Source organism: Elgaria multicarinata, chromosome 5, assembly GCF_023053635.1.
Source record: "Elgaria multicarinata webbii isolate HBS135686 ecotype San Diego chromosome 5, rElgMul1.1.pri, whole genome shotgun sequence".
NCBI lineage: Eukaryota > Metazoa > Chordata > Lepidosauria > Squamata > Anguidae > Elgaria > Elgaria multicarinata.
Genome location: NC_086175.1, coordinates 68,940,169 through 69,084,347, shown reverse-complemented (window position 1 = coordinate 69,084,347; position 144,179 = coordinate 68,940,169). Strand labels below are relative to the sequence as shown.

The 144,179-nt window shown below is 41.3% G+C and overlaps 1 protein-coding gene across 3 annotated transcripts; it reads left to right on the top strand.

Annotated features, from left to right (window-relative positions):
• Positions 1-33,672: 33,672 nt before the first annotated feature.
• On the top strand, positions 33,673-135,928 carry AGPAT3 (1-acylglycerol-3-phosphate O-acyltransferase 3). Of its 3 annotated transcripts, none has more exons than XM_063126570.1 (9): positions 33,673-33,691; positions 110,306-110,532; positions 117,421-117,590; positions 118,272-118,433; positions 120,785-120,938; positions 123,262-123,364; positions 126,913-126,988; positions 131,129-131,327; positions 133,796-135,928. In XM_063126570.1, exons 2-9 carry the CDS (start codon positions 110,355-110,357, stop codon positions 133,882-133,884), a joined length of 1,131 nt encoding a protein of 376 aa, XP_062982640.1. In that variant the 5' UTR covers positions 33,673-33,691; positions 110,306-110,354; the 3' UTR covers positions 133,885-135,928. The 3 variants fall into 3 exon arrangements, with proteins under 3 accessions (XP_062982640.1, XP_062982641.1, XP_062982639.1); XM_063126571.1 differs by lacking the exon at positions 33,673-33,691 and adding an exon at positions 34,665-34,685; XM_063126569.1 differs by lacking the exon at positions 33,673-33,691 and adding an exon at positions 38,605-38,656.
• The last annotated feature ends 8,251 nt before the right edge of the window (positions 135,929-144,179 follow it).

The window sequence follows — 144,179 nt, the reverse complement described above, 5'->3', positions numbered from 1 at the left end:
CTGGTCACTCTAGTATAGCTCCTGCAGCTTTAACTGCTGTGATGAAGAGGAAATTTCACCAGGTTCTCCATATATATAAATGATACCTGCTGAAATTCCCTTTTCTATGCAACTATTAAAGATACAGGAGCCCTGTCCTCCTTTTCATATGGTCACTAATAATAATAATAATAATAATAATAATAATAATAATAATATTTCTTACCCGCCTCTCCATGTGTATCGAGGCAGGGAACAACAGTGAATATAAAACACATAAAAACTGATTAAAAACATAGTATACATGATTAAAACATCCTTATTTTGATTGTGCACCTCAAAAGTTACATTTTCTTATAGACTAAAACAACACTTCCATAAATGCTCCATCTTTATTATGATACACCATCTTGACTGCAGAAACAAGAATATTTTCAGGATTTTAAAATTCAGCACACACTTAAAAAAGTAGGGTTGCCATTCTATGCACACTTATTTTACAGCAAGTCCAACTAAACTTTGTGGGATTTACTTCTTAGTAAATATGTAGGATTGTGCTGCATACCAGGCAGGGCTAGACCAATCAAAATGTAAGTTGTTACAGAAACACTGGGGGTGGGCAACAGGGAACAGGCAGGAGAAGCTACATATACCTTATACTGCTGCAGCAAGAGACCTAGAGCTCCATCACACCAGCGATTTAGTGCACTCTCACCATGCCTGGTGTGTGGATTTGCAGCACGGTACTCACATGACACCATGCTTGTCCTGCTGACACCCTGCCTCTTCCATCTTTTCCTAGAACGCCTAAAGTCTGGATTATTTTCCCTAAGCGCTTTTCCTTTGTTTGGGGTGGTGGTGCTGTGATGGGAGCCTTGCTGTTGGCTTGAATGGCTTGCATCAGGTCCTGGCAAGGAAAAGTGATCTCTTCCAGCAGCCAAACCTTGCATCCCAGGCTTGAAAGCATTTTTAAAAATCATACAATGCCCAAATCTCTGCAGAGACAGGGATGTACTCCCTCGATGCTCCCAAAGAGCCAGGCTAAAGGGTTGTTCCATTCTTGCTGGGTAGAAAGGTGGTCTGGTTGAAGTACTCACCTGACAGGACCTGTCTTGTTAAAGGTGGGGGAGGAGCAACCAACAAACTGGAGAGAGAAAGAGAAGGGGGTGGGATGGAGTGAAAGAGCAAACAAGCAAAAGAGCATGTGATGGAGCCCAGAGTCTCTTCTGTATACAAAAATGTGGAAGGTAGAAAGTTACCATAGGGAGAGTGTTTTCACAGGGGCACATAGTCCTATTTTTAGGATGGAAAGGTGGAATATAAATATTTTATATTTGGGCATTTGTGTCAAAATGGTTTCTGAGCCAGTAAAGGAAAAAGAGACAGATACCCTAGTGCTCAGCAAGAACCTTTCTATTGAGTTTTCTCATTTGCTCATTAAAATATTTATATACCACCTTTCCATTCTAAAAATAGGACTCTGTGCCCCAAAACAGCCTGGGGTTAGAGAACTCACCACAGAAATGATGTGACATCATAAGGCAAGTATAACATGTGCAACAGCTTGGAGTGGCCTTGGAGTGTGTTTGTACATTAATTCAAATCTGAGCTAAATCTCTGTTGCTAAAGAGATCAAGTCTAAAGTTTTGCATGCAGATCTTTCACCTCATCAGATCTTGGCAATCCAGGTAACTGCTCAGGTTTAGCAAAATGTCTTAACTAAGGGCTCCTCGCACTACTAATCAAAAGGCATTGTGCAGCTATTCTGTCTTTTTCTCCTTAGCAGATTTCCTACAATAAGCAAAAAGACAGAAGAGGCAGTGGAAAACATAGGAGGGCAGAAGGTGGTGACATCTGCACCCCTGTAAGCTTCTGTGAATGAGGGATGTGGTCATCAAAGACTCATCTGGAAGCACCCATAGCCAGCTGCTTTAAGGCAAGCAAAACAGGAGGTCCATAGCTTAGAATTTACACACAGAGTAGAAGTTGCCCTTATAGTCAGACCATTGGTCCACCTAGGTCAGTACTGCCTTTGCCCTGAAATCTGGTGGCAACCCGCCAATTGGCTTCCTACCGCTGCCGAAATCCAGCACCAGCGCCTTTGAAACAAAGCTAGCAGAATTAAATTGAGGTGCATTAGTCATCTATGGTACACTGCAAAATTAACCCAAGCCTTTCTGTATGATTCTACTATTCTGTGCTGTAAATAAGCCAAGTGTTTAAGCTATAAATGCAGCTTTCTAAGAATAGATTTATGGGCTGAGGGTTGTGGAATCTGGAGCAGTCCAGTGTAAGGAGCAAAACTCTATCTGAAATTCAAGATGACTGGATTCCCATACCAGAACTGATCTCTGAAATTACTTTCCTCAGAGCAGGGTGCAGGAAGCTGAGAGGAGGAAAAGGGATTAAAATGGACACGATGGGAAAAGAACAGCCAGAAAGAAATCTTGAGAAGAGAGGAAGGGGAGGTATTAAGGCTCTGGTCCGAATGTTATGAGAGTGGGGTTTGGGCTGGATGATTTTTCAGGGTCCCTTCTAACTTGGTGGCTCTTGATTCTAAGGGTTTTTCTAGATGAGGCTCTTAATCCACTACATTTACTTTCAGTTTTGTCACAGTATTATGATCTGAGCACTACACAAGGAGCATTTGCTTTCCTGCTTTCCCCCTACATACACTATAGGTGGCACTGAGGTATCACAGAATAGCACACACATACGAGGAAATCACACTTTCTTTCACCATCAGAAATAATACCCCACTTTCCCTGCTCTAAAATAATCTCGCAAAAAGTGCTGTTTACAAACAGAAGCAAAACTGGAGAGCCACAAAGTCGTCTAGCAGGCTTATTGTAGGATAAGCCTGCAGAAGGAGATTTTTCAAGAAACAACAGATACTTGGCTAAGAGTTTCTTATATAATTTATCATTGTTTTGACTATTTTAGTTGGATTTGTAAAACTACAGTCTAGTGTTTTTCTTCTCCTCCATTTCCTTCTTCAGCTCCTGATGAAAGACAATGTCCAAAATGTGTTGAGTACATTGAAGAACTATTTTAAGAATAAAAATATAGATTTATACACCAGAGCTTTGCTCTCCCCTTTTTTTCTTATTGTAGACTAAGCATATGTGAACTAGAATTCAGATGCATGAAGTTTCGTCATCTATCTATCTATTTATCATCATCATCTAACTCAGGATCCAAATAAATATGCTAAGGGTGCAATCCTATGCATGTTTAGGCAGAAAAAAGTCTGAAAACTCTCAATGTGTATCATTAGAAAGCACAACAGGGAATCTTTTTGTGTGTTTATTTGATCATAGGTGCTGGGAGGAGTGGAATTTTCACTAGGACTGCAGCATGTAGGGACAGTATTATTAATTTATTTATTTAATTTATATCCCACCTTTTTTCCTCCAAGGAACTCAAGGTGGTGTACATAATCCTCCTCCTCTCCATGTTATCCTCACAACAACCCTGTGAGGTAGGTTGGGCTGAAAGTCTGTGACTGGCCCAGAGTCACCCAGTGGGTTTCCATGTCCGAGTGGAGACTAGAAACCAGATCTCCCAACTCCTAGTCTAACGCCTTAGCCACACCACACTGGCTCTCTGGTTTAACCTTCCCCGCCCTAGCTACTATCCCAATAAAAATCCATCCCATGCTGCTATTAACTTCTTTTTTTAAGCACCAATTTTTGTGTGTGTTTTAATTGAGGTCACAGCTAGGGAGGGAAGGCTTAAACTTCCCCTCTGCATGCACTGCAGTTTCTATAAACTCCTTTCCCACCAAGCCTATTATTAAACGCATTTGAAAACCCCGACATTTTCTAAAAATGTGATTAAAGTGTAGTTTGACCTTGTGTCCATGCACCTGATGGAGTAGACTCCAGTCTACAAAACTTATTATAAAATAACTCTATTAGTCTTTATGGTGCCAGAGGTCTCTGCTGTTTTTGCTGCAACCAAGTGACAGATGAAGAAGACAGGGAGAAAGATCTTGGAGCTTAAACCTGTCTGGAATCCACACCCTTTGACCTCAAAAGTTTTAGCCTAATCTCACCTGAGCACGGCTCTGACTACAGTTAATAGTGGTAAGAGAAAGTTGCTGTATATTCTGGCATTGAAACTCTTCTTTGTATTTGCTTTATATATTCAATGATCAATTCAGAACACCTCCCCAGAGTGCATTGATGCTTGTGCCAAACTGCTTTTGCCCAGTTCTTCACCTGTGTAAACAGGTGTGTTTTCTTTTTTCTAAATAAATAGATAAGAAAACAGACAGCACCTGAGTCCCTTGACTTCACTGGCCTCTGTTTAAAGCTGTTTGTGTTGCTTTCAACTCTTCTTCTTGGTGCATATCAAAAACCACATGTCTGATCTCTTCTAAAACATGTTTTGCAACTTGGTCCTTGCTATCTCTACCTGATAACCTTTACCTTAAATACCACGGTTTGGACTGAGTGGCCCCCTCCTGCTGCTTGCACTGATAGATAGCACAGAATGCAATGCTTTTGCCTGGCTTTAGGATTTTGCAAGAAGGGGCTTTTAATGAAAGAAAGAGAATTTGAATTAGTTAGGAACATTTTGTCAACCTTCTTTGCCTACACAATAAGCTTTTGCGATAAGGGCATTTTATTAATAGTTAAATAAAATTTTAAAAGAAATTAGACAGTGACAGCGGTGGTGTCCACAGCTTACATAGGAGCTCTGGTTAAAGCTTTTTACCTTTAGAGCTGGTTTTCATGCAACTTTTTTTAATCTTGTCCTTGAAAAATCGCAGTGAGTGACATCAGCATTTCCTTCGGTCTATTTGTTCTGATTTGTAGTGTTCCTCATGCAGCTGTCCTCCCATGTTGGTTCCAAATATAAGGACACCATAAGAACCCTGCTAGAGCAGACTAAAAGACTTTCTGATACAACATCCTCTTTGCAAAAGTGGCCAGCCGGAAAGCCTACAAGCAGGGTGAAAAAGCAGCAGTCTTCCCTTAACATTTGAGTTTAGCCTCTGGCTTTTGGAGACATACAATCTCTGAACATGAAGTTCCATTATGGTGTCTAATACTGATTGATAAACCTCTCCTCCATTAAAAAAAAGGCTAACCAGCTACAACCCTAAACCAAGCGCTTCATCTGCCTTCCCAGTTCCCAGCTGATGTTTAAGAGGATGCCCTCCGCAACAAAGATAGCATGTCAGAGTCCTTCATAGCTTCACCCTCAAAATGGATCCAGAACTCATAACAATTGTTAAGTTGTTTTAACCGCTCAATAACTGTAAAGTTGTTTAAAAGAGAGCTGTGTCCTCTCTGACCTATATAATAGCTGGCAGCCCAAAACTGGTACACAGATAAGAGAATATTTATCAGAGGATTTACCATGGTTTCAGTTACACCAAATTCTTCATTTCACATCTTTACCACCCATTAAGGGTACCTATACCACCCATTAAGGTATTGAAAGTTTATTGGGTTGGGCAAAATCTGAAACAAAGAGCTTAGCTACAAAATATATAAGATGTTAGATGCTATTGATATTAATAAGGCAGAGGGAGCAAAAATGGAATGGGAAGAAGATCTGAATTGCGCTATCAACTCAGAACAGTGGGTAGCCCTATGTTCTAAAGCAGCAGTCCCCAACCTTTTTGGCACCAGGGACCGGTTTCGTGCAAGACAATTTTTCCACGGACCGGGGGGGAGGGGGTTGAGGGGATGCCTTCACATAATCAACCCCCTTTAATACCTGGTTTTTGTATTAGAAACAGGAAGTGCAGTTAGACTCTCAATGAGAATTGAAAAAAGTGTGTTTTTAAGATGAAAAATATCACAGGAAATATTTTTCATTTTGTTCAAATAAAAGAAAACAAGCAGCCAGGCCACTGCTTGTTGTTGTTGCGCTCGCTGAGATATAGGCGGGAACTACCTCGCGGCGGCTGGCCTGGACCTACCCTGAGGTGGAGAAGAGCCGTGGAGAGAGCTGCCCTGGGGGCGGGGACCAGGGGAGGAGGCTGGGTCCCTGTCTGCAAGTGGTGGCGGCAGCCAGGGTTGCACCCGCCTGGTCCCCGAGAGGGAGGAGCGGAGCTGCGGCGGTGGTGGCAGCCTGCCCACCCCCGCCACCACACCCAGAAGCCGCTCTCCCACAGTGGCTCTAAGGGCGCCTCCCCACTCCAGCGTCCTGGCTTCGCTTTGGCTGGGTGGGCACCCAGCTGAAGCAAAGCCAGGACACTGGAACGGGGGGGCAGCTTCGGAATGGCGCGCCTGGAGGTGGGTGGGATTGCCCACTTGTGCAATCCCACCCACCTCCAGGTTTTGCAATCCAGGTGGGCAATCCCACCCACCTCCAAAGTGGGCAATCCCACCCCACCATATGCACCTACCTGCAAATGGTGGGGTGGGATTGCCCACTTGTGCAAAGGTTTTGGGTCCAGGAGGCTATCTATACGCACTCAAAGCCCTGCAGTGGCTGTAAATCTGCACTGTGTCATTTATCTGTCGCAGCTGCAGATTTGCAGCCACTGTGGGGCTTTTCCACAAAGCAGTGCAGTAAAAACATTGGGGACTTAACCCGACTTTTTCGGTGGAAGTAAGGTCACCCTGGCTCTTCTGCCATCTGACCTCGCTCCGTCACTGATCCAGGGGACAGTCCTGGGGGAAGGTGACTAGCAATTAGTTGCCAGAAGTCAGGAAGAGGGCAGCGGGCGGCTCCAGTACCTGGATGTCTGCCAGAAACTCCATGCTCCCTCCTTTGCATGGGGAATACCCAACACCACCCAGGTAAGCAAAACTGCGGGGTTTAGGAGGAACACAGCATCAACTCACCACCGTGAAGGCAGCCCTACCCCAAGGTCTTTGCCTTTGCCAATGAAGTCACACAGCATGATATAACACTATCTGCAAAATGGGACTACTATCTCTTATTTATTTATTTATTTATTTATTACATTTTTTATACCTCTCAATAACCGAAGATCTCTGGGCGGTTCACAAAAATTAAAACCATGAAGAGCATAAAAACAACCAACAAATTTAAAACACAAATACAAAATACAATATAAAAAGCACAACCAGAATAAAACCACACAGCAAAATTTAATATAGGTTAAAATATGAGATTAAAACAGCAAAGTTTAAATTTAAGTTAAATTAGGTGTTAAAATACTGAGAAAATAAAAAGGTCTTCAGCTGGCAACGGAAAGAAAACAATGCAGGTGCCAAGTGAACCTCTCTGGGGAGCTCGTTCCACAATCAGGGTGCCACAGCAGAGAAAGCCCTCCTAGTAGCCACCTGCCTCACTTCCTTCGGCAGGGGCTCACGGAGAAGGACCCCTGTGGATGATCTTAAGGTCCAGGCAGGCACATATGGGAGGAGGCATTCCTTCAAATAACCTGGCCCCAAACTGTTTAGGGCTTTAAATGTTAATAGCAGCACTTTGAATCGGGCCCAGATCTGGACTTGCAGCCAATGAAGTTGTAGAAGGACTGGCATGATATGATCTCGCTGGCCAGTCCCTGTTAGTAGGCGGGCTGCCCTATTTTGTACCAGCTGAAGTTTCCAGACCGTTTTCAAAGGCAGCCCCACGTATAACGCATTGCAGTAATCCAAATGAGAGGTTATCAGAGCATGGATAACTGTAGCTATACATGGATTCTCGTACACCAATAAGACTAAGGCCTTAGCTAGACCTAAGGTTTATCCCGGGATCATCCTGGGGTCATCCCTTTTCATGTAAATGACACACAGGATATCCCGGGAGCAGGCAGGGACAACCCCGGGACGATCCCGGGATAAACCTTTGGTCTAGCTAACGCCATAAACAGCTTCTGCCTTTCTACTGGACAGCAGCCAGGTTGGTCAGAGTTGCTAACCCAAAATCAGCAAATGAACTTTCTCTCATACGGAAACAGAAAATTTGGGGCCTTGCACTAATGGGAAAACTCACTAAATATCTTCAGGAGGCCAAATAGAAAGAGGCAAAGTAGAAATTGACACCTTTCATGGAATATGGTATCCATTTCTTGAATTTGCTAATATTGAGAAGAATACACAACAAACCTCCTAAGACATACAGAACTCTATGGCATGATCTGTTAGGATGCTGCTGCATGATAACTTTATCAGATAATCTTGCTTGTACCAAGCAATCTTGTATGATCAGAAAGACTGTAAAGAAATTTGACTCACACGTGGTGTATCTAGATTTGTAACTGTTCATTGTTATTTGGAAAAATTCAATTAAAAAGGTGGGGGAAAGAGTTCTGGGTCATATTTTTGATGTGCACTGATAAGAAGACATGAAACAAACACAGATTCCATAATCTAGCGAATAGCTTTGATTGTGTTCTTTTATTGATGTGGGCAGACTTGAGGGCCTATTATAGACCAAACAGTGGATTAGAAATTTCAAACAAACAATGACATGAAAGGGGGAGTGCATTCTCTACCCCCCCACTTGCCCTGCCCCCACGCACATATTAAAGAAACCATCACAAGCTCACAAAGTTTAGAGCTGGTGCAAATATCTATCCAGCTCATCTTTCATCTTGGCTCTCTGCTTGTGGTGAATGGGTTGTCTGAATGGAATTCAGGTAGCAGTATGTAAAATGGGGGAGGGGACAACACTGTGAGCAAAATGTTCTTTCCCCAGGATTAGTGACACCCCAGTGTGGTATACGTGGTGTTCTTCCTGCGATGGGCCTTTACGCCTCTTGCTTGCAGCTCTAGAAGTGGGAGTAAAGGCGCTATAGTTTCTCATTCCTCTATATTTCTCCGTTGTCGCTGTTGCAACATCATCTGTTCCTTATGCAGAATGAAGTGTAGACAGTTTTGTTTGCTCAGCAGGATTCTGTACTAAGAAGTGGAACATTCTAATTCAGGCAGAGAGGCCAGAATGGCAGTGAGGGTGGGGCGTTGGTTTCTCCCTAAATTTAGAATGTGTGCAGATAGTACTAGTAGTTAGACAAGATAGATGCCTAACTCATGCCAAAGATTAGCCAGGTGCTGATTTAAACGTCAAGTCATTGATTCATGTGAGTTCTCTGTATATTGATGGCACAAGGTGACCTTCTCCTGCACTGGAATATTAAAGAATAAGAGTAGTATGGAAGAGACTGAAAAATAAATATTAAAATGCTAAGTGAATTGAATGTGGCATTGTAATACAAGAAGACATAGGGGAGGGGTTATCTTGCAAATGTAGTTGTCGGTGTTTACTGAATTTATTTTAATCACAAGTATTTTCTGCTTATAATTTTTTTGATCTGCAAAACTCCCTTCCTAGATTGTTACTGGCCAGCAGTGCAATGCTTTACAATACAATACAATCAGGCCCTGCATTTCGAAAGGGATGCAACAACTCCTGGATCCAGCCGCCCAGTATCACAACTGGGATGTTGTGAATTATTCTAGGATAATCTGCTAGTTCAGCAGTGTAGATCAGTGCTGCTACAGCTGGAACAGTCACCAACACTGCATGAGGCACTGTAAACTAACTGTGCTCGAGTCATGCTGCTGCTTTTGGTGGTATCCTAAGAGAAATGACTGGGTTCAGATGATTAGCAGAGTGGGGAAAAGCCACCATGGCTTCTTTCCCCTGCCCTGCACATGCTGCTTTATGTGTCCACCATTTCCCTCATTACCCTCGCCACGGTGTAGGTTGCCATGTCATCCAAACCTAGTAAGGTACACGGCAAGAAGTAACTTCCAAACCACCCCATTTGTTTGGAGGCCATCTCCACCATGCATCTCAGTGGGTTCGGACGACATCTTCAATGGGTGGAAAAACATGGCAGACAACTTGTTGTCTCTTAGAAGTTTAGATGTTTTGGACTACAACTCCCACCATCCCTGGCCACTGGCCATATCTGTTAGGGTTGATAGGAGTTGTAGTCCAAAACATCTGGAGGAAACCAGATTGTCTACCCTTGCCCTACAAAGCTAGTTACCAAGTGCCAAAATACCGGAAATGACAGGAAATAAGGGGATAAAAGGCCAGATGTGGAGCAGATGATGGGGCAGCAGCTAGTGGAGCCTGAAGTACATGGAGACCTGAAGTGAAATGCACACTCTGTACTTCAGCACCTTAAAATTACATATTGTCAATAATCCAATTACAGGTATCTGTAAAATACCTAAAGTTGGCCCACTGCCCCTCAGAAATCAGCGTTGTCAGGAAACTTCATTGACTCCTGAGGGTGATCTTGTGAAAAGCTTTGAAAAAGTGCGGAGTAACCTCTAGAAACTTTTGCAGTAGATTCTGAAGCCAACTGATCAGCAGTCCTACCTTTATCTTGTCTACATTTTATTTTTACTTCCCAGCACACGTCCCAGTATAGATGCTATTTTAGGGCAATTACTATTATGCGCTACCTTTAGCTAATTTAAACGTTACTCAATTTGTGTGGATCTTATTAAAAGGAATGAGAAACCAACATGAGCATTTAGTTTAAACAACTTGCATGTAACTTTTATTAAATAAATTATGCATATGTCCTAAAAGCAAGCAAAAGCAGTCCTTAATCTCTAGCTAATCCCTAAACATTGCAATTATATTTACATTCATGTGCTTAGGGTGGCCAATTCATCAGCACTTGTTGTGTTGAAGGATGGGACATGGAGAAGCAGGCTATATTGTGTACGAGCTTGTCTTGTTGGTTGCAGATGGAGATTTCTCAATGTTTTCTTCTTCTTCTGAGGCCCTCTTTTCCACTCTCTTGCTTCTGCATTTACACCCTTCTAGATCACTGCTGGAAACATTGTGGTCTTACATCAATGGCCTCCTCATGGTATCTTCTGCCTTTGTCTGCACCCATTTGCTCATTATCACCCTTCGCCCAGGCAGCACTGCTCATGCCATTTTCGTGCTGTGATCACTTGTTCCTGGTGCTCCACCATACAGTGTAGCTTGTTATCCATCCTGAACAACTCAACAACAAACGATGGATTTTCAGGGTGGCTTGTTTGAGAAAAATAAACCACACTGCATGGTTAACAAGACACCCTACAGAAAACATACATTCAGATAACATGTTAACCCACACTGCGGAAAAAGCATTGCATTTAAACAACACAATAACCCAATGGGTTAACAAGCTACCCAGAACCTGTTGTAGCATTCTGTGGTGGTTTGTTAACCACTGCAACAAGCCAGACTCACCAAATGACATGACAAGCTGCGCTGCCAAAGGTAATTACACTAATCCCATTGGCACACAACTGTCACACATGACGGGGGAACTAGGCCACTGTGGATTTTTCCCCATCTGCAATCGTGTAGACCAGGCCAGTCTGTAGGCCTCAAGCTTAATAGGGACCAGGTTATATGTAACATTCGACATTACCGTGACAATAAAGATATGGATTGGTTGCCATATTAAAGTACAAAATAGTAGTTTTGTCAATTACCTAAAACAACAAGCCACAAAAACTTGTTAAAGCCAACATGTGAGGTAAACAAAGGCAGAGTCCTCTCTAGTCATTAGCTGAGATCTTGTGTTTGCAGAAGGAGTGTATGAAATGTGCCTTGCCAGCTATCGGCTGGGCAAGTGTGGTGTCGTGGAATCTTTACAAACTTTCCAACTGTTCAGGAAGTACACTGTCAGCATAATACGCTTAAGGACAGAAGAGACTATGATCCTGTTTGCTTGACACGACTGCCCACTAGGGCTTAATTTAGCCACTAGGGCTGCTGTGCTGAATGCCCACGGCTGCTCCTGCTTGCCAGGCCATGCGAACCTGGTATCATGGGTTGTTTGAGGGGATAGACAACCCTCAAATAACCCTCAAACAAAACATGATGCCAGGTGTCTATGACACGGCAAGCTACCGTGTGCTGCTCCTGGCATATTCAAAATAGTGGCCGATGCATTCCACTTAGCCCTGCAGGAAAATTAATTCACAGTGGCTTAACATTACGTGTGAAAAGGCCCTTAGTGTGACTGGTTGAGAGGGGTGAAGAATGGCAGGGCAAGTGGCTGAATTTCCACTCTGTTTTCTCGAAGTCATTTGTACTGACGCCTCTTCTGGTATCACAAGGGGGGAAATAGTGGAATTTTGGTCAGCAGAACACTTTATTTGTGATTTTTATTTTCTGCCTTCCATTTATTTATTTAAAACATTTGTATCCCGCCCTATAACATTAAGATCTCAGGGCGGCATACAGATAAAAGCATACAATATAAAACAATAAATATGTACAGTTAAAAACAAATTAAACCATGAACCAAGTTAAAACAATATATAATTTAAAAGCAGTAAAAGCAGTTAAAACAGTTAAAACAATGTGCCATCTAAGTTAATTTAACCATCAAAGGCTTTGTTAAAAAGTCATTTTTTTTACTGGACCTCAAGGTGATGTACACGGGGTTTCCAGGATGTTCCCCACCTAGGCACTAACCAGACCAGTTCTGCTTAGTTTTATTCATCTATAAATTGATTTACTAATCGCCTTATGGTCCAAAAATGTTTCATTTAGAATGAACTTTAGAATAAAGCACAAATAGATTAAAAACAAGAAAACATCTTTTTAAAAAGATAGTGGAATTAAATCACTTTAAAAATAATTCAAAAGCAATGTGGAACAAAAACGTTTTAACAGCTACCTAAAACTGAATAACTAAAACTAAACAGCAATCTGAAAAGTTAGTTTGTTTTTTTTACACAAGTATATCAAAACAGGTGTATATATTATGGTTATAATATAACCATAAAATGGTATATAACACTAAAACTACAATAAAATAATCACTGGTCAGCAATAAAACTGTACTGGCTGGGTCACACCTCAGGGAAAGCCTGCATGAAGAGGTGGGTCTTAAGCAAAAGGCCAAAATAGAAGATGCCTGTAATGTCACTAAGGAGCGTGTTCCAGAAGGTGGCTGCTGCAACACTAAATGCTCTGTTATTTGTACTCCTGAGGCGAATCGGGGAAGCATGTGGCACCCTCAGAAGTCCTCCTTCTGAGGACTGCAAGGATCAGCCAGAACAGTGCTTTAACAGAAGTTTAATCTGCTGTTGAAAAGAGGCCCATCAGTAGCTTCACAACTGCATTCTGCACCAGCTGTAGCTTCTGGACCAGACCCAAGGGTAGCTCTACATAGAGCTCATTTGAATAATCCTGTCTTGAGGTTACCAATGCCCAAACCACTGTGGCTAAGCTATCACGGCCCAGGAATTAGGTGTAGCTGATGAACCAGGCAAAGCTGATAATCCTCACCAACTTTGACCCTCCAGTGGCAAAGATGGATCTAGGAGCATCCTCAAACTGTTTGTTCAGAGGGTGTGCAACTCCATCCATAACAAGCATCTGACCTATGTTCCAGACCTGTGACCCACCTACCCATAGTGTTTCCATCTTGCTAGGATTTAAATTCCATTTATTTATTGTCCACCAAAGTGTCCAACACCAGTCCAGAGCCTGCACAGCCACACTTGATTCAGATGGCATGGGCTAGATCTACACCAAGCAGGATATGACACTTTGAAAACAGTTTGAAGACTGTATATGGAATGTGTTCTGGGCCCCAACAGTTGTCACTACTGTTATAAACCATTTTAAAGCAGTAGTGTAGATCCTGCCGTGAAGAAATAGAGCTGAGTGACATCTGAATACTGATGATACTTTGCCCTGAATGCCCGGATGGCTGCTCACAATGGCTTCATATAGATCAGGGGTGGGTAACATGCAGCCGTCACACTCCCAAATTGTAAAATATAGAAGGTTTTTTTTTAATGGCATCCAGAGGTGTCATTTTAACCCTTTTTACCTTTCTGGCAATCTGTAGCCACTCTGGATGCCATTTTAAACATGTTTTAAATAACAACAACAACAACAACAACAACAACAACAACAATAGTGCTGTGGTGGGAGAGGGAGGTGTGGCCCATGGGGGTGGGCAGGAAATGCCATTTGACCTCCCAGGCTTGCACACTCCTGATATAGATTTAAACAGCATTGGAGACAGAACAGTGCCCTAGAGCATCCCATAGCACAAATGCCATGGTGCCAGAGCACTCCTCCCCAACACCACTCTCTGAGACGGTTCTCTGGGGGTGGTTCTCTGGGGGCAAGGGGGCAGCACAGGGGCATTCCAGTGGCCATTCAGCTCGTTGGCCCACCCCCTCCCCCTGTCCGGGCAGACAGTGAACAATCAGGGGGCGCCATTCGTCCAGCCACGCCTCCACCATGACTCCGGAGCACAGCAACAGACTGCAATGCGGCATCCTAGGACAAAAAGGACGGGATAAGTCCTAATTTTTTTTTTATCTTGGAGCTTCAGGGAAAAGCCCTGGGATGGCTCCGCAGGGGCTTTTGCATCATATAAACAACACAGCACCACTGCAGTGCCACCCCAGGGCTTTCCCCTCATATAGACACCCCATAAGTTGCTTACAACTAAAAATGGTGGGAAAAGCGGAGGGTATTTTAAAACAAACTAACATTTGGCTTGGATGTAATCTGGTGTTTACAAAGGAAAAACAGCAATTTCTTCAATAGTAGTAATTTTAAGAGCCTCAGAGAAAAGACATGTTTGGTAGGCGTCATAAGAATCCAGCGATGGTGAAGTTTCATCGCAGATGGGAAAATGATCCTCACTCTGCCATTCGTTTGGTACTAGAATTTTAATAAGACACTCTCAGGGGATCCTTTTAGTGCATCACTGGGTGTGCTCTGCAATGTGCTTCACACTGGAAATATCATCCCTGGTTCTTCAGAGGCAAACAAAGAGATTTTGATTTTGTTCATCAAGGTGGCAGAAAATCTTTGCCAGATGGAAGTCACAATTAGACCTCTTCCACCTGACTTGCTTTTAATGTAATACATCTAGAAGGAAAAGATGCAAACAAGACTTTAACTATCTGTGTTTCTGGCCATCCAGTTCTGCTGTAGTAAACCTTAAGCATTCTAATGACACCATTATTCTTGGTAAGGCAGACAGAATGATTGGCTGTAGCTCATATATGTAACTCGTATAGCTCAACAAGTCAGTGCGTAATTTTACAAATTCATTTTCAGTCTTCACTGAGAAGTAAGAATGTAAGTTATATATCTTTAAAGTATGGTTGCAGTGCCACATCCCTAAGCTTTAAATATTGCAGAACATAATTTTTTTAATGTCTATTTCAAATATTATATGGTGTATCCATTAATTCTTCAAGGTTTGAAGTTCATGCACACACTTTTCTTTAAAAACAAATAAACACCCTTTGTACTCTGAAGAAAGAATCAGCGGAAAGGCAAAGTAGCCATGAGGTTGTGTTTGAGTGACCTCTGGTAAATAATTCTCACTAACCTAACTAAAATAAAAAGGACTAAGCCTTTGTTGGAACACACAGACCTGACCATCAAAAATGCACTTCTGCTTTAAGGGCCTTACAAATCACTCATTCTCCCCAAAGCGTAGAAACTAAACTGCAAGTTAAGGTTCCCATCTTAACTTTTGTGCCATAGGCAGTAAAGATGTTCTAAAGTCTCACACATTTTGTGACAAGAAAATCCACTGAATTACATTAGCCCTCTGTGTTGGGGGTGGGGACTGCAAAATTTAACCTGACTGTAACTGTGATATTTACATTCAGCATGTCAGGGTGTTCTAAACAGTTCATGCAGCTTACCTCACCGCATCTTTACAACAGTGGTGGGGAACGTGTGGTCCTCTGGTATTGATGGACTGCAGCTCCCATTAGCCCTTGCTAGCATAGCCAATTGTGAGGCATGATGGGTGTTCCAGTTGAACAGCATGTGGAGGACCTTACATTTCCCATCCCTGATTTACACCAACCTTTTACGGTAAGAGTATTAGGCAGTCTACAGGCCAGTGGCACTCTACATGGCAGAGATCCCAAAATCCATGCAGAGGAGATCGCTTGCGTATTCCTGCTCATCTTACTTGGATATTTAGATATGTTAATTTGCTCCCTTTGTGTGTTTTTAATGTTGATGTTTCTGCACACATTCTTTCCCAGCTTGCAAGGAGGGATTGAACCCAGGGAAAAATAACTGGCAAAGCTGCACATGTTGAACATATTCCTGTTCACACTGCCATGAACATCACTACACTGGCTCAGTCAAGGTATTTTCTCCATGTTCCTTGTGTATCTATAGGCAGCAGTGTGCTCTCTTTATATTTTTAAATATTGTCACTGCCCCCGTCAAGTTAGGGTGGTAAAAATTGGGCAACTGGAAAGAGGATTAGGAAAGTTGCACTGGTTTGTGTGCATGATTACAAGTCTTAACGATCTCAGTGAACATGTTTTCATTTCTGTTAATGCTCTCTGTGTGGGCTCTTTAATGCATCAGCTGAGTTGTTTACAGTTGTCACTGAATTTCTTGATGGTTTTCTGAAGTTTATGGGGTGCTGGTATTTTAAGGGATAATGGTTTTTCAATTTTGTATGCTTTACTTTATTGTAAGATTCCTTATTTATTTATTTATTTATTTATTTATTTATTTATTTATTTATTTATTACATTTCTATACTGCCCAATAGCCGGAGCTCTCTGGGCGGTTCACAAGAATTAAAACCATTCAAAGTATAAAACAACAGTATAAAACCGTAATATAAAATACAATATAAAAGCTCAACTAGATAAAAACAGGAGCAATACAAAATTACAAATTTAAAACACCAAGTTAAAATGTATTTATAGATTGTTAAAATGCTGGGAGAATAAAAGGGTCTTCACCTGGCGTCTAAAAGCATATAATGGAGGTGCCAAGCGAACCTCCTTAGGGAGCTCATTCCACAGCCGGGGTGCCACAGCAGAGAAGGCCCTCCTCCTGGTAGTCACCTGCCTCACTTCCTTTGGCAGGGGCTCACGGAGAAGGACCCCTGAAGATGACCTTAGGGTCCGGGCAGGTACATATGGGAGGAGGCGCTCCTTCAGATAACCTGGCCCCAAACCGTTTAGGGCTTTAAATGTCAATACCAGCACTTTGAATCGGGCCCGGACCTGGACTGGCAGCCAATGAAGCTAGAAAAGGACTGGCGTAATGCGGTCTCGTCGGCCAGTCCCTGTTAGTAAGCATGCTGCCCTGTTTTGTACCAGTTGAAGTTTCCGGACCGTTTTCAAAGGCAGCCCCACGTATAACGCGTTGCAGTAATCCAAACGAGAGGTTATCAGAGCATGGATAACTGTAGCTAAGCTATCTCCGTCCAGATAAGGGCGCAGCTGGTATATCAACCTAAGCTGATAAAAGGTGCTCTTTGCCACTGAGTTCACCTGTGCCTCAAGTGACAGTTCTGGATCCAAGAGCACCCCCAAACTATGGACCCGATCCTTTAGGGGGAGTGCAACGCCGTCCAGGACAGGGCAAACATCACCTCACCGGACAGAAGAACCACCCGCTAACAGTACCTCCGTCTTGTCTGGATTGAGTCTCAGTTTGTTAGCCCTCATCCAGTCCATTACCGTGCCCAGGCACTGGTTCAGAACAGTCACTGCCTCACCTGGGTTTGATGAAAAGGAAAGGTAGAGCTGGGTATCATCCGCATATTGATGACACCTCAGTCCACATCTCCGGATAACCTCCCCCAGCGGCTTCATGTATATGTTAAACAGCATAGGGGAAAAGATAGAGCCCTGTGGAACCCCATAGCTTAGGAGCCACGGCACAGAGCAATAATCCCCCAGCACCACCTTCTGGAATCGGCCATCCAACAAGGAGCGGAACCACTGCAACGCAGTACCTCCAACTCCCAGCTCAGACAACCTATCCAGAAGGATACCATGGTCGATGGTATCTAAGGCCGCTGAGAGGGCCAGAAGAACCAACAGGGTCGCAATCCCCCTGTCTCTCTCCCAGCAGAGGTCATCTCACAGGGCGACCAAGGCAGTTTCCGTTCCAAAACCAGGCCTGAAACCCGATTGAAATGGATCTAGATAATCCGTTTCATTCAAGAGTGCCTGGAGTTGTCCTGCAACCACCCGCTCAAGCACTTTGCCCAGGAAGGGGATATTAGCCACCGGCCTGTAGTTAACATCCTCCGGGTCCAGGTTAGGTTTCTTCAGGAGTGGTCTTATTACCGCCTCTTTTAAAGATTCCTTGAATATTTTTTTGAGAAAGGCATATACAGTACATTGTGGGCTCTCCCACACTAGATGCATTCAAGAGGCAGCTGGACAGCCATCTGTCAGGTATGCTTTAAGGTAGATTCCTGCAATGAGCAGGGGGTTGGACTCAATGGCCTTGTGGGCCCCTTCCAACTCTGCTATTCTATGATTCAATGATTCTATCAAATATAAACAACAACATGTCTCTTGTTGAATCTGGGTGAAGAAATTGAGCTCAAGAGATGTGTGTCATTCTCAGTCCCAATTTCTTCTCCTTTACCTGGCCACCACACTGACTTGAAGATAACAATGGGTTTATACATCTTGTCAAGGAGATTCCCCTGTGAGATTCCATACTGATAGGACAACTTATTTCACTTTAATAAGGAACAGAACGTTCATGCTTTATAATGGTAGGATATGAAAAAGTGGTCATACCTTAACAATACAGTCTTTCCTGTGGCAGTATAACAACAGAAGAGGAATCCAAATACTTTATAAAGTCAGAAATTCAGAAAATTAGTGTCAGAACCTGTTGGGTCAAATAGCTTGCATGAATTGCAATGATGACATTGGACACATCTAAACCTAGTAGGATATTCCATTATGCAAGTAGTATATAAAAGGCAGGAGCCACACTACTGCTTTATAGCGGTATTGAAGTGCCCTGACAACTGTTGGGGCCCATTGACACAGACCATATACTGCTTTCATACCACTATATCCAGCTTAGTGTGGCTCCTGACTTTTATATACTGCTTTCATAGTGCAATATCCTACTTGGTGTAGATGAGCCCATTGTCATCATGTTTCCTGCTTTTATCTAAACATAAATTAGTGTTGCCAAATGTTACTGTGGAATGATAGAATTCTAGGCCAGGGATTCCTAACCATTTTGGATGTTGTGAGCACTTTCACAAAATGGTTGCCATGGGATTTATAACTGGCCAAAAAACCCACTCATTTCCCAGAAGGCAAACTGGTGAGTTTAAAATACAAATAACTTGTCCAAGAACCTAAATACAAGGCAGAGGGTGGGTCTGAAAACCACTCTCTTGAGCCCAAATAAAGATGGTACTGGGCTTTAGTTCTTCTCTTTGCAGTATATCAGCCCCCCAGTAAAATAATAAGAATTTTTTAAAAAAATCTTAAGAAATAAAATTGAAATCAAGAGAGGTGTGTGTGAGGCTGGCATCAAGAGAGGTGTCTGTGGACAAACTAGTGCTCATGGACATCACATTGGAGCCCCCAGTTCTAGGCATTCATTTACATATTATGCTACATTGCAGGCATGGTGTTTAAGATAATGGAAAACTGCACTGTATAGTATTCAATTTTTGCCTTGCTGAAAAGGATGTATTATTATTATTATTTTATTTATCATCATCCTATTACTGCTACTGCTACCATTACCACCACCACCATGCAGTATGACTGCATCACGAAGGGAAGAGGTCAAATATATCACAGGGGTCCCTGGGGGAATTTGGTCCAAAGATTGCCTTTTTCATGGGTTCTTCTGAGGAGAGGATGTGTACTTCTTGTGACCAGGTTTGAAAAATAAGCAGGTCTTTCAAACGCATCATTTTTATATTGACTCCCACTATCAGCCACTGCTCTACACTCTTTGTTACACTCCATTAATTATGGTAAGCAGAGGTGGAAATGTTGAAGGGAAAACAGATGCCATTTGTATAGCATTTCTCCCATATCAATCTGCACCTGCTCTAATAAAGTTGGTGCTTTTAATCTTCCCTGCAACTTGCCTACCATAGCCTCTGCAGAAGGTAGGAGTTGGATCCAGGAGAACTATTGCAGCCTCAGGGCTTTATGGTTTGGAGCCAAACAATCACTTCCTTCTGTTTCCCTAGGACATAGCCAACCTATTGTCTAACATTGTCAAGGATAATTTGGCTGCTGGTGAGAAATCGCACTTTAAAACATTAGGATTTTTGGCATTCATGTCACTAATATTTCAAGAACAAGGCCATGTTTTCTGAGTTGTGTAACTCAGTTCTGTAGCACACTAAAATAATTGTTCCTGCTTCAAAATGTATACGATATAATTTTTTGAAAAGACATATTAGTAAGAGTTCTGAAAATTGAGGAATGCACATTCCCCCCCCCCTTACACTACCTTCTAAATGGCTCAAGTAAAGAATATAAGAACATAAGTAGTGCCATGCTGGGTCAGACCAAGGGGGTCCATCTAGTCCAGCACTCTGTTTGCACAGTGGCCAACCAGCCATCGGCCAGGGACCAGCAAGCAGGACATGGCGCAACAGCACCCTCCCACCCATCTTCCCCAGCTACTGGTGCACACAGGCTTATTGCCTCAAATACTGGAGATAGCACACAACCATCAGGGCTAACAGCCATTGATAGCCTTTGCTTCCAGGAATTTATCGAACCCCCTTTTGAAGCCATCCAGATTGTTGGCCATCCCTACATCTTGTGGTAGTGAGTTCCATAATTTAACTATGCACTGTGTGAAGAAGTACTTCCTTTTATTTGTCCTGGATCTCAGATGACCCTGGGTTCTAGTATTTTGAGAGAGGGAGAAAAATGTCTCCCTGTCCACATTCTCTATACCATGCATAATTTTGTACACCTCTATCATGTCTCCTCTTAGTCTCCTTTTTTCCAAGCTAAACAATCCCAGTTGATGTAACCTTCCCTCGTAGGGAACATGCTCCAGTCCCTTAATAATTTTAGTTACCCTTTTCTGCACTTTTTCCAGCTCTATAATATCCTTTTTTAGGTGTGGTGACTAGAACTGTACACAGTTTTCTAAGTGTGGTCACACCATAGATTTGTATAAGGGCAGTACGATACTGGCCATTTTATTCTCAATTCCTTTTCTTATAATGCCTAACATGGAGTTTGCCTTATTTACAGCGGCTGCACACTGGGTGGGCATTTTCATTGAGCTGTCCACCACAATCCCAAGATCTCTTTCTTGTTCGGTCACCACCAGCTCAGATCCCATTAGGTTATACTTGAAGTTGGGGTTTAGTGCTGGATTTCTTAAAAGAACATTCTACTCTGAAATGAAGATAATTGGTCTTGGATATAAATTGGAGAGAGAATTACAATATTACTTACGAGTTTACACCCATCGTTTTGGACTACAATTCGTATCAGTCTCAGCCAGCATGAACAATAGTCAAGAATAATGGGGTCTGTAGTCCAAAACCTCTAGAGGGTACCAGCTTGGGGAAACTTGGTCTATAGGACTTTGTGCCTACTACCATCATAATGCATTTAAACTGAATGTCATTTTTAATGGAGATGTGGAAAGCTTCATAACATAATGCAAGTTTGGAAGTCCCCAGCCTCTGTTGCCTGGTTTTTTTTATAATATAATTTTAAAGCCTGGCAGGGCACTTTTGCTTGAAAAATGAATGTGTTAATTTGATTTTGCCAAGACTTCAGTATTTTTGATTGAAGCAGAATGGGAAGAACCTGGTATAAGAATAAAAACCTTGGAATTAAAGACATTTGTGTAGCTGTGATTCTCTCTAAAATTGACAAATTAAATTTATTCCACTTCTTCAAACCAATGGCCATAGTTTATTTTAAATAGTTTGTTAGTTTTCCTAGGAATATAGGAAAGTATCTAAGATTCCCAAGTATCTAAAAGAGGTTCTGCAAATTGGTGACCCCAAAATATGGCTAATATGGTACTGATGGTTAGGAAGAACATTATATGACATGATGGTAGACTTTTCGTAATTAATTTTTAAACCTGCCACCTGTCGAAATTCTCCAAGTTCTTGCTTTAAATTAAGAGCTGACTGGTGTGGGTCACCTAACAAAATTATCATGTCATCCGCATACATATTTATCATGTGCTCTTCCTCCCCCTCTTTTGTATCCGACAATACCTGGGTGTTGACGTATTATATTAGCCAGTGGTTCCAAACAAAGAGCAAAAAGCAAAGGTGACAAGGACCACCTTGTTTTGTTCCCTGTTCCATACTTGCACATTTTCAGGCAGATAAAGGTGAAGACAGATATTCTATGGGTGAAGACACAGGAATACAGTCAAAGTATGAACAAACATTACGTGAATGCAGATGACCAACTTATGGTTAATATGTGGAAATCATAGTTAATCAGGCCCACAATTTTGCCATACATTAGAATCTGTTGCGGGGGGGGGGGGGGAATCTCACCACACTTTCTTTAATACAAACAAACAAACCATGATGGAAACCCATACTACTTAGTGACTTGGATGATTGTACTATTCTCTGCCCTTAAAATAAGTACTTTGAAATGCAGTGAATATGTTTTCATATTGTGTATACTGCCACACTTCAGAAATTACATTTGTTTTTGTTTTAAGGCAAAACTTTAAACTCCCAGAATTCTTGACCATTGGCCATGCTGGCTGGGGCTGATGGGAGTTGAAGTCCAACAACATCTAAAGGGTCCCAGTTTGGGGAAGGCTGCTCTTAGATATACAAATGGTTTCTCCCAAGGGTTATGCTATGATTCTATTCTGCAGGTAAGAAAAGAACTAAAAATATTTTTTGTTTTGCTCATCACCATCATATCCTGTTGTATATCTGTCCATCTAATACCATATATTAGAACCGAGATCTTGGATAAAAAGCGCCCTATATGTATTTTTAAAAATAAAATAAAATATTAACCTGGTGACTGAATGCTTCCTATTATTGCTTACCTCTGAGTAGCCTTGTTATCATCTGAGACTCCCACATTCTACATATCTTCTTTTGCAGCTCTTCTTCTATACCCCACTACATAGAGCTCCATCACACCAACTTGCACCCACCCCGCCCCAGCCCTTCTCCTTCCCCCTCCACTTTATTGGTTCTTGTTGGGTGATGGACGTGGGAGCCTCTCCCCACCCTCACTCTGGCTTCATTGTCTAGCATTTTACCGATTCCACGTTTAATCGGCTGGGCTCCGTTTCTGTAAGCAAGGAGACAAGGAGGGTGGGGTTGGAGCAGCAAAACCCCATTCAACCAGCTCAGTTCACTTGACATGGTGTGCTGGAGGAGGAGAACCTTCTTTCACCAGCAAGCACATGTTCAAAGCAAACGCCCCAACTAAAGAAAAAATTTGAGGACAGCAATGCATGGGGATGGAAGGGTTCTTTAATCCTGCATGGAGGAAATAAATCAGGCTTTCCCTGCTCCAAAATGAGACAGAAAAGGGAATGGAAGAGGTGAGATGATTACAGGACAGTGATGACATCATGTGAGTACCGCATTGCAGAACCACAAACCAGGCATGACGAGAGTGCGATAAAACACTGGTGTGAAGTGGTTCATAGGCTGACAAGGACAAAGTTTTTAAATTGGCCCATTCCTCAGGAGACTGCATAGTAAAGCAGGAACTTTGCAACTGTCAGTCCCTCTGAAGATCTATCTATGGCCAAGAATTTCCGTACTTCTAAATTACTATAATTGTTATAGTTGATGTTATTTGTATAATATTTGTATACTTAATGCGGGAAACCTAACATCTGCAGCCTACCTCAAACTGGACAATTCCATATATTTCTATTTGATTAATTCTAGTTTACGTCGACAGCAATGGCTCTACAGGGCTAGCTCCTCTAATAGTTCTGTATTTCTATGAATCCAAGACTTACAGTTCCAAAGTGTTTTTTTTTTAAATCATACAACATGTGTTAATTAGCTCACCAACGCAGCGATTGTGTTATCACCCAACAATGTTTTGTGACTGGCCGCTGTTAACATAATTATTGCCAATTACATTTTTTTGTAATGCAGTTACCCTCTGACCTTATAGTTTGCAATTCCCCACCCACCACACATGCAAAGCATGTGTATATAAATCTGTTAACTTGAGGTTAACATTTTATGTAACTGCTGAAGCAAACAGTGTCCACAAAAACTAATGCCCCGATAAATGTCTTAATTGTTAAGGTGCCACAAGATTCTCTGTTGCTTTTGAGAATTCCTGTCACCTCCATCTGGTGAGCATGTATTCTTGTTCTTCCTTGGCCTCTTCTTTCTATGCTACTGGCTGTATCCTAACCACGATACCTTAGGTAAGACTTCCTTTCTTCCTAGTTAGAACACTGCCCTCAGCCAGCTAAGTGATGGTCTGCTGAGAACTCCCAAACCTAGAGACAACTCTATATAAACTCAGTAGCAGTTTTCAAGTTACTGTACCTACTGAGAAGGCATAAACACAGTTTTACTGATATACACACACTTCACTCCTATAAAGACACGTCTAGCTTGTGGACTGAATACTGATTATCTCTTCTGGTTTTCTTTCAAAATTATTTGGAGAGGGAATAAAGATGTCTTTGTGACTGACAGAAGGGTCAGCCAATCAATGCTGCACACAGCCTCGCTCTGAGAAGGGCAAAGGTAGCTTCACAATGGATAGAAGTGCTGTTCAAGTTTTGCCTCAGCCCAAACCCTGAAGAACAGGTAGGTTCCCTCTGAACTCAATATGGGCGAGAAGGCCATACATGTGTTTAAATTAAGAGGCCATCAGTGAGGGAGGAAGCAGCAGCCAGGCGCCTCTCCACCGTGCCTGGGTCCAGCTCCAGCTCAGAGCCCCCTCCCTCCTGCTACCAACTGTCTCTGCGGAGGCCACCGGTGAGGGAGGAAGCAGCAGCCAGGCACCTCTCCGCCGTGCCTGGGTCCAGCTCCAGTTCAGAGCCCCCTCCCTTCTGCTACCAACTGTCTCTGCAGAGGCCACCAGTGAGGGAGGAAGCAGCAGCCAGGCACCTCTCCACCGTGCCTGGGTCCAGCTCCAGTTCAGAGCGCCCTCCCTCCTGCTACCAACTGTCTCTGCAGAGGCCACCAGTGAGGGAGGAAGCAGCAGCCAGGCACCTCTCCACCGTGCCTGGGTCCAGCTCCAGCTGAGAGCCCCCTCCCTCCTGCTGTCACCTGTAACTGCTGAACTTTCCAACTAAGATTGTAGTGCCTGAATTTGCTTTCCTTTTCCCCCTCCTCCTCCTCCCTCCCAATCCCCTTTCCTTTTGTGTCATGTCTTTTAGATTGTAAGCCTGTGGGCAGGGACTGTCAAGAAATACTTTTGTAAGCCGCTGTGAGAGCCTTTTTTGGCTGAATGGCGGCATAAAAATCCTTAAATAAATAAAATAAAAAATAAATTACAGGGAATATGCTTTCCCTGTGGATTATGTTTGCATTATTTATTTATTAAAATATTTTTACCCTGCTTTTCAATGTCAGATTCTCAATATATGGATTACCATGTTGCATGAAAAATACTAACAAGTAATGCTACAATAAAACTACATAAAACAGAAACACTTAACCATAATTTAAAAGCAGCAGTAAAAATAGATAAGGGAAGAGAACTGCACAACTATCGTATCCTAGGTAGACATCCACCTCACCTTTGTCTGCTTCTTGGCCTTACTTTGCTTTGTAGTCTGCCTGGAAAACCTTTGTTGTCACACTCCAAAGCTTGCATTCTCTTTTGAGAAAAATAATTATGCCCAGTAAAAGATTACATTTTACTAACTTGGCTATGTATCACATTATAGAAGTGTGACCACCCAGATGGGTGACTAGTTAATCCAGCTTTATTGTTGTGAATAAATTCAGGCTAAAACACACTAAAAATCAGTAGCTACCATAATCCTTTGAGAAAGCAAATGGAAATGCTTATACTATCAGAAGTGGGTGCTTCAGTTAAGAGATTTAAGTGGAGTACCACGTTGCAGCTCTGCTAATCTCTAAACCTCCAACTTTTGTTCAAATTGGTTATAACATATTGTATGTTAGTAACTTGGTCAAAATGACAAAGATAGTTAGAATCTGCCTCCCACCCCCAATCAGAACGTGGCGGTTTACTTAAGCAACATACAATAGCAGTAAAAGAAATAAAAGTCAAAACTATGTTTCTAATTAATATTTGCCCCTTGCTAATATAATAGGCAGGTATTTATAGCTTATTTCAGCCTTCCCCAATCAGGTGCCATCCTTGGACTTCAACTCCCATCAGGCCCAGCCAGCGTAGTCAATGATTAAGAATGCTGGGAGTTGTAGTCAAAAACATCTGGAGAGTATCAGGTTGGGAATGGTGGTTTACTTGGTAGCAGAATGCACAATTCTAGTTTAAAGCAGGAATTCAGAGTCCTGTTGATCTCTTGATCATTGAGGCACAGAATGGAATTCAAGTCTTTCCAACTCCTTACTTGAAAACTAATTGAAGCACAAAAGACATAAGCCCATAATAACAGAGTACGTCTTGATTGCATTTTTGCAGCCAAATCTAGTTGTTAAATTGCCCCTAGGGTGCAATATAGTCTAAAAAGGGAAAATATGCCAGAGTCTATACAAGACCACATTAGGCAGAGCAAGCCCAGCTTAGAAGTAGCGAATACTTATCTGGGTAGTTTGATATTCTCTGAGTTTATAACAATGGCCAAAAATACCACTTGCTCCAACAGAAATATAGGCAGCTCTGGTCAATGCAGGTGGAGAATTAGAGAAAATTATATGCAACTCAGGAAATGTAATCTTGCCGGCCAGACATGGCAGCAAAATTGAGCCACCCACAATGGTGGGTAGCAATATGGGGGGGACACACATGGTTTCTGGAGGCACAGAATATTGACAGCAGTTAAAGGGGAAGGCAGAGGGAAATGGCTCAAATTATTTCTCTATTCTGCTGCAGGGGTGTATGAAAAGTAATCTACAACTTTAGAGGGGTCTTCCCCCCCTCCCACCCACATTCCCTGGCAACTACTGTTTTATGCTGTATTTTCAGGTTTAAATTTTTGTGAACCGCCCAGAGCTTTGGTTAAGGGGCAATATAAAATTGCAATAAATATATAATCTCCTCCAATTTATATGTAGGCTTAACTCTATTTGACAGGCAATCCCACTGAACTTCTATTGGACTATTTCAGAATTATTGTGATGTAAATGGTATTGAGGATTACAGTCCTTGCTTCATGATTTCCAACGTATTTGTGAATGAAGTCCCAAAATCCTCTGAAATGGACATTTTTCATTGAGTTAAACGAAGTCCCACTTTCATCTTAATTCTGAATTTTACATATTATGTAAAAGATTCTAGAATCTTTTTATATTGTATTGTGTATTTGTGCTTTTAACCTGTTGGTTGTCTTACTATGATTTTAATTTTTGTGAACCGCCCAGAGAGCTTCGGCTATTGGGCGATATAGAAATGTAATAAATAAATAAAGAAATAAAATGTATTATGAAAAAATAGCAAGGAGCTTTTAATTATGAATTAAAATGCTTGCAGGTAAATATGAAGATTGTATGTGATTTTCCTGACTTGGAAATGTTGTTAGTGTGACTAAACACACCTCATAATGTAACGCTAGATGACAGCATTCTTTTGTTCAGCTTAGGTAATATTATTTATAACATGAGGTTATCTTTCTTAATAAGAAATCGAAGGCAGGATGTAATAGGAAGAATAGTTGGCATCATAAGAAGTTAATTGGATATTTCAACAGATTATGAAGGGAAGTCAATCAAAATTGTGCTATGTTTCCAGAGGGAGAGTCCACAGGCAGAATGTCATCTCCATGAGAAACCACATGAATTTTGGCCCCACATATTTAGAATCATAGAATCGCAGAGTTGGAGGGGGCCTACAAGGCCATCGAGTCCAACCCCCTGCTCAATGCAGGAATCCACCCTAAAGCATCCCTGACAGATGGTTGTCCAGCTGCCTCTTGAATGCCTCTAGTGTGACTAAATAGTACTATTTGACTAAATAGTACTGGGATGAAGTAATGGTGCTCATCTTCTGGCAACAAGAGGTTTTTCTCCTCCTCCTCCTCAGAACAGGGCCATTATCTGCTGGAATCCTAACTGAATTTTGAGGGCTCTCACATGAGAAATGTACTTCTCTTGCAATATGTTCTTCTCCTTAAAGGCTACACAGATGCTATTCTTCAAACATACATATTACCTCATAACGCAAATCTGTCCATTGAAAGCTGCACATCTCTGCACACTTATATAGAAATAAATCCATATTTATTTGGGAACTTATTTGGGAACTCAGTGTGGCTTACTTCTGAATATTATAAGCCACGTGCAAGCATTCAGTCTTGCAATTGGATGCGTGAAGGGAGACTAGGAATACGCTAGCTGGCTCCATCTCCTTGGTTTCATCCCCTTTGTCCCACCCCATCCATATGCCAGAGGTCAAAGGTCTGCAGCAGGGAGCCTCGTGTACTTGTGCGGGCTCCTTGCACAATTGAGAACCCTGATTGTGCAGGGTTCGAAATCATGCAAGGAGCTTACTCAAACAGAGGAGGCTCACCACTGCAGTATCCCTTCCAAAGCTTTACATGGAGGGCAGTGAGGCCGAGCGACAAGCACATGAGAGAGGGCTAGTGTGCATGCCCCTATTCTCCCTCTCCTCGCTTGAGGACAAGAACTAAATAAGGATGCATGTATTTGTTTAATGTCCCAGATATTAATATTTAACCTGCCTGCTTTGTGATTGACCTTCAAAATGCCGTTGAGTTGGATCCGGACTAAATTACTCTGTTCCCACTGAAATCAAAGGGATGTGAGTTGTTGGCTATTGGGCTGTATAGAAATGTAATAAAATAAATAAATAAATAAATATTGTCATGACTGACTTGTTCCACTGATTGCAAAGGGACCAAATGCCAACTAAGGACTAATCTACACCAAGCAGGATATTGTACTATGAAAGTGGTGTATAAAAGGCAGGAGCCACACTACTGCTTTATAGCGGTATTGAAGTGCACTGGCAACTGTTGGGGCCCATTGGCCATGGCTAGACCAGGCCTATATCCCAGGATTGTCCCAGGATCATCCCTGTGCATCCAAATGACACACGGGATCCCGGGAGCAGGCAGGGATGACCCCTCCATTTGCCTGGGATAATCCTTTAGGTCTAGCTAAGGCCATTGACACATATCATATACCGCTTCCATAGTGTTATATCCTGCTTGGTGCGGCTCCTGTCTTTTATATACCACTTTCATAGTGCAAAATCCTGCTTGGTGTAGATTAGACCTAAGTCTGACTCCAACCCAGGGCATGTCTACACCATAGGATGTAGAAGGAGGGAGGGGAAAGGATTGTGGACTTACCTGCTTCCTTGATCCTCCCCCAGCGTCTTGATGGCCGTGTGACTTCCTGGAAGAGGATGTTGCGGCTGCCATTTTTTTCCTTTCACCTGGAACAGCGCAATCGCGCTCCTCTGGAAAAGTGTTAAAAACAAAACAAACCTGAACCCACTCCCCACTCCTGATGGGCACAGACTACCCACCACCACCACAGCTCCGGGCCCATTTTAAGAGCCTTGCTACCCACAGGGAAGAAGGGATGACCCGGGAGCAGTGGCCACACAGCCTGCACTCCTTGGGATGGTCCCAGGACCGCCGAAAATTGGGTTTTCTGCGGTCCCAGATATCCTGGTTATCCCGAGATTCCCTGTGCATCATTTGGATGCACAGGGACAATCCAGGGATGACTCCGGGATATAGACCTGGTGTACACATGCCCCCAGTATCTCTAAAGGTAAATTGCCTCTGGGGTGAGCTCCTGTGCTCAGCACCATTTAAGACACTTGGGGGGGGTCTCCACACAGACCACACGTCTGGCCGAATTGCGTTCTGTTCCCAATAACAATACTTTCGATGGAAATAAAAAGTTTCCAAAACTGCTGTTAGGACAAATCTTACCAACCATTTAATGTTACAAGTGATATAAGCAGGGGAGATGGAAGGCTTTCAGTTGATTAAAAGTCCAACCCTTTACAGAGTTCGGCATGTCCAAGCAGCCCATTAATTTCAATAGGTTTAGGCATAGCTAACTTTGCATAGGATTGAGCTGTAAGATTGTACCCAAGTCTCAAAAGTATGTGCACTGGGAAATTGGAAAAATAATCCCGAAGTAGTTATACTATTAGCGTATGAGACAGAAAATCATATTATTTGTGAAGATACCTGTGTGGGCCTGCAAAAATCAGAGTATGGAAAGTTACTTAGGATATGTTTATACAGAAAAAAAATCTACATCTCCCAGCATCGCAGATGTCTGTTTCTGTCTAAAAAGACATACGATTGCACTATTATTTTTTAGAGGGGAGGCATCTCCCTTTTCCTGTCTCTAAGGCTTGTTCATATGTCTGCTTTTGAGGAGAAGCCTGTGTTTTTGTCTCTTGCGTCACATGGAGAAGATGTCTGTATCAAATAGCCTGCACATGGTGGCTTTTAAGTTGTTACTGCTGGAGGTGGGGGCTTGCTGGCTTATTCTGAATGAGCTGGGAAAGTCACTACTGTGTAGGCTTTATCACCTCAAAAATGCAAACTCAGCCTTTTAAGCAAATATATTTTCATTGATTTTTAAACCACTAAAGTCCAAAAGTTAATAATCAGCTATACAACAATTACAAAGAAATATTTTGTAGGCTGTCCCTACAAATTTATAATCCTTTATAGTTCATGGGAAGTGATAAGAATGATAATATAAAATATTTTTGTTTGCCATCATTGGTTCCCTTTAGCCTAATAGATTGTATGCTATTTGGCATAAGGCCCTATACCTTGCAAGAAGATGGAAGGTGTCTTTGTTTTGACTATGTAATAAATGTATTCCATATGGGCCAATAATTCTTGAGGCTGTACCATGGGCAGCCCTAGACTAGCTGCCAGCAACTGGTGTCCTAGGTAAACCATGCAACTGGCACCCTGCAGCCACACCCAAACCCCAAGGGTAGATTTGGGCTGAGGTCTTTGGTAAACAGTTTGCCCCCATTTTCCCTTTAATGCTTTTTAAGCATATTTATTTAAACAGAGGCATAATTATTTGGTTTTTCTATCCAGCTGTCTGGCCAACCAATGTGTCTGAAATCAGATAAAACAGAGACATTACATTTTCAGAATAGATTTGTACGTGACAGCTAGACAATATTTCAGCCCAGTTTCAAATAAAAAAAGCATTAGAAATGTTAACCATAATTTTTATTATTACAAATCCAAAATCCTTCATTATGCTATTCTGATTTAACTACCACATTATCATGACATCCAATATAGAAAGAACTAATAAAACTCTTCAATGAACTTTTTTAGCCAAAATATACAGTGGAGCAAGTATTTTTTATGCTTAAATTCCTGTGGACACCCATGATATTTGATATATTGTAAGCGTAATATGAAATAATGACATCTTCGTGGGGTGGTTTTTTGGTATTTTTTCCTCTCGAATTTGGCGCCCCACAACTTGGCACTTTAGGCAACAGCCTAGATCACCTATATGGCTGAGCTGCCCCTGGAGTTGTGCAGCCTTTATGCAGGGCATGAGACCCATGCAGGCATTTGCCTGCACATGTGAGGGCTTAAACTGTGTAGGGGATGGGGATGCACCCACCAATGGCCCCGGATGTGTGTGTGGTCCTCTAAAGACCTTTTCGTGTTGTATGCATGAGGAGCTCCTCCATCCAAGGAGGGACTGATTATGCCAAAGTGTAGTCAAAGTATAGTTGTAGGGAGGCATTTCTGTGGAGTATAGTGTGTCGGTGCGGTACTAGCCCTTGTAGCCTTTTTCACATGTTCTTTTGTATGTACCTTCCTGTTTATAGCCTTCATTAGGTGTCCAAAATAATCACACCTTCAAAACGCATTGACTGAATGTTTGGGCAACAGCATCGTTCAGCACTGTGAATGGAGGCTGATGCACATCGATGCACTGAATTGATCAGGATCCCTCATTTGTGCATAAACTTATGTGCATAGACCTCCGTTCACACTTTCCACTGAATGCATAAATTGGGGAGAGTGGCCCATGACCACAATCTCCAAATGTTCAATTTATTAATTTTGGTGTCTGTACCACTGGCTCCACAACTTCCACATTCACTGGGTCATTTGTACAGTTGCCCATGACTTTAGCATCAACTTTGAACTTGCAACAACATTGTATTGCTGCCAGTTTTAGTGTCATACTGGGTTTTTTAATTGCTATTCTATTTATTTTATTGTTTCTATTGTTCTTGTTGGAAGCTGCCCTGAAAATATGTATACTGAAGAGCAGCATATAAATCAACTAAATAAAAGAGAAAAAGATATGCACATATGCCTGAAGATCCATACTAGTGATCCTGACAAAACAGTGGTGGTAGTGGGAATGGATTGCATCTAGTGATCATATGTGTATTTGGGTACAGTCCTCTGCGCAAACCACAAAGTGAATATGTAGAGCAGGGGGTGACTGGGGAACGTGTAGCACTCTAAATGTTGTTGGACTCCGACTCCCATTAGCACCAGCCAATGTGGCCAATCATCCAGTATGATGGGCATTGTAGCCCTACAAGATATGGGGGGCACACATTCCTCAACCTTGATGTACAGATCGAGGGTGCCACCCCAAAATACAGTTCTACACGTTTATTTTGAACACCCAAACAGGACTACTCTAAGGGCCAAACCAGATATTACTTTAAACTGGTGTCTAGCAGCTATTTCTGTTTTAATCTTTACTCTAGAGTGGGCGCAGGGCCCCAATCAGGATTTAAAAACTGATCAGAGCTCCCCGACCCGCTACTCCTCACGCTAGGGTCCCAATGCGGGTCAGGGTGCCTCTACAGTAAGAATGAAGACGGAGGGGAAAAAAGATGTAACTGTTAGACGCACATTTAACGTAATGTCTATCTTGGCCCTAAGGCTGCATACAAAAGCTCACAGGAACAGAACTGAGCCAGCCTATTGCACTCACAATTAACACAGTTGAGATTAACGGGCGATGCCTACAGAATTATGGGCGGCGGCGGCGAGCTTTGTGAGGCGATTTCAAGACACTTGAAATCATCCACGACGTCCGGGGGTGGGGGGAACCTTACATCCGTGACGCTCCTACTCTCCTTCCCGTTATCCTGAGCCTGCGGATGGGAAGGAGCTGCTGCCGCCGCAACAAGCGAGCGGGCTACGGCGGGTCGCGTGATCGCTTCGCCCCCTTCCTCCGCACGTGGGGATCGGGATCGAACCGCAGAGGCCGCGGGGCTCCGTGTTCCGTCTGGACTCTCGGACAGGCGCATGTGGCTCTTGACGAGAGGAGGAGGAAAAGGCGAGGCCGCAGGAACAATGACCGCGCGGAGGGATCAGCCCCCTGGCTCAAGCTAGCGTCCTTCCAGCCCGGCTGCAACTGTAGGCGCGGTGGGCCAGGCAGGAGGGCTCGCGACAACCGCTGAGGGGAGGGCGTCGTCCTCCTCCTCCTCCTCCTCCTCTTGCCCCCGCCGCCAGCCCAGCTCTTCTGCCCCCGGTGGCCCGGGAGGAACTGAACTGCCGATGCACAGGAAGTAGCGGCTGCTGGGAGCATCCATACGACCGCCGGCACACTCACACAAGAGAGGCGACCAAACAGCGGGATCTGCCGCACTCCATGCAAGAGGCTCCTTGCGCCGGAGCCAGGCGCCGCCGCCGCCACAGTAGGATTCGCCCCTGCCGCCGCCTCGGAGCAGTAGGACTAGCTGCCGCAGTAGCAACAGAGGCGGCGGCCCCAGTTGCGGGAGCCAAGGAGAACTGCCGCTGCTTGGACGGAGGAGGAGGAGGAGGAGGAAGCTGTGGCTGCTGGATCGGTGCCTCGGGTCGGAGCTGGAGTACAAACGCGGGGCGGGAGGAGGTATATCTCTACCGGAGGCGGCGGCGGCGGTGGCGGCAGGTTTGTGTTGCTTCCGCAGGAGCCGGTTGATGAGGCAGCCGGTGGCAGATCGGGTTCCTTCCCTCCCCCCTCCATCGTCATGAGAAGCCCTTTCAGGGGGTCTCCACCCCCACCCCCGTTTTTGGCACAGCCCTGGCTCCCCCCTCCCGTTTTGTAGGCGGCTTGTGCTGAGCTCAGCCTATTCCTCCTCCTCCGCCCCCTCCTCTGGACGCGTTACCCTCCTTTATTCCTTCCAAACCCCTCCATGCAGCCGTCTCTTTGCTGCAGTCCTGCTCGTGTCTCCACTCCCTCCCTCCCCTTTGCATTCCTCTTTCCCAAGCTGCCAACTTCTTTCTGCACAGCCCCCATCCCTTCTCTCTCTCGCTCTGTAGTATAACCTTAATGGATTAGTCTGATTTTTCCCTCCCCCATCACACTGCATTGTGAGAGCTGTTGTCTTTACAGCGCTGGATACGAGTAGCGTCCCCTCCTCCTCCAGTTTCGTCCTTTCCCCTAATTGGTCGGTGTGGCTATTTCTGAAGTGTGTGTGAGTCTTGCATCGAGTTCCCCGTTTTATTTTGACACCCCTGGTTTTGCCTTGTCTCCTGACAGCAACCGCCGCCCCGCCCCCCACCAGCTTCCTCAATCCTACAGTCGTTCATCTTGTCCCCTTTTGCTTCCCCTAAAGCTATATATTGTGTCTTCTCGTCTTGTACGTTGCCGCTTTGCATGAATACCTTTCTGTTTAGTCGGGCAAGGAAAGCTGCTCCGCCTTGGGGTGGGCTACTTTAGACCTTGCTGGTACCCCTTACTTTTTGTCTAGCTAAAGCCTTTATATTTGCAGCCTGAATATTTTGGAATCGTTAGTAACAGAAACTGGAAAGGACTGTATCATTCAACTTGGGCTGCTGTAATTGTGTGTGTATGTGTATGCTTATGTGATGTGCATGCTGAAGGTCTATCCCACTGATTTAACTTGTCTTGGTGTCTCAGGGAGTGTTCAGAGAACTAAAGGGTAAGGATGGTTTTGCTGCAGGATTTTTGTTGTCCAGTTTTTGGTTTTAGAGGAATTAGTTGACATGGGTGTAAGCATCCAAGGGAGGAGAATGGACCTTAAAGCTAAGACATATGCACATCTCATGCAAAGTACTCAGTACAGGGAGCAGCTTTGTAAATAGCATTTTATGGTATGTTAGGTGTGGTGTGAAAGGGGTTTTTTGGGAGTTTTTTTTACTGTGACTATCCAGTCTATGAGCCCTTACAAACCACCCTGGAGTGAACTTGGTCATCTATAGCACTGTGGCAACCTATAATGGGTAAAATCTAACATGTCCTAGTTAGAGTAGACCCATTATAATGATTCGGACTTTAGTTAGTCATGACTAAGTTCAGTCCCATTCATTTCATTGAGTCTACTCTAAGTAGGCCTTATGTGGGATTTTACCCAAGGAGATTTTTTTACCATATTTGGGTGCAGATGTGAATCTATAATCCATCTTCTGCATGTACGTCAGGATCTACATGTCCTGATATAGATACAGAAAAATGTAAAAGCAGCTTTGTGGCATACAGGTAGAACTAATACTTTTTGGAAAGTTTATTGTACTTGTCTGCTGGGCTGTTTTACAGTGTTCTCCAAGAAGACACAGGCAAAGCTGCTTTTGGTTTTACTGTTGTTTCTAAGGCCTCATGATTCTCTGGTGGGGTGGTATGCTTTCATCTTGACTGTGCCACTTCTGATTATAGATGGCGAGGAGCATTACTGAGTTTTTTCAATACCCAAAAAAATCCTTGCACATGGAAAAGTAGATATCAGAGAAATGGGTTCCACTGTACTCTCCCTGACATGTTCATTTTCTATAACATTTTTTGGGTGGGACAGCATTTAGTCATATGATCACCTGTAGTTGAAGTGGTAGAGTAAAGAGGCAGGTGTACCACCTCAGTTTCTCTTTGTGAAAACTAGGCCTTAATGATCATTCACAATGCTTTGCTCTCTTTGGATACGCTCTTTGATCAGAAAATGATGTATACTGATGAACTAGATCCATATACCCACTTTGATATATTATTTATTTTGTAGTGCTTTTTTTGTTTGTCTTGACATAAAAGACAAAAAGCTAAAAATGCAGTACTTATTTGTGTCCTCTGCCTCAGCAAAAACCTTCATAGTTGCTATGTGGGAATAGCTTGCGCACAAGAGGTACAGACACTAGTAACCTCTATGTGCGGCTGCCCTTAAGGCTGTTCTTTAAGCTGGAACTAGTGCAGAACATAGCAGCTGTTGTTGGGAGCTGCCCCTTTTCAGCCTGCAATTCCTTTGCTGAAGGAACTGCACTGGCTGCCTCTTCACTTCTGGGCCAGGTTTAAGGTTTTGGTACTAGTGTATAAAGCACTAAACAACTTGGGACCAGGATACCTGAGAGAGCACTTTCTCCCTTACTAACCTGTCCAGTCACTGAGGTCATCAGATGGCATGCTTCTGGTGGTTTTAGATGGACCTGTGGCCCAAGTGGAGTCCACCCAGAGAAGAGCCTTCAATGTGGTGGCCCCCTTCCTATGGAATTCAGTCAGACACCAACAATGTGTTGTTTTTGGCACCTCCTGAAAGCAGCTCTGTTCTAGAAAGACAACCTTGGTTGACCAGCCTCTGTTTTATTGTCACTCTGTTTTTTAAAGAATAATTTTAATACCATGTTTCAATCTTTTGTTAATTTTATCTATTGTTGTTCACTGCTACGGCATCTAGCTAGTTGTGCAGTGGTATGGAAATGTTGAAAATATATTTTAAAAGTATGCAAAATGGTGCAACTTGCCCCTACAAGAATATTTTTGCATGTGTTTGGCAGAGTTAACTTGGATATAAGGATATTCATTATGGCCTATTGATTTCAGTGGGAACTAAGTTCAATGGAAATTAAGTTCAACTAACACGCTGGATCCAAACCATTACCTGACATTCATGACTGACAGTTGTGACAAAATCATATTTCAGCTCAGTTTGTTCTTTTCTGTTTTTCACCCTGTACAGGTACACATGCAACATGTTTAAAGTTGGAGTTCTGTGGTCCATCTGTATATTAGTTAGCCTATTGTCAACCAAAAAACTTGTAAGAAGTTCTTGTGATTTGCTCGGTCCCATGTATTTTTTTTTATATGATGTATGATACGATGTCACTCTATATTGGATCTCACATTTCTCTTAATGGACTTGGCACGTATTGAGTTTTGTTGCTTGAATTGCTGTTTCTATGGGCACATGCTGTATCTCTTGAGGTCCACATAGATGGAATTTTGGTTTACTCTAAGGATTGCTTTAGGTAGCTTATATGGGCGTTTGCAGATTCTTGTCATGCCTTGTAGTAGTATTTGACATGAAGTTAATTCAGTGTACTAATAAGGGCACTATTATGTCTTTATATGGCTGAATTTGTGTTCTCTTTATTCTAAATGCATCTTTCATTTAGTTTAACTGCTTCCCATCACACCCACCTCCCTTGGTCATTGGGAAGCTTTGACACTCACAAACTTCCTGTTTCTTGAAAACAGACTTATAATGACAGTAATGTGGTGGAGAAGCAACTGTGTAGTTGGAAAGCCACATGTATTAAATGAAAGGTATCCACACTATTTGATTTTAGCTGGCATTTAGTTTCTAGAACTTTATCTGACTGCATTTAAGGAAGACAGCTAAATAGTGGCAGCTACTCCAAGTTTGATGCCAACAGCATGAAATCTTGCTGGCCTACTCTTGTTCATATGCCAGCTCAGAGCATTGTTGTTTGGTTTGGTATCTGCTCGGATGGATTCAGCAACTCAGGCCAAAGAATTCAGGGGTCTCCCAACATGTGTCCATTAAAACAGTGATGGGCAGGAGCTAGATGTCCAGATGGTTTGGTCTTCATCTCCCAGATACCTGTGCCAGCATTGCCAGTGGTCAGGAATGCTGGGAGTTGGTCCAAAATATCAGGAGTTCTCCTTTCTGTCCAAACTACTATTTTCCTTCATCCATATGACCTTGTGTTTGTTGTGATGATTTTATTTTATTTTAGAATTTATTTCCCGCTATTCAGTAAGAATGTCAGGGTGGTTTACAAAAGCTTTGTACAAGTTCTGTGAAAGAAGAGGTAGACCTGAAAATTATTCATGATCATAAAATTGCCCTTTCATAAAATGGCATGTTTGGAGTATCCCCCAAGGCTCTGTGTAGGTATTGCGACCATGTAGTGCTTTGGATCATGGCATATAACCTAAATCTAACATAATAAATGAGAATTATAAAAGTAGTGCCATCTGTATGAAAATTGTGGAATAACTACAGTATACATTTTGCCTTTGTATTTATGAATAGATTAGAGGTACATATTTAAACATATACGTGGCTTTTTTAGAAAACAACAACCCTATCTATTTAGGTGGTGGAATATTGTCTGGCCTTACTCAGAAACTGAGCATTAGAACTTGCCTAAAATGTACCAAATTCTGAAAACATTGTGGGGTTTGATATGCCATATACACGTGAAATGTGCTCACTACATTTGTGGGTTTATTTTTATGTCTCTTTGATAGGGTATTTCACTTGACAGGTTCAGATGCTTATTTCCGTGCCTATACTCCAGAACCATTGCTCTGCTTTTGCATGGGGTCACATTTGAAAGCCTGTGGTGAATGAGCAAAGATGAAATGGCTACATTTAGCAAAAGTGGTTTAAGGAGCCTTGGAATATAGATTTTAAAAGTTCTCCAAAGTCCTGCTTAAGCATTCAGCTGCCTTCTCTCTCTCTCTCTCTCTCTCTCTCTCTCTCTGTGAAATTAGAGCTAGCCCAGTGGCAAAGAGTGTCTATGACACTCCAGCCTATAAAACTCTACTGTGACATCAGAACAGATGAAACACTGGCATCAAAAGAGGTGAAGCTGGCAGAGGGGTTGTAGAGGGAATGGCCAAAGGTTGAGAAGGATGACTTGAGGAAAGCAGGACCATGAGGAAGTAGGTTTGATAATAACAGCTGTATTAATGGATCCTTTGCTATTTGTGAAATAAGTGTGCCTGTTTTTCTTCTCAGCATGGAAGGTTATGATGTATTACTGTTCCTTTATATTATAAAGTTATACACCTTGAAAGTCTCCTGTATTTTCCCATGCTTCTTCCATCTTTTTTCTTTCCATAAAAAATCCACTCAGGAAGAAAAGATTGAATGCTTTTGGATTAGTAGAGCTAGGAGACCTCTGTCAGGAAGTACGCAAGGCCTAAGGAGGAGGCAGTGCTGCCCGGGATGCCCAAGTTTAGGCAGGATTTGGAGAAGGGCCTCTTCTGTAGTGTTCCCAGTGTCACGGGGAGACCCACCAAAGCAAACTCTTTTTAGAAAATGGTGCAAAACTGTCTTGTTTCCAGCCAGCTTTTAGTGATTTAGATCAGTGGTTCCCAAACTTTTTCAGGTCACCGCCCCCTTAGTCCCACAAACTCATGCCCAGCGCCCCCCCTACCCTACACTATAAAAATAATTATTCAGAATAGTGGTTTTCAACGACCCACCAAGGAAGATAATAACAATAAAATTCAAAACAGTAACAATTAATTGAATCCTTTATTCAAAATCCAATTGGTGTACCCTGCCATGCTGGCTGCAAACAGAGGCGTTCGCTCTCTTTTCCCTCCCTCCCTCGGCAAGCCTGGGGCAGGTGCTTCCCATTTAGAGGGGATTCTAGGAGTTGAAGGACTTTTTTCTGTCTAAACATGCATAAAATTGTGCCTTTAACTTATCATGTCACACTAGCATGAATACAGGAATCAAATAGGATTTCCTTCTTCAGTGGAACACAATTACTTAGGAGTAAGCCCCATTTTGTTATAGGAAAGGATAATGTATTTTAATTAAAAATTTAAAATAATTATCTGCCACCTGGTACGGAGTTTTCCTATGGAAAATCTGGCTGGGACTGAAGTAGAGGGGCACTAATTTTACTGTACTTATTGTCTTTAAATATGGTTAAATATCCCACAGTTACCTTGCTATTCTATTTCTACAATTCATTTTCTCCTGTCTTTTCTTCACCCTCTCTTTGTTTTCAGGCTGAATCCTATGCACATTTACCTCAGAGTAAGTTCTATTGATCTCAGTGGGCCTTACTTCTGAGTAGACATACTTAAGATTGTGTTGCAGCTCTGTTTTTATGGTGATACAAGATACACACATACCATGTTTACCAAAAGAACGCTTGAAAAAAGGGGGTTGGACACCCTGAAATAAGCAAGGGCAGATAGGAATGGTTTCAGCAAGCATTCTGGAAAAAGGTGCTGCTGAATCTTCTTTAGCCAGGAAGGACCTGGGGAATTGCAATTCTCTCTCCCTCCCCCTTTTCTTTTCTCTCCCAATCCTGTTGTAGTCCAGATTTTTTGAGGGGTGGGAGCACACACACAGACACACAGCATCTCTCTCTATCTCTCCAACCCCCTCCCTCCAAGCCCCCCCTCTCTCCAACCCCCCCTCCCCCCAAGCCTCACAGTAGCTGCCGGGCTGATTACGACAGGAGGGCAGCAGCTCAGAGGGGAGATGGCCCCAATCTGCAACTCCTGACAGGGGAAGGGAGCCTGGTGATACCTTGCAGCAGCACAAGCAGTCCTGCTCCCCACCCAGCCTGCTGGCTGACTGTTGTTCTTGGCAGCTGCTCTGCCACCCGTAGTCCTCCACATGCTCCTTTCTCTCCGCCACATGGCTGCTGCTCCCGCCTTGTGCAGCAACTATCGCGAGAGGTCTGTCGGGGCAGCTTGTAGGAGGGAGCAGCTCTGGCCGAGGGAGCGAGCGAGCAGGCGGCGGTGGCTCCAGCAGGAAAGAAGCCCTGGGCCCTCCTAGGCAGGAGAAGAGTGGGCAGAGCAGCTGAATTCGCCGCTGTTTCCTGCTCTGCTGCCTCCTGTGGGTGCTTCCCCCACCCCCTACTTCTGCTGGGGCCGCTGTGGGCTTGAGCTAGGAGGAGAGAGCGGCTGCGTGAGTGAGAAAGGCCTTCCTGAGCAGGAGCGGTGTGGGGAGAGCAGCTGAATTTGCCGGCTCTTTCCTGCTCGGTCCCTGGGTTTTAGAACTTTCTGGAGAGACCACCTCGAGCTCCCCCCTACCACCCCTTTGCCTGTTAGCGCCCCCTGCCAGCACCCCCCTGCCATCCCTTTGCCTCTTAACGCCCCCCTATGCAATCCCACCGCCCCCAAGGGGGCAATACCGCCCACTTTGGGAACCACTGATTTAGATGAATGAAAGTTATTGGCCTCCTTTTAATATTTAATTTTGTTGTGGATGTTGATTATTGATTTATTGAGTATATGACAATTTGAATCTTAGTAAGGTTTAAGCATTTTAGGCACAACCCACCAAAAGTCCTTTTGATTTCACTGTGAAAACTAGTATGTGCTGGAGGCTGTAATTCTATAATCGCTTACGAGGGAGTAAGTCTCATTGATCTCAATGGACTTTACTTCTGAGTAGACAAGCATACGTTTCCTCTGTAGTTCTCTTACTTTGAAACCTAGCAGGTTTAACTTTTGGTCGGGATTTCACCAGCAAGCTGCTTGCCTGGAAACAATGGTTATTTATTCTGAGCAAGTGGCGCACTGCATAGCTGCAAGGTCATGGAACTCTCCCCCTACCCCCCTTTGCAGGCATTAACAATTTCTCTGGATGGGTTCAGGGAGATTTGGCAGTGGTACTAGGAACAAAAGTCTGGAAAAAAAAGGAAAGACTGCTTGTAACAGAATGAAGGAATGTGAAAGTCCCCTCTTCATATAGTTCAATAATCATCTGAAAAGGCATTTTGAGGGACAGGAATGTATTATTATTATTATTATTATTATTATTATTATTATTATTATTATTATTTATTACATTTATATAATGCCCCATAGCCAAACCTCTATGGCCAGTTTACAGAGGTTAAAACACTGAACATTAAAACGATATACAGAATTTAAATCCATAAAAAGCATAAAACAGGGGCAATATCCATTTAAAACAACTATTTTGGGTCAGTTAAAAACTCAGCATATGCTGTTCAATCCCTGGGGGAAGAGAAAAGTCTTGACCTGGCACCAAAAAGAGAACAGTGTGGGCGCCAGGTGAGCCTAGTCAGGGAGATCGTTCTATAATTGGGGGGAGAGCACCACTGAAAAGGCCCTCTCCCTTGTTGCCATGTATTGGCACTTGGAAAATGCAAACTCTCTAAGTTGCGTAGAAATGTCTGAAATGGAGGACTTAACAAACTGGCTGCATAGGACTGTTGAAGGGAAAAATAAAAATCAGGAGCTAGAAATGTGTTTTGATGATCATGGTCGACTCTTCATTTGCTATGATGGAAATTTTAATACATCTCAGCTGTCAGTATGGCTGCTGACACAGGAATCCTCCTTCACATTTGTGATTGCTCTTTTTGAAATATGGCTGTTGACTCATGCATGTGCAGATGTGAATGACTTGAAGATAGACTAGAAAGAGTTCTCAACTAATTTCTTTGATAAACTGGCAGGCTGAGTGGCGTGTTGTGGTGATTTGCAGGTGTCCTACAGGCATAGGAGAGGATGCCAGGCACACATTTGGAGGTGACAATCTTGCTAATAATAACTCAAAGTGTAAAGCTGAATATCTGTGGTGATGCACTTTATCTCAAGGTGTCGTTTGATCCAGCGATTGAACCCAGAACCTGTTTTTAGTGAAATAGGCATGTGGGCATTTACAGTTTGTGGGAATATAGACAGTATTCCTACATAGCAATTGTACAATGTAGGAAATTTGTAATATGAGAACTGGGTCTACTGTTGCATTTGGAGATGCCAGCTTCAATTTGAGGAATTCCATAATCTGTGGTGTTATAGAGGAATCCCTGAAATAGGGACTTCCTGAGCTTGTTTGCAGTGCATGATATGCTCATTTGAATAGCTTGTAGCTTTATACAGAATTGACAATTAGAGAAACATTGGTAAGCGTAAACTGGTATTTGGGTGGATTTTCTCAGGGAATGTTGATTCATGATAAAGCTTGCTTATTTCAGCATGAACATAGATAGTCCTGTGCCCTTATAGATATGTACAGAAGCACATGCAGAGGTTAAGTTAGGTAAACAGTTGCATCAAACAATTGGGCAGAACCTAGCTGTCTGAAACAGATATGGTGTGACTTGACCTAAGCCTCTCAAGGATGAATGCCATTTGAATCTTTGGAATGCTGTCGCACCCACAGTTGCTTTGTATTAGAACAGAAAAGGAGTGGACTGGTCAATAACTGGACTAAAAAGTTTATATACCCCTGATTCTGGACATAAGGACAGACAGAAAAAAGACCAGTCCAGACCATCAGCTTGCTATGGAGACTTGATCAAATCTCCCAGCAAGGACTGGAGATTCGGTGAGAATAGACAAGACTACTTTTGTCTAGCGGTGAACAGGCAAGTTTAGAGGGAAATATGGCTTTTCCTGTTTTGCAGGGAAAGATTGGGGTAGATGATCTTTCAATAGTCTCTAGTGCCCTTCTCAAAATCCAAACAGCCGCTTTAGGCACTGTATATGCCCATTAGGGCTGCAGTATTTAGCTAATTAATTGGCTAGATTAATTGACTAAAACACTTGATTTTAAAAGTACTCCCTGATTAATAGGATAGCAGGTTAAATGCTTCAAAATACAAATACTTATGAAAATCCTGTATGAGGGGTTCCACCCCACCTGTGTTTAGTATGCGGGGAACTCCTGATGGAAGAGGCATTCTCCCTCCCCCTTTCCTGCTTGTTTGCTTTCTCACTGGAGGAAATACTTTTTTAAGATCATGCCTTTTGCAAAACGTGTATGTACTATCACACAATGCCACAGGTGGCAGACACCATCTTAAGAGGCATTCCCTGCTGTTCAAGACATAAGAAGGAATGCCTCTTCTTCCATAAGATGGTAATACAGAGTAAGCACCTGTGTGCAGTGGTGCAGCTATTGGGGTCGAAGTCCAGGGCCCTGCAACCCAGGGGGTCTCCCCAAATGACCACGCGGCAAGGGTCAAAGGCTTCAGGTTTGCAGAAGCAAACTCCATTTTATTCCTGTAGTCATGGTAGTGCTATGATTTAAATCACTTTAAAATGCGATGCTGCACATGCTCAGAAAATTTCTTTTTCTTTTGTGCTTCAAACATGGCTGTCTAAAGGGTGTGGGTCTAATAACACCATTAAGCCCAGGGTCAAAAAATTACTTAGCTACACCGCTGCCTATGTCCCTCTCACTTTGGATTCAGCTCTTGCAGCAATAACAAGGTTTTCTAAGCCCCATGTGAAAACTCCTCAACTGGTCTCTGTAATAATGGCTTGTTACAATATCCTAAGATTTCTTTCTTCAGAACTATTTTTATCTATATTCAAATGTTATCATTAAATGCATATGATTAATCAACTAAGGGCTCAATTCTATGCATGTATAAACAGAGGGGGGAAGGCCTACATGCCCCAGCCAGCCATGCTGGGAGTTGTAGGCCTTTTTTCTGTCTAAACATACACAGGATTGTGCATTAAGACTTGTAAATTTTAGTTTACAACCACCACCACCTCCTCTTCAAACTCACCTCACACATGTAGTTTCTGCATTGGAATAAGTTTCCAAATGTGCTCCAGAATTTGGGCCTCTGAGGTGGTTAGAAGATGGTTGCCTCAGCTTTATTTATGATTACTTATTGAATTATTTCAGCCTTCCCCAACCTGGATGTGTTAAACAACAGCTCCTATTCTTCCTCAGTCGACATGCCCTTTGACCGTGCTGGTGTGCGAGGATGGGAGTAACATCTGGAGGACACCAGGGTGGGGAAGTCTGAATTAAGTAGTTGTCCTATGCCAGATTTATAAAGACAGCATGTCTCTCTTCTCACAAGCATGTCTAGAGATCACCTGAACATTGCTCATATTATATTTTATTTTTCCCTCTGAATGAAGTGCTTGGACTAACGCTACGTTTCCTAATAATTTCTCTTTGGTCATCCCTTCTCATTTCTATAAGTAAGATGGAGAATTCACAGCACTGCTTTTTTGTATCATGAGGCTCCCTTTTTATCAGTTTTTTCCGCATGATAGTGAGTGATCCACATGAAATGTATTTGACTCTGCCTCCTACCTCCCAGGACACCTTGTTTTGGAACTGTGTCATATTTTTTATTTTATTATATTTTAGCATTTTTATCCTGCCCTTTCACCAAAAAGGCTCTCAAGGCGGTTTACAAAAAATATTTCTTAAGACAGGCTTACAATCTAAAAAACATGACACAAAAGGAAAGAGGTTTGGGAGGGGGGGGGGAAGACAAGCAAATTCAGGCACTGTTGCAAAGTTCAGCAGTGACAGTTGGTAACAGGAGGGAGGGGGGCTCTCAGCTGGAGCTGGGCCCAGGCATGGTAGAGAGGTACATGGCTGCTGCTTCCTCTCCCACTGATTGGGTGCATAGGTGTAGGAGAAGACGGTGTGGAGACACCATTAAGTATGTATTGCACCCATTCTCAAAATCAGCTTCCATATGGATCTGTACCGTGAACTGAGAGCAGAAAGTTGCCTTCCTGTAGAAACAGGGGTACGGTACAGGGTTCGAGTCATAAGTAGGCAGGCTCATCTAGAACAGTGGGGCAGGGTATGGCCCTCTGGATGTCGTTGGAATGCAACTGTTCTATCAACCCTAGCCAATATAATCAATGGTGAAAGATGATGAGAGTTGCAGTCCAACAGCATCTGGCAGGGTCACACATTCCCCATCTCTCCATTATGTCAAGCAGACATGTTACATTCGGTGCATAGTTCTTCTATGCAATATCCACCTTCACCAACCTGGTGCCCTCCACATATGCTGGACTACAATTCGCTATGCTGGTTGGGGAATTCTGAGAGTTCTTCATATGCGATGTAAAGCTTGCCTTTTTCAATGGGATTGTCAGAAGCTCTTGTAAAGCTATTGGGCTTTCGCAATTGTGCTGCAAATTTCTGAACTACAATCCAGCACCTGTTGAAGTCAGTGGCCTAATTCCTATTGCTTTTAATGGAACTGGATTGCACCCTATGGCTGTGTAGTCACAATTGTTTACAGCACAATCCTTTGTATGTCTACTCAGAAGAAAACCCCGCTGAGTTCAATGGGGCTTACTCCAAAGTTAGCGTGCATAGGGTTGCAGCCTTAGCTACTGTTTGTAGTATGTGGTGGTTTACCTTGTACTTTATTAGGTTATTTTTGTAAACATTGTTCTTTTAATGTTTTCAGTGTATGCCACCTCGGATGAAGGGGAAGGGGTGAGGTGGTAAAAAATAAATTAAAATAAGATTATTATTATTATTATTTACAGTTATATACAGCCCCATAGCCGAAGCTCTCTGGGCTGTTTACAAAAGTTAAAAACAGTGAACATTAAAAACAAATATACAAAATTTAAAAGCATAAAAAGCATAAAATACAAACAATAACAGACAATATCAGTTTAAAACAACTATTCTGGGGATGACGTGGGATGCAATCCACAAAGTGCCTCTTCTGTGCAATTTTCATTAGGTTTCAGTAAGTTTTGAGTAAGAGCACTGCTTCCTTGGTGGAACCAATTATCATAGTTTACTGCTTGGATTAATGGTTGTGCACTAACTGTTTTGAATAATAATGGGTCAGCTCTCATAATGCCAAACTGTGGTTTGGTGCTCCAGGCATGTGCCTTGTGCTCACACTTCCCCTCTTTCCTCCTTCAGTATTCCACTTAGTTAATCTCGGTTTGCAAATTATATTTTATTCCTACGTCCAAGCTAGCAAACTATGTTTTTCATTTGCCCTGCAAATCAGGACTGTAAACCAAGGTTTGATCATCATCATGTACGTGGAAGTGGGTTTAATCTTCTAAAGTTCACTGAAGAATGTTGAGAGACTAGAACAGTTAAAAGGCTAAAGTTTATTTCCAGAATACCTGCAATACCCTGGCATTCCTGGCTCCAGTCAAAACTAATCTCTTGCTTTTGTGAGCATTAAATTCATGCTTGAAAAGAGCCTGAGTAGTTCCCACTGATTAATCAAGTGTAGCAGTTTAAATTTCATTGCCTGATGGAAGGAAAATATGTGATAAAGAAACCAACATTTTTGTTGCACCTTTGGCTAGTGTGTTGTTGCCCTTCAGTTGCCCTGGCATTTCTCAATAGAGGCAGACTGACAAGGTTTGCTGACCATGTGATTTTCTTTTTCGTGGCAATTTATTGGATATCTGTAATTCTACCCTCATGTAAGGCTCTCTATTCACTCACTGAAAATGCTTGTATATCTTAATTCACACTGCAGACAATGGGATGAGGACACCTACACCTGTATTTAAGCTTCTTATTAAAAAACAACAACACATGATATAAAGGAAGTTTTGCCCTTCCAGTATTGTGGATTTATGTTATTTTTGTTATTTGTATTTCACCCTTACTCCAAAGTGCTCAGAATGACGTTTTAGCCTCCCAACAATCCTGCAAGATGATTTAGAGTGTGAGAGAGTGACTTGCACAATGCTGAGTAGGATCTGATCTTGGATTTCCCATGGCCAAATGGAATTGGTTTTGTTGAAGGTACAGATCCTGATTTCATATCTTTTGGTAGCATTTCTTCCCCCTCACCAACCATAATGAACATTTTTGGAATACAGTATTTACCAAGCACAATTCTTGTGCTTGGTAAAGAACAGTAAAACCTCCACAACAGTAAAATTTTTGAAAGAATCAAACCTCCACAAAGGAGACCTGAGGTCATTCCATGAAGCTGATAGGTGGGAGATTAGGACAGATAAAAGGAAGGACTTCTTCACACAGCACATAGTTAAACTATGGAGTTTGCCACCACAAGATGTAGTGATGGCCACCAATTTGGATGGCTTTAAAAGGGGATTAGACAAATTCATGGAGGAGAAGGCTATCAATGGCTACCAGTTCTGATGGCCATGTGTTAACTCCAGTATCAGACACAATATGCCTATGTACTTGCTGGGAAACTTAAGCGGGAGGGTGCTATTGCACTCATGTCCTATTTGTGGGTTTTGCATAAGCAGCTGGTTGGCCACTACGTGAGCAAAATGCTGGACTAGATGGACCTTTGGTCTGATCCAGCATGGCTCTTCTTTTGATCTTATTTGGACTGTGATCCTGTAGCAAATTACCCAGGAGTAAGCCCTATTAAACTCAGTGGGACTTAACTTCTGAGTAGATTACTGAACAAATATGAAGTATGACAGAGTACTAAAACTAAATCATAAGGTGCAATGATGCAGTTCATTAACTCTCTCTCTCTTCACTATCCGTGTGATACTGGAGAGGTCCATCACTGCCAACTCAATTTGATTATATCTTTCTGCCAAGCAGCATAAGAGTTTTTGCATCTCAGCATATTTTGGGTGGTGTATTTCTTTCCTCGCTCACCATTGCCAATATTTTTTCATCCTCTCCCCTGCAATTGATACCACAAAAGAAAAACTCCCTATACAACTCCTAATCAAGCCTTTTTTCTGGCAGCGGGAGGGGGGATGTTGTAGACTGTGCAGATACTTAAAAATAACTTAAATAACTGTTTTGTTTTGTGTGACTTTCCTTAGACTTAGCTTGTGATAATGGCATTGGCTTGTGGTGTTGCCAGGGTTACACTTGTCCTGGTTATCTGGGGCTGGTGATAGTGTCATTCTTTCCTCTAGTGTTTCACATTGAAAGTCTGACAGCTTGCATCAGTACAATACAGTATCTGATGCATGCATCCCATCATGTTACTTAGGGGTGCCCTGAGAGTGATGACTGTAGAGGTTTTATCCTTTCATTTATTTGTCCTTACGCCAAAAATTGACATTATTTTCAAATGTAGAATATATTTGCCCTGCCTGGTCTGTAATTAGGAACTTTTTGAGGGCTATTTTGAGAATGAAGTAGGGAAGGATGAAGTTTCAAAACCCCAACCCCTTTTACCTTCAACATGGCCTACCAAAAAGTCCCATTATTGGGACTAGCACACCTCCACACCCTTCTTTCACTCTGCAGTTGGGTGGGTGGGGCTTGATTGGGTGGGTGAGACATTAGTTGCTGATGCCTAATATCTGAGAAAATATAACTATGTACACCTCTACCTTTAGTCCAGAGTCTGCATCTGGTATTCCCCCCCCCCCCCAAGAAAAGTAATTCCAGAATGTATGGAATTTCTAAGAGGTGTATGAATTAGGATTTCCTAACCAACCTAGTAACTACCTTCATAAATTAGAAATGGTGCCATACTTTCACATGTAAAATACAGCACTGTACTTATAAGGGCATTATGAAGGAGCAAGAGAACATGGTCTGTGCTATAGTGGAAGAATCTCAAACTTAAAACCAGTTTACATTTTCAGTGTTATACAAGAAATCAAGGATGTCTTTTTTTACTTTTTTTAGTATTTTTACTAAATTTGGCTTTTTTATATATAACCAAATTTCAGCCATAGCTATTATTTCAAATTGAACAATGCAACTACATGGGAACTTAAGGAAAGTGAGGTGAGTTTGTGGGTTTTTTTTAATTATTGGTATGGCAACCTTGGCTATATCAAGACTTTTTGTTTGAATTATTTTTTTTCAATTAGTAAGTGATAATGCTATTCTAAAGAGCAGATACTCTAATGACAGCAATTGTTTGTATACATGCATTTTTTTAATCATCCCATTAGATTGGGAATACCTTTTCCCCAATATTGCAATTAGCGTGTATGCCTTGTCTTTACTTTTCCGTTTCAGGACTTAAGTTTGGTATGTGAGGGGATTAGGGCAACAGTATGATTCATATATAAATCTTTTAAATCACTTTTCTCTGTTCTCCGGATCCATAATTTAGTATCTGCTATTTAAGTTGGCCAAAGTTCTACTAACATGCTGTTTTTGTGGTCCTGCTATCTGGGCAGCTGCTACTCCAACAGAATGCTGAAGTACTGTGCTTGAGAATCCTATACTCTCTCAGAAGTAAAGATGAAAGTACAAGAATAGGAACAGAAAACAAAGCTAACCTAATACTGACAGCTTACAGTGTCCCTGGCCACCCAGCTGCCGCTCACAATCACAATAATGCCTGCTGATGACACTTCCTTGCATTAGCCATGTGTGGAAGGCAGAAACAACATGTGGCTAAGAGTGGAATGTTGCAGAAACCACCCCACACCCTCCCACTCAGTGTAAAAGCAAGCTGCCAGAACAGCCCACGGCACCTCACTTGTCAGGGCCTCCAGTGACCATAGATTCCAGAGGGCTGTGGGGGTATTTCCTGATGGTATGGCTGATGTTCATGATGATGCCCTGGTCACTTTGTGGAACACTGAAATGTCCCAGGCGGTTGACGTGATTATGCCCAAGTGCCCTCTTCCCCTTTGCAGAGCCCAGGCAGTGCCTTGGTATGTGAGGTGAGGGCAATGAAGCAAGTGAGATGACAGCAAGAAGGCAGGTAGAGGAAAACTTGTGCTGAATCTGATCCAACACAGATTAGAGCCCATTATCATACTTATCCTGTGGTGGTGAGGGTGGCAAAGAGGGATTTCTTGTCCACCTCCATTGAAACTTCCCAGGTCACCCAATAGAGATTTTCTGGGTGGTGAGGGGCCTGTTGTAATCTGCCACAGAGAGAATAGTTGGGTACCCCCTTGGTGCCATGCTGAAGATAAAGCTGCACACATCCATCACAACGTAGACTTCCTGGTTAGTGCAACTCCAGTGGCTGAGGTGCCGAAAACACTATCTAGTCCTGTTGTGTTGGATAATTCTCATTTGTTGAGGATGTGGGCAAGGTTCTTGGTCATTTTTGGCCAACCACTTCTATACATACCCCTCTTGGCTTATTACATCTAATAGGGGTTCAGGAGGTTATAAATTCCTCTTTGTGAGAAGGGGTAGTACCAACCTCTTTAAAAGAGGCAGTAATTGGGCCACTCCTGAAAATACCTAACCCGGACTCAGAAGATGAAAACAACAACAGGCTGGTCGCTAACATCCCCTTCCTGGGCAAGGTTCTCAAGCAGGTGTTTGCTGATCAACGCTAGTATCTTTTGGATGAAACTGATTTTCTAGATCCATTTCAATTCAGTTTCAGGCCTGAATTTGGAATGGAAATTGGCTTAGTTGTTTTGTGTTGAGAGAGGGACAGTGAGAGTGCGATCCTGACATCTCAGTGGCTTTCAGTATCTTCTGGATAGGCTGTCCATGTTGGGTACTGCAAGCACTGTATTGTACTGGTTTTTCTCCTGCTTGGATGGCTGATTCTAGAAGTTGGTGCTGAGGGTTTATTGATGTTCCTATGCTTTTCAATATCTACATGAAATCACTGGGAGAGCGCATCAGGGATGTAGGCTGAGTTATCATCAATATGCAGATGACACCAAGATCTACTTCTCCTTTTTATCTAATACAGATGAGGCAGTTGATGATCTGAACCAGTGCTTAGGCATGGTATTGGGCTAGATGAGGGACGATATACTGAGACTCAATCTGGACAAAATGGAGGCACTCGTTTTGGGAGTTTCATCTGTCCAGTTAAGTAGTGCTGTTCTGGAGGGGGTTGCACTACCCACAAAGGAGCAGGTTCATAGTTTGCAGGTGCTCTTAGATCCATTATTGTCACTAGAGGCACAGATGGCCTTGATGGTTTGGAGTGCATTTTATTAGCTTAGGCTCATATGCTAATTACGACCTTGCCTGGACAGAGATCGCCTCACTCTGGTAACATCCCATTTGGATTATTCCAATACATTATGTGTGATGCTGCTTTTAAAAACTGTCCAGAAAACTGAAATAGGGCAGCTAGGCTGCTAACTGGGGCTGGCTGATATATTATGTTAGAACTTCACCATCTGCACTGGCTTCCAGACCATTTCTGGCCCCAATTCTAAATGCTGGTTTTAACTGTTAAAGTCCTAATTGTGTTTTTCATTTGTTTGTTTTTATGTTATATTTTAATTTTAAAAAATCTTTTGTATTTTATTGTCAGCTGTTTGAGTGCCATTTCTGAGCAGAAAGGCAGGATATAATATAAAAGAAATAAATATTGCTTGGAGCCTTCTCCTCCCATATTTATCTACCACACATAAAGATCATTATCTGAGGTTCTCCTCCAGGTACAAGAGAGAACTTGCCTGGCACTTACATTAAGGTTTTTTTGGTATGAGGTGAAGATCTTTTTATTCTCCCAGGCATTTGAAGAACTGATTTAGTGATTTTTTATCATTGTATTTTTATTTTGTTGCTGGCTTATCTTGGTTTTTATTATTGGCTTTTGAAATTTATTGTTTTATTGTTTGTGTTTTATCTTTTTAATGTATTGTTCACCACCTAGAGAACTTAGGAGGGTGAAGTGGCCAGGAATCTGCTGCTTTCTAGCTGGCTAAGGTAGACCAACTCCAACCCATTTTTTAAAAAAACAAACAAACAAACCCATCTGCAGTCATTGTGGGTGTGTGACAAGAGGGGTGTCAAACACCGTTGAACTCCAACAAAACACCTATTTTACAAATAGGCAAGCCAATTTCCCCCAAATCACCTCTAAATAAACTCTTCTAAAATGCATTCCCCCCAAATAGGAAGATGACCACCAAATCATTTCTCTACACACACACACACACAGAGTACACCCCACAATCCCACAGTACTGGCCTGTGCTACCTATACGTGCATAAACACACACTTGCCATGTAGGCTGAGCATAGAGGATTGAGCCTGTTCATGTGGCAAAGCAGTCATGTCAGAACCAGTTGGATGTTTTCCTCCCTCAGTATGGACTCCCCATTTACCATACCTGTTGACCTCCATTGGAAGCCTTTGTGAAGGTAAAATGCAGGCATGCATTTTAAAATTAGAATCTGATTGCTAAGTAAAGCAAACTTTTGACATACTCTTAAGTGGTTGGTGAGATCATATTGGACTTAGTAGCAGAACATAAGATTAATAGCAAACAGCCTTATGTGAAATTTGTAGGCATATATTTATAACAACCTCCTTAAGGAAAACATGTTGTAAAGGTGGGTGAGGAATCAGACATTTTTGTGCCAAGTGTGGCAAAGCTGGAAGAACAGGTACACAAGCCTCGTCTGATTGGCTGTTTAACGAATCTTTCTGCTGAAATCTGAGTTTCATAGAATACAAAGTGGCATTTAGAGTGGTGTTCTGAAAATAGCCATGTAAAGAATATATTAAGATGCTTAGAAGTCAGAAGGATGGCCCTGATCCTAAGTCACTTGTGTGCATTTCTTAAGGATGTATCGTCTGGAATTAAGTGTCACCATATAAGTAGTAAAATACATATATTACTGACAGTTTAGGCAGCTTATTTCTCACAGAAATATGAAATTCAGTTAAAGATCAGATTTAAATTTTACAGTACTTGGTATATTTAGACATTTGATGGTGTGAATTGATAATAAAAACATCTTTGTGAGTCTAAATGCCTTAAAACTATTAGTATTGTGATATAATTGCTGGGTATTAGTTATGAAATTTAAGGACATATTTATTTGAAATAATTGTTTTTTCAGTGTTTCACAATTATGGCATTCCTTCGAAGCCATGTGAGAAAAACAGACATTTGAGTAACTTAGAATTCTGTGGTGAATTCTACTAAAGATGAGGTGAAAGAGCATCTCCCTCAGTGGTGTATCAAACGAGATTCTGCAGAAGATTCTAGGAAGAGGTATAAGTGGATTTCTTTGCTCAGACTTTTTTTTAGCTACTATTTCTTTTGGTTCTAGCTATCCTTTACAAAGGTGTCAAGTTTTTGCAGTTTAATTACAGACAAGATCACTAACTTGAGCATTAAGAGGAGGATTCGGGTCTTGTAAAAAACGACAACAGCAATACTCTGTTAAGTTCCAAGAATATGTTAGCCTTGGTTGAAAAACAAATTCAGAAAACACTGCAGTAGTTCTATATTCTGTGATAGCCTTCCCTAACCTTTTGCCCATCAGGTGTTTTGGACTGCAACTTCCATCACACCCAGCCACTATGGCCATTGGAATGCTGTCTTAGGAGATGCAAAAAATTCACTGTATATGACATTGTGTATTTCTTTATGTATGTAGTGTGTACTTCCTTGTGTAAATATTCTATTGGAATATTTATACTCTGAAAACCCATTGGAAGGGAAGGATTTCAGATGCTTCAGATGTTTAAAGTAGGATGGATGGCGGTAGGAGGAGATGTGCAAATTAGTTTTGTAGGGAGAGATGTGTAGGCTCACTTGTGTATCCTCTCATCCCCCCTTTCCCTTGTTAGGACATCTGAAACCTCTTTGTGTGGTGCAGGGGGGAGGACCATGTGGCCTTCCAGATGTTGTTGGGTTGCATTTCCTATCGCCCTAGCCAGCATAGCCAATCGTGAGGTATTATGGAAACTGCAGTCTAACAACACCTCCAGCGTGACATATTCCCCATCCCTGGTGTAGTGCTTTAATTGGTACTAAAACAAAACAAAAGCCAGTTGCAGAGTTTCAGGGAAATATGAGACAAAACAAGTACTTGAGATGCATGCAATCTGTGGAGTACTTTTACCTCTACATATGACAAAATAATAGTTTATTTTCAAGGCAGGCTGAGCTGGGGAAGCATGGTTGCTGAAATAAGCTGGTAAATTCTCAGTTCAGCCTTAAACTCGCTGATGGCCTCAAGGATGCCACTGGGTCTCAGCCTGAGCCGTCTTTGCAATATTACTGGCCTACTTTACAGGATTGTTGTAAGGCTAACTGAAATTATGTATGCAAAGCACTGTCAGTAGTCTTAAGCAGCCTTCCCCAACTTGCTGCCCTCCAGATGTGTTGGACTGCAACTCTGGGTGTAGGTTGGGGAAGGCTGGTCTAAAGCACTAGATTCATGCTAAATTACACTGGGTTGTGGCATTGTAGACTTTTTGTGGCCTCTGCTTTTCTTGCATCTGCTTGTCTTGCATCTTTTACAGCTAAAGCATTTTATTGTGATGAGACTTGCACCACCATTTTTTTAATAGAAAAGATGTTCCCATGTTAGTCAATAGTTAAACAGTGTGTATATTTGAACCTTGATAAAGTACTAAGAACCTATTATCCATATTGGCTTAAATATATACATGCTAACTGCATCTTTCTGTTGAGATCAGCCTTGATTTAGTTACAGATTATACAGCCCTTGCAGTTTGATAGAATACATAGAGCCAGTGGAGAAATTACAAATTGGGCCTTTGTTTCATATATTGCACACCCTTGTATAGCAACACTCTTTGTAACTCAATATCTTCTTTCTGCTGCATAGATCACAGTACCTGCCTACACCTGATCCCTGTGTAGCTAGTGGCAAGGTAGAGTTTCTCACACCTTATTATGTAGTTCAACACAGGAAAATATCAGTTTAAAACTCCCATAATTATATAGAAATAGGTGTGACTAGAGATGTGAAGGCCTGGAAAAAAACTGGAAAAATTAGGAAAAAACTGGTTTCCCCCCGTTTTTTCCCCAAAGCCTTTTTTGTTTTTTCCCCGAAAAATTTGAAAAATTGGAAAAAATGAAGAAAAAACGGATTACAGGATGTTTTATTTTAGCATGATGAATAAAATGTTTAATACAAGGTGTTCAGATATTTACTTCTCCAAATGATTTCTAAAAACTGTACAGTATCAGATTATTACAATTTCTGTGCATCCAGGATAAGCAAATCCTAGGTTATAAACTGAGATTTCAACTCTTAAATGCAAGAGCAAGATGCATTTCTGCCTCTAGGGGGCACTGCCACTGAAGCAGAGACTGAAACTAATAGTGATAGCTATAGGTCAGGAAATGATTCTGATTAAATTTCATGCATATTCATTGAATCTTGGTCCCACCCCCTTTTTTTTTCTCAGTTCTTTTTATGGGAATGGGTGCTTTATGTCTTGACACTGGAGGACTAGCGGAGACATAAATAATTTTCTTTGTTACTAATGTTGGTGGTTTCTTCTGTTGTTTTTTAAAATTGTTTTTTGCCTGCTCTTCATAAATTGGCAGAACCAAGGGTGTTCCTAACAGTTCAGGAGCTTGTAGCTCCATTTGTTACAAAAAAAAAAAAGTAAATTAAATTTGTAATACTTGTTTGAATGCACTACTTTTAATATACCAAATGTAATAATTTTATGCCAAACCAACTTGGACATAATTACATTTTATGTTCCTAAAGTAACAAAGTGACTTTCAATCTGTAAAAACTGCTAATATTGCATTATTTCAGTTTTTCCAAAAAATTCTGTTTCCCCTGAAAAAAACAGGAAAAACCCGTTTTTTCCACATGGCTTCAAAATTCCCAGAAATTTTACATCACTATGTGGCTCTTAAAAAATGCTGGGTCATTTAAATTGAGATTATCATCTATGAAACATATAAATTAAGATTATCATCTATGAAATTAAATTATTATCTATGAAACATTTCTGTCATACAATTATTTTGGATTCTAGTCTCATTCCAAAAAATAAACTTGTATTCATGTATAAGGTTTACATAGGCTGGGATTTGGACAGCATGCTTTGTCTCATTGTGTGTGTTTAAGATGTGCCAAGCTGCAGAATATGCAATCCTCACTTGAGGGTTTTCATGTCATGTGAACCCTGGAAGGGTGGGTTATGCAAGGGTGGTTTAACACTTGCATAACCCTAAAACAGACCATGGGTTATGTGAGGTTTGTTTAAGCCTCACATAACACACTCTTGCCATGTTCGCACGACATGACAACCTTTAAGCTGGGCTTGCATATTCAAACCGATCTGGTTGTAAACTAGAAGATGAGAGGTTGTCTGTTTGTTTCTATTTCCTCCCCCCCCCCCCCGGCAAGCCGTGCCATTCTTATAATTATAGTGTTAGATTACTAGGGCTGGATTTGGGTTCAAATCCTTGCTTGGCCATGAGCAAGTGCTTAGCCACCTGCAATTTACACTTTAAAAACCATTCACGCAATTGGCAGTTGTGTGAATAGTGTAATATCTAGTTTGGTTCTCAGTTCTAGCTTTGTCTATGGTAATGTCTGGACAGAGTGGTTATAGACTTTTGGTTCACCTAGTGAAATTGATCTGCTGTAAAGATAAGCAAAGGAAATATTTCTTCATACTACATGTGGTTAACTTCTGGAATTTATTACCACACAACGTGGTGATGGCTCTGGTTTTTAAAAAGAATTAACCCCATTTATGAGGATAGGTCTGTTAGGCTGCAAACTTTTACCTACTTATTTGGGAGTAATATCCCAGGTAACTCAGTGGAGCTTACACATCTACTTAGAAGTATAGGGTTGTGCTGTTTGTTTCACTTACTCCCAATAGCTAAATGGAAACTGCCTTGGTACTTTTTAGTACCAGGTGCTGTTGGTAAGCTGCTGGGATGAACATCGCTGTCATGCCCTGCCTTTGTGTTTTCCGAGGCATCTGGCTGGCTGCTGTTGGACATAGAATGCTGGACTTGATGGACTTTGGTCTGCTCCAGTAGGGCAGTTGTTCATACTGCAGATTTGCATTCAATATGGATTGGCAGAATGGTGTGATATGCATCTGTGCCAGTGTTGTCAACCCTGAGGCAGGTGCACCACTGGTGAGCATATTTATATGGGATTCCACAAACTGACATGGAAAGTCATTGCAGACACTACTGCCACTCTGAGGATCCTAATATGAAAGAAGTGATTTCTCATATCAATCAGTCAACATTTGAATGGACTCTGACTTGCCCAGAACCAGACCATGCACCCATTTGCCATCCTACAGCTTTGCAAGTCTAGTTTGATTCTTGTATTGGAACATAAAATTTCTCTATTGTTCCCTACTTCTATTTCTCACAAGTATTTCTCCTCCTGACTCTTTCCCCCTCATCAGTTGCATGTTTCTTGTCCTCTGTTGCTTAATCTTTCTGCATTTTCTGCCTCTAATATCCCACTTCTTCTTTTTCTTCTACTTCTTGCTCTCTCTTGATTCTCTGAATTTAGTGTGGGATAAAACAGTCACAGATAAAAACAAATCTGGATTCTATTTTATTATCAATATCATCCTCAGTTTTAATGTTATATCCCTGATGCCAACTGCAGCGGTGTCAGAGTTCCCATCTGACTGGTGGATGTGGAAATTCCCAGGCCCCTATTCTAAGCACCTTAGAAAAGGGGAGAGTGATTGAGAGAATGTGTGGGGACTCTTGATTGGTGGCTTCTCCTTGGCCCCCTACCTTTAGCACATGATTCTGAAGTCAGGTTACATGGCGTGATTCAATTTGCAGGCAATCCTTCAGCATCGTGCAACACCTCTAAATCTCTATTGAGCCTGTTCATGCTGTTCTGAGAGCAGAGAGTGGAGAAAAGTTAATGAAATTTCTTAACTGCAGAGTCATGCTCCAGCACCTACAGTTCTTGAACATGCAAGCAGTATAACTGGGTGCCAGTTGGGGGAGCAGAGAGAAGTCTGGTAACAAGAGGTTCAGCATGAGTGCATAATAAAAACATAGACAAGAGTAGAAATGCTGACACACAAAGGCATAAAATTGTCATTGAGCACTCCATCGTTTAAAGCTTTCTGGTTTTACGTCGAGAAGCATAATTTAAATGCTGTCTTTTCAGCAGCAATTACTATGTTCTTTGATCTTCTTTCTCGGGAGAGAATACAGATATATTTACTTTCCATTGAACCAGGCCTATGTAACTTGTGAGCCTCCCCCAACCAAATGCAGCCCATTACCCATGCATTGAGGCCTGTCAGATACTTGACATGCTTCCTCCTCCCCCCCCCCCCCCCCCCGGTTTCAGGTACACAGAAAAAACAGGAGGCTTACTGAGGTAGTGGTTGGCTAGGCTTGGATGAGTAGGTCATGCTTCATGGGGGCCTGTGTTGTTTGGTCTTCAAGTCAGAACCAAGTATTAGTTGTGTAGTCAGCACTTAGTTGCTGACTGAAGGATTAGTCAGTCAGCCTGGGTTACAAACATCAAGGTTATGACAGCTTTGCATGTAGATACAGCTGTGCAAATGATTAAAGGGACGTGTTGATGAAGGGAAGTTTATTCTTGTATCTCAACCACTCAAATACTGAAACAGAACTACAGCTGGAGGGGAGCGGGATCTCCTTTATTTTCCTATTAAAAATGCTTGGATATTTTGATATACTTGCTCTTCCTAGTACCAATGCAGTTTGCTTCCTGTATTTCTGTTTTCTGGCTAATGCACTAAACCAATAGAGTGTGGGAAGCTACCATGGCAATATAGCCAGTTATCATGTGTGGTGCCAACTGATTTTACAAGACTGCTTTCTCTCCGGCATGAAGACGTTCTGCAATCGTCATTGCATGTGGCGACATCTTTGTGAAGATTGGCTTTTTTATTGCTACATGCCTGGCAAGCTTCTTATTGTAATCACGAGGGCGTAATACTGTTATGGTTTGAGACCCATGGCATATCTCAGACTACTTTAGAAACCACTCTTATTTCAAAAGAGGCTTGTCATGAAGAGCTGCTGTTTTGAGAAACACAACTTTGGAGCCCTCTTAGCTATGTAGATTGGAGGCGTTGGGTGGATTAGTTAAAATCAGTGGGACAATTTACAAGACAATTAAGGATGTGGTGAGATGTGATGATGCTGAAGCCAAGAGAGTACCAGAACTGGCACACTGTTTGTCTTTAGTTTCTAGAATTCTACCCTTTTAGTAAAACACTTGCATTGCACCAAAGTAGCCTCAAGGAGATGATAACCTAAAAAACTGGCTAACTCCCTACCAGCCTTTTCTGTTGCTGTACTCATCAGAACATACTCTCCTGGTGGTGCCTAGGATTTTGGAGGTCTAGTTTATGATGGCTTGGAATAGGACCTTTAGTATCAGTAGTGCCCATTCCCTAGAATTCCCTACCAGTACAGATTGGACTGGTGCTGATATTTTGGGTTTTTTTACGCCAACTGAAAAACATACTTCTTCCAACAAGCATTCCCCCAAAGTCTTCAGTATACAGCAATAACATACAGAATTTCTTATACTGTCTTCTCTTGTACATCACTTAGAAATTTATTTTAATTTAAGTAATTCATAAATCTCGTTAAGTAAATAACTTGTATTTGATTAAACATTCTGGGAATATAATAGTGCCTTGTGATTAGATAAGATATTACAGGTTTGGAAGCTGTGCTTTTTGTAGTCTCTTGAAATTTAGCTGTTTGCTTTTCAGTGAAATTCACATTTCTGTCATGTACTTCTGCTACACATTCATCTGTTTTGTTCCATTTATTAGTTCAAATGTATTCGTTTACTTTTCCAAGAGGTGTCTGAAAGCCTACTTCTATGTACTGTAATTGCTAGAGGCAATTCCCTAAAGATATGCATGCAGGTTCTGCTTTTGATTTCTAAATAGCCCGGATCCTTCTTAGGAATGACTCTTTCCATGTGAACCTGTATGCCCACCTAAGATTGTTGGGCAAGAATCTGCTGCAGGTATTTTGTTCTCTGAAAGATTTACTAGCCCCAGAGAGATCTGTCTGACTCCTACATGGTATGCCTTTTATAAGGAAGCATGAGGCCTTTGTTTCCTGGAAAGTGTTGAATAATCTGTTATGCAGGTGACAATATCAATTCTTTGATTTCGCTGTTAATTATTTAGATTTGTACTTTTTATAGCCTTTAGAGGATATTAATATTCATTGTTGCTGGCTTGGTTCTGTGCTTCAAAAACAGAACAGAAATTGTACAAAAAATATTTTAAGGATGAGTGCAGCCTACTTCTAGTGTCACATGGGAATAAATGGGTAACTGCTGTGGAGAATTACACCTTTCTCTTTCCAGTACCACCACATGTTGCAGATCTACTTATGATCCCACTACTATCTCCACCTATTGTGAAATATATATATTTTTAAAATCCCTCACTACTTAGTAACCCTGTGTTGTGAATGCACCTGTTTAATTTATCCCTTAATCTCAGTTACCACCATCCATTTCTGGAACAAGCCTTTATTTCCCCATAACACATTAGCTGGGTTAGGCTATAGACATGAGATGGATCAATACTAACAGCTAATTGCTCTTATCCTAACTCCTCCTGACTTCTCACTCACAGATTGACTCAGAGATTTAATCCTGAAATCTTCCTTCTGTGCAGGGACTGATTGGTAAGGATATAACAGAGGATATTTTTCAGTTGCTGTTCCCTGAGTTCAACAGCAGGTAGCTGGCAAATCTGATTTCAGTTCTCTTGTACGACTATTACTGAGGTTTTCTTCTTTTCTGCTTCTGCCTTTTGCGATTTAAGCTTTCTTCTCCTTCTTTGGATAACCACTGTTTGCCACCACTCTGTTGTCCCCTTCAGTCTTTCAGCTCTGGCTTCTTCCAGCTTTCCTCTGGCTGAAGAAGGGGATAGCATGCTGGAGAGCTCCAATTGAGACTGGGGCTGGAAGCCAGACAAACATAACTTGTATATTTCTCCAACAACTAGCAGACTCGGAATGAAGCTTAAGTACAGCTTTGACTTCCTTTAGGTTGTTTGCCTTGCCCCACACTGAATGAAGCATTCTCCTTAAAGGAACCTTGCCCTGCTTTGTAATTTTTTGACTGTGGTGAAATGGAGGCAACTGAAGTATGTTGGTGGTTTTTTCATAAAAAAAGAAGTGAGAATTACCAAATACATTTTGAGTTTAGCATAAGGGAAAGAGGGAGAAAATTGAACAAAAGACTACTCCTTTGACCCCTACCCAGATAGGAATCTTTAGGGGTTGAGGTTGGGGAAGAGAGATTTACATCTGGATTTTACTCAGTCTGCAGTTTTACAAGGCCATAAAGCATAGAAAAGCACAAACAGTTGCTCTTAATTATCATTGCTTCACAACTAACACTGAATAAACTTCCTTCAGCTTGGTGTGGCATTGGCTTGATATTTACAGTCCTTCTTGGGAAGCGTTTGAAACAGCTGATTCTGTTTCCCAAGAGTTTTCTCTTGGCTCATAATATTGGTGCATGTGTGGCGATGGTGGCACCTTATTGCCCCCTTGATAATTCCCATAATAGCAATGATGACAATGGTGATCCCACTCGGAATGCCCCCTCCTAGACCCAGGAACAAGTTTTGCTTTGTTTTATTTACAGATCTTGTTGAGGATCAGCAGCTACTTAAAGCATTTGCAAGAAATGATAAAAAGAGTTGATCAAATAAAGAAGACACTTGCCAGAGAAGAGGTTGGTTGGTTGCTCTAGTTAAGTAGTTCACACTAATTAATTATAGCAAGGATGGAGAACTTGTGGCCCCCCAGTGTTTTGGCTTACACCTCCCATCATCCCTCACCATTGGCTATGATGTCTAAGGCTTATAGGACTTGTAAGCCAAAACATCTGTGGGACCACAAGTTCCCCACCCCTGAATTATTTTTGGTGCTCGCTAATAGCTGCCAAAGTATAAGATGGAACACTTTGAGCTACATTTATTCTACTGGCTAGTACACATTCTGTTTTCTGCTGAGTCGACTATGACAAAGTGTAAACTATGAAAATGTTTAGCTCTAATCTTGCCTGTATGACTGCATGTAGTTCAGTAGATCCTTTATCACCTCTTCCCCACATATGCAAAATTTCACATTTATAGTGGGCTTTCCTATATTGACCATCCATTACTGCGTAAGGCATCAGGTGGAAATGAAGAAGGGTCAATACTCTCCTGGGAGGATATTTGGTTAGCTCTAATAGATAGCTTTCAAATTCAAAGCGTACATTGTTTGCTCTGTTTTTGAAAGTGCTCTCTCCACTTCTGGAATATGCTGCACAAATAATCAAAATATAGGATTGAATTTGAATCCTCTCCCACCCCTTCCAAGTCACTTCTGGCTCCTGAAAACTTCATTTAGGCAGCTTGCTGTGTTTCATATCTCAGTTTTTAACTCCAACGGTTCAAATATATGCATAGTCGTATTTCTGATACGGACACATCCAAGTTAACTTTAGTGGGTCAATTCGGATCTCTGGTTCCAAAGGTTAAAACCTCAAAGTCTTTAAATCTGTAAAAATATTGGTACCCAAAGCACCATACTTTTACCAGGTCATCTGCTGCAGTCATTGGGTAAATCAAACCCTAGCATGTCATGTATAGTTGACATAAATGCATTTTGATCTCTGTAATAGGCAGCATGTCCTCCAAATGTTTTGGACTGCAACTCCCACATTCCCTCATCATTGGTTATGCTAGCTGGGACTAATGGGAGTTGTAGTCCAGAACATCTGGTGGGCACTAGGCTGCTGTCCCCTGCATGAACCAGGCTATGAAAGCAGTAGTAGGGTTCTTCTACACCATATCAGATCTACCTTTGAGTGATGTACTACAAATACTGGCTTGGGGCTAAATCACTGAACTGTGTGTAGGAGAGTTCCATTCTGAAGCACTGCAAATTGGTCTTCAGTCTATTCCTGGCATATATTTTGAAGTATAATTTCAATCACTGTGCATTATTCCTTGTGACATGGTTACAGTAGCTAAGCAGTATATCGGTGTATTGTCTCTTAAATTCTGCTCGCGCTAATGGAGATCAAACATTGCACATAGGGGATATTGAGAGAAAAAGGATTTTAAAATATCATTTTATCCATGGTTCACAAGAGAAGATTAATATGTAGTAACTGTATAAATCTCCAAGTGGAGAAGACGCTCGTGCAATTAGGTAATTTATTGTTTCTCATTAGTAAATAATTGCAAGTAATGGGGCTTTGGGATAGTTTGTTTGCTGACTAAAGGAAGGCCATTGAAATTTAACCATTCTTAAACTCCATTATAAACCTTCAAACTCTTTGTTTGAAGTGTCCATTCTTCATCATTGTTTTCTTTTGTTGTTGCTCAGTACAATGGTGAATTCAAATTTGCCTAGCTTTAACCATTTGCCAGTTTTTAACCTTTGTCTTACATTTAAAATCCCTAACAGTAGTTTCAGTGTAAATGTTTGAGTGATAATAAAAAATGACACTTAGGATAAGAATAGGAAATTATATTTGGAAAAAATTGAAATGGTTACTTGATATTTTGTCCCAATACCTTCTATTATTTGTCACTGTTTACATGTAACATTGGCAATTGCTTTTATCTGGTTGGCCGTCCTTGACACGTGTTACAGAAAAATGGGTATTTTTTCAAGTTACAAATGGCATCTGTTTTGTATATGCAATAAATCACTTCCTCCAACTGTTTTTTTCTTTTTAAATGTTAAATTTATTGGTTTGATTTTCTGTGTTTAGCCTCCTAGTTCTTAAACGTTGGCTGCAGTCAATTGTCTGAAATTGCTGCATTAAAATTGTCCCTGTCGTTTGATTTTTGACCAAGCAAAGCTAATAAAACTATGTTGAAGTCATGCCAATGGTTATATTGCACACCTCTTTTATAGGGCTTGTGGTGATTATAGTCTTAAAGGCTACATTTTAACACTTAGCCTTAGTTTAAAGGCTCATCTACACCAAGCAGGATATTCCACTATGAAAGTGGTATATAAAAGGCAGGAGCCACACTACTGCTTTATAGTGGTATTGAAGTGCACTGACAACTGTTGGGGCCCATTGACACAGACCATATACTGCCTTCATACCAATTTCATAGTGTTATATCCTGCTTGGTGTAGAGGTGTCATGGACCCTAACAGTTGCCAGTGCACTTCAGTACCACTATAAAGCAGTAGAGAAGATCCTGCTGTGCACTCCAATACCGCTATAAAGCAGAAGTGTGGATCCTGCCGCTTTCATACCACTTTCATAGTGGAATGAATATACTGCTTGGTGTAGATGAGCCCTAAATTTATGGGGTCTTTTCATCCCGTCACCTCCCCCAGATACCCCACTTTTAACATGTGGCACAATACCACACAGAGGGGCAAATAAAATTTATTATCTTTCATGTAAAAGTACTTCATGTAAAAAGTACTTTGAGTATTCCTCTACCCGTTACATGTCATTGCTATTTTTAAGATAAACCAAGGGTGCATTCTTAGTATGCTGTTTTAAGAGAGCACTGGAAAGAGAGATCAGTGGCTGCCCCTGCAATTTTGGAACTCTTTTCATAGTGATGTTTGGAAATCTGAACCGTAGCATCTTTCTGAAGGAGTGCATGATGGGTAGATGAGGTGCCATGTTAAGCAAGTGTGTGGAGTAATTTTCAGTTAGTTATTGTAAATAGTATTTTATGGTGTCAAGGGGAAAGATGGAACAAGATCAGTTTCCTGACTTCTTTTGCAGCTGATTTAAGTGATCAGTCGCCAAATGCAATAAAAAGCAAGAAATGGCTGGTAAAAATGAACATGTCATCAGATGCTCTGTGAATGCTACGGCGATTGTTTCACACTATTACCTGGAAAAATCACTTCTCCTTTTGATTCAACTAATGTGTAGCAAAATTACTTGTTCAGAGTACAGGATGGGTAATGTGTTCTATTGCTAAAATTTTATCTGGCTCAATTGAGACTTGCTCTGCATGACTGCTTTCATGGCTGCTCTCTGAGGAATCCCAGAAATTTTGCCTGTTGTAGTTCTGCCTGTTATGGAGCAGAAAGAGAGGTACCCAAGTGACCTCTCCCTTTGGTCTGGATCAAAAGGGAAAGGAGCTCTATACTGTCCTCTCACCGGATCTCCACAGGTTACTTGTGGATTCTTCTTTGAATATTCTTGGGTTGTTGGTAATTATGGGGAGTCCTACCTGCCACATCTGGCACTGGTATTCTCACTGAATCAGCCTAAATGTGGATTCCTGGAGAGACTGTTCTGGTCATAGAGAAAGAGTGGTATAGTAGTTAGAGTGTTGAATAGGACTGGAGTGACGCGGGTTCTAGTCTCCATTTGGCCATGATGCTCACTGGGTGAATTTGGGCCAGTCACAGACTTTCAACCTAACCTATCTCACAGGCTTGTTGTGAAGATAAAATGGAGAGGAGTTGAGGGATCATGGGGACCTTGGAGATAAGTTGGGGTATAAATAAAAACAAAGGCAACTTTCACTGCTGCATCTAATGCAGTCCTCAAATGCTAAGTCTCCTAGAATTCTCCATCCTGTTTGATATCAGGTGTGCTACTTGGACCAAAAAAGTCTGGGAGTTGTCAACTTTAAAAGCTATGTTTTCTTCTGCTCTATATGGGCTTGTCATGACCAGAGACCCAGGCCTGCTTCATTGCTCCATGAAATGTTACCACATAAGGTAGTTTTTACTATTGGTATTTTTCTGTAGTTGCAACTTCATATGTAGTTGCTTCATATTTAAAAGCTCCCAGTTCCAATCCTTTGCACCCATTAAAAAGGCAATCAGATTATGGGAACCAGGAGAGCTGCTGCCAGTCAGAGCAGACCATGCCAATGGCCTGTATGGACAGAAAAGTCTGATCTAGGATAGGTCTGCTTCCTTTTTTCTATGTGCTAAGAAGTGCCATGCTGGATCAGACCAGGGCTCCATCTAGTCCAGCACTCTGCTCACACAGTGGCCAACCAGCCATCGGCCGGGGACCAGCAAGCAGAACATGGTGCAACAGCACCCTCCCACCCATGTTCCCCAGCAACTGGTGTGCACAGGCTTACTGTCTCGACTATTGAAGATAGCACACAACCATCAAGGCTAGTAGCCATTGATAGCCTTCGCCTCCAGGAATTTATCCAACCCCCTTTTAAAGCTATCCAAATTGGTGGCCATCACTACATCTTGTAGTAGTGAGTTCCATAATTTAACTATGCACTGTGTGAAGAAGCCCTTCCTTTTATTTGTCCTGGATCTCCCACCAATCAGCTTCATGGGATGTCCCCTGGTTCTAGTATTTTGAGAGCGGGAGAAAAATGTCTCCCTATCCAATGCTCCATACCATGCATAATTTTGTACACCTCTATCATGTCTCCCCTTAGCCTCCTTTTTTCCAAGCTAAACAATCCCAGTTGATGTAAACTTCCCTCATAGGGGAGACACTCCAGCCCCTTAATAATTTTGGTTGCCCTTTTCTGCACTTTTTCCAGTTCCATAATATCCTTTTTTAGGTGTGGTGACCAGAATGGTGCACAGTATTCTAAGTGTGGTCGCACCATAGATTTGTATAAAAGTAGTATGATACTGGCCGCTTTATTCTTAATTCCTTTTCTTATAATGTCTAACATGGAGTTTGCCTTCTTTATAGAGGCCATACATTGGATGGACATTTTCATCGAGCTGTTCACCACAATCCCAAGATCTCTTTCTTGTTTAGTCACCACCAGCTCAGATCCTATTAGGTTATACTTGAAGTTGGGGTTTTTTGCCCCAATGTGCATCAACTTACACTTGCTTACATTGTACCGCATCTGCCATTTGGATGCCCACTCTCCCAGCTTGGAGAGATCCCTTTGGAGCTCTTCACAATCCCTTTGTGTTTTAACAACATTAAATAATTTGGTATCATCGGCAAACTTGGCCACTTCACTGCTCACTCCTAATTCCAGATCATTTATGAACAAGTTGAAAAGAATTGGTCCCAATACTGATCCCAGTGGGACCCCTTTATTTACTTCCCTCTATCGGGAGAATTGTCCATTTATTCCTACTCTGTTTTCTGTTCTGTGTAACCAGTTACTGATCCATAAGAGGACCTCTCCTCTTATTCCATGACTGCTAAGTTTGTTCAGGTGTCTTTGGTGGGGGACTTTATCAAAAGCCTTTTGGAAGTCCAAGTAAACAATGTCCACCGGATGACCCCTGTCTACATGTTTGTTGACACTCTCAAAGAATTCTAGTAGTTCAGTGAGACAGGACATGCCTTTGCGGAAGCCGTGTTGATTCTTCTTCAGCAGGACCTGCCCTTCTATATGCTTACTAATTTTGTCTTTAATAATGCTTTCAGCCAATTTACCTGGAATAGATGTCAAGGTAACCAGCCTTTAATTTCCTGGATCCTTTTTTGAAAATTGGTGTTACATTGGCCATCTTCCAGTCCTCTGGTACAGAGGCTGAGCTTAGGGACATGTTGCATATTTTTGTGAGGAGGTCCACAATTTCATATTTGAGTTCTTTGAGAACTCTAGGATGGATACCATTTGGTGCTAGTGCTATATATTGCTAGTGGTGGCCACTGTGAAAACTCCATGTGATCGGATCAAACCTGGTGATGAATGACTTTAAAACAGGAGTGAGGAACCTAGAATGGGTAGGGTTCCAGATACCCCCCCCACACACACACACACATCTTGCTTTCCATGGTCTGCCCCATTGGGAATGACATGAGGTGCTGGGTGAAGAATTCTGCTTGTGGAGCTTCGGTGGAGTACCTAGTTTGCTCTGCACAAGCTTTCCCTGGATGTGGAAGTCTGCACACAGCGAAGGCACCAGGTTGAGGCATGCACCGGGGCCAGGGACTTGGTTTTGTCTGTCTCATGGCTTCCCCCATTGGGGAGGATGTAGGACAGTTGAAGCTGCCCTGTCTGAGGGGAGGTGGAAAAGTGTACAGTGTAGCCATCCCAGCTGAGGCATCAGATGAAGGACAGCTCTCTACTTGGCACCTTGGCCGAGGCAGCTTCAACTGTCCTGTTCCTTCCCCATTGGGGAGGACACAGGGTGGGCAAACCTCTTAGCATACACTCACCCTCCCAGTTGGGATGGCAAGTGGCATGTTGTGGGAGTTCCCACTGTTGTCTCTGATCATAGCAGGGATAATAGCAGGGATCCTTCTTCCTGCTAGTCTTGAATGAGGTGAGGCTTATGGGAGGGGGAAGTGTCTTGGCCAAAGCCCCATTGCCACCTCACACTACACCTTCAAAGCCACCCACCACAGGAATGTGGCCCCCAAGAGCTTCTTCAAAATTGAATTCAGCCCTCAAGCTAAAAGGGGTTTTCCACCCCTGCCATAAGTGGCATTCAAGGCCTCCAATTTTGTTAAGCTCACAAAGACTCTTTTTCATGTGGCGTTTTAAGTCCCCAATGATGCAAAAGCCATCTCTGTGAATTTTTATTTGGCATTAGTCTTCCTTTGTTTATAATTAGGCATTTTATTTATCCAAATGTGAGACATAATTCTGTGTTACATGTCTTGGAGAGGGTGACATGTGGGAAGATCTAGCAACTGTTACAAGTTAATGGGTGCGGCTGGCTAAAAAGCATCCTTTGTTCTTGAAAACAATTTTAAAACAAACAAACACCTTCTGATTAAATGGAAGCCAAGATGTATAATAGAAGAAAATTCTGTTACTGCTATGTATGACCAACATTCCACAATAACGGTGGTGCTGAGGGTGTTGACAATGATATTGTAAGTTATGCGTCACACAAATCAGATTTAAGATTTTAGTATAAAATCGGCTTTAGCATAACAGGATGAACGTAAGGGTTCCCTGCATTGTTCTTCTTTTTTTTTTAAAGAGTGAAACTGTTCTATCACCTCAGAGGCATTATCTTTTTCCCGTGTGGGCTTTCCACTAATTAACATGAAAAATACAACCTCAAGTAGGTCTCTAGAGAACTATTACAAAAATAAATATTTTTATAAGGAACTGTTGATGCCTCTTGATCTGAGGCTTCACAATCCTGGATTAATTAACTCAGAATTTTCCTGTACTTGCACAACTCAGAATAGAACACCCATCTCACCCATATCCTTCCACCGAGACACTGAGAACATCTCTTTTATAGTCTTGACTACAAAGAGATGGAAGGGTGGTTAATGGTAAATCTCCATGCGGTACGTAAGATCTCTTAAAAGACCATGATGGATTGTTTTACTTCTCTTTGAATTAGATGCTTGTAAAATAAATCTATAGGCTTTCTTAAATCTTCAGCTGGCATTATCTGATGGGGTCAGCTTTTTAGACTTTTTCCTCAAGTCCCCCTGCGGAGTTCGTCAGGATAATCAAATATTTGTCTGCTCAAAGAACCTTTAGCACAGTTAGGTTATTAATATTTCTTGCCCTGTATAATCATGGAGAACAAAACGTTCTTGCTAAACACTGAAGCAGTTGCTTTTGCTGATTAAAAAGAATGAATCTTGATGCAGGTAAATCTTAGCCAAAATTATCCCAGCTCTGGATGTTGTTACTTGCGGCAAATCGCACTGTAAGCCAGAAAGGAGGAGGAGGAGGAGGAATATAACTTTTCTCCACTCCTAAGTTTTCAGGTGCTTGGCAAAGTCACCTTGAAGCGCCTCAGCCCCTATTTTCTTTATGGCAATTGTATAGGCAACATGTCACCACAATTGGGTAGCTTATCAACATTAATACTGCAGCTTTTTGAAAGTTCAACTGGTCTTTTAGCAGTTTTTCTTGTCTTAAAGATTTCTCTAATCAGGCATTTAAATACCTATGTTCATCAGATTTGTTCTTTGATATTTGTTCGATTTTGGGTTATTGTTTGTATGTGTGTGTTAAAAACTTATTTCAGTATTGTTGCAACACTCATGTTTGGAGACTTCAGTTTCATCTGGCAGATATATGGGTGTGATCAAATTTTGTAAGACCTGGGGTGGATGTAATCTCTGCTCTTGCACATAGTTCATTGAAGGATCGAACCACATGCAAGAGCAAAGGGAATGTAGGAGAGAATCAGTGGGTGAGTAGGTGTACTGAAAAGTTCCTTGGAAAAAGCCTCCCCACCCTACCCTTGCCAGCTCATTTGCAGTGTTAGAGTCCAACTAAGGGGGAACCAGTTTATGCAATAGCATGGGGAGAACATTTGCAAAGGATTAATTATGTGTCTATTAGAAATTGCATAAAGCATGCTTTATGAGTAATAAGAAAATGTTTTCTGAACATGTCATGGGAAGGACATAGAATCATAGAATAGTAGAGTTGGAAGGGGCCTATAAGGCCATCGAGTCCAACCCCCTGCTCATTGCAGGAATCTACCTTAAAGCATACCTGACAGATGGCTGTCCAGCTGCCTCTTGAATGCCTCTAGTGTGGTAGAGCCCACAACTTTTCTAGGCAATTGGTTCCGTTGTCGTACTATAGTCTACTACAGTGGTTCCCAAACTTTTTCAGGTCACCGCTCCCTTGGTTCCACAAACTCATGCCCAGCGCCCCCCCTACCCTACACTGTAAAAATCATTATTCAGAATAGTGGTTTTCAATGACCCACCAAGGAAGATAATAACAATAAAATTCAAAACAGTAACAATTAATTGAATCCTTTATTCAAAATCCAATTGGTGTGCCCTGCCATGCTGGCTGCAAACAGAGGCGTTCCCTCTCTTTTCCCTCCCTCCCTCGGCAAGCCTGGGGCAGGTGCTTCCCATTTAGAGGGGATTCTAGGAGTTGAAGGACTTTTTCTGTCTAAACATGCATAAAATTGTGCCTTTAACTTATCATGTCACACTAGCATGAATACAGGAATCAAATAGGATTTCCTTCTTCAGTGGAACACACTTACTTAGGAGTAAGCCCCATTTTGTTATAGGAAAGGATAATGTATTTTAATTAAAAATTTAAAATAATTATCTGCCACCTGGTACGGAGTTTTCCTATGGAAAATCTGGCTGGGACTGAAGTAGAGGGGCACTAATTTTACTGTACTTATTGTCTTTAAATATGGTTAAATATCCCACAGTTACCTTGCTATTCTATTTCTACAATTCATTTTCTCCTGTCTTTTCTTCACCCTCTCTTTGTTTTCAGGCTGAATCCTATGCACATTTACCTCATAGTAAGTTCTATTGATCTCAGTGGGGCTTACTTCTGAGTAGACATACTTAGGATTGTGTTGCAGCTCTGTTTTTATGGTGACACAAGATACACACATACCATGTTTACCAAAAGAACGCTTGAAAAAAGGAGGTTGGACACCCTGAAATAAGCAAGGGCAGATAGGAATTGTTTCTGCAAGCATTCTGGAAAAAGGTGCTGCTAATCTTCTTTAGGCAGGAAGGACCTGGGGAATTGCAATTCTCTCTCCCTCCCCCTTTTCTTTTCTCTCCCAATCCTGTTGTAGTCCAGATTTTTTGAGGGGTGGGAGCACACACACAGACACACAGCATCTCTCTCTATCTCTCCAACCCCCTCCCTCCAAGCCCCCCCTCTCTCCAACCCCCCCTCCCCCCAAGCCTCACAGTAGCTGCCGGGCTGATTACGACAGGAGGGCAGCAGCTCAGAGGGGAGATGGCCCCAATCTGCAACTCCTGACAGGGGAAGGGAGCCTGGTGATACCTTGCAGCAGCACAAGCAGTCCTGCTCCCCACCCAGCCTGCTGGCTGACTGTTGTTCTTGGCAGCTGCTCTGCCACCCGTAGTCCTCCACATGCTCCTTTCTCTCCGCCACATGGCTGCTGCGCCCGCCTTGTGCAGCAACTATCGCGAGAGGTCTGTCGGGGCAGCTTGTAGGAGGGAGCAGCTCTGGCCGAGGGAGCGAGCGAGCGAGCAGGCAGCGGTGGCTCCAGCAGGAAAGAAGCCCTGGGCCCTCCTAGGCAGGAGAAGAGTGGGCAGAGCAGCTGAATTTGCCGCTCTTTCCTGCTCAGTCCCTGGGTTTTAGGACCTTCTGGAGAGACCACCTCGAGCGCCCCCCTGCCGCCCCTTTGCCTGTTAGCGCCCCCTGCCAGCACCCCCCCTGCCGTCCCTTTGCCTCTTAACTCCCCCCTATGCAATCCCACTGCCCCCAAAGGGGCAATACCACCCATTTTGGGAACCACTGGTCTACTACATTTTACCCTCCCCCCCAAACTCACACAGAGCTTTCTGCCATCAACTCCAACTCTTTACACGTCACTGTATTGTACTTGAAACAAGATTTGTTAGTACGTAACCTGCAAAGTTTTTCTATGCATTTCCCAAGTATCATAGTTTTTATTTGTTTTGTTTTTAAAAGTTTATGGCTTTTCATTGGCTCAGTTCAGACAACATGTTAGTTAATGCAGTGTGAAAACTTCATTCAACAGTTGAGTTTTTAGGAGGTACTCCCCACACAACATGTTCTAACTCCACCGTTGTGTGACTGTGGGCTACCGTGGAGTTGAGTAAAATCCATCCCAGTGTTTAATTGACAGTTCCTCCTCCCTCTCTCCTCCCTCGGTCCTCCCAGTGGTATCCCATCAGCTGTGGTTGCAAATAATAATAATAATAATCCCGGTGGCTCTCCTTGAGCAGCATTCGTTCCTTTCACCGCTCTTGCCAGGGAACTCTGTAGCCAGTGGGAAAAGGCAACTCAAGGCAACGGAAAACTCCACAGAGCCCTACACGCAACACAACGGTTGTGCAGGAACTCTCCTCTGAACAGTGTGGATAGTCTGTGTGGAGTGTTTTCCAAAAAAATCCTCCACCGTGGGGTGGAGTTTTCCTGCCAGACAACACATTTCTCAGTTGTGGTGTAAAAACTCTACTGTGGAATTCTAAAGAAACATGTTGTCTGACCTGAGCCATTATTTCATTAATACCTTTAAAAATTGACAAAACACTCAAGGACCAGGAACCAGAAGGCAAGATAAAAATAAGCTCAAACCAGTTGGTTCTCTGCAAACACACTTTACGAAGAAAAATCAAATTTAATGAAAGGTTTAACTTAACTAAAGGTGTACAGAGACTTGTAAATGTTATTTTGTTAAATTTAATAGCTAGAGACTTCCTGTCTTGAGCAATAACTACACTTTGACTGGGTTACTTTTAACTGCAAGTGTCGCTTAATCCCTTCATGATTTGTTTACAGGCTGTGTGTTACTGGCATATGATTGTACTTTGGCCTGTATCTGTGTTTATAAAGCTGTATAGAGACTGTTTTGCGTTCATATTTTGTTTTGCTCTAATTTGCAATTAATTATGTTTGTTTAATAATACTTGACTTTTTTAAATAATGAAATGTTATAGTACATTGTTATAGCCTCACTCTTTTTTAAAAAAGTTTATGGACATAAAAAAACCCCTCCCAACTTTGTATTATAGTGAAAACCATTGTTGTTGTTCGTGGAATCTGCATGTCAAGGACTTTGCAATGAAGTATGTTTCATGAGAAATGGTCAGTGGGAAGGCAGTCTGAAAGGGATGTCTAACGAACTCCTGACTTTGAATTACGTATATAAAATTAGCTTGCCTGCCTATCTGATTTGCAAGTCCAGTTTTTATTGATATGTTTTCAGGACTGATACAAATCTAGAACACTGGAGAATAGGAGCAGGTGGCCATCATGTGTACTTTGGAAATTGCCATGTTAATGAAAATGTGAATTGCACTAATAATTATAGCTCTACGTCCATTACTTATTTATTTATTTATTTTATTTATTACATTTTTATACCGCCCAATAGCTGAAACACTCTGGGCGGTTCACAAAAATTAAAACCATGAAGAGCATAAAAACAAGCAACAATTTAAAAACACGAATACAAAATACATGTACCATGATTATAACTACACAGCAAAAATTGATATAGGTTAAAATATGGAATTAAAACAGCAAAGTTTAAATTTAAGTTAAGTTAAGTATTAAAATACTGAGAAAATAAAAAGGTCTTCAGCTGGCGACGAAAAGAGTACACCAAGCAAATTCCACAGCCGGGGTGCCACAGCAGAGAAAGCCCTCCTCCTAGTAGCCACCTGCCTCACTTCCTTCGGCAGGGGCTCACGAAGAAGGACCCCTGTGGATGATCTTAAGGTCCGGGCAGGCACATATGGGAGGAAGCGTTCCTTCAAATAATCTGGCCCCAAGCAGTTTAGGGCTTTGAATGTTAGTACCAGCACTTTTAATCGGTCCCGGACCTGGACTGGCAGCCAGTGAAGTTGTAGAAGGACTGGCGTGATATGGTCTCGCCGGCCAGTCCTTGTTAGTAGGCGGGCTGCCCTGTTTTGTACCAGCTGAATTTTCTGGACCATTTTCAAAGGCAGCCCCACGTATAATGCATTGCAGTAATCCAAACGAGAGGTTATCAGAGCATGGATAACTGTAGCTAGGCTATCTCTGTCCAGATAAGGGCGTAGTTGGATAGTAGCCTTTTACTCTGGACAAGGGGACCACATCTGCATTAAAGTATTTTGGGTACTGAAGGGCACCATGTTAGAAATACAGAATCTGTGTTGCCTATGGTAATACTTTACTACTGCTGTGACCACTGGAGGCTTATCAGTGGAGACTAAAACGTCTGAGTTTTTCTGGTACAAGATTAATCCTTTGTTCCCTGTTCTTTGAAAAATGTCTTGGCTTAGGCATACCTAGTTATTTTAAGCCATTTCCCTAACTGCACCATATAAAAGAGCTACTGTTCAAGAAAACTCAAAACAGCCTGTGCTCAGTCTTGAATGTATGAATTAATCTTGCATTTCTGATCTCTGCTGCCATTGCTTTTAAAGAGCAAGGACTGTAACTGTAGAACAGTTCCCTGCTGTAAGGAATTTTTAATGGCTTGAATTTGTTAACAACACTTGTTGTAATCAAAAGACTGCCTAAATGGGAGTTGGATCTAAGACTGATTGCTTTTATTTTTAGATCCACCAAAAGGCAATCTAGCACGATGAAGGAGAAACTTAGATGGTGTTTTCTTTCAGTTTACATGAAATCCAAGTTAAGTACATAGACTTTCAGGGTGAAATACTATGGATTCTCCTTACAACACTAGAACCATTGTTCAAATGATTGGCAATACGTACTTAAACCCCGAACTTATATTAGGGAATACTCTATCATCCTTACCCTGTTAGCGAACTGACAGTGACCCTGCCTGGATGAGCCAAGTACAGTATGGGGTACAGAGGCAGATCTACATGGGATATTTACTCCATCATGGCTGAGAATTTTTGAACCTGCAAAGTTTCAGGGCTGGATTGAACACAATCATGCCCATGTTTCACAGTGGTAATTGTTTTGAAACTGCAATGGTGTAGATATTTTGGGAGATCAGCATTAAAAATGCTGCTATGTAGATGCCCCCCTGGTCAGTGAGTCACTGCAAGTAAGCTGCAATCTGCAGCTTTGCAGAAAAAGAATTTTGGACCTTTGGAGAAAGAGTTGCACAGCTATTTGAACAATGACAATTTACTTATTAAAAAACACCATACTTGCATTAGAAAGGCATCTGAAGTTAGGAAAAAACATGCCCTCTTCAATAACCACAGAGACATTAGGGTTTGGAGAATGTACGTACATATAAATAAACTCCATTAAGGGATATGGAAGAGGAAACTGTTACAGGGCATGGACAATATAAATGTTTGGGCAAGAAGTGACCCTATAGGGAAATACTCCATTGAGAGCAAATCATAGCATTTAGTCAAATGAGGATGAGTGAATTCAGAACATCCACTAGAAGCAAATTTGGGAGTTCTCAGCAGATGGCAGGAAATCTCAGCTGACCCATAGGGGACTAGTGAGTTGAAGAACACTGGATGTATTTTTCGGATGGGGGCTCAAGGCAGGCCAGTATTAAATTAAAAATCCAGTTTAAAAGTAATCCTAACTACTGAAAAGCTCACTGTCCAGGGCTTAGCCTCATTATTCCCAGCTTCTACTTTAGTTCTCTTTAGGTGTTCAACATCTGAACTTGTGGAGGGTTAATGAAGATGTATGTTCTGCCCTATCTCCTCAACCTCCCTGTGTTAATGGGAAAGGTCTGAAGAGGAAGCGTAACTGCATTATACAAGTCCAGGAACCCTGCACAATCTCCATCCTTCTCTCTTTTTCTCCACACATTAGCACCCAGGTCAACTCAGTTCCACTCCCCACTCCACAGTAAAGTTTTGCTTCCAAGCGAGCAAGGCAAATGACATTCCTGGTTCACACGATCATGGCTGGGGGAAATAAGCCATGGTGATTTATTTCCCTCCACTGTGCACGTTGGGAGCATTAGCATAATTATCCTTGGCAGTGCAGCTTTTTGTATCATGCAAACCTGGTCAGGGTGCCTTCTTGCCTGGTTCGGACAACACAATAACCCATACCTCAGGTAATTAGGCAAATGACGTGAGAAGCACATGCAGGGGCTGGGCAAGAAGTCACGGTGGCATATTTCCCCCCCTGCTGATCATGCGAACCTGGCCATTGTCTGGGGTTGTGGAGACCTCATACTTTAAAAGGAGCCTGTTCATTTTGTTTGACAGTTGGTCACTAGACATTTTATTCTACCTAAAGCCTGCCCTGCCCCTTGGGGAGCTTAGCAGGGGCAGGGGAATCTGGGTAGTTGTCTAATCCTGTATTATGCCAGGAATTGTTATGATTCCTGGGTTGGGGGAGGCAATCCTTCCTCCCAAACTATCAGAAGGGGCAGACTATGGCAACTTTAAAAGGGATTGCAGTAGCCTGCATATTGATAGTGTCATCTTTTCTCTTCAGCCCTCTCCACAATTTTTAACAGATTCCATTTTCCTTTTAATCAAAATAGAAAAGCATTAAAGGTGTTGTCTTCTCCTAGCAACAAGTGTCAGTTTTTATTTAAGTTGTCTTACATGTTCCGTTTTGTCTGCATCTTCAGCTATGGGGCGGTATATAAATTTAATAAATTAATAAATAGTCTCTGAGAGATTTTTACAAATATAAATGTATTTACATTTAGTTGATTTATTTCAAGCTGTCTTCTAATTAATAAGCAATGCAGTCCAAAGTATGTTTATTCAGAAGAGCTCCATGGTGCTTAGTTCTTAGTGAGTATAGTTTGAATTGCAACCTCAGCCACTAAAAAGAGTTAACTGGTTGACGGTTCTATTTTATGTTGAACTAAGTCATCGGCCTGGTTTGCACACAGTGCTAAGCCATGGTGTGGTTTGTTGAAATCTGGCTTGTTGTTTACCTGGTTTGCACATCACAGTGGCATTTGGCAGGAATTATGGGTTAATTAATTAACCCACGATTTGTGGGGACATGCAGTGCATGTGAGTTGCTTCTGGTTTTCAGAAACAACCTATGAATGTCCCGTTTGTAGGTTGTTAGCATGACATCTGAACCTGGACACTTTGGGTTGTTTGTGGATTAAACATCCCAAAGTTAATCTTCTATTTATTTTGGGATGAACTTTGGCTTGTTTAACTCACAAACAACCTGAAGTGTCTGGGTTTGGACGTCATGCTAACAACTTACAAATAGGATATTTGTAGGTTGTTTCTGCAAAACAGAAGTAGCTCACATACAGCGCACTTTCCTGCAAATTGTGAACTGAATGTTGCTGTGACGTGCGAACAGCCCTATTGTGTCCGAACTCTTCCCTGAAAACAAACCATGGTTAATCAGCTGTGAACCACGAACAAAACCCATGATTTATTGTTGGCTTATGAAGTCTGGCTTGTTTAAACCATGGCATGTTGTAAAGTCTACCCCAAACCATGGTATACTGTATCCCTGTCCTGTTTGCATTGCTATTCACCCTGAAGCAGAGGCGCCTAGCAAGACCAGCCTGAAAATGAAACGACTCTGAAGGCTGGCTAAATGGGCAGGAGTGAAGCCAGAAATGCAGGAAACAAGCTATGGTTTATTTGCTTGTCTGCAAGATAATTTATGGCCAAGGCAACAAACCATATTTAATGTAAACCATGGTTTAGCATTACATATGAACACAATCATTGGATCAAATGTATTTGCTAATGAGGAAGTCTGTTTCTGGGCTCATTTGGACATATCTTTGATGCATTGTGCCTATTGAGATTATTTTATTCCTGCAGCAACTTTCGGAGTAGGATATTGCTGTTTGAGAGGAAGGTGCAAACATATCATCTGAGAAAAGACTCTGATCTTTCTGAGGATCAACAAACCAGAAATTTGGGGTGAACAGCCATGGCCAGGAATAACTAGTGCTTACTTGCTGGACATGGTATGTACAAGACGGGAGGCCCATGGTGTGCAGTTGGCTCAGGGCCATTTTGTACTTTATCTTTTGCATCCTTGAGATGACTTCCGAAGGCATTTCTATGTTGCATACACGTTAGAAACATTCTATCTGAGTAGGTCATGTGGACATCTTGTACATAGAAATCTGTTAATGCCACAAGAGTATGAGCTAGTAAATAAACAATAGTGACCATCTCGTTCATCCATTTTCTTTGCCTTGATACTTTTTATAGGCACTTATATTCCAGCAAACACATTGATCAATGATTTTAAAAACCTGCATGTTTTAGACCAGAGTTAAGGCTATCTCATTTTGTCTTAAGTGCCACAAAGTCAGGAAATTGGAAGCTAAGACTAATGCCTTAACAGATGTCTGTCCATCCCCATTCCAGATCAGTCATGATGTTGCGCAGTGTCACAAATTGTGCTTGCTTACAACTTACCCACCATTCATGGACACTTTTCCTAGGACTTTCAAGCCCAAATCCAGCTAGGGAGCATGGAATGCCTGGGACCAGTAAAGATGCCCCACGTTGTCCTGGTCCTTTATTGCTTCATGTAGCATCTGAACGTTACTCTATTGTTAAAGGAATCTTCCTGTGATTGAGCCATGCCTGTTTGTTGCTTGTTAGCAAGCACAATTGCATTTTTACCCCACCCTTCAGCCAAAAAAAGGCTGCTAGAGCGGAGCTGCCCCTCAGGCTTACAAACTAAAAGACACAAGGCAAGAAGAAAAGAGATTGGGAGGGAGGGATTGTGTGTGTGTGTGTGTGTGTGTGTGTGTGTAATCATTTCTTTAAAATAAAAGAAATAAACATTTAATTTTCTAAATATCTGTATTGTTTTGTATTAACACAAGTAAAAGATTAAATACTGAGACCTTAAGATAATAATAATTAGGTAGGCTGTGCCCACCCTTCTAAATAATTAGGTAGGCCTGGTCCGCCTGAGCTTACTCTGAATCCTACCCTTGTCTTGTGCCCAGTCCAGGAGAATCTTCTCAAATTTATCTGTAGGACCACCAACTAAGTGAGCAGCTTTTCATCCTCAAATGCCAAATGTTAGCATTAAGGCATTTAAATGTTGAATTCTTAAGTGTCAAACTTGTACTCTTCTGTTTTTCCTTTTAACTCTCACGTCAGTTGATCTATATGTTAGTTCTCAGGTATTGCTGAAAAGGCTCGCAGCTCCTTTCCCCCCAGTAACGCTTCTAATATGTGAGAAATGTCTGTTCACTAATAAGATTATGTCTTAAAGCAAGAATTTGGTTTGAATGGACGTCTAGTATATTAAAGGCAGAGAGAAGCCCTGTTGAGAAATATTATAAAGGAACTGCATTCCTAGAGAGCTACAGCATCTCTCAGAAAACATCAGAAATCTCTTTTATGGATCTCTCTCTCTGGCCTTAGTTAGACCTAACGTTTATCCCAGGATCATCCCGGGGCCGTCCCTGTTCATGTAAATAACACACAGAATATCCCGGGAGCAGGCAGGGACGACCCCGGGACGATCCCGGGATAAACCTTAGGTCTAGCTAATCTCTCTCTCTCTCTCTCTCTCTCTCTCTCTCTCTCTCTCTCTCTCTCTCTCTCTCTGTGTGTGTGTGTGTGTGTGTAGATTTAAGAAATTCTCTAGTAAAGTTAATTCTTCCCATGCATATTTATGGTGCAGGAACCAACTACCCTAAGCAACAGCTTTTGGTCAAATGGAAGCTAGAGGAAGGTGTAATGTGAAAATGCAAGATACATCATAATATTATTTGAATTCACTGTATACTTCTAATGTAACAAAGTAAATAATGTAATCATTGGAACTTCCTGATCATTAGTAAATTGGATGCTTTTAAGACTTAAACCATATAAGTGGCATGTTATATGAAGCAGGAAGGATAGCAGAAATGTCAAGCTGTGTTCTTTGCATTAGACCAAGGGGCAACAGGCTCAAACTTTAATTGTTCTAAATGGGTGAGAGATGGTATATGTATTATAGATGCCTGGGGATGCTGGTGAAGCAACTCTCCATGGTGAAAGATTCCCAGTAACATTTGTCCATATTTGCCATAGCAAGACATATGGATTTCCATGCCCCTGTTTCTTATTCCCAGAATTAGAAGGTGTGTGGAAACCTGCAGTGCAATAGAGAGGTCCTATGATAAGTAACTGCAAATGTTGTAAATCTCTATTCCCCCGGCCCCACGTCAATGCAAGAATTTTGTTTTTGTTTTTATGCATCCACTATGCTAGTCAGGAAAGTAGTTTATTCATATGCTAACATGAATTGGTTGTGACAGCTTAGACATGTTGTCAGTGGGTTAGGAAGACAAGGTAAGCAAAGTGTAGGTAGCCAGTTGGAAATGAGCTACTTAAATACTAAATGTTGTTATGCCACCATTACTCCAAAATTATTCTTATCTAGAACATCAGTTGAGACACAATACACCTGGCTGATTAATAGCCAAAACAAATGAAAGCTGATTGACTGATAACCTGCCCTCCTACAAAGCCAGCTAAATGTCTCTGTATATTTGCCAACTCTTGGGATAGCCTCAAGTTCAGAGTTTCTGTTTGGAAGATTTCTCAGTCCTTATGCAAATGCTCCAGGGGAAACTCCACGAAGATATTGAAGGTGCAGACTATCCAGTTCTTTTTTTCCTCCTAGATGCAGCTCTTATACCACTTTGCTGCATCTATACCTCTATCTTCTTGCAAAAGGTGTTTTGATTCTTGGGGTCATGTAGACATCCTGGAATTTTGAGACAAGAGGAATGAGTTTCATGGGAAACTGTAGGCATGAAGCGTATTCAAATAGATCACAAGGAAACTGCACAGTAACTCTCACCTTCTCAACCTGAGCTGTGCAACAGGTAACATCACGAAACACAAAGGGTCACTTCCTAGATAAGTAAAACTACCAGCTTGGTTTTAATAAAGGAAACAAGAATGAAACTTTTCCTTGCTTCCGTAATGTAGCCTTTCCTAGCTAAGGCCTTCGCTAGACCTAAGGATTATCCCAGGCAAATGGAGGGGTCATCCCTGCCTGCTTCCGTGATCACCTGTGTGTTATTTGGGTACACAGGGATGATCCTAGGACAATCCCGGGATATTGGCCTGGTCTAGCCATGGCCCAAGTTAGCAGGTTCTTTTTAGCTAATGGCTGATGAGATAATTGAAGACAGGATCAATGCATTCAAGATGACTCCTATGGCTCTAACGGCCATCTTTCTACGTAATTTGTTCCTTGCTAGGTAACACATACCTTTTGGGCAAAACCAGTATAGCAAGGCATGTTTTTCTTTACCAGACAGAGTTTTATTCTCCTTTTTCTTAATGGATAGCACCTTCAACTTCATGCTTCAGAGAACTCTTTTGAATCTGAACAGGTGTTTATAGAGCATGTAGAACTTAAGTTCTGCTAGGAAGGCCCTGGGCAGGAAGAAATGTTCCTTTTCCTTCAAAGGTAGATGTGCATATAGATAGCACCCTTTTACTCAAGTTTGTTTTTAGATAGAATAACTTTCTTGGGGTTCTTCAGGCACTGCATTGAGCTACCTTTTGGACTTACAGGAGAGGTCCTGCCACCTGTACATGAGCAATGTATTGCGTCAGGTGGAAGCTCATGGATAGCAGCTTTGGCAACTCCAATACACTGGAGTGTACATTGGAGATCATGAAAATAGCTGAACTAGAGATCTATAAACTACAAATTCATACAGGTATTGCTAGATGGCCTGTGAGTGCAGAAAGCTTTCCAGTTGCATTATCTCTGAACTGGCCCATTTTGCTTGATTTATGAGTTTAAATGTCAACTTGTTAGTCTAATGTAATATAAGTTGCTGTTTTCTCCTTGATTAGGGAAACTTAGGCTCAACTTGTCAAGCATGTCCAAACCAGAGCTGTGCAGGAGATGTATGGTTTCCAGAAGAGTAGCAGCAAAAACAATAGGGAGTCTTATGGCACCTTAAAGAATAACAAATTTATTATCGGTAAGCTTTTGTGGACTAGATTCAACAGCATTAAGTTCATGAAGCATTATCCTACATTTTAGATTTATAAACACAGGGTTGAGGAGGGGGGATTGTAAATAGTGAGCAGTGTTGGGGAGGTCCCCAAAGTGTTATTGAAGATAAAGTAGGCATTGAAAAGGCAATTAAGACTTTTAGTGTGATTAACAACCTCTTATCCCGATGCAAGCCACAGGTGAACTTGAAAAATTATAGTTCACCTGTTTCATATTGCAGTCTCCCTTTGAAATTCTTTTATTCAAGCCATCTTAACATTGGTGGCAGGCTCCTGAGATACTGAAAGTTTCCCCCACTGTTTTATAAAATATTGCCATTTCTGATGTCAGAGTTGTGTCCATTTATTCTTTTGGGAAGACACATGTCTATTTGTCCATGTAGAATGCTGAAGAGTATCGCTGGCAGATTCCAGTACATATTACATTGGAAGATTTTCATGGAGGATAAGGCTACCATCGGCAAGGAGATAGTATTATGTATTACCTCCAGTATAGGAAACAGAATGCCTCTGAATACTAGTTACCAGGGAACATGAGCAGGATGGTGCTATTGTACTCTTGGCCTCCTTGTGGGGTTCCCATAATCCCTATTCAGGTGTTATTAAAACTATTATTACTCACCACATGGACAGAAATGGGTGGTAAGTAGCCCTGCCTCCCAACATCACATCAGCATGCAGCCCCGTCCAAAGGTATCCACATGTACAGCATGAACACCTGCAGCAGGGAGACATAGGCTGTACATGTGTAATTTTCCTCACAATTCAAAACCTTGTGTGATCCGGGTTCCAAATTGCATGGAAGCCTACCATCGTACAGCTGTACGCAGGAAGGCCTCCTTTCTGCAAGCATTCACATGGTGTGCGTTGATGCCTTTGGGTGGAGCTACAGGGCAGGGTTTCTCAGCACAGCCCTGTTTGTGTTCATGTGGTAATAATTTTAGTAACCCCTGAACAGGGTTATAGGCATCTGGTTGGCTGCTGTTGGTACATAGTGCAGGATTAGATAGGTCTTTGGTTTCATCCTTAATGTTGTCTTGACATTACTAGATCTTGTAATAGTGTTGACTGAATAGTCATGGGGACAGAGTTGACATCTGGTATTGTTTCAGGATCTTAGCTGTGTGTGTGTGTGTGTGTGTGTGTGTGTGTGTGTGTGTGTGTGTGTGTTATGTGACTTGTTCTTCTGGGAAGAAACCTTCTATTACTTGGCTCCTGGTTCAACATAGTTTATACATTGGAACTGTTGCTGAATAGACTAGACAATTCAAGTTCTTGGATGCATCCCTGATTACACTATTTATGTTCACTGTTATTTTAATTGTTCAGAATATTTTTCTTTCAAACCCCACAGAATGGCTGAAGGATTCTGCTTAGTTTTAATATTGGGAAGTCAAAACATTCTGGAGAACACAATTGGCAACACAATATAATTAATAGTATTTTACACATTCCAAAAAGGCTATTGAGTATTCATCTGATACAGAAGCCATTCTATTCTAATAGCAGCTTTTTATTTTAACTCCTTTCTTCTTCTGTTATCCAAAGGTTGGTATTATAGAATCACTGCTAAATGTTCAGTACTGAACATTACTGTAATTTTACAGTTGTTAAAGATGTAAAATAATCTTTTCCCCAAACACAGCAATTATTGCAAATTTCTGTCCTTTCATCAAGGTTAAATGGCTTGAAGAGAAAACTTAGAAATAAGTTACACTGAAGTCAATGGTAGATATAGGGGTTTTTATTCACAATATATTTAGAATTGTAGTGTAGCATACCTTGTGTCTCATTTTGCTCCTTTATAAAATTAAACGTTTTAGCTTCTGAAAGGTAGTTCTAATATTGAATACAGATTGGAATTAGAATTCAACTTCGTTTGAATGTGGAAAGAAACAGAAGTTGGGAAGCTACCATATTTCATATCAGACCATTGGCCCATCTGGCTCAGTATTGTCTCCATTGACTTGTAAAAGCTCTCTAGGATTTCAGACAAGGTTTTATTTGGAAGATGCTGATGATTGAACCTGAACTTTCTGCATGCTAAGCAGGTGTTCTTACCACTGAGCCATGGCCTTTCCTTTAGGAAGGTTCTGTCGCTATTAGCTGGGAAAACATTTATTACCCTGACATTTTACACATTCTTTAATAATTTAAACTGGCCAGACTTAGAGGTGGGAAAATAGCAACACAATTATTTCATCTGCAACACAATCATTTTACAATTTCAGTACTGGAACTTGCTGATTATCCAGTTCATTAATTTGTTCAAGAACTTTACTAGTATCACAGTTCTGAAAAAAGTTGGCTAAACAAATGCATTCATGCATAATGAATTTGTGTGTACTGGATTCTGGGAAGAGCATTATTATTATTATTATTATTATTATTATTATTTATTTATATAGCACCATCAATGTACATGGTGCTGTACAGAGTAAAACAGTAAATAGCAAGACCCTGCCGCATAGGCTTACAATCTAATAAAATCATAGTAAAACAATAAGGAGGGGAAGAGAATGCAAACAGGTACAGGGTAGGGTAAGGAGGCACAGGGTAGGGTAAAACTAACAGTAGAAAATAACAGTAGAAAAGATGTTGGAAAAGATGTCCGCCAACCTTAAACAACCCAGAGTGCCGGGTTTTCACACCATGACAACAACTCAGGAATGGGGCATTCTTGGGTTTCAGAAAACAGAAGAGCTGGTAAATAGGTGGGAGGCAATGCACATGTTCACTTCTGCACAGCTATACCAATTCCTGGGTTGTTTAACCCAGGAACTGATATTACATGCAAACCATCTCACTGTCTGTTTCTGTCTCTGGCCATAGCTAGATGGGGCTTTATCCCGGGGTAATCCCCGGGATCGCCCCTGTGCATCCACATGACGCACAGGGGATCCTGGGATCAGGGAGGGATGATCCCTCCCTTGCCCTGGGATCTCGCCCTCCCCTTTGGCCCTGGTTTTTCTGCGGTCCTGGGTGCCGTAGTTTGACCCAGCTCCACGCGGGGAAACTGCGCCCATTGGGGGTAGGGTGGGGGAGTGGGGAAACTAATTTAAATTTTAAAAGCCTTTAATAAAGAAATGGCGGAGCGATGCCTCTCCTTCTGAGGTCATCGCGTGTTGCTTGTAAACATAGGAGGGATCTAGCATTAAACACAAAGCGAGATCTTCCCTCCTCCGTCGCGGGCTAACAGGTAAGTCTAGCTAAAGCCTCTCTCTCTCTCTCTCTCTCTCTCTCTCTCTCACACACACACACACACACACACACACACACACACACACAAAATTAGCTGTTATGAAATGTTACCAAATTCAAAATTAAGATTGATGTATATGAATGATATTCAATAGATAAAAAAAGACTTTTTTACTGGAAGACAGTGCTCCTACCTCGGATTTGGTAATCTGCACTCTGCCCCCGCTCCATCTCTCCTTCACAGCTGGTGTGGAAAGAACCATGCTAGCTGCCTCTCTGAAGTCGGGAACCTGACCTCAGGGAAGGGGGTAAAGGGGGCATTCCGGTGGTTGGGGAGGAGACTGAAGAAGCTGGGTTACAAGCTATCCGAAAGCCTCTCCAGCTTCCTTCCCTCCCCTTCTGGAACATCCCAGCTATACTCTACTGGAAAGGCAAAGCAGGAGGAGCAACAGAGGTGATGATCATTCTGCACTGGATGCTCGAGGGTGGAGGTCATAGGATTGTGTCCCTAGTTAGATACTTTTTCAAAAAATGAAATTAACAGTGTAATCCTATATATGTCTATTCAGAAGTCCCATTGAGTTCAATGTGTCTTACTCCCAGGTAAGTAAGTAAAGGATTGTAGCCTAAACTACTATAGAAGACAAAATCTATTTTAAAACCTAGGTATGATTATAGTAAGGTAGCCCACGTGAGCCCCTAAATGAAGTGAAGTAGGGAGGTTTATATATGCATGTATACATACCCTGATCTGGTCTGGGGAAAAAAGACTCCTTATTTCTGTCTTCCCTGCAACACATCTTCATGATACAATTCAAAAGATAGACTACTATTTACATAAGTGCATTTTGGTATTTTGGGGCTCTCTGAGTAATTTGACCATAAACAGATAATAGGTCAGTTGACCAGAATCCCAACTCTACCATTCTTAACATAATATACATAATATAATTTGATTCTTACTTGTTCTGTGGTTCTACTCTATTTTCCCAGGCAAAGTACAGTGGGATTGACATTTTTGACTTTTAAAAAATAATAATAACCAGTTTATAGTTCTTAAAGGTTATTCCTCCAATTTTTCATTCCAAAAATCCCATTCATATATTGTGCTTTTGTAAAATCTTTCCGTTCTTTCTTATGGCCTTATTCTATGAATTCCTTTTAAAATAACCACAATTGTATGTATATATTATATAGTGCTTTTATACTGGAAGGAAATACAAGCTTTCGAAATGAAACAGTAGAAAAATTTAAATAGTACAACTAACTTTCTAAAAAATGTCTGGGGCATATGTATACTTTTTTTTACCTTCTGCTTCCTTCCACATCATACAATGCAAGATATTCTTGTGAGGCGTAGCATGGCAATTTGCCTTAAGACGATTATTGGATTAGGGCAAAGACTCGGTATGTCAACACTCACAGTAACATTTATTGGAAGGTTTTTGCTATTTTATTCACATATACCTAGGTTATATTAATTTCTTATGGTACAGGAGCTTTACAAATTTGGATCATTTAACAAAGATGCTGCTGTGAGAGTAAAAAATACTAGCTCTTCTCTTGATGCTGAGGAGGCAGCTTTTACTAACGGCAATGTTTCCAGATTTACCACAGTGCGCTTTTGTCATCATAATCCTTCCTTCTTGTCAAGACTGATTTGTTCTTCAAGCAGGGACTGACATCTTCCTGGTTTTCCTGTTTCGTTTTCCCCATATTACTTTTGTTTTGTAAAAATCGAATTGGAAAAGATGTTGGCAAACCAATCAGGAATATGTTTGTTAGCTGGAGTTTGTGCTACGTTGATTGCGCTGGCTTTAGCCTATTATCTGTACTGGTAAGTAGCATTTTACGCAACAACTTCTTGTGGGCTTATGCTCCTGTTTATGGGATTGGGATCATATGTCTTTTTGAGCATTTTGCTTATATCACATATGGCTTAGAACAAAAGCTTGTAACTTCAGATGGATCTCCTTCCTTTTTCACATGGGCATCCATTCTTTGTACAGCTCAGATGGTTAGAGATATCTTTTTTAAAAAAAAACAATTTTTGTTGTCAGTTTTTAACAAAATAAAAACTATAAGATGAAGAAGATGATGATGATGATGATGATGATGATAATACATACTTCAAAAGCTTCTGTTTCAAATATCACAACATTCTAAAGAAAAAAGAAAAAAAGGGAAAGTAGCATAAATTACACATAAATGTCCAGGAAGGCAGACCAAACGTCTGAGTATAAATCCATTCGTAAATGACGCCTGTATACCACTCTTTCAAATGTTGCTAATGTTGTTAAATCTTCAATCCATTGCATTATAGGCAGTGTGGTTTTATCTTTCCAATGTTGTAGAATCAGTCTTTTGGCAGTCAAAAGGGCGCAAAAAATCCATTTACGTTGACCGTGTGTTATTTTTCAAGAAGCTAATATGTAATTTAAGATGACATGTACATCTGAAAATATTAAAGAGCTTTCTAATACAAAATTTATGCATCTGATAATTTCCTCTCAAAAGGAGGAGACTGTTGGACATTTCCAGAACATTTGAACAAAAGCAGCATTAGCTGTGTGACACCTCCAACAGTTAGTCGATTTGGACAAACCTTTATTAAACAGACACTGTGGCGTCCAATAGACATGAAACAATATTTTTTGCTGGATAAGATGTAACCGGAGATCCATTGACATATCAGATACCAATGCCAAAACAGTGGTCCATTGATTCAATAAAATAGGACATTCCAATTCCCTATTCCATTCCTGCTGAAGCCCCATTGTATCGTATTTATTCACTGATAATAAGTATTTATAAACATGAATCGTGGGTCGATTTACTCGGTCAGCCTCAATAAGTGCTTCCTGTAGCAAGGGAGATTCTGAAGCAGTAAAAGCCGCAGGGCCAAATCTAGATTCTAACAAGTGTTGCAGTTGCAAATACTGCCATTCAGCTGTGGCAGCTAATTTAAATTTATCTTGCAAAGCTGAAAATAATAACTCATCATCTGCACCCAACAATTAATCCAAGATGGAATGGGAAATAGAGGATAATAGGTACTAAAAAATTGTAGGTCTGAATTTCTAGCTTCTTATTACTATTTGCAGATTCTTCATCCACATCCTTATTATTTTCTTTTTTCCTTGAGGCCCTGTTGGGCATGACTGACTTCTAAAAAAAATAGCAATGTGTATGTAAAACTGTAATTTCTGTCCTGAAGCTATAGAGTGCTTTAGAGGGACACAGGAGTTTAAGTTGCTTATTGAGCTCCTTCTCTTTTGTTTTAAAGTTATTGACATAGTACATTTAAGAAAATACTCTGATGCGTATTGTGGGTGAGAGACACTGCTAAGTGCAGAATCAATGGAAATTATGCAGGAATGCAAAAAATGTAGTTCTTTAGATGTTCTTTAGATGTGCACCCCTGCCTAAAGGACAAATAATTTCCACCAGAATTTTTAAACCCACACCTCTCTTTACCAACAGAAACCCATTTTACAGAAGTGTCCACATCTCTCTATATCTGCCAGACAACTTTCCTCCAGCCCCATCTCTTTCTCTCCCTCACCCTTTCTGCACACAGACCCTTTCTTACCCTGAATCACCAACCATAGGATGCATGCACGCCCTTTCTCACACACATGAACTTCATATATTCCTCATATACCCCCACATCCAATGCAGTCGTCACACACACACACACACACACACACACACACACTTAACAATGTAGCCATGGTTTTTGGAGCCATGGTCTTTTTGTAGTGCTTTAGTCTTTAAAAACATTGCAACTCAAACCTATGCATGTTTAGTCAGAAATAAGCTTCACTGAGTTCAGTGTTGTTTACTCCCAAGTAAGGTTGCAGAGGATTGTAGCCATTGGAGTGTTTTGCACGATCAAAACAAGCCACGGTGGTTTGTTGTGAGCTGCAGCACATGTGGGGTGTGATTTGCATCATCTCTGCCTGGCTGCAGCTTAACATGTCATGTAAACCTGGACAACAACATGGCTTATTAAAGGGTTGAACAAACTCTAATACTCCTACAACAATCCATGGGTTATTTAAGGGTTGTGTAACCCTCCAACACTCCATGTTGCCCGGGTTTGGACAACATGACAAACCATGGCCGGGCAGTGATTATGCATATCATGCCCGGCATGTGTAATGATTTCCAGCAAGCCACTGTGACTTGTTTTGATCATGCAAACTGGGTCTTCGACTTCTTCCTTTCAGAGTTGCAGTTGATATCACCAGACTTTGTAATGGCCTGTTTTATTTATTTTATTTTTTTTAAATATTTATTTATTTATTTATTTATTTATTACATTTCTATACCGCCCAATAGCCGAATATGAATTTGGGTATGCTCCTAAAAGTATTGTGTACCAAGCCGTGTGTTGTTCCCCGTCCCGCCTGCGAACTCCCATAGTTCATCACCACCTTGGACTTGTAGGCACACAGGTAGGTTTTAATAGGCGACAAGAAGAATTTCTAATGTAGTCCTCATTCCAAACAAGCTATCCCATGTTGGTCCAGGATATGTATTTATTTTAACTTCACGCGCACACACACACACACCCCTATAATATACTGTTATATTTATATTTAAATTTAGAAAAAATATTCTATATGCCCAGTTTAGTTCTACTATTATGCATTTCCCTGTTAGTATATTGAAAACTGGGTTTTTTAGCAATTAAATATTGATATAGAAAATGCCTCATCTATACCAGGTATTCAGATTCCAGACAGCCCAACCTCTGATGAGGAGGAAATTGTCATAATTTAGAGGGGTAAAAATTCTAGACTCCGACATACTTCTCTATAAAAGGTGGTTTACCGTCGATACTAGTACAAATGCTCCACTTCAAAATTAATGTCAGATTATTCCAATGTTGTTCAAAAATACAGAGGTACTCTATTACTGCATAGAAAGCTGAAATTGTATGTGATATAGTTGGATAAGTAAAGGTTAGGCAATCTTTTGAGATGAACAATCCTTAATAGTTGATGCCAATGGCTGATTCACTTATTTGCTTTGATGAGAGCAGGCAAAATAGTTCAGATGACTACTCCTTTACTCTCATAATCTAATTTCTACAGAGTCTTTAGGGAGCATTGGTTCCTTTTTAAAACTTGCTTGACATTTTCTGCTGCTGTAGATCTCGTCTTTCTTTTCAGTCAGGATAAACTGATAAGATGAGATCAGAGATCGCAGGTTACTAGCTTTGCATATTGGGAGATTAGCCTGGTTTTTCCATTATTCCACCAATGATCTCTTGCTCCCCTTGAGGTCAAAGCGATCTGCTTAAATCTAGCTGGAAAAATCTCACTCTCAAATAACTGGGCTTTTTTTGGTGTAAAAATATGGACACCAGTGTGTCTCAGAATGTAGGGTGGCAGTGGTATCCACATGAGCGTACCTGTGTAGGCCAGCTTCAGAAGCCCTTTCCTCTTAGATATGATTGGTGGCAACTAGGAAAAGGACCTCTTTGATGGTGGCACCCTTGTTATGGAATGCTTTCCCCAGAGGAGGTTACTTGTTTACTTTGATATTTTTCCAGTGCTAGGCAATGAGTGTTTTATTCTCTCGGGCATTTAAAACATTACTTTAACTTTTAATGGTTGATATTATACTGTTTTTCCTCTTCCATTTAATTTTACTAGTTACTAAGGAGTGGATCAGGGAGTGCTGGGAGGAAGCTGAATTTGTCTCCCTAGCCGTTTTGGAAGGAAGAGATCACTGTGGTACTCTTCTGCCTTGATTAGATGGCATTAGCCAAGTCTAGACAATTTATTGGGTCCATAAGAAAGGTGGCAGGAAGAGTTGACAGCTCTCCTAATGTGTTGGGTGTAGTATCTGGCTGTTATTAGAATAGTAGACTAGGAACATGCCAAGTGAGGAATCTACTAGGACTTTTGCTCTGTAGAATGTTTTGAGACACCCAGAACAGTCACTGAAAAGGTTATATTGGGGAATTGTCTTTCTTAATATCCCCAGACGTTCCAACTGCACAATAAGGATCTGATGGTGCCCTGTCAATTTGGAATGTGCTTAAGTACTGAAGCCAAAGTGCTTCTAGACCTAGCTGAGTACCCAACAACTTTGTTGTTGTTTATTCGTTCAGTCGTTTCCGACTCTTCATGACTTCATGGACCAGCCCACGCCAGAGCTTTCTGTCGGCTGTCGCCACCCCCAGCTTCCCCAAGGTCAAGTCTGTCCCCTCCGGAATATCATCCATCCATCTTGCCCTTGGTCGGCCCCTCTTCCTTTTGCCTTCCACTTTCCCTAGCATCAGCCTCTTCTCCAGGGTATCCTGTCTTCTCATTATGTGGCCAAAGTACTTCAGTTTTGCCTTTAATACCATTCCCTCAACTGAGCAGTCTGGCTTTATTTCCTGGAGTATGAACAACAACTAGATTAGTCTTATTCGCATTGATCAGTTACAAATGGGAACAAATCCAGGAAATAGTAAGTGACCTCACCCTCTATTGAGGGTGCTCAAGACATCAGAGGACATCTAAATTAAACCTTTTCCAATTACTGGTTTGCTTTCTGGACCAATGGATATAGACAGCAAGTAATTCTTTACCATTTTACAAGTGTATTTCTCTACCCCCTAAGGCCATTTCTTTATAGACAGAGAATCACAGGATTTTTTTATTTACCATTAGGGTAGGGGATTTTTTTAAAAAAAAATTTTTGAGATAAGATATGAAAATATTTTAAACCCTCTTTCTCAATGAATTGCTAGCCCTTTTCGGTAAATGCATATTTTGACTCTACTGTGCTTGTAAATGAAAACTATGAGTTGCTTACATTTTGTATATATAAAAAAATCATAGATAACAGGTATAGGAGGCTTTTATAACATTTTGCCATTACCATTTTATGTATCCTTTTATTTCCAGTTTGCATGCATGAAGTTGTTTTAAAAAATCTTAAAGAGAAGCATAGTTTAATTGGATTGAACTCTTATCCTGTGTGTTGCTTGATGACCTATATATACACACAAGAGTAAAGGCTGGGGGTTTGAAACTCTGCATTAGTTTGTTGGTGTCCATGTATATGCAAGTGGACACCTACCTAGAGATATGAAAGCCCTAACAAAATGGGGAAAAAAACTGTTTTTTTCCGGGGGGGGGGGGTGCCAGGGTCTATTTTTTTGACTTTTTCTGAAAAATTGAATAGTTTTGGATTATGAAATGTTTTGCTTTAGAATTTAAGACAAAGTATCTATATATTGTTACCCAGCCGTTACTCCCCACAAAATGATTTCTAAAAACTATGTAATAAGAACACTTTTATAGAAAGACTAGAGATGTGAAATGTCTGGAAATCATGAAGCCGCGAGGAAAACTGTTTTTAATCCTCTCTGTAAGATTTCCAGCATGGTTATTTCTTTCATTCCTTATTAAGATTATTTATCTAAAGTATATTTTACTGATAGACATTCATGCTTAGTTTCCCAACATGTGAGTAGAGTCACCACTGTGCACTCTTGGCAGTAAATGTGCATTCTTAACAGTTTGGGTTTTGTTTTATAGAGTCTTGTGTTTCTGATGTTGTTGCAGTCATTTAATGTAGTTCTAATCTATTCAGATAATAATTACAAATTTACTGAATTTACTTTTAAAAGTTTTCAAATATAATGATAATTTTATGAGCAAACTAAGTTATTCATGAAATACTTTTAGAAACAGAAAGACTGCTTTATGTTCCTAAGCCAGCCCTCTCCAACCTGATGCCCTCCAGATATTTTGGCCTAGCATTCCTGACCATTGGCCATGCTGCTTGAGGCTGATGGAAGTTGAAGTCCAAAATATCTGGAGGGCATGAGGTTGGGGAAGACTTTCTTAAAGCCAATAAGAGCACAATCCTCTGACAATTTAAACACTGTCTAGATGACCATAGGATTGTTCAATTTCCCGGAACTGAGATAGGAGTCGGGGCTCCAACCTTGGTTCCCAGAAACTGCGCTCCGCACCCCTTCCCCCTCATAGCCAGTGTGGTTCTTGCTGGTGTCTGTGCGCAGAAATGGGCACAGAGAGAGTGAAAAGGGGAAGGGGTGGAAACCACTTTACCCAGCTTCCTATGCGCCATGCAGCCTCCCCCGCTTCTCCTCCTGCTCTGAAGCTCCCTGAAAATCGCCTGTCTAGCCATAAATGCAGTGCTCCAGCCACCCTGCATAGTTAAGTCCGCAGACTCCATTTTCGGAGACTGGTGACTATCCCAATAGAATTGCACCAAAAGTGACTTTAGATTTGTAAAAAGCGCTTTAAAAATATTGTTTATTTTTCAATTTCCCTGCAAATTTCCATTTTTTTCTAGGGAAAAAATGTTTCTTTCCCCATGGCCTCAAAAATTCTGAAAATACGCCTACCATGGTTTCTTCCATTTATAAATGCGCTTTTCAAAATTTGCCTGACTCTTCTAGTTTTAATATGATTCCTATGGTTGCTTCCCTTTCAAATTTGAAAAGCTTTTGGAAGAGTTTACAACCTTTCAACTTGTATATTATTTGGGTTAAAGATTATAACTTGTGTACCTTTTTATTGAAGTGAGAAATGAAGTTGAGAAATGAAGTTTTAGTAAAGTTGAGGAATTTGACCCTTTGGGTGGTACCAGCAATGTGAATACTGTTGAATAGAATCTGTCCTCTTTTAAGAACTTGTTCTTGCCAATGATAGCCTTCCTACCTGACCTACTGGTGGAGAGTAGTGAGCCACTAAATAGTTAAAGTAAACCTGAGTTTATCTGTTTGACTGCATTTCCAGCTTGTTCCTTCTGAAGGGATTGAAGTAGGTAACAGAACTGAAGTGAAACTTTGATGAAGCATAAAATATAATAGCAGAATTAAAATATATAGTTTGGTATCTGAAGACCGTGGTATTTTGTACATGCATTTGGGCTCATTTGGGGTCCTTTGGAAAGCTACTCCTGAATATTAGGAGACCCTCCAGTGTGGTATTCAAATTGGCATCTAGAAGGGAAAACTAAACATCCATTTTTGCACACGGAGAAGCATCTAAGATCCCAGCCATGCTATATGGTTGAAGGTCAGCTAATTCACTTATTGTGAAATTGGTCAATAATAGCAATAGGGCAACTAATGTGTCTGTTCTTGAAATGTTTGAAAGTGCCAAATCACAAAGTGCCGCTGAGCAAAGGGTTGCATTGATTTATTGTTGGATGTACCGTAGGTAGAGAATTTCGGCTTGATAGTGTTTCTAAAGAGTCCAACCACTCCCACTCTTCCATAGAGGCCTTAATAATTCAGGATACTTCCCCATTCTAAAGCAGGTGGCCTCCTCCTCCGCAGAAATGACAATTTCCTTGATAGTCGTGTCAAACTCAGAGGAGCTGACAACCTCAATTAAGATTCTTAGGATTTCTTCATACATGTCACTTCCTGTCAAATCCACAGTAACGTTACCTTTGATTCATTAGATTTTGAAGCATGCTTTGTCTTTTTTAACCTCTGAGATGATTAAGGCTATGATCCTATGCACACTTACTTGGGAGTAAACCCCATTACCACAGTGCAGTTTACCTCTGAGTGGCAATGCATAGAATGGTACTGTAAGAGAATCAACTATCTAAGTTGAATCCAATGTTTGTCCTACTCAGAGTAGACCCAATGAAATGAATGGGATTTACATTTATCTAACTTAAGTCCCATTCATTTCAGTGGATCGACTCTGAGTAGGACTAACATTGCCATCTATCTCTGGATGAAACCTGGCATAGATGGAAGCTTGTTGTACTATTTGAATATGACATTTATAAAAGGTCTTAAGATCACTGTCCATAAAAAGAAAAGCCGAAGTAGCCGTTTGTGATCATGTGAAGCACAGATTCCTGTATCCCTTTACAGCTGGGACAGAGGGAGACCTTGAATAAATGAACAGGTTGTTCATTCAATTGAATATTGATAGCTCCAAATACAGTTGTGGGTTACCACAGACAGTGCAATAGAACGCCAAGGACAATTCTCTTAATAGATTCACTGAGTGCTTGAATGATGCAGATGATACTGTGCCTCAGGTTAAAAAGATTGCACACATACACACACACACACACAGAGTGGTTGGCTCCATGTAAGGTAGCAAACCTCTTGTTCCTTCAGATGTTTTCAGGGCCACACCCACAATAGAATAAAGCTGTGTTCAACAACAGCGTTCCTGTAGGTCAGGGGGGTTGAACCTCTTTCAGCCTGAGGACTGAATTCAGTTTTGGAGAAGTTCTTGGGGGCTGCATTCTAGTGGTGGTGAAGGCTGAAAGCAAAAGGGGGGGGGGGCAAAATACTTGCATGTTTTAGCTAAAAGCTCTTACTGCCAATAATTAAGTCTTAGGGGAGGTGTTTCCATTTTAGAATGGGAAAAAGCATGCAAAAGGTGATTGGTTGGGTTGTTTGTGGGGATAGATGGCTTGGCCAGGTGAAAGGTGCTTCGCTATTTGGGGAACTTTGGAGGGCCAGATTTGATCTGCAAGTCTGAGGTTCAATACTTCTGCTATAAGACTTCTCACTCCTTACTTTCACAGCAAAAAAAAAAAAAAAAAAGGGGTGGGGGGAGGGAGAAGCACAAACAGACTGGACTGCTTTTAAAATTCCTGCCATTTACCTGTCTTGTCTTTTAGGGGCAGACTTTCATATTACTGCCACTTTGTGTTGCTGTTGTCTTCAGCGAGTCCTGTGCTATCTAGATTATGCCAACCTTCCTCAATGTCCTCCAGGTATTTTGAATCACAGCTCCCATTGTCCATGACCATTGGCCATTCTGACCAGAGCTGATGGGAGTTGTAGTCCAAAACATCTGGAGGGCACCGTGTTTGGGAAGTCTGTTAGTTACACTCTGTCATCACGCTCCTGGCCAAAGACCTAGTTGTGTGTTGAGTTACTTGCTTCTCATAGTTTCAGTTCATTTCCATTTTACCTAATCAGCTTATTGTTTCAGCCCTATGTGTTTTGATGCATTACCATTAACAGATGAGATAGCATTGAAAGGAGATGGCAGTGTCTCGTTTTAAATCTTGTCATTGTATATAGGGAACAGCTGCTCAAAATAAAATTGAGCATGCAGGGCAAAATCCTGAAAATCTATACTGGAAAACTGTCTTGAACAAGAAAAAAGTCAAGTGAAAAAAATTGTGATGTGTAGCTTCTTTGGCATTTCTAAAATATAGACAGGCAAAGGTTAAATTATGTTGTGAATGGTTGTAATCAAGATGCTGTTTAAATAATAGAAGCACAATATGAGATTAAAGAGAAAAGAAATAGTATGAGTCAATGAGAAATATATTGGTGGCAAAAAAAGCAATTTTACAGTTTTCTGAGTAGTGTCTTTTAAATTCTAGACTATGGGTAAGCTGATGGGATTAGGAAATACATGTACGTGTAACGTAACTGCAAAACTAGTTTGCAAAGAAGCATGGTAGAGTACAGAGAGGAGTGGCTGTTACATTGCAAACATAGTTGTGGAATGTCTGCCTGATAAGATCTGTACAAGTAAACTGCCCTGGAAACATATTTCTAGATTTAAGTCTGATTTTTAAAGTAAATAAATGTAAAAAACAGTGCTATAATTTAAGAGAACTGTTTGTACAGTAAGCTTTCTCGCTTTTAAACTTCCTTTCCAAAAGCCATTGAGGAACATACAAAAGACATCAGAGTAACTTGAATAGTAATGGGTAAAAGAATGCTGCAAAGAAACGCTGTTTCTGATTGGCCAGTTTTGACTGGCCAGGTGTTTCTGGGTTGTTTCTCCAGTCAGGTCCTGAGTAGTCATCAAACAAAGACTCAATATCCAAGTCAATAGGCTTATGCGAAATAGTCTATCAGCATTGTGGATTCTGGTCTCTAATAGCTTCTGACAATCTGAATCTAAGTTCTCTGACTAAGGTGCTATAACCCAACTAGTTTACTTAAAGTTCTCCTTTAGAGATGTACTAGGGTAGGATAGAAAGTTGTTGCAAATCTAAACATACTCTACTGCACAGAACCTGAAAGGCTTTTTCAGTCCCATCCTCAGGGAAGATCTTCTCCTAAAGACCTCCGGTGATGGGCCAGCCTGGTAGACCATCTTAATTCCTTCATTGCTCTGCCCTCTTAGTTCTACATCTGATCCGTGCATCTGTCACTGTCATCCTCTCCCTTTCTGTAAGTTGCTGAGTTCCCACAGAAGGAGAATGGGTGGTTGTGCCTTGTTTTAACTGATTAGCTTGCCCTTGCGAAGATTCTTCCTTGTCTCTGCCTCCTTGAGCTCTTTGAGGAATTTCTCTCCTGCCCTCTCCACCATTTCATCTTCTGATTCTGACTCTGACTCCATGGTCTCTGCAGGATATCTGGGCCCAATCCTGACAGTTATAGAAGCGATGAGCAAGAGTGTGTGTGTGTGGGAAACCTAGCCACTCTATGTGCCAGTAGTGCAGCACCATGAGGGCATTTGGGATAAAGGGAGTTGTCAGGCAGAGGAGGGAGAAATAAATAACCTTGGGATTGAGAAAACAAACCATGGTTTGTTTGATAGTCAATACAAAACAAAAAAGACAAGGTTTCCAATGAACAAGTTCAGAACAAAACACTCCAGGTACCAAGAATCAGACAACACTGCACCTGACCACTAAATGGCTCCCCCGCAATATAAATATTGGATGGTACAATTAAACTGAATTATTACTCAGAATTGTCTAATCAATAATGGATAATCAATGGGTTTTCAAGCACAACAATATCAATAAATGTTTGGCAATCAATTACACCAAAAAGTTGTATCTGGCAGTCTACAAAAAAGATATAATTGCTATTTACTATGGAACTTGATGAAATTCCATTTCAATTATGGAAAGTCTTCCTCAGTTATTCAGGTAGACAAAACTCATAACAGTTTATAACTCAAAATAATTTGCAAAGACTGATAATGTTGGAAGGCAATTTAGCATTCCTGAATTATCAGCAGTCTGCCAGTGGATAAAGACAAGATAGAACATAAGAACAGCCATGCTGGATCAGACCAAGGGTCCATCTAGTCCAGCACTCTGTTCACACAGTGGCCAGCCAGCCATCGGCCAGGGGCCAACAAGCAGGACATGGTGTAACAGCACCCTCCCACCCATGTTCCCCAGCAACTGATGCACACAGGCTTACTGCCTCGAATACTGGAGATAGCACACAACTATCAGGGCTAGTAGCCATTGATAGCCTTCACCTCCAGGAATTTATCCAACCCCCTTTTAAAGCCATCCAAATTGCCTATTAAATTCACAGGATAAAGGTGAAATAGTTCCTCTGGTTTTTCTAGTTCACCTTTCTCAATGTGTAAATGCTTGTTAACCATACTGAACAACCCAAGAACAAACCATGGAGTCTCAAGGTGGCTTGTTGAAGAAAAATAAGCTATGCTGCATGGTTAAAAAGCCACCCTGCAGAAAATGTTCTGGGTTCAGATAACATGCTGACCCACAGTTCAACAAACAACCCATGGTTCAAAACAACTCACACTCAATCACTGAGTGTGGGTTAGCATGTTGTGTGAATCCAGCTCCTGTGACAGGGATAACTCTGGGGAAGCTGGATTTCAGAATGTGTTAACTCTTAAGGTATACTTTTAAAAAGGCCCTGAGTTTGGTTCCCCGTTCCTGCAGTTTAATAACAGCATAAGTAATGTACATGGGTTTTTGTGTCTTTTCTGAGGAATCTGCCCTCATGTAATAAGCCATTTCCAATATAAATTTGCCTATATGAGTTAAAATGTTCTGTAGATAGCAGTAATATGACATTTTAAAATTACATATCTGTACAATATATTAGCAGGTAGGAAGAAATCCTGAAAATACTTAGACATGCACAAGGTAAAGGAGGTACCCAAGCCATTGGCAACAGGGTATAGAACAAAAGTTAAGAGCAGTAAAAACCCTGCAAAACTGAAGAGTTAGTTGCTTTTATTTAATTCAAAAATGCATAATGAAGATTATTAATTTGTTTGTTCATTGTCTGCTTTAAATTGCAATGCTACCATACGAATCCATTATACTTTAGAACTGAAAGAGTCAGTTCCAAGCTTGCATGTGTGACTGTTGTTACTCCTGGGTTGTACATGTGGAAGAAAGCCCATGGTTACAATAAAAAGGACATTTCTGAAAACTCCTTTTATCCCTAGTAGGTCTAAATACTTGCCTGCCTAATATGGTTTGTTAATTGGTTATTAAACCTTATATGAATGGCATGAGATTGGAATTTATGTATTATTTGTTATATTTCTATACTGCCTTTCTGCCAATTTTTAAATCCTAAAACAAACAAATTTTACCACCACCTCACCCCTAGAATATAGTCCCTTCAGGCCATAGATGATCTCTTCAGAAGCTGATGGCATGACCTTCCTGACCTGGGCGTCTCCTTTTATGTTTTCCCTCAGGACAGACAGGCGATAAGTAATTAGTCCCATTTATCCTGGTCGTGTTTTGTGCAGTTCATGTTTGTCCATTAATTCTTGAGATCTACAGATTGAAATTTAATATTGGCCTTGTGCAATATAAAGCTTATGATTTATAGAGCAGAACCATCTTTTATCACTGTAACTGGATTCTTAGATAACCCAAAATGAAACTCATTATTACTTTTGTATTCATTTAAATCACATATGCTTTAGTAGAATTAACATTCATTGTTGCCTGTTCAACTGGAGCTACCTACCCCTTTTGTTTGTACTGCACTTCATGTAGGTAGCCTCACCTCCTCTTATGCAGGTTGTCCTGTATTGCTAATGGCTGTGCATGTATGTGTACAAGCAAAGCAAACATGTATTGTTTTTTAAAATGTGGATCTCACTACCTCAAAGAGGAACCCTCAGTTTATGTACTTTGCACTACGTTCTATTCATTGCTAGCAAGAATTTGATAAGCAGGCCTGTCGTATAAGAAAGGGAATTGTGTTTTCGTAGAATATATTACTGAAACATTATTTCTTGCCCATTTGCTAAGAACTGTGCCTCTCTAGAACTTTGAAACGTTAAGATCGCAAGATAATTTTCCCATTAAAAATACATTATACTTGACAAAGAAAGGTTGCAGGCCGTCCAAATGCATCTGCTTTCTTTTGAATCAGTCGTCAGGGTATAAGAAAGTTATGCCTCACAGTCATTTGGTTAGCATCAATACAATCTTCTGTGCTTGGAGGTGTAGCATGGACTGTGAATTCTTGAATTTTGAGAGTGATTGATTGTGGCCCAGTTTTTAAATAATGTACAAACTTATGTTCAAAATGTGAGAATGCATTTGCAAGGTTGTAGGGACAGGTATATTTTGAAGTCAAGCATTAAAATATTATTTGGCCTGGTATCCATGATATCTCATAAAATTAGCTTACTTTTGAAAAATTGTTAATGTTTTGTAGTATTTTAAATATATAAAATGCTTTTCAGTTCTTGGCTCCTTCATCTTCACAACAGTCCTGCAAATTAGATCACTTCCAATTTATATATCAGCCAAGGACCCCCATGTCTACTTAATATTAAACCAGTGTACTGGTTGTGTTTCTGTCACATTACAGCAGCCTACGGGAGGGTACCAGGTTGGGATTAGAGGATGTGGGGCAGCTCCAAGGCCTTGAAGGCAAAATATGATTTTAAAAATGTCTTCTGATGATTCCTCCTTGCAACTCTGGACACTGTGATGAATGTCTGTGTGACTCCTTCACCGCAAGCGGAACATGTAATCTCAGATGCCACTGCTTGGGCCACAAGGGATTTTTGCAGATGCCTTCAAAATTGCTGGAAAGAGCGCCCAGTGACAACACAGCTACTTCAAGGTGTAGAAGCAATCACTGCTTGGGACAAAGAAAACACATCTTTATGACAGGGAGCAAATAGTTAGCAATATTTTTTTTATTGAGGCAATAAGCAGACTTATATGATGTTGGACTTCTGCATGGCAGCAACTATTAACCCTTTAAATAAGGCATGATTAATTTAGAAACCAGAAGATTACATGAGAACAGACTTCTCTTAGTGGGGCACCCCTTTACATTTAGAAGTTTAAATTCAAGAGTCTGTATGGAGACAAAAAGATAGTCTCAAAAGGATAGCTGATGTTTATTGTATTGGGAAATGAAAAACATCTAATAAACTGTTAATAACGACAAAGGGATAGTCGGCAACAATGTTTATCTATTTATTATTTATTTATTACATTTCTATACCGCCCAATAGCCGACGCTCTCTGGGCGGTTCACAAAAATTAACATCATAGTAAGACAATCAACAGGTTAAAAGCACAAATACACAATACAATATAAAAAGCACAACCAGAATAAAAACCACGCAGCAAAATTGATATAAAATTAAAATACAGAGTTAAAACAGTAAAATTTAAATTTATGTTAAAATTAAGTGTTAAAATACTGGGAGAATAAAAAGGTCTTCAGCTGGCGACGAAAGGAGTACAGTGTAGGCGCCAGGCGGACCTCTCTGGGGAGCTCATTCCACAACCGGGGTGCCACAGCGGAGAAAGCCCTCCTCCTTGTTTCATTGTTTCATTGTGGTTGAAGATATTTGGCAACAGCAGGCAATTATCTTTGCATCTTTGTTACTTGGGTGGAATTGAAACTAGAAGATGAAACTTAATAGGCAAAAGTCTGTTTCTTTCTTTCTTTTTAGCCGCTATGGAGCGATAACGTTACTTTTAACCATTTTTGCAAGCATGATTCCATACATCATACCAAGTCAATGAGTCACTTGGCTTTTCTAACTGTCCACTGGGATATTGGGTGTGAGATCCACATGTTACAAAGCATCGACTTCTACTCATCTTCAATTGGGGCATTTTCCAGTCTTCCATTATATTTTGTGGAAATGGAAGTGTCCTGACCTTCCACTCCACGCTACCAATTGTAGGAAGATGGGGAGGGTGCATCTGTTAGGCCATAGGTGGGCGAATTGTATCTCAGCCCTCAGCCCCTAGTCAGGGTCCTCCTTTTACGGCATGGCTGCCAATGATTGCCATCTGTGGGCAGTGGCCCTTGTCAAACACTTGCCTCTCTGGCTGGCCTCAGGAGAGTGGAGAATAAACTCTCCCCTGCAAGATACAAATAACATGAGATAAGGTTCTAGAATAGCAGTATTTAGAGGATAATTCAGTCTCTACAATGCTAGGTCAATATTCATCAAGTTGAAGAGCTGACATTTCCTTGAGGATTCATGCATCATGTCTATCTAAAACTAACAGCTTGTACTTCTGAAAATGCCAGTATATGCCCCAAAGGATTGTCAATAATTATTAGGAATCCCCAACTCGCAGTAGCTCATACCCAAACAGATGTGGGAGGGCCAGGCATCGAATTACAATAATAGAAAAAGTAAAATTGTATTTATTTAAGGAAATCAAGAGTTTATATTGTATTTTAAAATTACAAAGAAAGATAACAATGCAAGATTCTTATACACCTTTTTGTCTGGCCATGCGAGTCCTCAATGTTTGGTTGCAGAAAATAGCCTTTCACTTCAACCCATTTCTAAAAACAACTGTAAGCATATATGTTGCTTTAGACAAAAAGAGCCAGTGTAGTGCATTGGTTAGAACAGGATTCCCCAACCTGGTGCCCTCAAGATGTTTTAGAGTACAATTTCCAGGATTTTTGCCAATTTACCATGCTGGCTTGGGCTGATGGGAGCTGAAGTCCAAATCATCTGGAGGGCACCAGGTTTGAGAAGGCTGGGTTTAGTGTTGGGCTAGGACTGGGGAGACCCAAGTTCAAATCTTCACTGAGCCAGGAAGCTCACTGGGTGATTGTGGACCAGTATGATAAACCCCCATCACTGATACAGACGCCCCCATGCCTCCTAGAGCATCTAGTCAGTTGATATCCTGCTGGGCAACCTGAATAATTTTATCTAGCCTTATCTCACTTCTTTATCCTCCAAAATGTGAACAAAACCTCAATCCCTTTTCCTGAATAGCCTGACTGGTTCAACCACTTTGGGCTTTTGAGAGATAAGTTACAGCCAATAAGGTGAGTCCAGCCATAAGACAATTTTCTGATTTGGTGGCTAGAGAACTACATCAGAAATGGAGGTTATTGCATTATTGGACAGACCAACCATCAATCAATCTCTGCAAAGATGCTGGCTTTTACTGATCAGAGATCCCCATAAAAAACATCTCAGCTTCTGGAGCTTTTCCTATATACCACTTAACTGAAAGCCAGATGCTAACCACCACCCCCTTTCTCTCTCAAAATGAAGAAGATGGAGGAAATCAGACCATAATTTCCTGGGATTAAGCATTGTAAAGGACTGGGCCATTTACAAATTCCTCAGCTTGATCTTGAATGAGGATAGACATACTTTTGACCACCCACCCTCATTAATATCACCTTACTGAACAGGATGCAAGAGGAGGTTTTAGGAGAGGCTAGGAGACAAGATTTCATTTCACATAGGGAACTACATGGACACATGCTTGTCCAAGCAAATTCCCAAACAAAGATGCTTCAAATATGGAGCTGGTCAAGTTAATTGCTTCTATTGCTTTTTTAAAAAAGCATTCAATTAAAGTTTAAAGGCCTTTTACAAAAAGTCCATGGTGGTGGGTTCTGTAAGTAAAAGAATCAGATCTTTTGGGGTTTGTTGGATCTTGGGCAGGATCCTGTGCTGCCCAAATGCTAGCAGACCTGGTGGGCAATTCAGGTCCACGCATGGCCAGCTCCACCACTTCTCATCTGGAAGCAGCTCCTACTGCATGTGGAATAGTAGTTTAGCAGTTCCAGAGGCATTTCTGGAAGGTGGTAGGCTCACTTCTGGAACCACTAAAGTACAATTCCGCAAGCAGTAGGAGCCAGAATCAGTGGCCAGCTCCACTATTGGATGGGCAGCATTGGATCCTTCCCCTTGTCTTTACTGTGGTGGTTCAACTTCTATTTAGGTGATCCAGTATTTTTCACCAGTACCTTTTATATTTGGAGACAAGCCCACCAATTTGAAAGGAAAGCTGACTATGCCACATTTCCCCCGTGATACAATGGACCTTGCACTTAAGGTTTGATAAGATACTTCTTATCTCTATTTAAATAGTTATGATACATGATCACATTATAGTAGTTATTTGGGGAAGAAGGTGCTTTGAACTTATATTTGGGGAAGAAGGTGCTTTGAACGTTTATTTGTTGTTTCAGCCATCATGGTCATATCAACTTTACAAATGTATACACCAGCAATACAGGTAAGCACACAAAAATTTTACAATACAAAGAAGTAAATACAAAAAGATACTAAAAAAGTTTTTCATTAGAAGGTGCCCACAAATATGTAAACGTTAGTTTTAATACAAAGAATTAAAATAAGAGACACTAAGAATTTATAGTAAAAGGTCCAAAAATGTTATAAACATTAATACTACTGATATGTTAAAACTTCATTTTAAATTTCATCATTACAGTTCACCATATTGACCTCTATGAATCTGCTTCTCTACTTTTGGGCAGCCACTGCGAATCTCGCAACTCTGTCACAAATTTGTCAGCATCAGAGAGCAAATATTTTTTTTATTCCTTTCACTTGATGGGTGGTAGATAGGTTTTTGTTCTGGTTTTTTGAACCTATGCAGTCTAGAAAGACTCTCCGCTGCTTTCCTTTTCTTAACCATCCTGTCCTTTCACAATAGTTGTGTATATACGGAGAGCAAGAAAGAGACTTACATCTGTCAATTTCTAGCTGTTATTTTTCTCTCCATGTTTCTGACATTGGCCAATAGTTTGCTTTAGCTGGTGTACCTTTTATATGGTTGTTCCTGTAGTTATTTTCTATTTGTTAAGTAAGTAATCTAGAATTTGATGTATTCTGTGTTTGTAAATTCTCCAAGCTGATACACTTGGACTATTTGTCAAATGACCATTAGTGAAGATAAATAGCTTTATTGACGACTCCTGTGGTGCTTCAGTGACTTTGTTCTTACCTTGCTTTGTAATATGTGACAGATACTCCTGAAATCATAACAACAACATGAATTCAAGTTAAAGATTTTTTAAGAGCTGCAACTTTTTTTCCATTAGGGCTTATAGGAACTGTAGAAAGGATGATTTAAACAAAAGGAATGGCAACCAGTGGTAGCCCCTTGACAACTTTTTACCTGAAGCAAAAACTACCCAAAAGCCATCAACTCTTAACTGGTAATGCAAGTACAGCCATGTTACTTCATCTCTGATTGCTGTCATTCGGGCCTACATCATTTCCTATGCATCTGGTTCGGATTGGTTGTTCATTCCAGTTTTTCCACATGGACACAGCTTGGCTTCCATCATCCTCTTAGGCCTTTGGTTTCCATGCCTGGGTCAGATGTCTCATAATGACCTGTTTTGTCTGTAGTTATCACATCTGTATCTATTTGTAGTTACTCACTGTAGAAACTACTGGAGATGAATTCTGTACAATTATCTGAAGTACAATCCGAAGGAAGAAATGCACTTGCAGAAAATAACTTTTTGAAACCAAGGATAAGTATGAGAATAAGAAGTTGCAGCCATGTCTGATTTGCTGGATTACCACTGAAACATACTTTTGAGACAGAGAACTTTGCCTTCTTGAATTGGGCAGAATGTTCATCACAATTGTGGTTCTTTTGTATTACCTTTTGTGGCAGTTAGATTCTGCATCATGGATGCTTCAAATGAACATCATGGAAGCTTCAAATAAGCACTGACATGTAATATAATCAGTGTAGATATGCCCATAGTTTTCTTTGAAAACTATGACAACCTCTTTGCCTCCTCCAAGAGTACTGCCCCTTTCTTCCTACTTGGTGCTTCTTGCTTATCTGTGTTGCTGGGATGTGGGGATGTGGGCAGAAGCTTTCTTCCTTGCATAGCTTCCCGATATGTAACAGGCACTGCTGGACCAATTTGAGCAGACATCAACCCCTTTGCGGAGAGAGATGGGACAGAACTCATCCTTTCCTTATCAACTGCCTGTGCTTCCCATTTTCAGAACATAATGTCACAACAGTTTTGATCGTGTGGAGTTGTTCTTCCTCCTGCATCTCCATGAATGTTTTTGTTCTTGAAAAAGAAATCATTTGCTGAGAAACACATTATTGTTGGGATAGGAAGACCTAGAAAGGCGCCTTTGAGAAAAGTTGCTGTAGAGTAGAGGTGCATAGCCTCAGGCCTGAGGCCCCAATCTGCCCCTCTTGGGTTCCCCGGCCCATGCCTCCTTCCCCTGGCCCCACCTCCTTTTTCTGACCACCAATTGTTTAGTAGTTCCTTTCCTTTTGTGCAATTCCACCCATTCTAAATGGTTGAGTTGCCTCTCCTAAGGCTTAGTTATTCATTGTAAGAGCTTTAAGCTCAAATGCACTAGTATTTTTTGCCCTTTCTCTTGTACTTTTAGCTCCCACCACCACTGGAATTTGGCCCCCGAGGGCTTCTCCAAAATTGAATTTGGCCCTTGGGCTGAAAAAGGTTCTGCAACCCCTGCTGTCGCATCGACCCTGAAGATAGGTTTTCCTCTCCAAAAAATCTTTTTTTCATAGCTTTGAGGACTAGAAACATTTGAAAACAACCTCCACCATCCTGGAGTTGTAGAACTTGTCCAACATCTTCATAATGTCTGAGTCGTTCTGCTTCTGTGCTTGCATGAACAGCGGCTATAGCAGCATATATGGCAAATATAGAAATGGATATGGATGCGGAAAGAGAGACAAGCTCTGGTGCTGGTGAAAAATAGTCTTACCTTTAATAAATTCTTCTTTAATTAGCTCTATGCGTTTCGGATAAAATCCTTCTAAAAGCACAACATAAATACTAATTAGAGGCAACTCCCTTGCCCGTGTTGCAAAGACCTGAAGGCCAAGCAGATAATACTTACAAACCTTTCTTATGAGATCCTGTCTCTAAAGCATAACAGTCCGTTTCTCTATCGCAACATGAGACATTAAACATGCTTTTATACAATTTATAATAATATGCATTGTAGCTGCCAAACAGAGCAATATAGAAATGGGCAGTGTAAAGGCAACATCCATGCCCAGAAATTGCAGCTTGATAAAGGCTGCAAGAACTTTCGCTATTAGGCGGCCTCCGTGATTTGACGTGAGCGTTATTGACGTTAACAAGACTATTTCTTTCTTTGCTGGCAGCCAAGACAGAGACTGTGCTGTGAGCGAGTGGTGGTACTGCAGAGTTCATTTCATTTCAGAAATGTCAAGATATATTTTTGGGCGGTCTACGTTTAAAATCGTGTGAAGGAAATAACTAATTACGCAAGTTTGTCGTTGGGGCCTGCTCACAGAGTAGACTGTCTCAAACAAATTAGGCGGTTAGTTCTTCCCAGTGTAACTTGTCCATGCATGCGGAGAATTGCACTTCCCTGCTACCTGTTTGTTGCTTGCCTGTTGTTTCTGGACTTTAAATACCACACCCAGAGGGAGCACTGGTATATGTTGAAAGGTGATAATTAAGATACTAAGTGCAACAACGCCATGAAGATCATCATCATGAGATAATTTCATGTCAGTTGAAACAGGCAGCAGAAGCCTGTGCATGTTTACTCTGAAGCAAGTTCCACCATATTCAATGCGGTTTACACTCTAATAGGTGCGTTTAGGATTGCAGCCATGGATTGAAATCGCCTTACGAGACGTGGAAAGCAAAAGGATGCTTTATGTTGTGTTATGCAAGAGAACTTCCTTCTTTTCATTGCCATCTGAATAAAAGTAAGAGAAGTGGTTTTTCATCTTGCTGCAAACTGGGGACAAACTATTGCTTGGATTCTAAGATCCGTTAATTTAAGGAAGTTCTCAGAAAGAATGTTTCCCCTCCCCTCCTCCTCCCTGCACCCCCCTGCAGCGCATCACACCTTTCTCAGGATAGCCCCTCCCTAATCTTCCAGAAAGGATTTTTCCCCTCTAGGGGATGCCATTGGTTGTAGGGGAAAAGAAACCTTCCTTCTGTGAACGTTCTTAAGATATCTAAGCATCCACACCTTTGCTATCCTTGCTTTAGAAACATTAGACTTGAATCTTACTCTTTCTCCCACCCCACCCTCATGATCTGGCTCTAAAATGAATCAAAAACCTCTTAGCTTTTTTTGTGGTGTGAAAAGCAAAAAGATGCTTTCTTGTGATCGGAAGGGAGCAACTGATGAGTGGGAGTTGGAATCGTTTTGCCTTTTAATGAGGAAACACTTCGCACATACACAGCAGCAAGATCAGAGTGGTTGAAAAATGGTTCAGCAGCTGGCTATTTTGGGGGAATGGCTCTTCTGTGAGGCCAGGTAAAGCCTTCGTCTCAGGCAGTAAGTAGGGAGAGGCAGTGGACTGTGTTCCTTCATCCACTGCCTGGCAAGCTGCCTGACACCACTGCAACCAGCCATGTTTCCAGGGTGGATAAAAATCAATGATTTTTTTAAAAAAAATATATTAAAAAAAAAGAAGATTTTTTAAAATTTAAATTGGATTTTTTTATTTTAATCTGAATTTTTAAATAAAATGCTTTTTGAGGAAAAATCTATCTAAAGATAGTTTTTTTGTTTAAGATACATTATAGTCAAAGGTTATTCATCATGAAATAAGGATTAGTTTTTAATTATGTAGCATGTGGCTGTTTAAATTTTTTGGTAAATGAATTCCATTAATCCATTCACAATGTCATGCTCTTCCAAAGGTTTCTGTAAGATTATTTTTTCTCCTTCCAATAAAGTATAGCAGAAATATGTACTTTATGAATGATTAACTTATTAAACTGGAGATAGTTCACCTCACAATAATTTCATACTTATCCATCAATGTGTGTTTATAATAGTATAACCAAATCAGTATTTTTTTTATATAACTGTAAAACTAACTTGAAAAGTTGCTATTCTAAAAATGAAACCTTCATCCGGTTGTAAATATGAAGATTATACCAGCAAGAATGAGTCTTTGGTAACTCTGAGTTGTGTAAAATATAGCGAGGAAGAGTCCACTTTTGGGGGAGGAGGGAGTCACATGATTAAATCGAGTCTTTCTGAGTAGTGATTTAAATCAAACCCACCCTGCATGTTTCCCTGATAGTTGCATGAGCAGCTTCTGCTGCTGCTATCTAGAGCAGTGGTCTTCAGTTTTCTTACACTTTGTGTGGAGGGAGGTGAAGCGTGTCTTTTTAATGCATGGCAAAAAGCTAGGTGTCCTCCCCCTTCCTCCTGGTCCATTTGCTAGTCCTGTGTATTTGTAAAATGAGACACCTCGGCCACAGCTAGACCTAAGGTTTATCCTGGGATCATCCAGGGTTCGCCCCTGCCTGAGCACTGGATCCCCTGTGTGTCCCCTAGATGAACAGGTTTGAACCCTGGATGATCCAGGGATAAACCTTAGGTCTAGCTATGGCCCTCTTCACAGTTTCAAAAGGATCAGTGTTTACCTGTAAAAGCAAGGAAGTCTTACTTCCCTGTTCACGCTCATGCAATAGTACCATTTTATATTATGGCTTCAGAAGCTGGGGCTTTTGGAAACCGAATTACTATGTAAAAATCACAAGCATGCAAGAGTTGCATTGTTGTCATTAATAGCAAGAACTCGTGTTGCTATTGCTTGAAAATGTGCCTCTGACATAGTGCTAACCAACTCTTGACCCACAGCCAGGAGAGACCTGAATGGAAATGGCCTGGTGACGAAAATGTTTTTATGATTCCCCAGCTTCTCCTTGGAGTGGAGGAACTCTTAGCACCTTCCCCCCACCCCCGCTCCCCCAGATAATGGATATTTTATTTACTAAGCAGTATTTTTCGTTCCTTCTTTCTATAGGACGGTTATTCTGAGTGAAGGACCTTGCAAGCGTGACTAAGTGGTTATCATGGGCTTAATTGCATTTCTGAAGACCCAGTTTATAGTTCACCTCCTGATTGGGTTTGTCTTTGTCGTGAGTGGGTTCATCATTAACTTCATCCAGCTATGCACGCTAATCCTCTGGCCTATAAGCAAGCAGTTTTATCGACGAGTAAACTGTCGCCTTTCCTATTCGTTGTGGAGCCGTGAGTATACTTTGATTTCTATATACTAAACTAGGATTGTAATTTCTTCAGACTGTAGGTGCTCAAACTGTAAAGGATGCCCTCCTTGAAAGCAGTAGGTGTGTCTGTGTGCGGAAATGTTGGGAGCAGTAGTGTCTGGCAATCATTCTTGCATGGGAATTTAAGCATCTAAGAACTTAAGAGCCATGCTGGATCAGACCAAGGGTCCATCTAGTCCAGCATTCTGTTCATACAGTGGCCAACCAGCTGTTGACTAGGAACCCACAAGCAGGACATGAGGGTAACAGCACACTCCCACCCAAGTTCCCCAGCAATTGATGTACATAGGCTTACTGCCTCTGCTACTGGAGGTAGCACATAGCCATCAGGACTAGTAGCCATTGATAGCCTTCTCCTGCAAGAATTCATTTAACCCCCTTTTAAAGCCATCCAAATTGGTGGCCATCACTGTAGCAGGTATGCGGAGAGTGAGGCAGTCTCCCCAAATATGAACTTGGGAAACAGTGGATGGAGAAAGGATCCAGACAGTTTCTGCTCTCTCAGACAGTGGCTGGAGCAGTTGTTCCAGCCCAACCTCTTTTAGCTGTATAGAGAAACCACTTGCCAGCACAGCTAGGATAGGTCCTTCATACTTCCATTCAGCAGGTCCACCAGATAACAGCACTGCTGGATCAGACAAAAGTCCTGTTTAATTCAGCATTCTGTTCCTACAGTGGCCAACTGGATCCCTATGGAAAGCCCCAATAACAGCTTTCCTCTTGTGTTCTCCAGCAATTCATATACAGAGGCATACTGCTTCCCATATTAGACTTATATAATCATCATGACTAGTAGCCATTGAAAGCCTTATCCTATGATTTTTTTAAATCTCTTTGAAAGCCATCCAAGTTGGTGGCCATCACTACTCACTTTTTTCTAAACTAAAAAGCCCAAAACATTGTAACCTTTCTTCTTGATGGAGTTGTTCCAGATCCTTGATTATTTTGTTTGTTCCGTTCTTCATATTTTCAACTCTACAAAATCTTTCTTGAGGTGCAGTAACCAAAACTGTTCATGGCATCCCAAGTGTGTCCACCATAGATTTGTATAGAGGCATTATTAGGGTTTTTGCAAGCATACAACTGGGTCCATGAGGGCAGGGGATCCTCCACGATCGGCTCTCAAGGACATAGTCAGATGCGCTCAACCCACCCACCCCGGTGCCAAATGGGGGCCTTAAGGATCCTATTGATACAAGGGTAAAGGGTTACCCTTGCATCAATAGGGCCTTTCCCAAGGCTTCAGAAATTGTGCATTTCCCCCTTCCATGCATGCTAATGGTGGCTGCCATTGGCACAAAACGGGAAAGTGCGCAGTTTCAGCAGCAGCTGTGGGCACCTGCGGAGCACTTGCTGAGGTGAGCGGGGGTGGGCAGCAGGGCGAGCGCCCACCGATGCGGATGCTGCGCGATTTGGCCCACCACTAGACATTATGATATTGGCAATGTTTTTTTCATTCCTATTGATCTCCAAAATGGAAGTTGCCTTCCCCCGTTTTTTTCTTTTTACATACTGGATCAACGTTTTCATCGACCTGACCTCCACAACCCCAAGATCCCTTTTCTGGTCAACGCCAGCTCAGACCCATCAGTGTATATGAAGTTAGGACTTCTTGCTCCAGTGTATATCACTTCACACTTGTTTACATTGGACCCCATTTGCCATTTTAATGCCCATTTCCCCAATCTGGAGAGATACTTTTGGAGTTATTCACAACCTCTTTGTATTTCAATAACCCTAAGGTGAACATTGTTAATTCCTCCTCTGGCCTTGCTTCCAGTCCCCAAAACTTCACCTTGTGCAGGCAGTGAAGAAGAGAAGGAATTGTTTTCCTTCTAAAAGTATTTACTTTCCCTTGCCTTGTTCTGCTTTTTCAATGCTACCCATTTATAATTTCCCAGTTTGCATCTTTCCTAATCTTTTCCCACATGTGCATTTGTATATTTACTCATGCTTCTCTGGTGCCTGTTTTTGTTGATTGGTTGATTTGCTTGCTTGCCTCTTGATTCTTTGGAGCTTCTTTTGCTTTCAAAATCCTTCTACGGATGCGAGTGTTTGCTCCCTCTCACCCACGTTGGCTACTCGGGTATTCACTCCAGCACTTGCTGTTTTCCAGACATCGCTTGCACAGGCTGTTAACGCAGGGCAAGATTTTTAAGAATCTTCCATATAGTCCCCTAGATTCTTTATTACGGAGTCTGTCATAAGGAACAGATTCCAGAGGGGTAGCTGTGATCACCTGTTGCAGCAAACACGCGCACACACGCACACATGCACGTCTTTTGAACCTTAAAGACTTTTTTTTCCATTTTCTCATCTTTAAGGTGTAATAGGACTCAGTTCTTTATCTGAAAAACCATTAAGGGAAAACAGACCCAACAAACAATCTTTTTCCAACTCACCCCATTGTGCTGCTAAATTGCTATACATTTAACTACGTAGCTCTAGGAGCAAGGTCATTGCTGAGGCCACCATATCCCTGGTCGTTCTCCCTGGCTTCAGGAAAGTCCATGACTTTGGCATATGCTTTCTGTAGTCTTTTCCTACAGGGTTGCCTCTCTCCACTGCCCTTAGCTTAAACAATTCAGAAGTTTTCCACTAACCCCAAAAGAATGGGGTGTGTGTGATTGTTCTCTTTGTGTTTATGAGCGGGTGTTGGGAAATTATTCTAAGCATTCAGTGGTCTTTGGTTATACCTAAACTCTCTTGCTCAGGTTGATTTTAAAATGGCATGATCTACTTAAACCAATTCTCAGATTCAGGTCCTTTAGTGTGTTACTCTTGTCCATGAGGCTGTGCAAGCTTTACTTAAGGGTCAAGCGTAGCCCCCTTTTTTTTGTACATCTGCTTCTTTTCCTTACAGCGAGAATTTTCAGCTATGGCAAGGATAACTGCTATGAATAATGCGTAAGCATCAAATTCTATTTACAGCTCCTTTTCAAGGTGGATTTTTCAGTTTAACAGCTGGCATAGAGCTGGGGGAGAGAACTTATAGGCAAGGAGATCATCACTGTCTTGATGTTAGGTGGCCATTTTAGTGAAACGCAGGATAGCTGTCAGGTGAGTGGTTGGGAGCTTTTCGTGCAGTACTCAAAGTTGCCAGTTTGGGCTAGTTTCAAGACGAACAGAGGGGCAATACCCTAGTGTCGGAGTCCATTTTTGATATGTATCCAGTCAACAGGTTCAGACCGTGGCATCTCCAGTTAAAAGGTCTCAGGTACAAAAACTGGAACGGAGATCTTGGAGATTGGCCATCAAAGTAGCTAGTGCTGGGCTATCTACTTTATCTAGACTGGAAGACGGCTGCTTATACAGTTAATTTCCCAACCCTCTTCAGCTGGTTGACTACGTGAAATTTATAGGGCTTTGCTAGAAATCAAATGCAAGGATTATTGCTGTGTACCTGGAAGTGGAGGGTGGCTGTTTTTGAATTGGCTGTCTTGATGTTGGGAGCAGAGGCTTGGCAGAAACAACTTGGTATGTTTGACTGAGTTGGAATCTGGGGCCTGCACTGGTTCTGCATTTGGTACTAGAATGACCATGATTCTTACGGCTTTTTAACCGTCCTTTCACAGCCTCTGAGATTGCAGTCCTATACCCACCTTTCTGGGAATAGGCTTCATTGAACTTCTGAAAAGACCTGTGTAGGATTGCACTGTAAATGGTGTTAGGTCAGTGGAGTTGTCAGATTTCAGTACACTCTTTCAAAAAGCAGAAACTGCAAATTTTGCTTACAACTTTATTTTTTTAACTAAATTTCTAGCCCTTAACGTTTGTAGAAAAAAAATTGCCATTTGTTCCAGATATGCAGACAGACGTGTCAGCGTATTTGAAGCAGCTTTTGTCTTGGGGCTGATGCTTACCTAGTACTGCACTCATGATAAGTCCTCACTTGAGGACCTGAAGCTGAGCATATGAACTACCAAGAACTGCATTTAGGGTAATGTGAAGAGATATGTAAGTCCCTGTTGATGGTGGTCCCTTATGACTATTTAGACATGGTGCAGTCCAAACTGGGCTCCTTAGACAGATACCTTCCTTCCAGATTGCTCTTCAAGTGTAACTTTATTATTGCTGTTATTGTTTTTCAAAGGCACTTCATAGAAATGGCACAGGGTTTTTTTAAACACAATATAATCATTTGATGAAGTAATTTTGGAACCCGAAACCTTTTCCCCGCCAAGGGATGCCAGCCATGTGGAAGTCATTCACAGACTCAGTCCCTAAGGAGATTTCAGTCTCTTGCTGAGTAGCTCTTAACTAGAATTATCAATGCTGCAATTCTCTAAAAAGCTCCTTCCTGTTGTAAAGCAGCATGGATGTTTCGTCTGACTTCCTGCATACAGAAAATACTTCACTGCATATTTTATTCATGAGGAGAATCTATATTCCAACCTTATTCATTCTGGCTAGCTCAAAAGGAGTTCTGCTTTTTAATAGCTCGGCATGTCCAGTTTTTACCAGCAACAATGATACAACCAAACCTAAATGGAGGGGTTATTATTTGCAAGATTTCTGCACATTACAGCTTAGCAAATGGTGATGTTAGGCCTCATTACTCTTTTTTGCACATTCAGTTTCAAAGAGAAGCCATGGCATTTTTCACTAAGTGCTAGGTGATGATCTCTGCTCTTTAAATATTAAAGCAGAATTCTAACAGATGCAGGAGGCAGACCTATAGATATCAGTTGTATAAATCTCAACACATTTCAAGCAATTGGCTCTTTATCAGATGACTGGTTCTATTGTAAAAAAAATTTTTTTGATAACTTGCTCCAAAAGGAGCCACACCCTAACAATGAGCTTCCAGTATTCAGTAGTATTCTGCCTCTGAATATGGAAGCTCAATTAGGCTGTCATGGCCATTAACAGATTTATTGTTGATTAATTTGCCTAATCCTTTTATATATATTCATCAAAGCCAGTGGCCATCACCACATTATATAGTAGTGAATTCCAGATATTAATTATACATGATATGAACGTGTACCACTTTTGTCAGTTTCGCACCTACTGCAAAATTACTAATAAATTTTGTTGGGAGATCCCCCTCCCAAAGTTTCAGTAGTATCCATTTTGTACTGCAAGGTCCATGTAAATATGCAACTAAAAATTGCTTTTAGAAACTATTCTCTTTAATCCTTTGACTTAAGGCCCTGCTTTATGGCTCTTGAAGCCTCTAGTACTGAGTACTAAAAGCTTTGCCTAAGGTAAGAGCTAAATCATTCCATTTTAGGCTTGGTGATCAGCAGAGTAACACAAAGTTAAAATATGAAAAATTAAAAGCATTTAAAGTTGGAATACTTAAAGGTTGAATCCATCTGCAGTGTACTATAATTGCTGCCTACCTGCTATTAAAGCACACACAAACATACACACACACACACCCTTGCTAGCCAATTCTTGTAGAGTATATTATTGTTTATAAATTATGCACTTCTTTGACTTTGCATTTCTCCTGCTTTTAAAACCATAAAATTAAGAGTAAAGTTTAGCACTGGAAAGCTATATCTGGATTTTAATTTTTGTTTTATTTTGTTTCAAAGCCAGTTTTGCCCAGAGCTTTTAAAAAGTACAAACAAATGCAACTTCAACAATATCAATATTGGATTTTTAGGAGTATGGCAAACCAGGATCTGGGTTTGTTAGTTTTTCCTCCAGCACTGGTGAAGTCAGTACTGTAAATATTTCTCTAGACCTCATTTTCTGCTCTTTTTATTTCCCCCTCAAGCTATTTTGTGTTGGTAGGAACTGTCAAAAAGGATGGAGAGTTGCAGTCTAAAGGTCTTTTAGGCCATCCAGTACAGCCACAGGGTTCCCGCCTTACAAAACACAGATACACAAACAGAGATCTCCAGTGGTATGGTAGAGCTTGGACAGCTTTATTCAGAGCCCTACGTAGTTACAGAGGAAGAACAGCAAAGACTGCTGTTATCCTTCAGTTGTATGATGGGCTATAATTTGAAATCAGATAGTAACAGAAAGGGTTCGATACACTCAACGGTGCTTATAACCCTGCATGGAAATGAAATGTCGCTTCCGTTTCCCCTCCATGTTTTAAGCCGTCTTCTTCTATGAGTGGCACAAGTTTAAAGTGATTTCAGGATGTTCTGCTACAGTAAACACTCATCTGAATGGAGCTTGGGGATGGTGCTGATGTAAATGCTACTGATTAAGCAACTGGGGAGGGAATACGCATTGGGATTTGCCAGCCTTCTCCCTTCAGATATTGAAAGCAGATTTCCCATCCTGGGTTAAGTGGGAACTTAGGAGCAACATTAAATACTGCTGGATTTAGCTGCAGTTCGAACCTGCAGGGGAAATTTCTGCTGCAGAGTGGAGAGCGGAGTGGACCACTCCCAATTGTTCAAGGATGGTTAAGCAGCTTGCAGAGATATGTACCATCCAAGCAGAAATCCTGGGAATTGACTAAGGCACTGTTTGTATTGTAAGAGCTTTCGAGAAATGATGGTCTTTATGTTGGTTGGAAATTGAATGGCCGTCTTGTTTGTGGCTGACAACCGTGTTGGAAACTGGCCAAGCTGACTAAACATTTCTTTGTACCTCTGAAGTCTAGAAAGCTTGCCGTCTTATAAAGTGTGGCTGAAATGTTAAAAGTATTTTGAAGAAAATGATGCACACTAATAAATGGTACACACTAATAAACGGTGGTTTACATACTGCAAATTGGTTGCTTCTGCCCTCGCAAATAATAAATATAATTGCATTGTCAACAGCAACTGCAACACAGCGGGTTCAAAGGGAGACCCAGAAGGGGAATGGGCTGCAATATATGGCGGTGTAAAATGTTATAACTAATCTATTTTGTTTCTTTCCTCCTGTGATCTAGAGTTAGTGATGTTGCTGGAATGGTGGTCTGGTACAGAATGCACTTTATTCTCAGACCAGGCCACAATCAATAAGTTTGGAAAAGAACATGTCATTATCATCCTGAACCACAACTTTGAAATAGATTTTCTGTGTGGCTGGACTATGACGGAGCGCTTTGGGATTTTAGGGGTGAGTGGTGGTAGCCTTGAACTTACTATAGCCTTTGACATCATAATGGTTTAGTTTGTAGGATGGGGTGCTTTTTCCCCCTTTTTCTTTCTTTTTTACTTGGAAGGCGAAGGTAATTGTCTTTTTGTTTAAAAGTGTTCCTATTGCATAAAGGTCCCTCCTGCTAACAGCAAAAATAAAACATTTAAAATGTTAAAATTAGAAAGCCATTGTGGTATAGTAGTTAGAGCAGGAGTAGGCAACTTGGTGCCAGTCAGACAATCAGATACAACTCATGTAATTCCTGACCATTGGCCATGCTGGCTGGGGCTTATGGGAGTTGTAGTCCAAAACAGCTAGAGAGCCCCTGTTGCGTAACTCTGGGTTAGAGTGTCCAGCTAGAACTGGGGGGACCTGAGCACAAATCAGCACTTAGTCATGGAGCTGACTGGGTAACCTTGGACCACTCACTGTCTCTCAGCCTAATCTACTTCACAGGGTTGTTAGGATAAAACAGGGAGGAGGAGAACCATATATGTTCCTTGAGCTCCTTGGAAGAAAGGTGGGATGTGAGTGGAATAAATACATGACCGGTAGGTTCCAGAAAATGCATTAGGCCACCTCAGAACACGTTTGAAAATGGACTATTTGAAAATGATATGTTGTAGGTTTTATGGCAACGTTTTATGGTGTTTCTTTTAGAGTTCCAAAGTTCTAGCTAAGAAAGAACTGTTGTATGTGCCCCTAATTGGCTGGACATGGTACTTCCTGGAGATTGTTTTCTGCAAAAGGAAATGGGAAGAAGATAAAGACACAGTTGTTGAAGGGCTAAAACGATTGTCTGATTATCCAGAGTATATGTGGGTAAGTGAGGCTTTGCACAGCACATCTTCTCTACTTTGAATAGGATGGTGAAACATTAGTCTTGTATAGTGTGTGTGTGTTTGTATTAAATTTATATATATTTCTGTATTGTGTACCATTATCTTAAATAAGTGGTTCCCAAACTTTTTCAGGTAACTGCCCCCTTGGTTCCACAAATTCATGCCCAGTGCCCCCTACTCTACACTATAAAAATTATTTTTCAAATAGCGGTTTTCAATGACCCGCTAAGGAAGATAATAACAGTAAAATTCAAAACAGTAACAATTAATTGAATATTTATTCAAAATCCAATTACATTTTTTTAGTTTATTCAATTAAACATAATTGATGAACTTGATCCAGTGATATCATCTTTTCAAAGTCTGATAGCCATTTAGCAAGAATATTAGATACCACATTTAGTAACTAGGGTAGAGTACCCCACTATTCTGTAAATTCTTAATGTGATGGATGGGCTTGATGCAGTGATACCAGTTTCCCAATGTCTGGTTTAAAGTCACTTAACATGAGTCTTAAATCACCACGTTTAGTAATCTGGAATCGATTTCTTTGCTTGGAGAGAAGTAGGCAGACCATACTAAAACCACATTCCACCAAATATGATGTTGGAAATGCAACCAGGAGCTTCTGAACCACTCTCCGTAGCGCAGGATAGCGATCAGAAATTTCCTTCTGTAACCAAAACTCCTGGTACGATTTCTTAAACTTTGGCTTCAGCTCAATGTCATTTTGTAGTTCAATTGGCCCCTTTAAATGGGAAGCACTTGCCAAGGGAGGGAGGGAAAAGAGAGCGAACCAAGCAGGGTATGTCTCTTCATTACCATTAATACACATGTGGATTCTTCCCCTATATGGCTTGGGACCAAACTACCTTCTCCCATAAAAATGTCCCTGGGTTTTGAGACCTTCTGGAGAGGTGTTTCTCGGAAAAGACCACCTCGAGCTCCCCCCTGCTGCCCCTTTGCCTCTTAGCGCCCCCCTGCCTCCCCCTTGCTTCTTAACGCCCCCCCTATGCAATCCCACCTCCCCCAAGGGGGCGGTACTGCCCACTTTGGGAACCACTGTCTTAAATCCTTAGTTTTTATGGCTTATTTCAAGACATTCCAACCGTACGTTGGTGGTCGTATTTGCATATGGTACAAAACCATATTTTAATGTGAGGGATGTTGCAGAATTTGCCTTGCAACATTGCTCTATTACTCCAGGCAGTCTTACAAGGATATAGTTAGCAGTTTAATGAAAGGTAACACACACAAATGCCTATATGAATGTTTTGTTCTAAATGTACATGCTGGGAAGCCAACATGTATATCACTAACCCATTGTGAGGAGTGAAACAAATATATGTAATATTTCCTACATCCCACTGACCGTAAAGAAGATGTTTTGAGCATGTGTGAAAATCCTATGTTTGGCTGAGTTCTCATCCTGAAGAGTTCTGGGGTGAGGGGCTCTACCTTGTACTTGAGGCTGAGGAGCATTCTCAAGAGTACCTTAAATACTAGCAATAGGTGAATTCAAAGTTCATCCACCAAGCAACAGAGCTCACCACACAGTTCAAGTCAGGAGATTATTATTATTATTATTATTTATTTATTTATTTATTTATTTATTTATTTATTTATTTATTTATTTATATAGCACCATCAATGTATATGGTGCTGTACATGGAGATGGAATGGCAGGCAAAATATCTGGGCTTTGGACAGAACACATTGGAAACAGATGACTAAGGCCAGCAAGCAAATAGTCTGGATTAGATTTCCCCAACCTGGCACCATGCTGTCTGAGGATGATGGGAGTTGTGGCCAAAGGAAGGCTGGTCTAGAGTGGTGGTCAGAAGCCTCCTGAGGAATAAAGTATGTGCTGCAGGGAGTTGTGTGGCCTTGAAAGAATCTCCCAGGGAAAGAGATGGCCTTGTGGTTCTGAAATGTATGCTCTGGTCATGCGCTAAGTCTCCTAGTTTACCTGTTCGTAGCAGTGGGACCGATGTGGTAGTGAAGGTGAGATGCCAGGAGCTGAGGGAATTTCTGGGGAGGAGTTATTGGTATTTAAGTATGTTGGGAGGTATTCCTCTAGGCAGGCAATAGAAGAAAAACAGCCTCCGAGGATTCCTCTCTCTTACCCTCTGTGGAAGTTTTTCCAGGAGAAGATTATTCTTAGGGAGAGGATCTGGGCTTTTGGTATCCTGCAGTCCTCATTGTGATGCAGAGGTCTCTGAATTCAGATCCAGGGTCATATCAGTCTGCTTAAATTAGCCGCACGCGTGCACCATCACCTTCTCTTTGAATGGTAATGCAGATGTTTCCCCTTCTTGTTCTGTGCCACAGTTTCTCTTGTATTGTGAAGGAACTCGTTTTACAGAGACTAAACATCGTATCAGCATGGAGGTGGCAGAAGCCAAAGGATTGCCTCCACTCAAATATCACCTTTTGCCCAGGACCAAAGGTTTCACTACTGCTGTCCAGTGTCTCAGGGGAACAGGTATCTATTTCCTTGGCCTTGTTTGCAGTATTTATTAATAATTATGTTTTAGATTAGTTGTTGCTATTGGTCACTAGGGTTTTCTTAATGCAGAATCTCTATTTCTATTGACATTGCTAAGATTTGATTTTGTAAATAATCTTAATGCACCGAGTACTTCCCCTTTGAATTCAGAGAAATTAATAATGCTACTTAGCACTTCACATTTCTAAAGTGGTGCGCAAACATTACCTAATTAACACTCCCAGCATGCATGTGAGGTGTAATTTTGTGTTATGCCACACAGGCAATGCTGTTAAATAGGACAGATGGCTGGCTAAATGTTATTGACGGGTTACATACTTGACTATGTCTTATCAACTACACACATCAAAGCAGTACTGTAGATGTTGGAGCTAAAAGGATCTAGAAAATCACCTTGTTCCCTTCTCTGCTGATGGATGATTAATCACATTTTAATGCCATTGTTCATCTGCTAAGATATTCTAAAAGCAGGTTTTTACAGTGTCCAGTGATGATTCTAGAGCCTCCCTCTGCCATTTATTATTATTATTATTATTATTTATTTATTTATTTATTTATTTATATAGCACCATCAATGTACATGATGCTGTCATTTGAAATCATTTTCCCTTCTGATGTGGAAATCAAGAAGAGTCAAGCTCCAATTTAAGTGCTTAAATGCTGTTGATTTCAGGAGCACTTTAAACACATGTAGTTTTCCCTGTATTGCACTTAATATATCAGAGTCACTGGAATTCTGTAACAAGTATTGAGTATTGAATCTCAATGAAGGACCTTGTAGGGTGGTCCTGGATAAATCACTATTTCATATTCAATTACTTTTCTGCAAGACAGTGTTAACCAACCATTCAGGATATTTGTGAGGATTGATAAGTACATCATACATTAAAGTCCCAATTTTCCCTTTTTGTGTCTAAAGTAATTGTCCTTTCTCTGGTAATATGTGTTACCATATTAGTATCTACCCCTCTGTATACATAATCTCAGGGTTCTTTCTCACCTATTGGTTGCAGAATGGGTAGAACTCGCAGAACTTACAGTTTGACACTACGGCTTGGTTCAGATGTAACACCAAGCCATGAGCCTTGGACTCATGAACTCCTTCCTCTCCTTTTCCTCCCCTCTTTTTGTTGTGCATTCTGATTCCATGATTACTGAACTTGCAGCAAACCATAGTTTGTTGTTATATGCAAACACAGTGAACTGTGCTTAGCACAACCCATAGACCTTCCAATCATGCTAAACCACAGTTTTGCATTATGTGCAAGAGCTTGCTACCCACCACCACCCCCTTCTCCTTTGGCAGAGCTGCTAGAAGACTTCTGCTTTAAATAAACCTCTGCTTATCATTTTATAGCTGGCTTTAATTATGATTTGCCTGAACAAGCCAGGATTGGAAACCACAGTTTGATCTTCGTTTGTTTGGACACATCATAGTTTAAACCAACCACTGGTTGCCCTAGTTGAGATGAAACTACAAACTGCAATTAGTTTAAAACAGAAGTGGATTTCATACCACTTTTTCACTGCCATGCTATAGGAGGAGAAGAGAAGGGGGAGTGCGCAAGTTGGAGTCAAGTGAACTATGGTTTAGTGTTGCTTCTGACTGTAGCCATTGTCTGCTCACAAATCAGAATTGGAAATCATCATTAATCCCTGGTTTTCAGTCCTGGTTTGCAGGCAGACTGCAGCCTTATTCGGGTATTTATTACTGTGTAGGCTAAACACATGAGGAGGGAGAGCACTAGCCACTCCTCCTCGTGTATTTCCACTTCCCTCTACACATGGAAGGTGACATTCTGAAAAGGAGAGCTTCTATAAGTGGAGCCTTTCCATGTGATTTTGAATGCTGATTTTCTAGTGTTCCAGATTGCATGAAGTGCTTCCACAGAAAGAAGAGGCTCCCCTTTTCAGACTATTGCCCTCCACATGTAGCGGGCAATGGAAACGTGTGGGGATGGGGCGGGGCTAGCACATTCTCCTTCCTTACATGTTTAGCCTACATAGAGAAAGGAATGTGGAATAGGGTTTGTGGATTGGCCTTATGAAAGGACCAGCACTAAAAGTTGTAGGGAGCATATACCTGCCCAGCAAGTGCAATGAGTGTGACTGACCCTGGTCCATTTAGTGCTGTTAAAGTTGCAGTGCAGTTGTTGTTTTTGGTAATACACCGCGTGACCAGTAGAGCAGCGTGTTTGGAGAATTATGTGCTTGTCTGTGGGCTTTAACATAATACAAAATGTTGAATTCTAGCAGTCTGAAGACTGAAATAATGACTATCTCATCTTGCTTGGAATAGTTTCAGCAGTGTATGATGTGACGTTAAACTTCAGAGGAAACAAGAACCCATCCTTACTAGGAATCCTTTATGGGAAGAAATACGAAGCAGATATGTGTGTCAGGTGAGCATGTATCCATGGCATGTTGTCCTTGTGTCCAAACATGGTGGTGAAGCTGCCACTTTTACCTGTGCTCCCCACCCCCAACCTCCGCTTTCGGATCTTTAGCTTTGTTCAGGCTCCTTTCGCCATTGGTATCAGAGCACAAAGGCAAATGCGGCAGCAAACAAGCCATGAATCCTTTCAAAGTAGCAATTTGCTCAAGCTGCTCTTTTTGCTGATTCCATGTTTAATTTGAAAGGTCTGTTGGGTTACTTGGGAATACATTATGTCAAGTTCCATCAACATAGTATGCCAAGCACCACCTTTTAAAAAATGGATAAATAGCAAAGTATAGCCCAATCATACTCATCACGTCTTCTAGATAAAGTCTGGCTTGAGTTCCTGGGATCCATTTGTCTGGACTTTTTCCAACTATGCTTGCTGTTGAACAATATGGATTGGTGACCTGACTTCTCCTCTTCCTTTTTTTTTTTAAAAAAAATATATTATTATTTTAAAAGAATTGCAGGAATGATTTCTGGCTGGGTCAATTGCAAGCCTATCTGAAATAAGTTATTTCTTCACAGATGATGGTGATAAAACCTATATCATTTCCTTTGGTGTTTGTAATTATGACTACAGCCATCATAGGAACGTCTAAATTAGAGCTGTCAGATGTAAAATCCAAGGGCCTTACAGTGAGGATGGGAATTGTAGTCCAGCACATCTGGAGGGAAGCCATGTTGGGGAAGGCTGCTGTAGACAAAACTAAGCTATAGATGGAGAAATGATCTGACTCTGTGTAAGGCAGTCTACTATGTTCCTGCCATGTTCAGACCCATGGACTGATATAATGCCATTGTTAGGCATGTATAACAGGCCGAGAGCAATCAGGTTCTGAAGAGTAAAAGAACCAAAGTGGTGTAGCTAACATTCTCCTTTCCCAACCACAGAACCTTTATCGTAGTAATAGCCTTGGCCTCTACTTAAGATTGCCTGAATGACATGGATGTCTTCATCAACGTCTTCAGATGTCTGAGGCTCCTGGTACAAGATCTGATCTCTCTTGACCGTATAGCCTTTGCTTGGGTGAAAGAAAGGAAGCAGTGCACACACTGGTTGTTTCCAGATGCCAGGAGCCCGCTGTCTGGAAGCACGCTCTTTTAAAATTTCCATAGTAAGCTGTATCCTTTTTGGATAAAGGCTATTTCCCCCCAACTTCATAATATTATGAGAAATGTTCACTACATAACCTACATATTCTGGCTATGGGCACCCTCTAGTGGCAGATTCATTGCAGGGATACAGCAATACAGGGTGTTCAATGATATTTGATTCATACTGTACAAGAGAGTAAAATGTAACTTGTTAGGATAAGGATCTCCGTAAGGGAGATACTAAGTTGTTTGGCCATATTGTAAGTATATCTTACAGATTTTTGCACATGTGTGCCACTTTTGTAAGTTTGGGTTCAGTGTGGGTATTTTGCAAGCAAAATGTTCACTGGTTTACCTTTTTTAAATAAGCAGGGGAAAGACCAGATAGTCATGTTCAGATTTGTACAACCTCTGAGAAAGTTCCTACATAAAACTATGAATAACAGCACAATCCATTGCATGTTTACTCAGGAGTAAGTTCCACTGTGTTGAAAGGGCGTTACTCCCAGGTAAGTATACATAGGGTTGCAGCCTAAGTGAACTTTTTGTAGGGTTGATTTTGCAAATAGAATCTTACAGAGGCGCTTTAGAAAATTTGGCAATGAACAACTCCATTTCACTCTGTAGTCCCAATCTGCCAGGAGTGTTTCCAAGAATCTGGCCAAATGATTGGGCATTAACAATGGACGTAAGACTTTTTTGTGGATTGTGCCGTTGCTCTCTCAGGTATTGAGGTTTTTTGTTGCAGATGTTGCTCTATACCAGCCTTCCCCAATGTGGTGCCCTCCATAAGTTTAGGACTACAATTCCTACCACCCCTGACCATTGACTGTGCTGCCTGTGGCTTATGGAGATTGTAGTCCAAAACATCTGGAGGACACCAGATTGGAGAAGCCTTCTCTATAGTGCTTTGTCACTTTTGCTGTGTTAGATCTGCTCAAGTTTCATCATGTTCTCACAAATGACATTCCAGTAGTACAGGGAACTGATCAAGTGTCAGTATGTGATGAAGCACTAAACCCTATTCAGCTATTTTAAACCTGAATAGTGTAAACACGTGAGGGGAGGGAATGCTTCAGCCCTGCCCCTCTCCTCCTCCTCCTCCTCCTCCTCCTCCTCCTCCTCCTCCTCATCTGTTTATTTCTTACCTGCCTCTCCCTCTGGATGGAGGCAGGGAACAACATTGAATACAAAAATACTATAAAATACATAAAACTGATTAAAAACATGTATAAAACTAATACATTATTGAATGTTTCTTGTCATGTTTCATTGCCCTGTACATGTGGAGGGCGACTGTCTGAAGCGGAGAGCCTCCTCTGTCTGCAGGGGCTCTCCGTGTGATCTGGAACACTGATTGTCCGGCATTTCAGATCACATCGAAAGTCCCCTTGGATAGAGGAGGCTCTCTGCTTCAGACCATTGTCTTCCGTGCATATAGGGAGATGAAAGCGGTGAAGGTGAGGGGCAGGGCTAAAGCACTCCCTCCCTTCACTTGTGTTTATTCTATTCAGGTTTAGAACAATTCAACAAGGCTGCAGTAGTAGTAGTAACATTTGTGCAGTGCTTCAGGGTATTCAAAATGCTTCAGAACAACCCTGCAAGATAAGTCAGTGTCGTTAACTGCCATATTAATCTTTGTAAACTGCCCAGAGAGATTCAGCTATGAGGGGTAATAATAATAATATTGCAGATGGGGTTGTGGGGGTGGGGGTGGGGCACTGATGTGAACAGAAAGTGGCTTGCTTAAGTCCATGGATTAAGTTCATGACAGAGGCAACATTCAAACTGAGCTATACGTTTTGAGGTTAGAAATTGAAGGTTAGTAGAATGAATGGAAGATGGGTTCCTTGGCAGTAGGGGAAGAGATGAAATATCAGCTGGTGGCCTGGAATTCAACCAATTCAGGTTCACTGCTATCATGTGAAATGAGATGTCCTCAGGAAGAGTCGCAGCTTTCTCCCTAATCTTTAATGTGCCGAACTTGATAGTGATTACTCAGCAGTGTGGGCATAGGATTTTGCAGATCCTCAAAGACATTCTTTTTATTATTACTTGACATATTCCAGGACTGAAGATGTGTCACGGAAAATAGAATCTGCTCAAGTGGAATGGCGATTGGAAATGCAGCAGTAATTTAATACAAACACTTTCTTTCAAAGGTGAACTGAAGCTGTTTACAACACAGATGTGCATCCTTCCCACCTAGGAATATATACAGGAATTCTGGGGAAGAAGGGAAAGAGGAGTTGAACAAATTCTGATGTTGATAGTCTTCCTGATTATTTGTATGAACCATTCAGGTTTACAAAATGGATGCTATGTCCAGTTGCACCCCATATTTAATGTACATATTGTGATTATTCTTTCTCTAACAAAAGCTCTTTATTGAACCTCTTTTAAACCACATAGGAGGTTTCCTCTAGAAGATATCCCTTTGGATGAAAAGGAAGCAGCAAAGTGGCTTCATAGACTTTACCAGGAAAAGGTAAATAGCTCGTCTCCCCTTAAAATTCTATAGAATAATATACTCATGAAATGAATTATCAAGAAAAGACAATATTGCAAACTTCAGGCAATTCCCCTTCTCTTTAAGGGAGCAACTAGATGTAACTTGGGAGATATGTGATGAAGACCGCATACAGTTCTTTGCATTCTCTTCCCCTCCTTATTGTTTTACTTTGATTTTATTAGATTGTAAGCCTATGCGGCAGGGTCTTGCTATTTACTGCTTTACTCTGTACAGCACCATGTACACTGATGGTGCTATATAAATAAATAAATTAATAATAATAATAATAATAATAATAATAATAATAAGTACATAGCAACTATTGGGGGCAAGGGGGCATGTGAATTGGACTAAGACCATGGTGCTAGAAAGTAACCCTTATCCCCTACACTGCATTCCCAAATAAAATTACTCCCATATGATACTTGTATTTCCCCCCCTCAGGGCCATGGTTCCAATCAGATTGGTGGCTGCTACTAACCTGGCTGTATTATAACAATGTGAGATCCTAATTGCCAGTCTTCCATGTCACAACTAGTTTAGCCCTGATTGATCAGAAAGTATGATATAAGCTTTCTCTGTGAGCCAGAATTGTTTTCATATCTATGTTTTATATTGGATTTGATGAAATCCTACAATATTCCATAGAAATTATGTAGCATATCATCAATGTTGGCCCAAAGCATTTCTCTCCTCTGCCTCTTGACGATCATCAGACAATAGAATCAGCTTAGAAGACTTACAGCCATTTTAATTGCATACAGATATGTGTGAAACAACGAAGTGGACAGGAAAACAACAACATAAAGTCTAAAAAACAATAGATACCTAGTATACTCTAGCTTTCACGTAGCAGAGAGAGCGAGCCCAACATTACATCAAAACAATCTTATCATATCTTGATTACTGTACGCTATTCTACCACAAAAAGTTAGCATTTCTTGAAGCCACCAATCAATATTTTTGGGATAGGCAACAAGAGCTGTGTGCCCCATGCTTTAGGCCTGCACATCAGGCACTAAAGGTCCAAGTGCATTGGTGTTTGCCCACATTCTGATCCTAAAACAAAGATGGGCAAAGGTGAGTGTGCATACTCTCTGCTAGACCATGTTGATGTGATGTAACACTTCCTCCAACAAGAGGGCCACAATCTTTCCATCAATGTGACATCTGTGTTGGATTCATTCACGGCACATACGGGCTACCCGTGACCCATGGGCTGCATCCAGGCCTCACAAAGCTTCTATATAGCTGGCATGGGTGTCAAATTCCCCCCTCAAATTCTGTACTGCCACTGAGGGAGAAAAAGGCATGTGGGGAAAGTCATCCCCACCTGTCTTCCTTCCCATGAAGGTCACGCTCCTTCCAGCCCTCCAAACAGTAGCCCCTCCCTTCTCCACCACAGCAGGGAGAATCTTTGAAAGCCTGGATCAAACTTGTTCTCACTAGTGCAGTCCCCATTTTCAAGGACTTTTATCTCTCTGCTGCATTAGGGAGGGGTCTTCCCTTTTCCACCCTAATGGGGAGAACTTTTAAAAGCCATGAACTCCACTTCCAAAGGGATCTCAGTGTGCATGGAGGTGCAGGGAACTTAAACATCCCCACACGCTGGGATGGGGCGAATTGTATGTCTTAATATGGAGGGAGGAGAACAGGGTGTTTGACAGTGGGGGCTGAGCAGGGAAGCTGTGCATGTGGGTGTCTGACTCACCACTGCATGTGACCTTCAGAGGCAAAAAGGTTGCCCACCTCTATGGGATTTCTCAGTGCCAACAACCAAAGAAGTGGTTATAGTGGCTCTGACCCCAAGGAGTTGGGAATCTTGTTGTATGAGACGGAATGTTCATTCAAGTGAAGTGGGAATGTATGCTAATAAAGATTCCAATAGGCTGGATCAGGAGCAGCCTTACCATAAGGTAGTGTGAAGCAGTCACATCAGGTGGCGGATGCTGGGAGGTGGCAACAAGGTATTGGAGGGGAGAACTGTGTGCCAAGCAGCCTGTTCTGTGCTCCCAAGGTAGCTTACTGCCTTCTGGTGCAGTAGATGATGTTACCCTACCACCAGTGTTGAAGAAAGATCCAACTATTCTGTCAAGTTGGATTTTGTACATGGAATGGGAGCAGGTGCTAAGCCGAAAGCAACTGTGGTCTACAGGCTGTGGTTTCTATACACATATCCCACATACTGTACACTCATACTTGCTTCTGTGTACTGAACATGTCAATGGAAGCTGAAATAGTAGAAGACTAATTACTGTTGTGAATTGTAGATTGCCGTTAAGTCTATGGGGGGAAGCTTTGAATAAAGTGGAAGCGTTTGTGACCTGATGTCTTCTGATACTGCTCTTCTCAGGGAATAATAAACTTGAAACTAAAAGATGGAATTGCATGATAACAGCAGCAGCAATCACGTGAAGGCTTGCTGCAGGATGGAAGCAAATACTGCAGATGAACTGTTAAGTTGAGACTTTGTTGTGTAAAACATCAAGATTAGTGATAGGTTGGAACTCAAAAAGGGGACAGAGGACATCAGATCTCAAGGACCTGAAGCATTTATTAGGTCCAGAACCATACAAAATTCTGGGCGAACTCCACATAGGCTCATTTGGCCCGTTTTGCTTCCCCCTTGGCTGTGAGTCCATTCAGTGCCCCTTCTCAAATCATACCAAGATTGAGGTCAGGAGCAGGGAGGGCTTGTGGCAAACTAAGGCCTTCATCTCCAGGCTGGGATGCTGCTGAAAGCATGTTGGCAACAAGAAACATGGCAGCTACTTCTCAACATTAGTGGATGCTGCTGCATATGCATGTGGCATTGTTCAGGCCACACTTGCGAGACCTATGATGGCCATGAGCTCTCCTCGCATCTTGGTAAGTTTTAGAACAGGGGAGTGTTTGTTGTGGTAATTGGTGGCAAGGAGGCCTCCAAGTCACATCATGCTCTGGGTAGCATCATAATGAATGGGACAAGGCCCTCTTTGGAATGTGGCCAAACTATAAAATGATTTATAGTTTGGTTTAGTGAACAATGAGCGTCCTTCAAGATAGTTTTAACTGAGTCCATCCTGACTTAGGTTTGGAGTGCCTGCCCATTGCTAATCATAGCTGTCTATTGAATAGAGTTTGAGGCCTCATTTGGTGTTATGAGAGCAAGCCACAACAAGCATTGGGTTCATATACTTCTCCTTATCTCCTCCAGCATGGCCACAATGATTGGTCTGGAAGCTTTTATTTTCATTTTAGTTTAATTGCCGCTTGCTTTGTCATCCAAATCTGAACTGACTGATTAATTTTTGCGATGGTTTTGCTGAAACAAGCCAACTTCAAACCATAGTTTATGAAGCTGACTTGGTTCAACTAACCATAATTAAGCTTTACCATTGTATAGGGCTCACGTGACATGCTAAAGTGCAGTTAAGTCTTCTCACAGCAATGCTAGAAGAGGTGATGGGGAGTGCACAAGCCCAAGGCTCTCACAGGCTCATTGCGCCCCATGATTTGCAACATTAACCTATGGTTTAACGTTATGTCTGAATGCAGTTTAAGTTTACCACCTGCTAACTCTCCCCACAACTGATTGTGTAAATGGGGGCCTAAATGTTGTGGAGAATATCTTGAATTTAACCATTGTTACATATTTCTAAGGGCTAGTTCTTGTGTTTTATTTAAGCAATTGTCATTACACTTGATACCAGTTTCAGTTTATCAAGTGCTCACTGTGTTTATGTGAATAATGTAATATGTGAAATTAGTACACATTTCAGGGAGTTATTGTACACTTTGCCACTCGGGTTGTTCTCTATTTTTCCTCAGCTGGTCTGCACATGGCATTTTGCTGCTATGATTTTTGTCCTTTCCCAGTGGTATTGGAAAAATGTTACAGGATCTATAAAAGCAATGGTGTTCAAGAAGGTACAAGAGTATAGATCATCTAGTTTCTCTAAATGTTTTTTTTTAATAATCATTAGTAAAAATAATACAAATTCCTCCCACAGCAACCAGTGGTAGTGGGTCATACGGGCCTGCCTCTGTGACATTATTAAAATCTACAGGCTTTGAATCACTTGAATGCAATCCTATGCATTCCCAATTTTGAAACCTTTTCTTTCTCTCTTCAAGGATGCTTTACAAGAGAAGTATAATCAAGACGGTATATTTCCTGGGGAGCAAATCAAACCTCCCAGAAGACCGTGGACTCTCCTCAACTTTCTCTTCTGGGCTACCATTCTCCTGTCTCCTCTTTTCAAATTTGGTTTTGGAATTTTTGCAAGTGGATCACCTCTTCTGATTCTAGCATTCCTGGGCTTTGTTGGAGCAGGTAATAAAACTGGGGGGAAAAAACCTTTATCTTCCCATGGGGCATTGAGTTGAGATACATGCATGAGAATCCTATGATGCAGCCAGACACCAGTATCATTTTCTCAGTTAGTTGGCTCAGTTGTAGGATGAGGGGGGGAGAATTATGTCTGCTAAGCACTATCTATCATCTTTCATTTATCACTTCTGTCTGCCTACCTGCCTGCACTTGAACACAGTGATTACTAGACCTGAAGATTAGTACTTTGAGAAATGTATTCAGAATCTCTTTTATTATTTATTTTGGCTTTCTTTCCTAATCTGTCCCCAACAGGGCAACTTACAATACATATTTCATTTTACCTTCGCAATAGCCCAATGAAAAGATATTTCTTTAAGGCCATCCGTTAATGTGTCCTCTGGACAAAGCTAACCATTAGTCCCCTGCATCATTCTCATATATATATATATATATATATATATATATATATATATATATATTCTTTTGTGCTAACTCTTGTGCTGCTGCTAATCTTTTAGGTGGGCAGAAGGTAGATCTGGATCTACTGGTCGATTTCTGGGTGATTTGCAGTAGATCAGCAAGGTTTTCTGACTCTCAGTTGTTTAAAAATAGCAACAACAAAATGACATGCACATATACCCAAGTTATACTGTGCAAATGTGGAATGTTTGCGGTAACCAAGAGGGTAGGTTCTCTTGTAGGAGCTCCTTTCAGTGCTAGTACTCAGTACAAGTTCTTGGGTTCAGAATTCTTTAAGGCTTCTTCTTTTGCATCTGGCTCCCGTTGCTGGATCGCAGTGTTCTAGTAAAAAACAACAATGTAGATCCTGCCAGCGTAAAGACATACCCACCCCTATTTTAGGCCCGGAGTTAAGCATATTTAAACACACTGAAATAAATAGGCTTACATGCACTTCCTGCTAGGTTGGACTGTGGCCTTAATAACAAAACAACCCGGTTATCTGTAACACTGACATGTTAGCCTTTGGAGTGAACAACTTCAGAGTAGTTGTTTTGATTTTATGTTAAGAGCCTTCCCCCTCTGCTTTTTAAAGTATTTAAGTTCACTGGGGCACCGTGTTCAGCATGTTACTGCATTAGTGTTCACATGCTGCTTATAACCATTTCATAAGGGGTGAGGTAGGCTGCGCAGCATTTGCCCCTGTTCAGTGAACAGCCTAGGACTGTGGGACATACTTCAGTTTCTCTCACCTGGACGAGTCCCTGTTGGAGAAATGAAAGGAATGCAAAGGTGCACTACAGAAGGCACGTGGAATGGGAGAAGGAAAGACAGGTTAGATTTCTGCTAATGATGCTAACATTTCCACCAGTACTTACAATCAGGTAGTATTGTTTCCAAAGACTAGGGGCCTTTCTACACCTAAGGATTATCCCAGGAAAATGGAGGGATCGTCCCTGCTTGCTCCCGGGATCCCCTGTGCGTCATTTGGATGCACAGGGATGATTCCGGGACAATCCCGGGGGGAAAGGCAGGTGTAGAAATGGCCTTAGAGTTCAGAACACCTACCACAGGAAGTAGAAAGCACTTCCTTTATTCCTGCTTCTGGCCTTTGACCTATTTGAGTCCTCTTAGAAGCTTGATGTCTGCATGTGTCTGTATGTACACAAACAGGGTTGTGCATATTCCACAGTTCTGTGCAGCTGCAGAATTTGATGATACAACATTCAATGTCCCAAGACATTCTAGCCCCTTTTGGCTGTGAAGAGAAGTTTAAAACTGTCTAGGCAATGCCTGGCAAAAATCTGAGAAGTGGTAGTTGTGTGTGGTGGAGAGTAGGGCTTGACGTAGCTGGGCTTTCAGAATGTCTCCTAAGAACATAAGAAGTGCCCTGATGCTGGATCACACCGAGGGTCCATCTAGTCCAGCACTCTGTTCACACAGTGGCCAACCAGCCATCGGCCAGGGACCAACAAGGCAGGACCTGGTGCAACAGCACCCTCCCACCCATGTTCCCCAGTAACTGGTGCACACAGGCTTCTGCCTCGGATACTGGAGATAGCACACAACCATCAGGGCAAGTAGCCTAATGCAGGGTGGGAAACCAATGGCCCTCCAGATGTTGAACTCCAATTCCCATCAGCCCTAGCTAGTATAGCCAGTGGTCAGAGATGATGGGGGTTACAGCCCAGAAACATCCGGAGGAACACATGTTGCCCACCTATCCTTGTGGCTAGCTGAAGCAGAATACATTCTGCAAAATAACTGTGTGTATTTGTGTATGCACACAATACACACACACACAAGTTTTCATCATTTGTAAAGTTTCCAGAATTTATTTTTCCTTGGTGCAGAATTTTGGTTATATATTTAAGCACTGATATACATGTCCCTATCCATGGTGTGTTTATATATTTTATTCATACATACACACATTTCTTGCTGCTTTGCTGAAATAGTGGAGTAACTCCCACTGAAACTTAGTAATTGCTTCTCTTTCTGTTTTAAAGCTTCCTTTGGAGTTCGTAGACTGATAGGAGTAACGGAAATAGAAAAGGGCTCCAGCTACGGCAACCAAGAGATCAAGAAAAAGAAATAATTTTACAGATGCAGTTCTGAACATATAACAAGACTATGGTATCAAATTAACTTCATTGAAAGAAAGACACTTAGAAAACTTATCTTTTTTTCTTATTAACTGATAACTAATAATACTTGAGCCAAGACTGAAGAAATTGGAAGATTCAAGAGAAGAGGAAATAATTGACTACTTATCTGCCTAAGGATCCCTGTATTCATAGTTTTGGGAGAAAAATCCGGGCTAAAAACAAGCTGCTTCTTCTTTTTTGCTTTATTGTGGGTGCAAGGGGGAGCTAATGGGCAGAGCTACATGCATCTTCAGATAACTGGTTTGTCTTTCAAGAGTACAACAGTTGCTCTGCAAGAGGAACTTCTGGATGTTTCTTCTTGCTAAAACCAATTTAATACTTTCTTATTCTTAGCATCTTTTTTTTTGAAAAGCTAAGGCAGCATGCATTGCAGCAAAACACAGTCTCCAGTTAATTTATAGCTGTTCCTTGGGGAGGACGCCACTTGGAAAAGTTACTTAATTTTAATTTTAATACTTATTAATTTCCACACGACAATGGCATTTTAATGGCAGCAGTACCTCACTGATAAGCACATACTTTCAACCAGATGTTACTAGCATGAATGCAATTCCAAGCCTTTCCCCCCCCCCCACTTCTTTCCCTTATGCTGTCCCAATTAAAATTGGAACAAGCTTAGCTCAGTTTCCTACATAGATATTGGACTTACTATTTATTCCTTTAAAAAAAAAACTAAAAGAAAGGAAAAGGAAAAAGAACCCTACATGATGCCACTGGCACGTGAACCTATGTGACTAGGGGCTTCTCAGTATCCTGGTTTCATGAGTTTCTTCAAGGGGTCTATTCTGCTCAAAAATCTCCTGCATGGCTTCTTGTGAAAAACAGCATAAACCAGCACAGGAGCCTGGAAAAGAACTTGTATTTAAAACTCTGTACTTGAAAGTATTTTCCTCTAAAATCAGAAGAACTCTCTTCCAATTAAACATGTTAGGGGCTCGGATGTCACTTGACTATGTTACCACAGTAGATTGCCATTTAAAACAACAATCATGTTGAAGCTTTTGAAAAGGCTTTTAGTATCCAAACCCCCCACACTGGTTCACCTTTTTTGTATTTTCTGCTGCACATCAGAGCTACCGGTAAGCCTGTTTGCACGATCAAACAATTCACCATAGCTTATTTAAGCCACAGTGGGCAGTGGCTTGTGCCAGCGGCCATTTTGAATATTCAAGCTGCAACCGCGGCTTATTGTGTCATCCCAAGCCAGAGGTGCTAGCTTGTATAAAGGTTAAACAATCCTCGCAGAACCCATGGCCTGTTTCAGGGTTATGCGAGCATTGTTTAACCCTTGCACAACTTATCCCCACCGTGTTCGGACAACATGAAAAGCTGCAGTTGTAGCTTGAATGTTCAGGATGGTGCCCATGGATGCCGTGACCCAACATGGCTTAAATAAGCCATGATGAGCTGCAGTGATTGTATGAACTTGATCAATATGTTTTGGTGTGCTTTTTTTTTTTTACCATCTCTGGCTCCAAAGAACACTGGTAGGACGTACACAGCCTTCAGGTGGAGGCTGCATTCAGTCACAGCCATCAAGGTTGCTTCTCTGTGGTAAGCCATTTGTTTGAAGTGGCCTGCAAATCAACCACATGTAGATTGATATGATAAGCCCAAGTGTCTCCATATAATGGATGTTGTAAGTAAATGGTTAGCCACGAGGAGGCTGCCTCCCTGTAGAAGCTATTTCTGTGCAGCTGTCCTTAACAAAACTTTGCAGATTGATATTTGCATATGTTTAAAAGAGGGGAATTTGTAGGTATGTGAGAGTGGCATATATCTTCTAGTGCTGGGACCAAATTTTGCCACCAGCTCTGCACTAAAAAAACACCCCTCAATTATGCTCTATAAATAAATAGAATTTAAAGAGGAATTAAGCCCTACTGCTTCTTACAATGTAATATTAACACACATGTTCTTATTTGAATATTAATTTTAACAGATTGTATTAAATCATTTTGTTTCTCTCTCTCTCACTCACACACACACACACACACACACACACACACACACACACACACACACACCAAGGGTAAATGTGTAATATTTTACTTTCAACATGTAACTGTTGACAATAACTTTTTGTTCCCTAACTGCAGGAGCTGATTTAAAAAAAAATCTGAATACCTTTGCTTGCAAGTTGCCCCTTTGAAACATGAAGAATTCTTTGTGGGAATTGCTTGTCTTTGATTTCTCATGCACATGCCTGTTTGCTTAGGGATTTCTAAATGAAAGGTTTTTGAAGTTGCCTTTATGGGTCATGATCAAAGTAACTGATATGCAAGCATGGTAGAGAATGGTATGTTGTTCTGCTGCACCAGTTCTTGACTTGTCGCTGAAGAGACGAACTATTTTTCAAACTGAATTGTTGCTTTTCTTCAGCAGGGAAGAAAGACTATTGGAGCAAAAGTTCTAAGGGTGCAATCCTATGTAGGTTTAGGCAGAATAATGTCCTGCAATTTCCAGCCATTTCCCAGCCAGCATGGGAATGTTTGGAGTTGCTGAGAGTTATAGGATTTTTTCCTGGCTAAACATGCATAGGATTATGCCTTAATTGCATCAATTTCTTTCCTGCATGCATATACCAGTAGCGTAGATCACTGCCCATAATATCCATGCATTTTGCTACGTCCTTCCCCTAGCATAACATTGCACTATCAGTCCCAGAATGGGCAAGTTTTGCCTCCTGAGGGATAAAATTACCCTAGCTGTAAGGGCAGACAACACTTATTGACTTCATTGGAAGTTGAACATGTACTTCTTGGCAGAGGAGGCAGAATTCAGCCATGACCGTCTATTTTACTCAGTATTCATTTTCTGCTTTTTGATTTGTTTTAAAACATTAAACAGCTGAACAGGGAACATTTTTCTCCGTTTTCTAACTGGAGGACTGAAACAGGCAGGATTGTGGTGTTGCTTTTAAAGTACTTGGTAAAATACCTCTTGCTTGTTGGACGGATTTTTTTTAAAAAAAATCCCCCCTTTTCTTTAACAGGTGCTGTATAATTGCTTTTTGAAGAAGCTCTTGAATATGTTTTAATGGCACTTAATAACATAAGCAAAGTAGAGAAGTGCCCTGGCTCTGTGTCATAGTTACACATCAGCAAGGAGTTCTATTTTGGTAGATAAGGCCAGACATGTTAAGTGGCGGGGTGGGTGGGGAGGGCGGTTGTGAAGGAAGAGGTTGCAAGGAAGAAAAGAGTGAGTATAGAGATCTTTTTAAGTAGTTGTCCAGTTTCCACTTAGTGCAGATAACTCCTCCCTGAAGGTCGTGGGAGTAGTGCATGTACATCATGGGGAGAAAAAGCAGATGTTTTTCTTCTGTTTTATTTTCATATCATGACATATTGATCATATTTTATTTTGAAAACATAGTAAAGGATACACCTTAATTTGTTTCCAATTCTAGAAAGACATATCCATTTTGAAGTGTACAACATTGCACAATATAGTACATGACAGCTCATCTTTTTGGCTTAAACTTTGGTTTATCTCTTCAAATAGTTTTTTTTAATATAAATATGCAGAGTATGTATGAAAGAAATAATACTGGAAATAGCAGTAAGTGTGTCTCATACAGAATATCAAGTGGTTTGGATTGGAACAGTGAGCATAGATTTTATACCTTACACTATTTTCTTCTGATTTAATAGAACATAGCTTGTATATTTGACTACCAAGCCCTTTGAGAGCAATAATAAACAAAATATATCATGACCTTTCTTTTCTTTTTTCTTTTTGGTCTTCATTCTTAAATTTTAATCATTGTTAGAACGGGACAGCACTTCTCCCTCCTTTCCATTTTCAGTGCTCCATTTGTGTTTTGATGAATAGGATTAAAATGTAAGTTTAAAATACATAGGTTGGGATCCAAGGAGCTACTTTAGGTAAATTCAAGAGCTTGAGCAGGCCCTTTGGGATTTTTTACTTTGGTTCCATGGTCAGCGCTAAGCCATATCACAAATTCTTCTGAAGCTCCACTAGTTTCAAAAAGGACTTGCAACACAGCATTGGGTGGAGAGGGCTGTGTGTGTCCCTGCTGGTCAAGAAAACACATCTAACCTTCTCCACTCCAATGGCTATACAAAGTTAATGCACTTCTTTAGATCTATGCCATTGGCTAAAAGCCATTCTGCAGTTGGGTCCAATTTAAGTGCCCTGACAGCCCTGTTTTAATCAGTCTTCACTATATGCTGCATTGGGGCATTATTTTTAATTTGTATATAGTACTTTTAATATACAAATGTCCTATAGCAGGTTAAGATGGTTTCCTCAAAAACCCAAAATAGGGTCAAGAAAAAGTAACGGAAGCTCCTCGAATTGAACTTAGCCCTAGTTTAGAAAGTTGGTTTATTTCCAGTATGTAAATAGTGCATAAATAGCGGTTTCAGTGGTTGCAAGAATGGGCTGGGTTGTACAGAAATTGATCCTGAGAAACAACGAAAGTCTGAGATTTCTTGCCAAATCAAATCATTTACAACTACCTAACATCGACATTTGCTCCATTTTTTGTTGTTGTAAAATGATACTGTGAAAATATATATATGTCAACCTGCAGCCAGTAAGACTTTGTGGCATGCCTGTACGCAGGAGGACTGCTTGCTTGCAGGCCGAGGTGTGATGTAGAATCCAGTCTGCATTCCTGCCTCCTTCTCCCATACTGCCAACTCACTGGACTAGAAGTAAAATTACACCACCCTATGAGGATTATATACACTGTAGCATGCACTACAGCAGCCATAACAGATATATTGGATTTGACTTACAGTATAGTTGGTAAACAGTTAACACAGCAGTGGCCAAAAACCTTGGTTCATTTCCTTGTTGTGTATCTCCCACAATACCATAAAGCCCTTTTATTGACTTTCCTTTCTCTTGTCCTCTCTTATTTTGATTCTCAATGCTGCAGAGGCCTTGATCTCATCAACCTGTTATTTGCCCTTTCCTTTTGCTTGTTTTCTCTTGTACCAAGTTTTACTTGTTTCATTTAAAGATATCCATACTTCTTTCTACTTTCTCATAATTACCTTTCTAATTTATTGTTACCAATCTTTCTAAATCTAAAATCACTTCCTTTCTCATTTTTTAATTTTATTTATTCCATTTTTTTTATCCCACTCTTCCTCCAAGGAGCTCAGGACACATTATTTCCCACCATCACCATAATATCCTCACAACAGCCTTGTGCAGTAGAGCTGAGAGCAACTGGCCACACAGTGAGTTTCATGGTTAAGTGGGGATTTTCACCCAGTTTCAGTCTCTTAAGAAATTGCTAACAACAAAACAAAAACCAAACCTACTTGTTCTCCAAAGCCTTTCAAGACTGCTCTCCAGTTTCTCTTTCCTTTTGTCATGTAGTTTTAAACCTGTAACCTTGCAGCTTAGGACCATGCCTAGTAATAAAATGTCAACAATGGATTTACTACTTTCCCATTCTTTTATTCTCCAATTACATTGCTTCGTACCTTCAAACTATAACAGGTACATTTTAAGATCTTTGGGTTGGTGGACAGCTCGATGAAAATGTCCACCCAGTGTGCAGCCGCTGTAAAGAAGGCAAACTCCATGTTAGGCATTAAAAGAAAAGGAATTGAGAAAACTGCCAGTAACATACTGCCTTTATACAAATCTATAGAATACTGTATACAGTTCTGGTCACCACACCTAAAAACAGATACTATAGAGCTGGGAAAAGTGCAGAAAAGGGCGACAGAAATGATTAAGGGGCAGGACCATCTCGCCTATGAGGGAAGGTTACAACAACTGGGATTGTTTAGCTTGGAAAAAGGAGGCTAAGGGGAGACATAATAGAGGTGTACAAAATTATGTATGGTGTGGAGAATGTGGATAGGGAGACATTTCTCTACCTCTCTCAAAATACTAGAACCCTGGGTCATCCCATGAAGCTGATTGGTGGGAAATTCAGAACAAACAAAAGGAAGTACTTAACACAGCACATAGTTAAATTATGAAACTCACTACTACAAGATGTAGTGATGGCAACCAATTTAGATGGCTTTAAAAGGGGGATGGATACATTCCTGGAGAAGGCTGTCAATGGCTACTAGCCCTGATGGTTGTGTGCTATCTCCAGTATTTGAGGCAGAAGCCTCTGTGCACCAGTTGCTGGGAGACATGGGTGGGAGGGTGCTGTTGCACCAGGTCCTGCTTGTTGGTCCCTGGTCGACAGCTGTTTGGCCGCTGTGTGAACAGAGTGCTGGACTAGATGGACTCTTGGACTGATCCAGCATGGCACTTCTTATGATCTTAAGAAAATAATCAAAAGTGCTATACTACCACACTGAGGCTGCAATCCTATATGCACTTACCCGGAAGTAAGCCCTATTTAATTCATTGGGGATTACTTCTGAGTGGAAATGGATAGGATTGTGGTGTAATGAGACATGAAGTCCTGTTTGTATGAAAGAATCAGAAATAGTTCATGTGTTTATCTGGGGGCTGGTATTGCGAATGCCCCTTATACAGCATTGTGTTCTGCAAGGTGGGCAAAGAAAGATCATGATCTCAAAACACCAGCAGAGAAGGAAGGGAAATGGTGTAAGAAGTAATGTTCAAAGCAGCCCATAGAGCCAATGTTAATTTGATGCTGCAACATCAAACTAAATGGTTCACCTCCCCATTAATTACTACTAAAACGTTGGGAGTCCTATTGCCCCTGTACCCTTACTGCAGGGACTGGGCTGACTTCATAGAATCATAGAATAGTATAGTTTGAAGGGGCCTAGAAGGCCATGGAGTCCAACATTCTGCTCAATGCAGGAATCCACCATAAAGCATACCTGAAAGATGGCTGCCCAGCTGCTTCTTGAAGCCTCTAATGTGGGAGAGCCCACAACCTCCCTAGGGAATTGGTTCCATTGTCATACTGCTGTAGCAGTCAGGAGGTTTTTCCTGATGTCCAGCCGGAATCTGGCTTCCTGTAACTCAAGCCCATTATTCCATGTCCTGGACTCTGGGATGATCGAGAAGAGATTGTGGCCCTCCTCTGTGTGACAACCTTTCGAGCATTTGAAGAATGCTATCATGTCTCCCCTCAGTCTTCTCTTCTCCAGGCTAAACATGCCCAATTCTTTCAGTCTATATTGGCCTTCCCCAACCTGGTGCCCTCCAGATGTGTTGGACTTCAACTTCCATAATTTCCAGCCAGCATGGTCATGCTGGGAATAATGGGAGTTGTATTCCAATTCATATGGAGGACACCAGGTTGGGATAGGCTGGTCTTAATGTTTACTCCAACCCCTGTGGTCCACTGTGTGTCCCAGCAGACATTTTTGGTGGTCCACCAGAAATTGGCCAGCTGTTTCAGTATTTCTAGGATGAAGTGCTCCATCACTGAAGTGCTTGCTAACATAAAGAGGACATTTTCCCACATAGCATATTGAAGTCTAAGCCTTACATTGGTACAAAGATCTTTTCCATAATGTTTATTGTGCAATTTTCAGCAACTGCTAAAAGTACATTATCTGTTTTTTTAATTTGTATTAGTTAAATGACAACTGTGCTTTAAATTCCAAAGAATGTAATTTCAATAAATCACATTTGTTCAAGATCTGCAATTCTTACTGGAAGTACCTCATTGGGAGAACAGAAAGCCAAAACAAGGTTCTCCCCCACATGGTTTAATTGCATTTGTCTAGTCATTTTCACTTTGTAATTCCTCCCATGTTAAAGAAGCGCTTGTAATCAGGGACAAGCAAAAAAATATGGACCTCATAATACTTAGCATGAGTTGTGCTTTACAGTGCAATCCTATGTATGCTACTCAGAAGTAAACCCCACTGACGGTGGAGGCTGGTGGCTTCAATGCCAATGGGGCAGTGAATCTGCTCCAGGTTTCAGTCAGAACTCTAAAGGAACTATCCAAGGTGGAGAAGTTCCTTTAGAGCTCTGACTGGTTCTGACTGAAATCTGGAGTGGATTTACCACCCCACTGACATTGGAGCAGCCAGCCTCCACTACCCATTGAGTTCAATGGAACTTACATTGGCCTAGGTAAGTGTATATAGCAGCCTTTCCCAACTAGATGGCCTCCAGATGGTTTAATAGGATTGTACCTTTAAATACTCTTTCCCCAAGTCTTTGCATGTTGTGGAAAAACAGGTCTTGTTGACTACATGTCCTATTTCTTTTGGAAATTCCATTTTCCATTGTGAAAGGACATGACCTTCGTCTGTAATATCTCCTGAAAAACCAGATGCATTGTACAGTATGTATAGATTTTCATCTATCAAATATAATTTCTCATCTTCCCTGACAATCACTGAAGCCCAGCTTTCCAATTTTCTGTGCATCTTTTGCAAAGAATAACATTTTACATTTATCAATCTAAAATGACAGTTTCTTAGCAAGGCCCTACCAGTAGGCAGCCTGAGGTGCCTGCCTCAGGTGTCATATGCTGGGACAGTGGAGTGGCAGTGAAGTGTTGGAGGACAGGGCTGTGTTCCACATGGACTGCCCTGAAACTGCCCCCCCCCTAACTACCCCCAGGTGTGATGGAGGGTGCTGTCTTGTCACCAGTGTTGAAGGAAGATTCAACTGCCAGTCCAGTCAGCTTCTGTCTATGGAGGCAGAAGGGGAGCCATCTTGTCCTTTGCCTCAGGCAGAAAAATATTCGGCTGGCCCTGCTAGTCAGATCTTCTTGTCTTGCCATCTCCTATCCGATTAACTGTTCCGCAAACACAAGTACCTTTTATGTTCACTTCTCTAAAGACTTTCTTTTGTGCTATACAAACGTTTAAGTGGTTCCAATATGAATTAAGATGAGGGTTGACGGAAGCAGGGAAGATGTCAAGGGGAAATCCATGATGCTAAGCTATACTTCTTTCCAATTCTCCAAGCTACTACTACTACTATAGTATTTTTTCACTTTGTGCAGGAACAGTGCACATAAATTTGGTGAATCTGCTTGTCCAACTTTATTATTTAGGAAGAAATAGAAGACGACTTGCTTTTCAATGGGAAAATTGGTTGTGAAAATTCTTTTATTTAGGTGTAATATGTGTTGCCACCTAGTGGTAAAAAGGCAAAACTTCCTTTTAGAATAGCTGGAACTGAGCATGCTCCACACCTGGCTTCTGGATGCCAAACAGAAATAAACCAGTTATTTTTTTGTCTGTAGGCTATGTTTCACTGGCGACGCAGGTGGGATAAGAACCTATCACCACTACTCTGAAAGACACATAGATCGAGCAATCGCACAACTGATATATTAGATCTTGGAAACCCAAGGTCAGGAAGTTAAACTCACATCCAGTCTAATTGCTCATCCAGTCTAATTGCTTGCTGAGGACTTAAAACAAACTCACTGTGCAATTGCAGTAGGACCTGTAATCAGATTTGCTTAGACACTAAGCAAAAAAGGAGCATTAATCCTCATGTGTTGCATTTTCCTTTAAGTTCTATGGTTGCAGTGTCTGACTGAATACAACAGCAAACCAACTAGGAACATGTTCAGCTGCAACAACCAGAACGAAGCAACTTCTCTTCTCAATGATTAGTGGCTTAGACTGAGGAAATACATGGGGCCTTGGAGCTATATATGATCAGAAGGATCCTGGTCAATGTATCTGCGCCCTGGCTTGACATATCACCTGGTGGCACTGGGATGGTGCCTGATTTGCAGGGCACTGCAACGAAGCACTAGAGTACCTGCTTATAAAATTATATTAGTTTTTCATAAATGAATATAATTTTCAGAAACTGAGAAAGGACACAAGACATTCTCCCACTGCTTTCGGTGTGGGGAGAAGACTGTTTTGAAGAGAACCACTCACATTCATTACAATGCAGAAAGCTGTAAACACCAAGCTGACATCTTCATAAAAGCTTAGAGTTGGGGGCGGAGCCTGCAGGCAACCAAGATAGCTGCCTAATTCCAAGCTTTACACCAGCCCTATAGAAAAATAAAGGCAGCTAGCATAACCAATAAGCAGAGGATGTCTTAGACTCCCTTGACAAATAAAAACAGGGATTTTACCTTGTATTTTGGGGTGAAGCATGTCAGTCTGGATTAGGGCCTGGATCTGGATGGTGAAGCAAAAGGCCCTACGATGCCAGGAAAAACTCTTAGAATAGAAAACAAAGGTATAGATCCAGGACAGGTCCCAGAGTACGCACAGCTCTGCCCTCCAACAACTCACTGGGTGACTTTGGGCCAGTCACAGACTCTCAGCCCAACCCACCTCACAGGGTTGTTGTGGGAATA

Bases quoted from the DNA above. Each gene is read 5' to 3' on its own strand.
- AGPAT3 (XM_063126570.1), top strand. From the start codon at position 110,355: ATGGGCTTAATTGCATTTCTGAAGACCCAGTTTATAGTTCACCTCCTG. The intron at 123,365-126,912 runs GTGAGCATGTAT...TAAACCACATAG, and splicing joins GAAGCAGATATGTGTGTCAG to GAGGTTTCCTCTAGAAGATA. The intron at 131,328-133,795 runs GTAATAAAACTG...TCTGTTTTAAAG, and splicing joins CCTGGGCTTTGTTGGAGCAG to CTTCCTTTGGAGTTCGTAGA.